At 46.9% G+C, this 121896-nt stretch overlaps 2 protein-coding genes across 3 annotated transcripts; both read left to right on the top strand.

The window, feature by feature from the left end:
• Positions 1-589: 589 nt before the first annotated feature.
• LOC137331616 (nuclear body protein SP140-like protein) lies at positions 590-75269 on the top strand. 2 transcript variants are annotated; one of them, XM_067995532.1, is made up of 16 exons: positions 590-742; positions 10015-10162; positions 17210-17384; positions 25693-26028; positions 27392-27565; positions 40572-40711; positions 42737-42799; positions 43664-43733; positions 52382-52486; positions 61110-61267; positions 63354-63425; positions 65680-65795; positions 68859-68979; positions 69689-69763; positions 71408-71551; positions 75012-75269. In XM_067995532.1, exons 2-16 carry the CDS (start codon positions 10016-10018, stop codon positions 75123-75125), a joined length of 2010 nt encoding a protein of 669 aa, XP_067851633.1. In that variant the 5' UTR covers positions 590-742; position 10015; the 3' UTR covers positions 75126-75269. The 2 variants fall into 2 exon arrangements, with proteins under 2 accessions (XP_067851633.1, XP_067851634.1); XM_067995533.1 differs by lacking the exons at positions 590-742; positions 17210-17384 and having other exon boundaries at positions 10084-10162.
• An 11951-nt stretch (positions 75270-87220) lies between these two features.
• aire (autoimmune regulator) lies at positions 87221-117713 on the top strand. The gene is made up of 10 exons (XM_067994752.1): positions 87221-87367; positions 89635-89809; positions 101408-101556; positions 104956-105071; positions 105558-105666; positions 106620-106814; positions 108925-109067; positions 109907-110003; positions 114948-115034; positions 117607-117713. The coding sequence occupies exons 1-10, from the start codon at positions 87221-87223 to the stop codon at positions 117685-117687; spliced, it is 1299 nt and encodes a 432-aa protein (XP_067850853.1). The 3' UTR covers positions 117688-117713.
• Positions 117714-121896: the final 4183 nt, after the last annotated feature.

Below are 121896 nucleotides of genomic sequence, written 5' to 3'. Positions count from 1 at the left end.
AATCGTCACGTGGTTTTTAAATGGTCGTCTATCCCAGAGGGCTGCCCAGTGTACAGTCTGGCAATAATTTAAAATAGTTCCCTGTAAAAGGTGGGGGGGGGTGTAAATTGCCCTTTCGTGATGAGACGTTAAACTGAGCCCCTGACTGCCCTCTCAGGTGGACGTAACGGATCCCATGGCACTATTCGAAGAAGAGCAGGGGAGCTGGACAAACAGATTATCTGGTCATTGTCACATTATTGTTTGTGGGATCTTGCTGTGTGCAATTTGGCTGCCAGTTTCCTACATTACAACAGTGACTACACTTCAAAAGTACTTCATTGGTTGTAAAGCGCTTTGGGACATCCTGAGGTCGTGAAAGGGCAGGAAAGTGGAGTTGTGTTAAAAATCAGATCACCCATGATCTCATTAAATGGCGGAGCAGGCTCGAGGGGCCGAATGGCCTATTCCTGCTCCTATCTCTAATGATCTTAAATAAATGTAAGTCTTTCTTTTTTCAAGAAAAGTAAAAAGGAAGCGTGTCTTTCAAATTTTGTGCCTTTGGAATTATGGGCGTGCTTTGGAGATGGTCCCTAAGGCAACAAAATAACTTCCTGCTAAAAAGTAGTTACCACACCCGAAACTAAGAGTTTGACTATCTGAGTAGTTTGAATTCTTGGAGCAAAGCTCAAAAGGGGCTTGTGCCTTCAAACACTCAGTCCAGCTGCCATTCATCGAGACCATCCGTGCTGTTTGACTCGAGGTAGGTGCCAATTTTCTTGAGTCAGGTCATAGTTTGAAGAGTGAAGGAGAATCCATTTCGACAGCTTTATTCACAATGCAGTTTGATGCCAGTTATTGTTGTGTTTTATAAACAGTGACATTTTTTTATTTCAAAATATATTTTATTTCGTGAAATGTTACGGATAAACACAGTTCAATGTAAATATACAATTTCAATTCAAAACAATACAATACCGATCGTACAGACGCCGATCCCGTGGTCACAATTCAAAACACAGTACATATCTTCGAATACATTCTGTACAATACAAAGGTGGGATGGTCTTACACAGTGCCCAATCCTCATAGACCCTCGCTTCAGTGCCTCCTGCAGCACGTACTCCTGGTCCTTGGAGTGTGCCAGTTGGCAACACTCGGTCGTGGACGGCTCCTTCAGCTGGAAGACCAGCAGGTTTCGGACGGACCTTCTTCACCGATTTGATGGTCTTCCAGCAGCAGGTAATATCTGTCTCGGTGTACGTCCCGGGGAACAACCCGTAGAGCAGAGCGTCCTGTGTTACTGAACTGCTTGGGGTGAACCAGGACGGATATCAACGCATCTCTCTCCACACCCTCTGCGTGAAGGGGCAGTCCATCAGGAGGTGGACGATGATCTCCTCCCCGCCACAGCCTCGAGGGCAGCTCGCGGTGGCGCTGAGATTCCGTGCGTGTTGGAAGGACCGCACTGGGAGGGCCTTTCTCAGCACCATCCAGGCTACATCCTGGTGCCTGTTGGTCAGTTCCGGCAATGAGACGTACTACCAAATGGCATCGACCGTTGAGTCCTTCGAGAAGAGTAGAACTACCGGAAGCAACGGCTTACCGGTCGAGTTGTAATCAGCTCTGTAGGACTGGATAGGCCCAGACCTACTAGAAGTGTAGGGGGGTATGCTTCTGGCAGGCAGCATGTCAGAGTCCATGAGGAAAGGCATCATCACCCTCATCTACAAGCGGAAGCTGAGCGTGAGACTGATGACACCGGAGAACATCGAGAAACTAAAGAGGGCTTACACCGGTTGGAGAACCATAAAACCCCTCTTCGCATCCACAGTGCACTGGTGGGAAGCGATCATCTACAAGCGGATGGGGGAGATGGAAGAAATCAGAAATTGGTGACCCATTTCCTTGCGAAATGTCGACTAAAAGATTCTGTCTAAGGCCATCGCCAACAGGCTCAAGTCTGTTCTGGAGCAGGCGATCCACCCGGATCAGACCTGTACTGTACCTGGCTGGAAGATCTCTGATAGCCTTGCGCTGCTCAGGGATACGATCGCCTACATGCAGGACAGGGGGGTGAACACCTGCCTCATCAGCCTGGACCAGGAGAAGGCCGTCGACAGAATATCCCACACGTACATGATGGACGTGCTCTCCAAAATGGGTTTTGGGGAGGGAATCCACGATTGGATCCGACTGCTCTACGCGGACATCCGTAGCCCAGTCCCAATCAACGAGTAGTTGTCGAAGAGCTTTCTGATCAGACCTGGAGTCAGGCAGGGCTGACCTCTCTCCGCGATCTTATTCGTATGTTGTATCAGGAAGGATACAGGTATCAGAGGGGTGACAATCCCAGGCAGCGGAGGCTCTCAGGTTAAGGCTTCCCTGTACATGGACGACGTCACTGTCTTCTGCTCCAACCAGCAGTCGGTCCACAAACTGATGGGCATCTGCGACCGTTTCGAGCTGGCCTCGGGGGCCAGAGTGAACCGAAGCAAAAGCGAGGCCATGTTCTTTGGCAGGTGGGAGGCCCGGTCTCTTGTTCCCTTCACCGTCAGGTCCAACTACCTGAAGGTGCTGGAGATCTGGTTCTGGGGAGGGCCTGGCCTGCACAAAGAACTGGGAGGAGCAGATCGCCAAAGCCAAACAGAAGCTTGGTATGTGGGTGGGGCGATCCCTCTCCATAACCGGCAAGAACCTGGTGATAAGGTATGAGGTACTCGCAATGTTGCTCTACGTGGCCAAGGTCTGGCCCATTCCCCACAACTCCGTCGTCACAGCCACCCGAGCTATCTTCCACTTTGTCTGGAGGTCCAGGTTAGAACGTATCCGCAGGACCACCATGTACAAGACCCCAGACAAAGTGGGGAAGAGTGTCCCCCAATGCCGCCCTGATCCTGATGGCCTCCTTTGTGTGTGGCTGCCTCAGGATGTGTGTGGAGCCCCAGTACGCAAACACCAAGAATCACCACGTGCTGGGTTTCTATCTGTCCAACACACTGAGAAAGCTGGGTCTGGCCAAGCAGACGCAGGACGTCCCGTCCAGTTGGACCGTCCCCCACCCCCACCTGTCCGAGGTGGACAAGTTCCTGAGGAGGGACCCCTTTGACCACAAGACCATCAGCCAGTGGTCGATACAAAATGTTCTGCAAGGAACGGAGAGGGTGGACTCGATCAGTTTTTTCCCCAGCCAGGTACAGTACAGGTCTGATCCGGGTGGATCGCCTGCTCCAGAGCAGACTTGAGCCTGTTGGCGATGGCCTTAGACAGAATCTTGTAGTCGACATTTCGCAAGGAAGTGGGTCGCCAACTTTTGATTTCTTCCCTCTCCCCCTTCCGCTTGTAGATGATCGCTTCCCACCAGTGCACCGTGGAGTTGAAGAGGGGTTTCACGGTTCTCCAACCTGTGTAATCCCTCTTTAGTTCCTCGATGTTCTCCGGGGTCAACAATCTCATGTTCAGCTTCCATATCCCCCTGCCCACCCTCTGATCCTCCTGCGATTGACAGTCGGCCAGTAGGAGGTAGTGGTCAGAGAAGAAATCTCTTAACAGTGACACAGAGTACAAGAGTACTGAAGCAAAGATACAATGGTTCTGTCACACTTAAGAGTACTGTGTTACCTTATAGAAAGCACATTAAAGCCACAGCGAGTACACAATGTTGATTTACCAGGGATGAGGGACTATGGTTAGGACACTAGTCTGGGGAAATTGGTTAAGAAATAAAGAAAGAGAGGGGGAAAAAAACAGAACATCCGGGGGAAGAAATTCGAGTTGCGCCCAAAACACAGTTGAAGGGAGGGACTGCTCTATGCACCGGCCCGAGGCGCAAGTCAATCCGGCTTCAGGCCTCAGTTAAATGCCGCCAGTGAGCTGTGAGTAGCAAATGGACGCCCGGCTGCAGCTTGCTGGCCGGGAGGGCAGGAAATGGTCCAGCTCTTATCCTGAGCTGGCTGGCAGTTCGGAAAGCTCAGAAAGTTTTCTGTCAATACAGACCCGGCTGCTTGTGTGGGTATAAAGCTCTCTGATTAATATCATTTTGGGAGGGATTCCTAGAGATTGTAACAGGAGCCATAAGCACTCGCTATTCAGTGAGTTTTCAAATCAGTGTAGGCAACATATCGTGGCTCAATGCACTCGCATTGTTTGGCTGCCACTTGCTATAGTGTAAATATCTGTTCGATGGATCTATTCTCTACGAAGCCAGCCTGTTATCTGCAGCATTTGTCTCACGGAGGGCGCTTGATGCGAGCAAATATCACCCAAGCCAATACTTTAGCTTCTGTTGACTGTAGGGTAATACTCGTATAGTTGCTGCAGTCTGTTTTGGATCCATAGCCTTGCACAAGTGCACATGGATGTCTTGGTGCCACTGCTGGGGAATAGTTTCACCAGTCCATTCTTGTGTACACATACTAAACAGCAGAAGCAACATGCTATAGACAGAGCTAAGCGATTCCACAACCAACGGATCAGATCAAAGCTCTGCAGTCCTGCCACATCCAGTCGTGAATGGTGGTGGACAATTAAACAACTAACAGGAGGAGGAGGCTCTGTAAACATCCCCATCCTCAATGATGGCGGAGTCCAGCACGTGAATGCAAAAGACAAGGCTGAAGCGTTTGCAACCATCTTCAGCCAGAAGTACCGAGTGGATGATCCATCTCGGCCTCCTCCCGATATCCCCACCATCACAGAAGCCAGTCTTCAGCCAATTCGATTCACTCCATGTGATATCAAGAAACAGCTGAGTGCACTGGAGACATCAAAGGCTATGGGCCCCGACAACATCCCGGTTGTCGTGCTGGAGACTTGTGCTCCAGAACTAGCCGCGCCTCTGGCCAAACTGTTCCAGTACAACTACAACACTGGCATCTACCCAAAGTGGAAAATTGCCCAGGCATGTCCTGTCCACAAAAAGCAGGACAAATCCAATCTGGCCAATTACTGCCCCATCAGTCCACTCTCAATCATCAGCAAAGTGATGGAAGGTGTCGTCGACAGTGCTATCAAGCGGCACTTACTTACCAATAACCTGCTCACCAATGCTCAGTTTGGGTTCCACCAGGACCACTCGGCTCCAGACCTCATTACAGCCTTGGTCCAAACATGGACAAAAGAGCTGAATTCCAGAGGTGAGGTGAGAGTGACTGCCCTTGACATCAAGGCAGCATTTGACCAAGTGTGGCACCAAGGACCTCCAGTAAAATTGAAGTCAATGGGAATCAGGGGGAAAACTCTCCAGTGGCTGGAGTCATACCTAGCACAAAGGAAGATGGTAGTGGTTGTTGGAGACCAATCATCTCAACCCCAGGACATTGCTGCAGGAGTTCCTCAGGGCAGTATCCTAGGCCCAACCATCTTCAGCTGCTTCATCAATGACAGAAATGGGGATGTTCGCTGATGACTGCACAGTGTCCAGTTCCATTCGCAACCCCTCAGATAATGAAGCAGTCCGTGCCCGCATGCAGCAAGACCTGGACAACATCTAGGCTTGAGCTGATAAGTGGCAAGTAACATTCGCGCCAGACAAGTGCCAGGCAATGACCATCTCCAATAAGAGAGAGTCTAACCACCTCCCCTTGACATTCAACAGCATTACCATCACCGAATTCCCAACCATCAACATCCTGGGGGTCACCATTGACCAGAAACTTAACTGGACCAGCCACATAAATACTGTAGCTACAAGAGCAGGTCAGAGGCTGGGTATTCTGCGACAAATGACTCACCTCCTGACTCCCCAGAGCCTTTCCACCATCTACAAGGCACAGGTCAGGAGTGTGACGGAATACTCTCCACTTGCCTGGATGAGTGCAGCTCCAACAACACTCAAGAAGCTCGACACCATCCAGGACAAAGCAGCAAGCTTGATTGGCCCCCCATCCACCACCCTAAACATTCACTCCCTTCACCACCGGCGCACTGTGGCTGCAGTGTGTACCATCCACAGGATGCACTGCAGCAACTCGGCAAGGCTTCTTTGACAGCACCTCCCAAACCCGCGACCTCTACCACCTAGAAGGGCAAGGGCAGCAGGCACATGGGAACAACACCACCTGCACGTTCCCCTCCAAGTCACACACCATCCCGACTTGGAAATATATCGCCGTTCCTTCATCGTCGCTGGGTCAAAATCCTGGAACTCCCTTCCTAACAGCACTGTGGGAGAACCTTCACCACATGGACTGCAGCGGTTCAAGAAGGAGGCTCATCACCACCTTCTCGAGCAATTAGGGATGGGCAATAAATGCCGGCCTCGTCGGCGATGCCCACATCCCATAAATGAATAAAAAAAGATATCAACGTGTCAATTCCTGCATTGTTGGTTCTATCGATGAGCTCCTGAGATGGAACTCCGGGTGTAGATAAAAGCAACTCATATTGCTCTAGTTGATCATTACAATTGGTCAACAGGTCTACACTGGCAGCTGCTATGAGGCCACTTGAGGACTGGACGTCTTTTTTTCCGCAATCTCTTCACTATTGCATGCAGTTTTTGGATGTTGCTGTGCTGCTGGATCTATCTCTTCTGTTGTCTAGAAAATGTTGCATTTTTTAATGGAAATGTGTTTAAACTTTTGAAGCAGAGGAAGATACAGGACTATGGGAAGAGAGCAGGGCATTGATATTCATTTTTGGATTGCTCCAGCAAAGAGTCTGTAGAGGTACAATGGACTCAATGGCTTCCATCTATGCTATAAACTTCTAGGCCCCAAAATTCCATGTGCTCTGGGCTCGCCTGTTACATGGGCGGGTAGCTGACCAAGCTCTTGTGGGTGCTGCTCCTGTGGGCTCTGCCCGTGTGGACACTGTCCTTTGGCAGCAAATCCTTTGTTTGGTTGCAGATTCAGTCCCTGGAACTGCTGCCGGTCCTTTCCGTTTCTTTCCCTTATCAAAACAGATGATCCCATTAAATCTGATCAGGAGCAGCCATTGACTTAACAGCGATTTTTAAAAAAAATCCAGGTATGTAATGTGCAAATCATGCTGAGGGAACAGAGATTTCTTCCGATCTTGTATTTTTCTATCAGGCAACTCCCAAAAAAACTTAAACAATGAAACGCCTCAGGGTATGGAATGGTTCACTTTCATTTCTTCAACAGCTACACTGTAATCTTGACTAGTTAGGTGGAACTTTGCTGAACGTTCCCTTTCTATTTGGTTGTTTACTTTACCTCCTGGATGCTGGAATCTGCCCTTTTACTGGCTCTTCCACCATTGTGCTTGCTTTGTGCTTCTGTGCTCCTGCCATGAGTGTGAAGGAGACTTTCCATCAGTACTTGACCAACCCACGTTTCAAACCAGCTTATCCCCCAGGACGCCCACGGGCAATGCTGTGAGAAACCCACGGCATGGTATTGTATATAACCTGCCAACCTCTGCGTATCTATCAGTAATATACTCAAAGTCTTGTGGACAGTACACGTTTCCTGTACATTTTATTTTCTTATTCCTCTGTCACGCTTTTGAGTTACAACCATTTCTGTCACAAGTAGCATGTGAACGGTAGGTATCACGCTTGGATATAACCCTCCACCTATAAAATAAGACAACTATACACCTACCTTGCAACCTCACACTACATGGAGGCATCGCTGCTACGACAAACTCCAGTTTGCTGACGACACAAAACTAGGTGGGATCGTGAGTTGTGAGGAGAATGCAAAGAGGCTTCAAGGCGATTTAGACAAGTTGAGTGAGTGGGCAAATACATGGCAGATGCAGTATAATGTGGATAAATGTGAAGTTATCCACTTCGGAAGGAAAAACAGAAAGGCAGAGTATTATTTAAATGGTGATAGATTGGGAAATGTTGATGTACAAAGGGACCTGGGTGTCCTTGTACACCAGTCACTGAAAGCAAATATGCAGGTGCAGAAAGCAGTTAGGAAGGCAAATGGTATGTTGGCCTTCATTACAAGAGGATTTGAGTACAGGAGCAAGGATGTCTTACTGCACTTATACAGGGCCTTGGTGAGACCACACCTGGAGTATTGTGTGCAGTTTTGGTCTCCTTACCTAAGAAAGGATGTACTTGCCATAGAGGGAGTGCAGCGAAGGTTCACCAGACTGATTCCTGGGATGGCAGGACTGTCATATGAGGAGAGATTGGGTCGACTCGGCCTGTATTCACTCGAGTTTAGAAGAATGAGAGGGGATCTCATTGAAACATATAAAATTCTGACAGGGCTAGACAGATTGGATGCAGGGAGTATGTTTCCCCTGGCTGGGGGGTCCAGAACTAGGGGTCACAGTCTCAGGATACGGGGTAGGACATTTAGGACTGAGATGAGGAGAAATTTCTTCACTCAGAGGGTGGTGAACCTGTGGAATTCTCTCCCGCAGAAGACTGTGGAGGCCAAGTCACTGAATATATTTAAGGAGCTAGATAGATTTCTAGACACAAAAGGCATCAAGGGGTATGGGGAGAGTGGGAATATGGTATTGAGATAGAGGATCAGCCATGATCATACTGAATGGCGGAGCAGGCTCGAAGGGCCGAATGGCCTACTTCTGCTCCTATTTTCTATTTTTCTATGTTTCTATCCGTTCCTCTAGGTACGGCTACGGGATGGTTTCACTCATTTTATATTTAGCCAAGTTTAATATATTTATTTATGACCTCCACGCCTGCTGCTTGCCTCAGGCCTCTCCTCTTCCTTCCACCTCCACTGGGCGTCCCACCCAGTGCTGCGGGGCTCCACTGATCCACAGGCCTTCCCACCCATCTTTGCTGCTTCCCCTCTCCCAGTCCCGAGGTCCAGTCACCATCTACCTGCAGATTCCCATTTCTTCGGCTGCATTTCAATTTTTCCGCACCACAGGTTTGGTCACTGGTTAAAATACTGTGTGCAGAGTCGTATCATAGCACCACCGAGCATCTGGAGCCTGCAATGACATAGTGACAGTCAGGTGTTTACATATGAAATTATTGTTCTAAAATGTTTAGATGTGTTTCAGGAGAGAGAAGGGATTGACAGAAATGTTGAGACGGTTGATAGGCAGGTTGAGGGAGATTACTGTTATATGTTGACACGAAAAGCATTTAAGGAAGTAACCTGTGGGCAGGAAGTGTGCACCATGCTCAAGATTTTTAATAATAAAAATAAATGAATATTCACTTAAAGACCCAGCTGCTCTCTCAGTTCCTTCTTAAAGTCTCCTGGAGTAAAAGACACGAAACTCGCCAGTTCCCACAATGCTGAGAATATGACATGGGGATTTTTTATGACTAGGAAACGGCCATTAGATCCAACGGGGGTGATTTTCAATTGCCAGCTGCCCGTTTCTCACCTCAAAAATGGGCAGTCAGCAGTTGAAAACCACAGGGACACCTCGCCCAAAGCCTGCCTGATGCAATAAAATTGAAAAGAGCACAGGCACAATTCTGCTTTTATTGTGATGATCTTCAGTACATTTCACATTAGTCAGTAGTTTGTTTATGTTGCAGGATCTTTACAACTTCCTGCCTATTTCCGGCAGGAGGCAGTTTAAATATGCAAATCAGGGTTGTAGGACCCCGTTGGCACTTTTCAGGTACAAATGCGAGTGCTCAGCGTACATTCTGCCCACTTGTACCAGGGGTGCAGCGGCCCAACCAATGGTCCTTAAAAAAAAAGGTGACCTCTGAAGAAAAGGCCCAAAACTTTTTTTGGAAGAACTGTGGGGTCAGGTCCCCGCCCCCCCCTCCTCCCATTTGGTGCCCACGGCTTGTCAGCAGAATCCAAATGAGGGCCGAAGCCGAAAATGGTTCAGGTGTCCCAACACCGGCTTCGGGCAGGTAGCACGGCCGTTTCATCAACCTCACGCCCATTTTGGGAAGAGGTCAAAAATCACCCGACAAGTCCTTCCTTATTTTCCTGAGATCAAACCCACCTACCCAACATTTCCCTCAATCCCTTCTCTCCTTAGAAACGCATCTGAATGACTTTTGACACCAATTATACTGCCCACTTCAATGTCCTTCCAAGGTAAGTTATATAATGTAATGTAGAGTTCATGGATGAACATTTTTCTTATCTTTTCCCTTAGTATGTCTTTCCTTGGTTACTTTACTGATGAAGAACTTGTGCAAAAGCTTAGCACCAACAAAGTGGAGATTTCCATGGCGATCAATAGACTCTTCCCCTTCCTCCACGGCCTTAGGGACAAGGCGTTGATCACCAATGAAAAATTCAACGTGAGTAGCATCTCGGTGGGACAACCTCAGGGAAGGTTTTGTCACGGTTAAAATGCTGAGTGCAGTTTTGAGCACCCCATTATAAGAACGGGCATTAATCCACAAAGAGTGTACAGTGTGGATTCACCAGGATGATGCCAGGGATGGGGAGATACTGAGGAGTTGTGACGAGATACTGAGACTATTTCCACTGGAGTAGAGGAGAACGAAAGATTCAAGAGAGGTTTTTAAAATATAAAATGGCTTTAACAAGGAAAAGACTATTTACTCTGGATGGGGAGTCAGTGACAAAAGGTCGTCAATTTAAAGTTGCCACTATGAGCAGTTGAGGAGGGGCAGCGTGTGGGGGAGGGGCAGTGTGTGAGGGAGCAATGTGTTGAGGAGGGGCAGCGTGTGGGGGAGCAATGTGTTGAGGAGGGGCAGCGTGTGGGGGAGCAATGTGTTGAGGAGGGGCAGCGTGTGGGGGAGCAATGTTTTGAGGAGGGGCAGCGTGTGGGGGAGCAATGTGTTGAGGAGGGGCAGCGTGTGGGGGAGCAATGTGTTGAGGGGCAGTGTGTGGGGGAGCAATGTGTTGAGGAGGGGCAGCGTGTGGGGGAGCAATGTGTTGAGGGACAGTGTGTGGGGGAGCAATGTGTTGAGGAGGGGCAGCGTGTGGGGGAGCAATGTGTTGAGGGACAGTGTGTGGGGGAGGGGCAGTGTGTGGGGGAGGGGGCAATGTTGCTCCTTAAGAGGATGTGTGGTTCTTAACATTTTTGAACCAAGTTTTTGAATCTGTGCTTTGCAAACTTTCTTGGACTGAGCCCACCAGACTATTCCCACAGCCTCACACACCATTATGGACAGTTTTCCCTTTCTCCTCTTTGAGCTTCTCTCTTCTTCCCCTCTAGAGGGGCTGGAGATTCATGCTGGTGTCGAGCACTTCACAGCATGAGACGTTAGACACGAGGACTGAGCAGTGAAACGGTTAGTAGCAGCATTGGACGTGCCCTTTGGTTGCAGCGCTGTCATTTCTCCCCCCCCCAATCCCCCCTTTACTCAAACCTCAAAGACCATAACCCCCTGGTGCACTTACATGATCTGCAAGATCTACAAAAGGGACATTCCTTACACACCTGAACTGTTATTGGCTACATCACAGCTACTGCTGGGGGACACAGTTAAGTCTGAGGGACAGGAAAAGTGGGCCAGATGATTCTGCAGTTTAATGAGCTCCAGCTAGCTGAGCATTGCAGTTAGAACATCTGTATCCATTGCAACAGAGAGCAGGTCAATGAATGGTGATGTGTGGTTGACCGGAAGACGTGGGCTCTGGATGCCTCTTCACTGATGGTACGATTGTGGATTAGCAAAGGAATTCAAGTCACCGGCAGCAGCATCGGGTGTCATTCTGTGACCAAGTGCTGCATTTGATTTCACTGATAAAATCAGAAGACAGGAAGATGGATAAGGATACTGTTGCTTGACCCACCATAAAGGGCATTGTACAGAATCCGATAAGACCATTCCCACCTCTGTCCTGTTGCGGTGCCAAGCTCGTATCCCTCTATTCACTGTTAAATCAGGAATCTGACTATTTCTTGGTAGCACGTTGCAGTCTGCATTGACTCTCGTGCTGCATCAACTGAAAATAGCCCTGCGAGTCCTCGGCCCATGTGACAATTAGGATCACCATGAGAATTTGATTTTTAAATTCAAGGGCCACACGCAGCTGGTTAGAGGACAAAAATGGCCACACGCAGCTGGTTAGAGGACAAAAAGGGCCACACGCCGCTGGTTAGGGGACAAAAAGGGCCACACGCAGCTGGTTAGGGGACAAAAAGGGCCATACGCAGCTGGTTAGGGGACAAAAAGGGCCACACGCAGCTGGTTAGGGGACAAAAAGGGCCACACGCAGCTGGTTAGAGGACAAAAATGGCCACACGCAGCTGGTTAGAGGACAAAAATGGCCACACGCCGCTGGTTAGAGGACAAAAATGGCCACACGCAGCTGGTTAGAGGACAAAAATGGCCACACGCAGCTGGTTAGAGGACAAAAAGGGCCACACGCAGCTGGTTAGGGGACAAAAATGGCCACACGCAGCTGGTTAGAGGACAAAAATGGCCACACGCAGCTGGTTAGAGGACAAAAATGGCCACACGCAGCTGGTTAGAGGACAAAAAGGGCCACACGCAGCTGGTTAGAGGACAAAAAGGGCCACACGCAGCTGGTTAGAGGACAAAAAGGGCCACACGCAGCTGGTTAGAGGACAAAAATGGCCACACGCCGCTGGTTAGAGGACAAAAATGGCCACACGCCGCTGGTTAGGGGACAAAAAGGGTCACACGCAGCTGGTTAGGGGACAAAAAGGGCCACACGCAGCTGGTTAGGGGACAAAAAGGGCCACACGCCGCTGGTTAGGGGACAAAAAGGGCCACACGCAGCTGGTTAGAGGACAAAAATGGCCACACGCAGCTGGTTAGAGGACAAAAAGGGCCACACGCCGCTGGTTAGAGGACAAAAAGGGCCACACGCAGCTGGTTAGAGGACAAAAAGGGCCACACGCAGCTGGTTAGAGGACAAAAAGGGCCACACGCCGCTGGTTAGAGCATTAGGGTACGGTAGCATAGTGGTTCTGTTACTGGACTAGTAATCCAGAGACCTGGACTAATAGTCCAAATAGTTCAAATCTTGCCACGGGGAATTTAAATTCAATTAATTAAATAAAATCTGGAATTAAAATACTACCATCAGTAATGGTGGCCATGAAACTACCGGATTGTCGTAAAAACCCATCTGGTTCACTGATGTCCTTGAGGGGAGGAAACCTGCCGTCCTTACCCGGTCTGGCCTATATGTGACTCCAGACCCACAGCAATGTGGTTGATTCTTAATTGCCCTCTGAAATGGCCTAGCAAGCCACTCAGTTCTAACATCTCGCTACAAAAAGTCATAATAAGAATAAAACCGGACAGACCATCGGACCACTAGGCACCGGACACGACAACGGCAAACCAAGCCCAGTCGACCCTGCAAAGTCCTCCTCACTAACAGCTGGGGACTTGTGCCAAAATTGGGAGAGCTGTCCCACAGACTAGTCAAGCAACAGCCTGACATAGCCATACTCACAGAATCATACCTTTCAGCCAACGTCCCAGACTCTTCCATCACCATCCCTGGGTATGTCCTGTCCCACCGGCAGGACAGACCCACCAGAGGTGGCGGTAAAGTGATATACAGTCAGGAGGGAGTGGCCCTGGGAGTCCTCAACATTGACTCTGGACCCCATGAAATCTCATGGCATCAGGTCAAACATGGGCAAGGAAACCTCCTGCTGATTACCACCTACCATCCTCCCTCAGCTGATGAATCAGTCCTCCTCCATATTGAGCACCACTTGGAGGTAGCAAGGGCACAAAATGTACTCTGGGTGGGGGACTTCAATGTCCATCACCAAGAGTGGCTCGGTAGCACCGCTACTGACCGAGCTGGCCGAGTCCTGAAGGACATAGCTGCTAGACTGGGCCTGCGGCAGGTGGTGAGCGAACCAACACGAGGGAAAAACTTACTTGACCTCGTCCTCACCAATCTACCTGTCGCAAAAGCATCTGTCCATGACAGTATTGGTAGGAGTGACCACCGCACAGTCCTCGTGGAGACGAAGTCCCGTCTTCGCACTGAGGACACCATCCAATGTGTTGTGTGGCACTACCACCGTGCTAAATGGGATAGATTCAGAACAGATCTAGCAGCTCAAAACTGGGCATCCATGAGGCGCTGTGGGCCATCAGCAGCAGAATTGTATTCCAGCACAATCTGTAACCTCACGGCCCGGCATATTCCTCACTCTACCATTACCAACAAGCCAGGGGATCAACCCTGGTTCAATGAGGAGTGTAGAAGAGCATGCCAGGAGCAGCACCAGCCGTGCCTAAAAATGAGGTGCCAACCTGGTGAAGCTACAACTCAGGACTACATGCATGCTAACCAGCGGAAGCAACATGCTATAGCCAGAGCTAAGCGATTCCACAACCAACGGATCAGATCAAAGCTCTGCAGTCCTGCCACATCCAGTCGTGAATGGTGGTGGACAATTAAACAACTAACAGGAGGAGGGGGGTCTGCAAACATCCCCATCCTCAATGATGGTGGAGTCCAGCACGTGAGTGCAAAAGACAAGGCTGAAGCGTTTGCAACCATCTTCAGCCAGAAGTGCCGAGTGGATGATCCATCTCAGCCTCCTCCCGATATCCCCACCATCACAGAAGCCAGTCTTCAGCCAATTCGATTCACTCCACGTGATATCAAGAAACGGCTGAGTGCACTGGATACAGCAAAGGCTATGGGCCCCGACAACATCTCAGGTGTAGTGCTGAAGTCTTGTGCTCCAGCATTAGCTGCGCCTCTCGCCAAGCTGTTCCAGTGCAGCTACAACACTGGCATCTATCCGACAATGTGGAAAATTGCCCAGGTGTGTCCTGTCCATAAAAAGTAGGACAAATCCAATCTGGCCAATTATCACCCCATTAGCCTACTCTCAATCATCAGCAAAGTGATGGAAGGTGTTGTCGACAGTGCTATCAAGCGGCACTTACTCACTAATAACCTGCTCACCGATGCTCAGTTTGGGTTCCGCCAGGACCACTCGGCTCCAGACCACATTACAGCCTTGGTCCAAACATGGACAAAAGAGCTGAATTCCAGAGTTGAGGTGAGAGTGAATGCCCTTGACATCAAGGCAGCATTTGACCGAGTGTGGCAATAAGGAGCCCTAGTAAAATTGAAGTCAATGGGAATCAAGGGAAAAACTCTCCAGTGGTTGGAGTCGTACCTAGCACAAAGGAAGATAGTAGTGGTTGTTGGAGGCCAATCATCTCAGCCCCAGGACATTGCTGCAGGAGTTGCTCAAGGCAGTGTTCTAGGCCCAACCATCTTCAGCTGCTTCATCAATGACCTTCCCTCCATCATAAGGTCAGAAATGGGGATGTTTGCTGATGATTGCACAGTGTTCAGTTCCATTCGCAACCCCTCAGATAATGAAGCAGTCCGAGCCCGCATGCAGCAAGACCTGGACAACATCCAGGCTTGGGCTCATAAGTGGCAAGTTATATTCGCGCCAGACAAGTGCCAGGCAATGGCCATCTCCAACAAGAGAGAGTCTAACCACCTCCCCTTGACATTCAACGGCATTACCATCGCCGAATCCCTCACCATCAACATCCTGGGGATCATCATTGACCAGAAACTTAACTGGACCAGCCACATAAATACTGTGGCTACAAGAGCAGGTCAGAGGCTGGGTATTCTGCGGCGAGTGACTCACCTCCTGACTCCCCAAAGCCTTTCCACCATCTACAAGGCACAAGTCAGGAGTGTGATGGAATACTCTCCACTTGCCTGGATGAGTGCAGCTCCAAAAACACTCAAGAAGCTCGACACCATCCAGGATAAAGCAGCAAGCTTGATTGGCACCCCATCCACCACCCTAAACATTCACTCCCTTCACCACCGGCACACAGTGGCTGCAGTGTGTACCATCTACAGGATGCACTGCAGCAACTCGCCAAGGCTTCTTCGACAGCACCTCCCAAACCCACGACCTCTACCACCTAGAAGGACAAGAGCAGCAGGTACATGGGAACACCACCACCTGCACGTTCCCCTCCAAGTCACACACCATCTTGACTTGGAAATATATCGCCATTCCTTCATCGTCGCTGGGTCAAAATCCTGGAACTCCCTTCCTAATAGCACTTTGGGAGAACCTTCACCACACGGACTGCAGCGGTTCAAAAGGCGGCTCACCATCACCTTCTCAAGGGCAATTAGGGATGGGCAATTAGGATTACCATGAGAATTTGATTTTTAAATTCAAGGGCCACACGCAGCTGGTTCGAGGACAAAAAGGAGGAAAGTGAAAAGATAAAAAAAAACTAGTGGTAAGCTGAACAGTAACAGTTAAAAGAAGCGCTGCTAAAACAGAAGCAGATATCATTTGTTGCAAAATAGGAAAACCATTCACCTTTGTACCTTCAATTTATAAATGGTTTAAAGTTTAAGGTGGCCAGCTGTATCAGTCAGCTTCCAATGACTGGAAAGAGTTGAGAATCCCATCAGCTTCCAATGACTGGGGAGAGCTGAAGATCCCATCAGTGTCCAATGTGTTGACCGGAGATCACCGGTTACAGTTACCGGCTTAGTACAAAGAGGAGAACAGTCAATTCTCTCTTAACTCTCAATTCACTTTATTCACGCCGTTAGATCATATACATATAGCTTATACGTCTGGTTAGATATAGACATGCAGTTTGCACCAGGTTATACAGTTTTATACCCAAACTAGGAACTAAAGGCACACCCACTAGGTTTCTCTGACACTCCCTGAGTGGTCACAGAATATAAAGGATAATACCCGAAAAGGAGAGCTGACGCTGGCCAGGCGTTCCGTTCTCTCTCTCTCTCTCGACGTAGGTTCTTCCACTTCCGCAATGGTTGGTCTCCGGAGTCTTCGCTCTGGCTCCACGCCCCAGATCCTTCATTCTTATTCCGAATCTTATCTCTTCAAGCTGTGCTGTCTCTCTCCCTTTGGTTTAGGCCTGCTCTCTTTTGCCTGTGTCTTCTTCTCATTGGCTCTGTCCCAAGGACTTAGGTAGCATTACCTCATTACTCCTTTTCTAAATAAGGACTTGTGTCTTATCACATCTCCTTTGTCTTTCACAAAACTTAGCTAATTCAAACCGGTTCCAGCCAGCTCAGGCCAGCGACTGAACTCAGGTTACTTCAGTTCAAAAGTTGTTCTTGCCTGTGTATCAGCAGCTGGGGAATCTCAGGTTACTTTCTGCAGCCCCTGGCCAACAAATGACTGGAAAGAGTTAAGGATGCCACCAGCTCTAATAGTTGCAAGTCTCTCAGGCAAACAGAGGCCAGTAATCAGTGCTCCATGCATGTGTCTGAATAGTGATGTTACTCATAAGACTAATTGAACTGGGGTTGCTGCTATCCAGTCATTACAATCAGTGGTCTGCTCCAAGGTATCACGCACAGAGCTAAAGTATAAATCTCTCTTGTAGGAAATCAAACAAGTACGAAAGCAGATAGACACCAGTGAGGCCGTGTACTTGTTGCTGAAATGGCTGGAAAAGAGCGATCCTTCAACCATTCGCAAGTTTTGGAGCAACTTGTTTCAGGACTATAACTTGCAGGAGTATCCCAAGCTGCTGCCCTTAAAGACCAGCTTTATTGAAGGTATGTTAGTGAAGGTACCTGGGCAGAAGTGACACACAGCACGTACTGATGGTACTTACAAACTGATCCTTTCTCTGAGTTTCCCTCCATCCCCATGGGAAGTAATGGCTAATATTAGTGCCTCACTCCCTGTCAACCTCGGCTCAATGGCAGCACTTCAAAAGTGGCTGTAAAGTGCTTAGGGACGTCCTCAGGTCGTGAAGGGGGTTATATCAATACAAATCTTTTCTCTTTTTCCACCACATGGAGGCATTGGGTATTCAGACTGTTGGAATCGTGACTACAATCGCAGCTCTTGACATGCTGCCCAAGAATTGACTGCTCTATGTCAACAGCAATGTCCAGCTCAATAAACAAACTTCTTGCAGACAAAATATCTGCATAGTGAAGAAAGGAACTTAAATTAACTTTGAAAGTAGTTAGTGGCAGAGCTTTACTGTTAGTGGCTGGGAGATTCCTCGGAGCTGCTCCCACTTCACTGGCGTGACTTCACCGGCACTGGGAGCAGCTCTGAAGAATTCCCCGGTCTTTGTTCTGTCCAATTTCGATAAGTGTAAGGTATTTACATTTTGGTAGGAAGAATAAGGGGGCCACATACTGCTTGGATAGTAAGAGTCTAAATGGGGTAGAGGAGCAGAGGGATCTGGGGGTACAGACACACAAATCACTAAAAGTAGTGATGCAGGTTAATAAGGCCATAAAAAAGGCAAACCAAGCACTTCAGAGGGATAGAATTGAAAAGCAGGGAAGTTATGTTAAACTTGTATAGAACCTTGGTTAGACCACAATTGGAGTACTGTGAACAGTCCTGGTCTCCATATTATAAAAAGGATACAGAGGCACTGGAGAAGATGCAAAAAAGATTTACTAGGATTTTTTTTTTTATTCGTTCATGGGATATTGGCGTCGCTGGCGAGACCGGCATTTATTGCCCATCCCTAATTGCCCTTGAGAAGGTGGTGATGAGCCGCCTTCTTGAACCGCTGCAGTCCGTGTGGTGAAGGTTCTCCCACTGTGCTGTTAGGAAGGGAGTTCCAGGATTTTGACCCAGCGACGACGAAGGAACGGCGATATATTTCCAAGTCGGGATGGTGTGTGACTTGGAGGGGAACGTGCAGGTGGTGTTGTTCCCATGTGCCTGCTGCTCTTGTCCTTCTAGGTGGTAGAGGTCGTGGGTTTGGGAGGTGCTGTCGAAGAAGCCTTGGCGAGTTGCTGCAGTGCATCCTGTAGATGGTACACACTGCAGCCACAGTGCGCCGGTGGTGAAGGGAGTGAATGTTTAGGGTGGTGGATGGGGTGCAATCAAGCGGGCTGCTTTGTCCTGGATGGTGTCGAGCTTGTTGAGTGTTTTTGGAGCTGCACTCATCCAAGCAAGTGGAGAGTATTCCAACACACTCCTGACTTGTGCCTTGTAGATGGTGGAAAGGCTTTGGTGAGTCAGGAGGTGAGTCACTTGCCGCAGAATACCCAGCCTCTGACCTGCTCTTATAGCCACAGTATTTATATGGCTGGTCCAGTTAAGTTTCTGGTCAGTGGTGACCCCCAGGATGTTGATGGTGGGGGATTCGGCGATGGTAATGCCGTTGAATGTCATGGGGAGGTGGTTAGACTCTCTCTTGTTGGAGATGGTCATTGCCTGGCACTTGTCTGGCGCGAATGTTACTTGCCACTTATGAGCCCAAGCCTGGATGTTGTCCAGGTCTTGCTGCATGCGGGCTAGGACTACTTCATTATTTGAGGGGTTGCGAATGGAACTGAACACTGTGCAATCATCAGCGAACATCCCCATTTCTGACCTAATGATGGAGGGAAGGTCATTGATGAAGCAGCAGAAGATGGTTGGGCCTAGGACACTGCCCTGGGGCTGAGATGATTGGCCTCCAACAACCACTACCATCTTCCTTTGTGCTAGGTATGACTCCAGCCACTGGAGAGTTTTCCTCCTGATTCCCATTGACTTCAATTTTACTAGGGCTCCTTGGTGCCACACTCGGTCAAATGCTGCCTTGATATCAAGGGCATTCACTCTCACCTCACCTCTGGAATTCAGCTCTTTTGTCCAAGTTTGGACCAAGGCTGTAATGAGGTCTGGAGCCGAGTGGTCCTGGCTGAACCCAAACTGAGCATCGGTGAGCAGGTTATTGGTGAGTAAGTGCCGCTTGATAGCACTGTCGACGACACCTTCCATCACTTTGCTGGTGATTGAGAGTAGACTGATGGGGCGGCAATTGGCCGGATTGGATTTGTCCTGCTTTTTATGGGCAGGACATACCTGGACAATTTTCCAGTGTTGTAGCTATACTGGAACAGCTTGGCTAGAGGCGCAGCTAGTTCTGGAGCACAAGTCTTCAGCACTACAGCTGGGATGTTGTCGGGGCCCATAGCCTTTTCTGTATCCAGTGCACTCAGCCGTTTCTTGATATCACGTGAAGTGAATCGAATTGGCTGAAGACTGGCTTCTGTGATGGTGGGGTTGTCGGGAGGAGGCCGAGATGGATCATCCACTCGACACTTCTGGCTGAAGATGGTTGCAAATGCTTCAGCCTTGTCTTTTGCACTCACGTGCTGGACTCTACCATCATTGAGGATGGGGATGTTTGCAGACCCTCCTCCTCCTGTTAGTTGTTTAATTGTCCACCACCATTCACGAATGGATGTGGCAGGACTGCAGAGCTTTGATCTGATCCGTTGGTTGTGGAATCGCTTAGCTCTGGCTATAGCATGTTGCTTCCGCTGTTTAGCATGCATGTAGTCCTGAGTTGTAGCTTCACCAGGTTGGTACGTCATTTTTAGGTGTCCCTGGTGCTGCTCCTGGCATGCTCTTCTACACTCCTCATTGAACCAGGTTTGATCCCCTGGCTTGTTGGTAATGGTAGAGTGAGGAATATGCCAGGCCATGTGGTTACAGATTGTGCTGGAATACAATTCTGCTGCTGATGGCCCACAGCGCCTCATGGATGCCCAGTTTTGAGCTGCTAGATCTGTTCTGAATCTATCCCATTTAGCATGGTGGTAGTGCCACACAACACATTGGATGGTGTCCTCAGTGCGAAGACGGGACTTCGTCTCCACAAGGACTGTGCGGTGGTCACTCCTACCAATACTGTCATGGACAGATGCATCTGCAACAGGTAGATTGATGAGGATGAGGTCAAGTAAGTTTTACCCTCGTGTTGGTTCGCTCACCACCTGCCGCAGGCCCAGTCTAGCAGCTATGTCCTTCAGGACTCAGCCAGTAGTGGTGCTACCGAGCCACTCTTGGTGATGGACATTGAAGTCCCCCCACCCAGAGTACATTTTGTGCCCTTGCTACCTCCAAGTGGTGCTCAACATGGAGGAGGACTGATTCATCAGCTGAGGGAGGATGGTCGGTGGTAATCAGCAGGAGGTTTCCTTGCCCATGTTTGACCTGATGCCATGAGATTTCATGGGGTCCAGAGTCAATGTTGATGTCTCCCAGGGCCACTCCCTCCTGACTGTATATCACTGTACCGCTACCTCTGGTGGGTCTGTCCTGCCGATGGTGATGGAAGAGTCTGGAACGTTGGCTGAAAGGTATGATTCTGTGAGTATGGCTATGTCAGGCTGTTGCTTGACTAATCTGTGGGACAGCTCTCCCAATTTTGGCACAAGTCCCCAGCTGTTAGTGAGGAGGACTTTGCAGGGTCGACTGGGCTTGGTTTGCCTTTGTCGTGTCCGGTGCCTAGTGGTCTGGCCAGTTTTATTCTTATTATGACTTTTTTTTAGCGTGATTTTACAACTGAGTGGCTTGCTGGGCCATTTCAGAGGGCAATTAAGAATCAACCACATTGCTGTGGGTCTGGAGTCACATGTAGGCCAGACCGGGTAAGGACGGCAGGTTTCCTCCCCTAAAGGACATTAGTGAACCAGATGGGTTTTTACGACAATCCGGTAGTTTCATGGCCATCATTACTGATACTAGTATTTTAATTCCAGATTTTTATTTGATTAATTGAATTTAAATTCCCCAGCTGCCGTGGCAGGATTTGAACTCATGACTCCAGATTATTCGTCCAGTAACATAACCACTATGCTACCGGAACTGAGAGGTTAGATATATTCGGAAAGATTAAGCAGGCTGGGGCTCCTTTCTCTGGAAAAGAGAAGACTGAGGAGTGACCTGATGGAGGTCTTTATTATGAAAGGGTTTGATTGGGTAGACGTGGAGATGATATTTCCACTTGCGAGGGAGACCAGAACCAGGGGCAGTAAATATAAGACAGTCACTAATAAATCCAATAGGGAATTCAAGAGAAACTTCTTTACCCAGAAAGTGGTTAGAATGTGGAACTCGCTGCCACAAGGAGTAGTTGAGGTGACTGGCATAGATGCATTTAAGGGGAAGCTAGATAAACACACGAGGGAGAAAGGAATGAAAGGATATGCTGATAGGGTTAGATGAATCAGGGAGGGAGGAGGCTCGTGCGGAGCATAAACACCAGCATGGACCAGTTGGGCCGAATGGCCTCTTTCTGTGCTGTACATTCTATGTAATTCTATATTCTGTGAACCAATCCCAGGAGCAACAATCACAGTGTTGCACTCTTAACTCTCAGCCTGAGTTCCACATCTAGCCAGCACTGTGATTTTCACTTATCTTACCTGAGGTGGGATGTTTGATTATTGCTGCTGGAGTGTTTGACCTGGGCTGCCTGTGATCTCTCAGTGCCAGCAATAGCATGCTCCATCTGCCAGCGCACAGAGTGTACCTTGTGGTTTAAATGGGAAGCAGCACTGACACAGCCAAGGAAATCCCCTGAGTTATTCTTACAGGCTGGGAGTTGTTCAAGGCAATTCAGTTCAACCATTTCTTAAAGCTATACTGCCTTTTATATAATTTCTTAAAGTAGTATCCCTATCTCAGATACAGAGCTCTCAACATCCTATGGCTTACATATCGTCCCTCTCTCACTCTGTTAAAGCGCCTTGGGATGTTTTACTATGTTAAAGGTGCTATATAAATGCAATTTATTGTTGTTGTTTAGAATCCTAATGGTCCAAATCTCATTGTATAGAATCTGAGGTCAGCTCAGTTGGTAGCACTCTCACCTCTGTCAACAGGTTGTGAGTTCAGCCCCATTCCAGGATATGGTCACACAATCTAGGCTGACACTTCAATGCATGACTAAGAATGCACGCCTTCCAATGAAACATTAAACTGAGGTCCAGTCTGCCTGTTCAGGTAGGATGTGAAAGATCCCATAGCACTATTCTTGGAAAAATAAGGACTTCTCTTGATGTCCTGACCAACATTCCCCTCTCAATGAACGCCAACAAAACAGATTAAATGGCCATTCATGTTATTGCTGTTCGTGGAAACTTTTTTGTGCATCGGCTCATGTAACGGTCCTGAATTTCCATGGGTTTCTCTCAATTTCTTGTCTTAACTCCAGTGGACAATTGTTGGAACCCCTAGAGAAACCGTGTCAATGGCGTTTTTAGCCATTTATCTCCCTCCGGGGCGCTGCTGCAGAAATTGCAGTTACATAATGTAATTCATTCCATGTTGGATGTTTCTGAAATAAGACAGCATATAAATGTGAGTTCTTTCTTAATGGATCAAGCCTCATCCTATTCATTCTTATTGACCAAAATTCCAATGAAGGAAATCCCTTCCTATCAAATCCTGTTGTACCCAACTGTTTAACACTCTCACAGCATCTATCATCCACCTGTTACCTCTCAACCACCCTTTTCAGCCTTGCAGTTCTGTTGTTTTCTTTTGTTGCTGTCACCCTGTTCACTGTCTGTACTGTACTTTCCCTCCTTTCTGGCTGTATTTGCTAAAATCCCATTATTCACAGCTATATTCCTTTCCTCAACACATGTTCCAACTTTCGCTGCAATTCTCTGGGTTGAACATTGACTTTAACAGCTTCAGACCGTAGCAACTTCCCATTTTCCTGCCAGTTCTTCCCACTCACATTCCATCACATTTCCTTCCATCTTACAGCTTGGTTATTCACCTCTCAGACTTTTACAGTCTGAGATAATCTTTGTCTATTGTGCAACACTTTTCACCTCTTTGCAAAATCAATTGTTTGCAGCTATTAAACTCTCTCTTTATAACAATGGTCTGTGTATCTGTACCAGAGACCACCCCCTCCCTTGTCCCCTCTTTATAACAGTGGTCTGTATATCTGTACTGGTGAAAGTCCCCTATTGTGCTCCCCTACCCTCACTGTAATGTGCCTCTAAATTCATCTCTTAGTTCCACCTGTAGTAACCTGTATTTTCTCCTTTTGGATGATGACTGACTTGCTGAGTATTTCCAGAATTTTCTATTTTTATATCATAAATGAAGTGTTAACGGGAAGGTAGGAAGTAATGTTTTCACACACAGGGTTATCAGACTGTGGAACACTTTACCGCAAGGGCTACTGAGGCCTGTCAACCGTGTATTTAAAAGGGAATTAGATAAAGACTTGTGCTCATCAATATTTTGATTCTTTGAGGAAAGAACAGGCAAATGGGATCAGAATACATTGTTCCAATGTGAAGCTATCATTGGCACAGCTGTGCTGGGTATGAATGACCATTCTGTGCTGAAATTTTTACGAGTCTATGATTTTATATCCTCACTCCATTGTCAAATTTCACACAAAGATGATGCCATCTGTTTGTCCTTTATTACGTGTTTTGTGATGTCTCTATTTATATTTAACTGGTGAATGAATGATTAAATAGTCAGGATATTTTTCCCCAGTGACACTATCATGTCCTGCTAGTCCGATTATATATCTGAGGATTCGACAGTGTGCACTTCAGATTCTCGGAACACAGGGTCTACGCTCTGTGGGAATGTGGGGTGGTGGTGGGGGGAATATATCAGTGATCATTTCTGGCCCACTGTAGGAGGTGGAGCTTGGCCTCTAGCACTTGTTGGGATAGTGTAGAGGGAGCTTTACTCTGTATCTAACCCATGCTGTACCTGATCTGGGAGTGTTTGATGGGATAGTGTAGAAGGAGCTTTACTCAGTATCTAACCCATGCGTACCTGATCTGGGAGTGTTTGATGGGATAGTGTAGAAGGAGCATTACTCAGTATCTAACCCATGCTGTACCTGATCTGGGAGTGTTTGATGGAACAGTGTAGAGGGAGCTCTACTCTGTATCTAACCCATGCTGTACCTGCCCTGGGAGTGTTTGATGGAATAGTGTAGAGGGAGCTTTACTTTGTATCTAACCCATGCTGTACCTGATCTGGGAGTGTTTGATGGGACAGTGTAGAGGGAGCATTACTCTGTATCTAACCCATGCTGTACCTGCCCTGGGAGTGTTTGATGGAATAGTGTAGAGGGAGCTTTACTTTGTATCTAACCCATGCTGTACCTGACCTGGGACTGTTTGATGGGACAGTGTAGAGGGAGCATTACTCTGTATCTAACCCATGCTGTACCTGACCTGAGAGTGTTTGATGGGACAGTGTAGAAGGAGCTTTACTCTGTATCTAATCTGAGCTGGACCTGAAGTGGGTATCCGTGATGGGAGAAGAATTGTATCTGAGTGGATTGACAGATAATTAATGATTGATGGACTAAACTGAGTGTAGAGGTGTTGCTGTAAATTGTTTGAGTGTGCTGGCCTTGTGTGTTAGCAGTAATGACTATGTTGATGTGTTTGTCTGAGATTTTTCTCCACCGTTTAGCAAAGACAATAAGCTCATTTATTTTAACTGGATTAAACAACCATGAGCAGCATTTCATACAAACCCCTTCATCCTTCTGTTGCTAACATAGCACAGCATGATTTTAGCCCCTGAACTCCTTACAGCTTGTATACTGAGAGGCTACAGAACTGAGTGTTGTTCACATTAGAGAAGAGAAGACTGAGAGGGGATCTTATTGAGCTAGCCAAATCCTTAAGAGTACCAACAGGTTAGCCCCTGAGTAACTATTTACCATTGCCCTGAGAATGACAATGAGGAGCATGGGACATTCAGAAAAAGGAGAGTGAATGGACAGATAAAATATAACTTATTCACAGATGTTTGGAATGGACTGCCCAGGGAAGTTGTTGTTTTTGTACCTTCACACTCTTCCCTTGGATTCGCAGTGGTAGGATCCGCAGATTGATTAACAGTCTGGCAGGAGGTATTCAAGACTCTTGGCTTCAGAAACTTTAAGGAGCTGGACAAAGAGTTGGTGAGAAAGTCAACTGAGGGATATTGGTGGTGAATAATGTATTTTGTTTTTCAACTCAGGGTCTGACCAGGCGGAGAGAGTGGTCTTCCCTCCTCCTGTATGCTCCTATGTACTTACTGGATCTTTCTCTGGTCCATCATCAGATCTTGGTGAAGACAGGGGAAAATGTGAACCTGCAGATAGTCCTGTCATGAAGAGTAAGACCCTGAAGAGAAAGCATCCTGATGAAGAATGTGCACATCACTCAGCCAGTGAAAGAACCCCAAAACGCAGCAAAGATCGAAAGCCGGAACGCAGCAAAGATCGAAAGCCGGAACGCAGCAAAGATCGAAAGCCGGAACGCAGCAAAGATCGAAAGCCGGAACGCAGCAAAGATCGAAAGCCGGAACGCAGCAAAGATCGAAAGCCGGAACGCAGCAAAGATCGAAAGCCGGAACGCAGCAAAGATCGAAAGCCAGAACATGGCAAAGATCCAAACCGTGAGCTGCAAGCCTTCTCTCCTTATGCCCTTTCTGGGCCCTCGCCCCTCGCGCCCGCTCTGGGCCCTCGCCCGCTCTGGGCCCTCGCCCCACGTGCCCGCTCTGGGCCCTCGCCCCACGCGCCCACTCACTTTCTCTCTGTCTCTGAATCTCCAGCTCTCTTTGTCCCACTCTCTGTATCTCTTACTGTCTTTCTCTCACTTTCTATATCTCGCCATCTCCCTGCTCCCCTCTCTCTCTCTCTCTCTCTCTCTCTCTCACTCTGCCTGTCTATCTTTGTTTCTATCATTATTTGTATCTCTGGGGATAATTTTCAGCTTAACGCCGGAGGGTAGATTTGTGTGGTTTCTATAACGAGCACCCAACACGCAATGCCAGTTTTACATCCAATGGTAATTCGAAAATTACCACTCCGTTTCTGTTTCTCTAACTCTCTCTTTCCTTGTTTCTCTCTCTGCGTCTCTTTCTCTGTCTTTCTCTGTCTCTTGCTATCTCATTTTCTCTCTGTCTCTCTTGCCTTTCTCTATCACCATCGCTTCCGATCTTTGTATCTCCCTTCACGTAGTGCTTGGATACGCGGGTCATTAAAGGCGGCAGTGCAAGCAGATAAAGGCCATAAAAAAGGCAAACAGAATCCTTGATTTTTTTTATCTGGAAGCATAGATTGGAAAAGCAAGAAGCTGGTGCTGAACTTGTACAAGATCATCGGCTGTAGTTGGAGTACTGTGTGCGGTTTTGGGTACTCCATTATAGGAAAGGTGTAAAAGCAGTGTAGAATTACTGGGATGTTATCAGAGGTTACAGTTATGAAGAGCGACTCGAGAAGTTGCAGCTTTCTTCACTGTATCTGAGAAGGTGAAGAAATGACCCGGTAGAAGTCTTCAGGGCTATGAAGGGTTATCCTCACGTAAATCGTGATAGATCATTCCCAAAAGGGCATGAATTTAAGAGAATCACAAAAAGAATTAAAGGGGAGGTTTGAAAAAGTTTCTGTATGGAGGGTCATTAGAATGTGAAATTCTCTGCCGCAAACTGTTGTTGAAGCAGAGCCCATACATTCTTTTAAAAGGGCATTAGCTAGGTGCTTGGAAAAGAGGGATATTAAAGGGAATGGGGAGTGAGCAGGAGAGTGGGATTAGACCAGGTAAAATATTAAAGGTCATAGGAAGTTGTACAAGAGAGTGGGATTAGATTAGTGGAATTTTAATGGAGTTGTGTGAGAGAATGAGATTAGACTAATTGATTTTAGGTAGAGAAGAAACTCTGGCACAGATTTGATGGGCTGAATGGGCTGGTACTTTCTGTGATTCTGAGTTTTGATGTGGCTGATTAAAATTTCTCATTTCTTATTCTTTTTATTCAGGAAGAAATGGTGTAAAACAGCCTCAGATGACAAAAGGGGAAGATGACAAACCAAAGGTTGGAAAAACCAGAAACGTTTGTTCTCTGCTAGACCAAGTGGACTTTGCGTCCAGTGAACTACCAGTCTCTTGTGGCAACATCACTGGAACTTTGGATAAGAAGCGATTAGCACTTGGTAATTGTTTGATCTTTGGGTGTTTTCTAACCACTTTATCCTAGGTTATTTCAGCTCTTGTATCTTAGATCACTCTTATGGATGAGTCCCAACTCCGAAATCCTTCGAAAATGTCTATCTTGCCTTGAGATCTAGATGAGCTTTCAGTATTCTGACCAAGAAATGACCAGCACACCATATTTGGCAATTGTTTTTACATCTCCATATGATTTCACTTTGGTCTTATAGAACGGTGCAGCATCACATCAAGAATGAAAGAACTTGTATTTATATAGCACCTTTCACATCCCCTGGACATCCCAAAATGCCTTACAGCCAACGAATTGCTTTTGAAGTGTGGTCACTGTTTTGTAGGCAAAACACAGCACCCGATTTGTGCACAGCAAGGTCCCATAAATAGCAATGAGAAAAATTGCCAGTTAGTCTCCTCTTTTTGGATGGTGTTGATTGAGGGATAAATGTTGGCCAGGAGACCGGGTGAACTTCTTTTATTAGTGCCACAGGATCTTTCACGTCCACCTGAGCAGACAGATGGGGTCCAGATTTAATGTCTCATCCAAAAAAATGACACCTCCATCAATACAGCACTCCCTCAGTACTGCACTGAAGCATCAGCCCAGATTATGTGCTCAAATCCTGAAGTGGGCTTGAGCGTACGAACGTCTGACACATGGCGAGATTACTACCACTGAGCCAAGGCTGACACATGCTTTAAGTTTAAAATATCAAGCAAATTTATTGTATAAAAGACAAACAAGCAGATAATAACGGTCAGAATTTAAAAAGAGCTGTCAGCCAGACTGAACCAATTACATGGCATTGTTTTAGTTTAAATGATTCCCCTCACCAATCTGTAACTAATGCAACTTCCAACATTGTATTGGGATAGGCTTGGTACAGTGACCTGAACTTCAGTCGCTTTTTAAAACTGCTCATGCACTATCACTGGATTTAAAGAATAGCCACTGTAGGATTTTTATTATTATTTTCGTTTGTCCCTATTTTTAGGGAAATAACCCCATTACGAGTTCTAACTTTGAGCGGAGCGCGGTGCAACCTTCCTGCACTGGTAACGTTCCTCTGCTCGTAACGTTCCTGTGCTCGTAACGTTCCTGCGCTGGTAACGTTCCTGTGCTCGTAACATTCCTGCGCTGGTATCATTCCTGCGCTGCACAACATTCCTGCGCTGGTAACATTCCTGCGCTGGTATCATTCCTGCGCTGCATAACATTCCTGCGCTGGTAACGTTCCTGCGCTGCACAACGTTCCTGCGCTGCACAACGTTCCTGCGCTGCACAACGTTCCTGCGCTGCACAACGTTCCTGCGCTGGTATCATTCCTGCGCTGGTATCATTCCTGCGATGCATAACATTCCTGCGCTGCATAACATTCCTGCGCTGGTAACATTCCTGCGCTGGTATCATTCCTGCGCTGTACAACGTTCCTGCGCTGGTAACGTTCCTGCGCTGCACAACGTTCCTGCGCTGGTATCATTCCTGCGCTGCACAACATTCCTGCGCTGGTAACGTTCCTGCGCTGGTAACATTCCTGTGCTGCACAACGTTCCTGCGCTGGTAACGTTCCTGCGCTGGTAACATTCCTGTGCTGCACAACGTTCCTGCGCTGGTAACGTTCCTGCGCTGGTATCATTCCTGCGCTGCACAACATTCCTGCGCTGGTAACGTTCCTGCGCTGGTAACGTTCCTGCGCTGCACAACATTCCTGCGCTGGTAACATTCCTGCGCTGGTAACATTCCTGCGCTGGTAACGTTCCTGCGCTGGTAACGTTCCTGCGCTGGTAACATTCCTGCGCTGGTAACGTTCCTGCGCTGCATAACGTTCCTGCGCTGGTAACATTCCTGCGCTGCACAACGTTCCTGCGCTGCACAACGTTCCTGCGCTGGTATCATTCCTGCGCTGCACAACATTCCTGCGCTGGTAACGTTCCTGCGCTGCATAACGTTCCTGCGCTGGTAACATTCCTGCGCTGGTAACGTTCCTGCGCTGCATAACGTTCCTGCGCTGGTAACATTCCTGCGCTGGTAACGTTCCTGCGCTGCATAACGTTCCTGCGCTGGTAACATTCCTGCGCTGGTATCATTCCTGCGCTGCACAACGTTCCTGCGCTGGTATCATTCCTGCGCTGCACAACATTCCTGCGCTGGTAACGTTCCTGCGCTGGTAACATTCCTGCGCTGGTAACATTCCTGTGCTGCACAACGTTCCTGCGCTGGTAACGTTCCTGCGCTGCACAACGTTCCTGCGCTGGTATCATTCCTGCGCTGCACAACATTCCTGCGCTGGTATCATTCCTGCGCTGCACAACGTTCCTGCGCTGCACAACGTTCCTGCGCTGGTAACATTCCTGCGCTGCACAACATTCCTGCGCTGGTAACATTCCTGCGCTGGTAACATTCCTGCGCTGGTAACGTTCCTGCGCTGCACAACATTCCTGCGCTGGTATCATTCCTGCGCTGCATAACGTTCCTGCGCTGGTAACGTTCCTGCGCTGGTAACGTTCCTGCGCTGCATAACATTCCTGCGCTGGTAACGTTCCTGCGCTGGTAACGCTCCTGCGCTGGTAACGTTCCTGCGCGGTTCAACCTTCCTGCGCTGGTAACGTTCCTGCGCTGGACACCATTCCGGCGCTGCACAACATTCCTGCGCTGGTATCATTCCTGCGCTGCACAACGTTCCTGCGCTGCACAACGTTCCTGCGCTGGTAACGTTCCTGCGCTGCACAACGTTCCTGCGCTGCACAACATTCCTGCGCTGGTAACGTTCCTGCGCTGGTAACGTTCCTGCGCTGCACAACGTTCCTGCGCTGCACAACGTTCCTGCGCTGGTAACGTTCCTGCGCTGGTAACGTTCCTGTGCTGGTAACGTTCCTGCGCTGCACAACATTCCTGCGCTGGTAACGTTCCTGCGCTGCACAACATTCCTGCGCTGGTAACGTTCCTGCGCTGCACAACATTCCTGCGCTGGTAACGTTCCTGCGCTGGTAACGTTCCTGCGCTGCACAACATTCCTGCGCTGGTATCATTCCGGCGCTGCACAACATTCCTGCGCTGGTAACGTTCCTGCGCGGTGCAACCTTCCTGCGCTGGTAACGTTCCTGCGCTGGACACCATTCCGGCGCTGCACAACATTCCTGCGCTGGTATCATTCCTGCGCTGCACAACGTTCCTGCGCTGCACAACGTTCCTGCGCTGGTAACGTTCCTGCGCTGGTAACATTCCTGTGCTGCACAACGTTCCTGCGCTGGTAACGTTCCTGCGCTGGTAACGTTCCTGCGCTGGACACCATTCCGGCGCTGCACAACATTCCTGCGCTGCACAACGTTCCTGCGCTGCACAACGTTCCTGCGCTGCACAACGTTCCTGCGCTGGTAACGTTCCTGCGCTGGTAACATTCCTGTGCTGCACAACGTTCCTGCGCTGGTAACGTTCCTGCGCTGGTAACGTTCCTGCGCTGGTAACATTCCTGCGCTGGTAACGTTCCTGCGCTGGTATCATTCCTGCGCTCCACAACATTCCTGCGCTGGTAACATTCCTGTGCTGCACAACGTTCCTGCGCTGGTAACGTTCCTGCGCTGGTATCATTCCTGCGCTGGTATCATTCCTGTGCTGCACAACGTTCCTGCGCTGGTAACGTTCCTGCGCTGGTATCATTCCTGCGATGCATAACATTCCTGCGCTGCACAACATTCCTGCGCTGGTAACGTTCCTGCGCTGGTAACGTTCCTGCGCTGGTAACATTCCTGCGCTGCACAACGTTCCTGCGCTGCACAACGTTCCTGCGCTGCACAACGTTCCTGCGCTGGTAACGTTCCTGCGCTGGTAACGTTCCTGCGCTGGTAACATTCCTGTGCTGGTAACGTTCCTGCGCTGCACAACATTCCTGCGCTGGTAACATTCCTGCGCTGGTAACGTTCCTGCGCTGGTAACGTTCCTGCGCTGCACAACATTCCTGCGCTGGTAACGTTCCTGCGCTGCACAACATTCCTGCGCTGGTATCATTCCGGCGCTGCACAACATTCCTGCGCTGGTAACGTTCCTGCGCTGCACAACATTCCTGCGCTGGTATCATTCCTGTGCTGCATAACATTCCTGCGCTGGTAACGTTCCTGCGCTGGTAACGTTCCTGCGCGGTGCAACCTTCCTGCGCTGGTAACGTTCCTGCGCTGGACACCATTCCGGCGCTGCACAACATTCCTGCGCTGGTATCATTCCTGCGCTGCACAACGTTCCTGCGCTGCACAACGTTCCTGCGCTGGTAACATTCCTGCGCTGCACAACGTTCCTGCGCTGGTATCATTCCTGCGCTGCACAACATTCCTGCGCTGGTAACGTTCCTGCGCTGGTAACATTCCTGTGCTGCACAACGTTCCTGCGCTGGTAACGTTCCTGCGCTGGTAACATTCCTGCGCTGGTAACGTTCCTGCGCTGGTATCATTCCTGCGCTCCACAACATTCCTGCGCTGGTAACGTTCCTGTGCTGCACAACGTTCCTGCGCTGGTAACGTTCCTGCGCTGGTAACGTTCCTGCGCTGGTATCATTCCTGCGCTGGTAACGTTCCTGCGCTGGTGTCATTCCTGCGCTGCATAACATTCCTGCGCTGGTATCATTCCTGCGCTGCACAACGTTCCTGCGCTGGTAACATTCCTGCGCTGCATAACATTCCTGCGCTGCACAACGTTCCTGCGCTGCACAACGTTCCTGCGCTGGTATCATTCCTGCGCTGGTATCATTCCTGCGCTGCATAACATTCCTGCGCTGGTAACATTCCTGCGCTGCACAACATTCCTGCGCTGGTATCATTCCTGCGCTGGTAACATTCCTGCGCTGCATAACATTCCTGCGCTGCACAACGTTCCTGCGCTGGTAACATTCCTGCGCTGGTAACATTCCTGCGCTGCACAACATTCCTGCGCTGGTATCATTCCTGCGCTGCACAACATTCCTGCGCTGGTATCATTCCTGCGCTGCACAACGTTCCTGCGCTGGTATCATTCCTGCGCTGCACAACGTTCCTGCGCTGGTAACGTTCCTGCGCTGCACAACGTTCCTGCGCTGGTAACGTTCCTGCGCTGCACAACATTCCTGCGCTGGTAACGTTCCTGCGCTGGTAACATTCCTGCGCTGGTAACATTCCTGCGCTGGTAACGTTCCTGCGCTGGTAACATTCCTGCGCTGCACAACATTCCTGCGCTGGTAACATTCCTGCGCTGCACAACATTCCTGCGCTGGTATCATTCCTGCGCTGCACAACATTCCTGCGCTGGTATCATTCCTGCGCTGCATAACATTCCTGCGCTGGTAACGTTCCTGCGCTGCACAACATTCCTGCGCTGGTAACGTTCCTGCGCTGCACAACGTTCCTGCGCTGGTAACATTCCTGCGCTGGTAACGTTCCTGCGCTGGACACCATTCCGGCGCTGCACAACATTCCTGCGCTGGTATCATTCCTGCGCTGCACAACGTTCCTGCGCTGCACAACGTTCCTGCGCTGGTAACGTTCCTGCGCTGGTAACATTCCTGTGCTGCACAACGTTCCTGCGCTGGTAACGTTCCTGCGCTGGTAACGTTCCTGCGCTGGTAACATTCCTGCGCTGGTAACGTTCCTGCGCTGGTATCATTCCTGCGCTCCACAACATTCCTGCGCTGGTAACATTCCTGTGCTGCACAACGTTCCTGCGCTGGTAACGTTCCTGCGCTGGTATCATTCCTGCGCTGGTATCATTCCTGTGCTGCACAACGTTCCTGCGCTGGTAACGTTCCTGCGCTGGTATCATTCCTGCGATGCATAACATTCCTGCGCTGCACAACATTCCTGCGCTGGTAACGTTCCTGCGCTGGTAACGTTCCTGCGCTGGTAACATTCCTGCGCTGCACAACGTTCCTGCGCTGCACAACGTTCCTGCGCTGCACAACGTTCCTGCGCTGGTAACGTTCCTGCGCTGGTAACGTTCCTGCGCTGGTAACATTCCTGTGCTGGTAACGTTCCTGCGCTGCACAACATTCCTGCGCTGGTAACATTCCTGCGCTGGTAACGTTCCTGCGCTGGTAACGTTCCTGCGCTGCACAACATTCCTGCGCTGGTAACGTTCCTGCGCTGCACAACATTCCTGCGCTGGTATCATTCCGGCGCTGCACAACATTCCTGCGCTGGTAACGTTCCTGCGCTGCACAACATTCCTGCGCTGGTATCATTCCTGTGCTGCATAACATTCCTGCGCTGGTAACGTTCCTGCGCTGGTAACGTTCCTGCGCGGTGCAACCTTCCTGCGCTGGTAACGTTCCTGCGCTGGACACCATTCCGGCGCTGCACAACATTCCTGCGCTGGTATCATTCCTGCGCTGCACAACGTTCCTGCGCTGCACAACGTTCCTGCGCTGGTAACATTCCTGCGCTGCACAACGTTCCTGCGCTGGTATCATTCCTGCGCTGCACAACATTCCTGCGCTGGTAACGTTCCTGCGCTGGTAACATTCCTGTGCTGCACAACGTTCCTGCGCTGGTAACGTTCCTGCGCTGGTAACATTCCTGCGCTGGTAACGTTCCTGCGCTGGTATCATTCCTGCGCTCCACAACATTCCTGCGCTGGTAACGTTCCTGTGCTGCACAACGTTCCTGCGCTGGTAACGTTCCTGCGCTGGTAACGTTCCTGCGCTGGTATCATTCCTGCGCTGGTAACGTTCCTGCGCTGGTGTCATTCCTGCGCTGCATAACATTCCTGCGCTGGTATCATTCCTGCGCTGCACAACGTTCCTGCGCTGGTAACATTCCTGCGCTGCATAACATTCCTGCGCTGCACAACGTTCCTGCGCTGCACAACGTTCCTGCGCTGGTATCATTCCTGCGCTGGTATCATTCCTGCGCTGCATAACATTCCTGCGCTGGTAACATTCCTGCGCTGCACAACATTCCTGCGCTGGTATCATTCCTGCGCTGGTAACATTCCTGCGCTGCATAACATTCCTGCGCTGCACAACGTTCCTGCGCTGGTAACATTCCTGCGCTGGTAACATTCCTGCGCTGCACAACATTCCTGCGCTGGTATCATTCCTGCGCTGCACAACATTCCTGCGCTGGTATCATTCCTGCGCTGCACAACGTTCCTGCGCTGGTATCATTCCTGCGCTGCACAACGTTCCTGCGCTGGTAACGTTCCTGCGCTGCACAACGTTCCTGCGCTGGTAACGTTCCTGCGCTGCACAACATTCCTGCGCTGGTAACGTTCCTGCGCTGGTAACATTCCTGCGCTGGTAACATTCCTGCGCTGGTAACGTTCCTGCGCTGGTAACGTTCCTGCGCTGGTAACATTCCTGCGCTGCACAACATTCCTGCGCTGGTAACGTTCCTGCGCTGGTAACATTCCTGCGCTGCACAACATTCCTGCGCTGGTATCATTCCTGCGCTGCACAACATTCCTGCGCTGGTATCATTCCTGCGCTGCATAACATTCCTGCGCTGGTAACGTTCCTGCGCTGCACAACATTCCTGCGCTGGTAACGTTCCTGCGCTGCACAACGTTCCTGCGCTGGTAACATTCCTGCGCTGGTAACGTTCCTGCGCTGGACACCATTCCGGCGCTGCACAACATTCCTGCGCTGGTATCATTCCTGCGCTGCACAACGTTCCTGCGCTGCACAACGTTCCTGCGCTGGTAACGTTCCTGCGCTGGTAACATTCCTGTGCTGCACAACGTTCCTGCGCTGGTAACGTTCCTGCGCTGGTAACGTTCCTGCGCTGGTAACATTCCTGCGCTGGTAACGTTCCTGCGCTGGTATCATTCCTGCGCTCCACAACATTCCTGCGCTGGTAACATTCCTGTGCTGCACAACGTTCCTGCGCTGGTAACGTTCCTGCGCTGGTATCATTCCTGCGCTGGTATCATTCCTGTGCTGCACAACGTTCCTGCGCTGGTAACGTTCCTGCGCTGGTATCATTCCTGCGATGCATAACATTCCTGCGCTGCACAACATTCCTGCGCTGGTAACGTTCCTGCGCTGGTAACGTTCCTGCGCTGGTAACATTCCTGCGCTGCACAACGTTCCTGCGCTGCACAACGTTCCTGCGCTGCACAACGTTCCTGCGCTGGTAACGTTCCTGCGCTGGTAACGTTCCTGCGCTGGTAACATTCCTGTGCTGGTAACGTTCCTGCGCTGCACAACATTCCTGCGCTGGTAACATTCCTGCGCTGGTAACGTTCCTGCGCTGGTAACGTTCCTGCGCTGCACAACATTCCTGCGCTGGTAACGTTCCTGCGCTGCACAACATTCCTGCGCTGGTATCATTCCGGCGCTGCACAACATTCCTGCGCTGGTAACGTTCCTGCGCTGCACAACATTCCTGCGCTGGTATCATTCCTGTGCTGCATAACATTCCTGCGCTGGTAACGTTCCTGCGCTGGTAACGTTCCTGCGCGGTGCAACCTTCCTGCGCTGGTAACGTTCCTGCGCTGGACACCATTCCGGCGCTGCACAACATTCCTGCGCTGGTATCATTCCTGCGCTGCACAACGTTCCTGCGCTGCACAACGTTCCTGCGCTGGTAACATTCCTGCGCTGCACAACGTTCCTGCGCTGGTATCATTCCTGCGCTGCACAACATTCCTGCGCTGGTAACGTTCCTGCGCTGGTAACATTCCTGTGCTGCACAACGTTCCTGCGCTGGTAACGTTCCTGCGCTGGTAACGTTCCTGCGCTGGTATCATTCCTGCGCTCCACAACATTCCTGCGCTGGTAACGTTCCTGTGCTGCACAACGTTCCTGCGCTGGTAACGTTCCTGCGCTGGTAACGTTCCTGCGCTGGTATCATTCCTGCGCTGGTAACGTTCCTGCGCTGGTGTCATTCCTGCGCTGCATAACATTCCTGCGCTGGTATCATTCCTGCGCTGCACAACGTTCCTGCGCTGGTAACATTCCTGCGCTGCATAACATTCCTGCGCTGCACAACGTTCCTGCGCTGCACAACGTTCCTGCGCTGGTATCATTCCTGCGCTGGTATCATTCCTGCGCTGCATAACATTCCTGCGCTGGTAACATTCCTGCGCTGCACAACATTCCTGCGCTGGTATCATTCCTGCGCTGGTAACATTCCTGCGCTGCATAACATTCCTGCGCTGCACAACGTTCCTGCGCTGGTAACATTCCTGCGCTGGTAACATTCCTGCGCTGCACAACATTCCTGCGCTGGTATCATTCCTGCGCTGCACAACATTCCTGCGCTGGTATCATTCCTGCGCTGCACAACGTTCCTGCGCTGGTATCATTCCTGCGCTGCACAACGTTCCTGCGCTGGTAACGTTCCTGCGCTGCACAACGTTCCTGCGCTGGTAACGTTCCTGCGCTGCACAACATTCCTGCGCTGGTAACGTTCCTGCGCTGGTAACATTCCTGCGCTGGTAACATTCCTGCGCTGGTAACGTTCCTGCGCTGGTAACGTTCCTGCGCTGGTAACATTCCTGCGCTGCACAACATTCCTGCGCTGGTAACGTTCCTGCGCTGGTAACATTCCTGCGCTGCACAACATTCCTGCGCTGGTATCATTCCTGCGCTGCACAACATTCCTGCGCTGGTATCATTCCTGCGCTGCATAACATTCCTGCGCTGGTAACGTTCCTGCGCTGCACAACATTCCTGCGCTGGTAACGTTCCTGCGCTGCACAACGTTCCTGCGCTGGTAACATTCCTGCGCTGGTAACGTTCCTGCGCTGGACACCATTCCGGCGCTGCACAACATTCCTGCGCTGGTATCATTCCTGCGCTGCACAACGTTCCTGCGCTGCACAACGTTCCTGCGCTGGTAACGTTCCTGCGCTGGTAACATTCCTGTGCTGCACAACGTTCCTGCGCTGGTAACGTTCCTGCGCTGGTAACGTTCCTGCGCTGGTAACATTCCTGCGCTGGTAACGTTCCTGCGCTGGTATCATTCCTGCGCTCCACAACATTCCTGCGCTGGTAACATTCCTGTGCTGCACAACGTTCCTGCGCTGGTAACGTTCCTGCGCTGGTATCATTCCTGCGCTGGTATCATTCCTGTGCTGCACAACGTTCCTGCGCTGGTAACGTTCCTGCGCTGGTATCATTCCTGCGATGCATAACATTCCTGCGCTGCACAACATTCCTGCGCTGGTAACGTTCCTGCGCTGGTAACGTTCCTGCGCTGGTAACGTTCCTGCGCTGGTAACATTCCTGCGCTGCACAACGTTCCTGCGCTGCACAACGTTCCTGCGCTGCACAACGTTCCTGCGCTGGTAACGTTCCTGCGCTGGTAACGTTCCTGCGCTGGTAACATTCCTGTGCTGGTAACGTTCCTGCGCTGCACAACATTCCTGCGCTGGTAACATTCCTGCGCTGGTAACGTTCCTGCGCTGGTAACGTTCCTGCGCTGCACAACATTCCTGCGCTGGTAACGTTCCTGCGCTGCACAACATTCCTGCGCTGGTATCATTCCGGCGCTGCACAACATTCCTGCGCTGGTAACGTTCCTGCGCTGCACAACATTCCTGCGCTGGTATCATTCCTGTGCTGCATAACATTCCTGCGCTGGTAACGTTCCTGCGCTGGTAACGTTCCTGCGCGGTGCAACCTTCCTGCGCTGGTAACGTTCCTGCGCTGGACACCATTCCGGCGCTGCACAACATTCCTGCGCTGGTATCATTCCTGCGCTGCACAACGTTCCTGCGCTGCACAACGTTCCTGCGCTGGTAACATTCCTGCGCTGCACAACGTTCCTGCGCTGGTATCATTCCTGCGCTGCACAACATTCCTGCGCTGGTAACGTTCCTGCGCTGGTAACATTCCTGTGCTGCACAACGTTCCTGCGCTGGTAACGTTCCTGCGCTGGTAACATTCCTGCGCTGGTAACGTTCCTGCGCTGGTATCATTCCTGCGCTCCACAACATTCCTGCGCTGGTAACGTTCCTGTGCTGCACAACGTTCCTGCGCTGGTAACGTTCCTGCGCTGGTAACGTTCCTGCGCTGGTATCATTCCTGCGCTGGTAACGTTCCTGCGCTGGTGTCATTCCTGCGCTGCATAACATTCCTGCGCTGGTATCATTCCTGCGCTGCACAACGTTCCTGCGCTGGTAACATTCCTGCGCTGCATAACATTCCTGCGCTGCACAACGTTCCTGCGCTGCACAACGTTCCTGCGCTGGTATCATTCCTGCGCTGGTATCATTCCTGCGCTGCATAACATTCCTGCGCTGGTAACATTCCTGCGCTGCACAACATTCCTGCGCTGGTATCATTCCTGCGCTGGTAACATTCCTGCGCTGCATAACATTCCTGCGCTGCACAACGTTCCTGCGCTGGTAACATTCCTGCGCTGGTAACATTCCTGCGCTGCACAACATTCCTGCGCTGGTATCATTCCTGCGCTGCACAACATTCCTGCGCTGGTATCATTCCTGCGCTGCACAACGTTCCTGCGCTGGTATCATTCCTGCGCTGCACAACGTTCCTGCGCTGGTAACGTTCCTGCGCTGCACAACGTTCCTGCGCTGGTAACGTTCCTGCGCTGCACAACATTCCTGCGCTGGTAACGTTCCTGCGCTGGTAACATTCCTGCGCTGGTAACATTCCTGCGCTGGTAACGTTCCTGCGCTGGTAACGTTCCTGCGCTGGTAACATTCCTGCGCTGCACAACATTCCTGCGCTGGTAACGTTCCTGCGCTGGTAACATTCCTGCGCTGCACAACATTCCTGCGCTGGTATCATTCCTGCGCTGCACAACATTCCTGCGCTGGTATCATTCCTGCGCTGCATAACATTCCTGCGCTGGTAACGTTCCTGCGCTGCACAACATTCCTGCGCTGGTAACGTTCCTGCGCTGCACAACGTTCCTGCGCTGGTAACATTCCTGCGATGCATAACATTCCTGCGCTGCATAACATTCCTGCGCTGGTAACATTCCTGCGCTGCACAACATTCCTGCGCTGGTATCATTCCTGCGCTGCACAACGTTCCTGCGCTGGTAACATTCCTGCGCTGCATAACATTCCTGCGCTGCACAACGTTCCTGCGCTGCACAACGTTCCTGCGCTGGTAACGTTCCTGCGCTGGTATCATTCCTGCGCTGCATAACATTCCTGCGCTGGTAACATTCCTGCGCTGCACAACATTCCTGCGCTGGTATCATTCCTGCGCTGGTATCATTCCTGCGCTGGTATCATTCCTGCGCTGGTAACGTTCCTGCGCTGGTAACATTCCTGCGCTGGTAACATTCCTGCGCTGGTAACATTCCTGCGCTGCACAACGTTCCTGCGCTGGTAACGTTCCTGCGCTGGTAACATTCCTGCGCTGCACAACATTCCTGCGCTGGTAACGTTCCTGCGCTGGTAACATTCCTGCGCTGCACAACATTCCTGCGCTGGTATCATTCCTGCGCTGCACAACATTCCTGCGCTGGTATCATTCCTGCGCTGCATAACATTCCTGCGCTGGTAACGTTCCTGCGCTGCACAACATTCCTGCGCTGGTAACGTTCCTGCGCTGCACAACATTCCTGCGCTGGTATCATTCCTGCGATGCATAACATTCCTGCGCTGGTAACGTTCCTGCGCTGGTAACATTCCTGCGCTGCACAACATTCCTGCGCTGGTAACGTTCCTGCGCTGGTAACATTCCTGCGCTGCACAACATTCCTGCGCTGGTAACATTCCTGCGCTGGTAACATTCCTGCGCTGCACAACATTCCTGCGCTGGTAACATTCCTGCGCTGGTAACGTTCCTGCGCTGGTAACATTCCTGCGCTGGTAACGTTCCTGCGCTGGTAACATTCCTGCGCTGCATAACGTTCCTGCGCTGGTAACATTCCTGTGCTGCACAACATTCCTGTGCTGCACAATGTTCCTGCGCTGGTAACGTTCCTGCGCGCGTAACGTTCCTGCGCTGGTAACGTTCCTGCGCTGGTAATGTTCCTGTGCTGAGTAATGTTCCTGCTCTGCATAACGTTCCTGTGCTCACAAGTTCCTCCTGATCTCTGTTTATTTAGGAAGCCGGATGAAATGTATAATGTCCAAGAATGTCTGGTATACCCCACGTGAATTTGAAGTGTTGGGAGGCCGCGCCAACAGCAAGAATTGGAAGCTCAGTGTTCGCTGCAAAGGCCATCAGCTGTCAAAGTTGATCCAGGTACACTCAGTGCTGCATTTTCCAACACGGCAATGCTGGCTGTCTGTGTTTAATCTCATTCATTGCAACCTAATCAAGGCACTGACTAAAACGAACCTCCTAATGCTACTGAAATTAGGAGGACAGAAATTGAGGGATGGTGTGGATTTCTTTATTCTCTATCTAATCCCTGGGAGTGTTAACGGTATAAGGAAAGATCTTGCATTTGTGTAGCAAGGGTAGATAAGTGGATGTAGCATATTTGGATTTTCAAAAGGCATTCGATAAGGTGCCACACAAGAGGTTGTTACACAAGATTAGGGCTCATGGGGTTGGGGATAATATATTAGCATGGATAAAGGATTGGTTAACGGACAGAAAACAGAGAGTAGGAATAAACAGGTCATTTTTGGGTTGGCAGGTTGTAACTAGTGAGGTGCCGCAAGGATCAGTGCTTGGGCCTTGCTGTTTACATTATATATCAAAGACTTAGATGAGGGGACCAAGTGTAATGTATCCAAGTTTGCTGATGATACAAAGCTAGGTGGGAAAGTAAGCTGTGAGGAGGACGCAAAGAGGCTGCAAAAGGTTAAGTGAGTGGGCGAGAAGGTGACAGATGGAGTATAATGTGGAGAAATGTGAAATTAACCACTTTGGTAGGAAGAATAGAAAAGCAGAATTTTTTTTAGAAGGTGAGAGACTAAGAAATGTTCATTTTCAGAGGGATTCGGGTGTACGTGTAAACAAATCACAGAAAATTAACATGCAGGTACAACAAGCAATTAGGAAGGAAAATGGTACATTAGCCTTTATTGCAAGAGGGTTGGAGTATAAGAGTAAGGAGGACTTGCTGCAATTATATAGGACTCTGGTGAGACCACACCTGGAGTACTGTGTACAGTTTTGCTCTCCTTACCTAAGGAAGGATATACTTGCCTTAGCAGGGGTGCAACGAAGGTTCACTAGATTGATTCCTGGGATGAGAGGGTTGTCCTATGAGGAGAGATTGAGCAGTATGGGCCTATATTCTCCGGAGTTTAGAAAAATGAGAGGTGATCTCATTGAAACCTACAAAATTCTTAGAGGGCTTGACATGGTACATGCTGAGAGGCTGTTTCCCCTGGCTGGAGAGTCTAGAACTAGGGGTCATAGTCTCGAGATAAGAGGTCGGCCTTTTAGGACCGAGATAAGGAAAAATGTCTTCACTCAGAGGGTTGTGACTCTTTGAAATTCCCTACCCCAGAAGGCTGTAGATGCTCAGTCATTGGGTATGTTCAAGATTGAGATCGATAGATTTTTGGACACCAAGGGAATCAAGGGATATGGGGATAGGGCAGGAAAGTGCAATTGAGGTAGAAGATCAGCCATGATCTGATTGAATGGCGGAGCAGGCCCGAGGGGCTGTATGGCCTACTCCTGTTCCTACTTCTAATGTTCTTATAGCAATTTTCGCAACCTATGGAGGTCCGAAAGTGCCTTAAAGGCAATGAAGTACTTTTGAAGTGCACTCACAGTTGTAATGGAGGGAAACATGACAGCCAATTTTCACAGTTAAACACAAATAGCAATGAGATAATCTTTTTCAGTGATGCTCTGGCCAACATTTGCCCTTCAACCAACAACAGGAGAATTCCCCTGTACTTCAAATAGTGCCATGGGATCTTTTACATCCAACTGAGAGGGCAGATGGGGCCTCGGTTTAATGTCTCATCCAAAGACAGCACCTCCCTCAGTATTGCACTGAAGTGTCAGCCAAGATTATGTGCTCAAGTCTCTTGGGCTTGAACTCTCAACCTCTGACCCAGAGTTGAGACTGCTACCACTGAGCCAAGACTGACACTTCAAGGGAGAGCTTTATTCTTTATCTAACCTATGCTGTACCTGATCCAGGAGTTCCAGATGCTGGAGATGTGTGCAGCATAGCCTTTCAGTCCCATTTGATTGTTACTCCTTTTCATGAATGTGAATAGAGAGATGGAAATGTGTTTAAATTACTGGTAAAATTGGAATGCCTCATTTCTATTAATCGGTTTCTTTCACTTACAGTTGGAATATTTGGTTTGTGACACACGGGGTACCAGGCAGAGACTTAACGCAGCAAAAGCTGAGGTAAGGAATAGGCCCTGAATTCAGTAATTACTTACAGGAGCAAGCCAAACAAACTTATTGTCTGCTCCAGGGCTGTAGTCTGGATTTCAAGGGGTCCCTCAGCTCAACCTCACAGCATCACTTGAACAAACAGCTTCCAAACTTATCTGGTGCACAGATACAAATAAGTATGCATAACGATCCCTGCAATTGCTGTAGTTGTAAACTATGCTGTAAACCTCAAATTCCAATCTTCAAAGGGTTCTATGGGGAAATAAATTATCAACAAGCGTGAGTGAATAATTACATCACTTTTTAACAAGGGACAGCTACTTTTGTTTGTTGTGTGGACCAGCTGAACAAAACCGATTTCAGGTTGTATTCAAATTGGTTTCATGTAGAGAACTGAATCAGTTTGCTCGAAAAGACTAGAGAAACTGGGATTGTTCTCCTTAGAGCAGAGAAGGTTAAGAGGAGATTTAATAAAGGTGTTCACAATTATGAGGGATTTTCAAACAATAAATAGGGAGAAACTGTTTCCACTGGCAGGAGAATCGATAACCAGAGGACACAGATTTAAGATAATTGGCAAAAGAACCAGAGGGGAAATAGGGAGAATTTTTTTTATGCGGTGAGTTGTTATGATCTGCAATGCACTGCCTGAAAGGGTGGTGGAAGCAGATTCAATTCAAAAGGGAATTTGAATAAATACTCAAAAAGGAAAAATTTGCAGGGCAGTGGGGAAAGAGCAGGGGAGTGGGACTAATTGGATAACTCTTTCAAAGAGATCATTTTGGGCCTGGATGTGGGTGAGGCTTAATCCCTGCCATGAACGTGCTGTTTAAGAAGGCATGCGATGTAAAATGGAATGCTTTACTGTTCCAGGAGCATTTTGGTTTGATGAAGGAATCTACAATCAAGTGTGAAAGTGGGCCTTCAGGGGAGCACAGAAAAGGTTTGAAATGTTTATTAAAAAAGGTGGTGTAAGAATTAAGGGGGTGATTTTCAGGGCCTTCACCCAGCAGAAACGGGGTGATAGTGGGCAGAAAATGGCAGTGCATTGCTTACCGCTCTGATCCCGCCAATGCCCGGTCCACCTCGGTAGCCTATTTAAATTTGCAAATCTGAGCCCTACATCATTTGTAGGACCTCGATGGAATATTCAGGAACCAATAGAAGCATCAATCGGTGGAGCGGGCACCTTGCATGCTCCACCCATTGTTGCTTTCATTGAGCAGCTAACCAGCGGTCCTTAAAGGGACACCTACAGGCCGCTCAAAAACAGGTAAGTTTAAGGTTTGCGAATGATTTTGTGGGGCCAGGAGGAGCATTCCCGGATCTCACAAAAATTGACCCCCACAATGCTCTCCCCCGGGACCCTTCAGCTACCACCGGATTTTTGCCCCTCGCCAACAGTATGGAGACGAGGCCCAACCAGGAAAATCGGTCGGGCCTCATACCGATTCCATTGGGCTGGCGGCAGGCTCACACCGCCCTCCAACGGCCCGATGGAATCGGTCGCCTGAAAGTCGACCCCTAGATCTCTTTTAAGGGTATGGTAGCATAGTGGTTATGTTACTGGACTAGTAATCCAGAGGCCTGGACTAAAATCCAGAGTCATGAGTTCAAATCCCGCCACGGCAGCTGGCGAATTTAAATTCAATTAATTAAATAAAAATCTGGAATTAAAATACTAGTATCAGTAATAATGGCCATGAAACGACCGGATTGTCGTAAAAACCCATCTGGTTCACTAATGTCCTTTAGGGGAGGAAACCTGCCGTCCTTACCCGGTCTGGCCGAAATGTGACTCCAGACCCACAGCAATGTGGTTGATTCTTAAATGGCCCAGCAAGCCACTCAGTTGTAAAATCTCGCGACGAAAAGTCATAATAAGAATAAAACTGGACGGACCACCCGGCATCGGACCACTAGGCACCGGACACGACAACGGCAAACCAAGCCCAGTCGACCCTGCAAGGTCCTCCTCACTAACATCTGGGGACTTGTGCCAAAATTGGGAGAGCTGTCCCACAGACTAGTCAAGCAACAGCCTGACATAGCCATACTCACAGAATCATACCTTTCAGCCAACGTCCCAGACTCTTCCATCACCATCCCTGGGTATGTCCTGTCCCACCGGCAGGACAGACCCACCAGAGGTGGCGGTACAGTGATATACAGTCAGGAGGGAGTGGCCCTGGGAGTCCTCAATATTGATTCTGGACCCCATGAAATCTCATGGGCAAGGAAACCTCCTGCTGATTACCACCTACCATCCTCCCTCAGCTGATGAATCAGTCCTCCTCCATGTTGAGCACCACTTGGAGGTAGCAAGGGCACAAAATGTACTCTGGGTGGGGGACTTCAATGTCCATCATCAAGAGTGGCTCGGTAGCACCGCTACTGGCCGAGTCCTGAAGGACATAGCTGCTAGACTGGGCCTGCGGCAGGTGGTGAGCGAACCAACACGAGGGAAAAACTTACTTGACCTCGTCCTCACCAATTTACCTGTCGCAAATGCATCTGTCCATGGCAGGAGTGACCACCGCACAGTCCTCGTGGAGATGAAGTCCCGTCTTTGCACTGAGGACACCATCCAACGTGTTGTGTGGCACTACCACCGTGCTAAATGGGATAGATTCAGAACAGATCTAGCAGCTCAAAACTGGGCATCCATGAGGCGCTGTGGGCCATCAGCAGCAGCAGAATTGTATTCCAGCACGGTGGTAGTGCCACACAACACCTAAAAATGAGGTGCCAACCTGGTGAAGCTACAACTCAGGACTACATGCATGCTAAACAGCGGAAGCAACATGCTATAGACAGAGCGAAGCGATTCCACAACCAACCAATCAGATCAAAGCTCTGCAGTCCTGCCACATCCAGTCGTGAATGGTGGTGGACAATTAAACAACTAACAGGAGGAGGAGGGTCTGCAAACATCCCCATCCTCAATGATGGTGGAGTCCAGCACGTGAGTGCAAAAGACAAGGCTGAAGTGTTTGCAACCATCTTCAGCCAGAAGTGCCGAGTGAATGGTCCATCTCGGCCTCCTCCCGATATCCCCACCATCACAGAAGCCAGTCTTCGGCCAATTCGATTCACTCCACGTGATATCAAGAAACGGCTGAGTGCACTGGATACAGCAAAGGCTATGGGCCCCGACAACATCCCAGCTGTCGTGCTGAAGACTTGTGCTCCAGAACTAGCTGCGCCTCTAGCCAAGCTGTTCCAGTACAGCTACAACACTGGCATCTACCCGACAATGTGGAAAATTGCCCAGGCATGTCCTGTCCACAAAAAGCTGGACAAATCCAATCCGGCCAATTACCGCCCCATCAGTCTACTCTCAATCATCAGCAAAGTGATGGAAGGTGTCATCGACAGTGCTATCAAGCGGCACTTACTCACCAATAACCTGCACACCGATGCTCAGTTTGGGTTCCGCCAGGACCACTCGGCTCCAGACCTCATAACAGCGTTGGTCCAAACATGGACAAAAGAGCTGAATTCCAGAGGTGAGGTGAGAGTGACTGCCCTTGACATCAAGGCAGCATTTGACCGAGTGTGGCACCAAGGAGCCCTAGTAAAATTGAAGTCAATGGGAATCAGGGGGAAAACTCTCCAGTGGCTGGAGTCATACCTTGCACAAAGGAAGATGGTAGTGGTTGTTGGAGGCTAATCATCTCAGCCCCAGGACATTGCTGCAGGAGTTCCTCAGGGCAGTGTCCTAGGCCCAACCATCTTCAGCTGCTTCATCAATGACCTTCCCTCCATCATAAGGTCAGAAATGGGGATGTTCGCTGATGACTGCACAGTGTTCAGTTCCATTCGCAACCCCTCAAATAATGAAGCAGTCCGAGCCCGCATGCAGCAAGACCTGGACAACATCCAGGCTTAGGCTCATAAGTGGCAAGTAACATTCGCGCCAGATAAGTGCCAGGCAATGACCATCTCCAACAAGAGAGAGTCTAACCACCTCCCCCTGACATTCAACGGCATTACCATCACCGAATCCCCCACCATCAACATCCTGGGGGTCACCATTGACCAGAAACTTAACTGGACCAGCCATATAAATACTGTGGCTACGAGAGCAGGTCAGAGGATGGGTATTCTGCGGTGAGTGACTCACCGCCTGACTCCCCAAATCCTTTCCACCATCTACAAGTCACAAGTCAGGAGTGTGATGGAATACTCTCCACTTGCCTGGATGAGTGCAGCTCCAACAACACTCAAGAAGCTCGACACCATCCAAGATAAAGCAGCCCGCTTGATTGGCACCCCATCCACCCCCCTAAACATTCACTCCCTTCACCACCGGCGCACTGTGGCTGCAGTGTGTACCATCCACAGGATGCACTGCAGCAACTCGCCAAGGCTTCTTCGACAGCACCTCCCAAACCCGCGACCTCTACCACCTAGAAGGACAAGAGCAGCAGGCACACGGGAACAACACCACCTGCACGTTCCCCTCCAAGTCACACACCATCCCAACTTGGAAATATATCGCCGTTCCTTCATTGTCGCTGGGTCAAAATCCTGGAACTCCCTTCCTAACAGCACTGTGGGAGAACCGTCACCACACGGACTGCAGCGGTTCAAGAAGGCGGCTCACCACCACCTTCTCGAGGGCAATTAGGGATGGGCAATAAATGCTGGCCTCGCCAGCGACGCCCACATCCCGTGAACGAATATATTTTAAAAAATGCCCTTAAAGGGCAAGCGTTTTCACTTTTCCAAACACAACTTTTGAAAATAACTGTATTTTAATGAACTATTATATAATCTGTGAGTGAGGAGATCGCCATGAGGTGACTGATCACGAGGAACAAACCTCTCCACCAGCAAAACGTTAATAAAGCCATTTTTCTACATTACGATCGAGGTTAATGCCCTTTTTCATTTTGTTTCTGCTTTTGTTTTCCAAAATTTTCTTTTAAACCCCAGGGAATCTTCACCATAATCTCATGCCACCTTGACCCTGCTGTCTGGTAATTCCTACATTGCTTTTAAACATTGATTTTAAACGTTCTCTAATCCACCAGTGTCCATCCCGTATGTTACAGCCATTTCCATCCCCACATGTGTTCATTTTTCAAATGATACAAAGCTCCTGTGCTTTATCACTCTACGTGATAGTATCTCTCAATGGGCAACTGACACCTCAAGGGACAAGTGCTCTTTCATGGAGGCAGATCAGGTGGTCAGGGCATTAGAACATCAGAACACAAGAGCAGTCGAGCTGATGCTGTTCTAAAACAAGATGTAAAAGCAACAGATACAAAATGTTGTTTAAAAAAGTCTACAAGAGTTTACAATGTACAAGAATTCAGCAGAATAATGGTGAAAAATATCACTCGCACGGACTCAACACACACTCCACACTCCACAGAGTGCACACACTCAGTGCCCCACATTCACACCTCACACACTCCACACACTCCCATAATCTGCACACATTCACACACTCACTCTGCACACAATCTCACACACTGCCCTACTCACACTGCACAAACTGCCCCAGACATACACTGTCCTACTCACTGCACAAACTGCCCCACACATACACTGTCCTACTCACTGCACAAACTGCCCCACACATACACTGTCCTACTCACACTGCTCAAACTGCCCCACACATACACTGTCCTACTCACACTGCTCAAACTGCCCCACACATACACTGCCCTACTCACACTGCACAAACTGCCCCACACATACACTGTCCTATTCACACGACACAAACTGCCCCACACATACACTGTCCTACTCACTGCACAAACTGCCCCACACATACACTGTCCTACTCACTGCACAAACTGCCCCACACATACACTGTCCTACTCACACTGCTCAAACTGCCCCACACATACACTGTCCTACTCACTGCACAAACTGCCCCACACATACACTGTCCTACTCACACTACACAAACTGCCCCACACATACACTGTCCTACTCACTGCACAAACTGCCCCACACATACACTGTCCGACTCACACTGCACAAACTGCCCCACACATACACTGTCCGACTCACACTGCACAAACTGCCCCACACATACACTGTCCTACTCACTACACAAACTGCCTCACACATACACTGTCCTACTCTCACTACACAAACTGCCCCACACATACACTGTCCGACTCACACTGCACAAACTGCCCCACACATACACTGTCCTACTCACTACACAAACTGCCCCACACATACACTGTCCGACTCACACTGCACAAACTGCCCCACACATACACTGTCCTACTCACACTGCACAAACTGCCCCACACATACACTGCCCTACTCACACTGCACAAACTGCCCCACACATACACTGCCCTACTCACACTGCACAAACTGCCCCACACATACACTGTCCTACTCACACTACACAAACTGCCCCACATACACTGTCCTACTCTCACTGCACAAACTGCCCCACACATACACTGCCCTACTCACACTGCACAAACTGCCCCACACATACACTGTCCTACTCACACTGCACACACTGCCCCACACATACACTGTCCTACTCTCACTGCACAAACTGCCCCACACATACACTGCCCTACTCACACTGCACAAACTGCCCCACACATACACTGTCCTACTCACACTGCACACACTGCCCCACACATACACTGTCCTACTCACACTGCACAAACTGCCCCACACATACACTGCCCCACACATACACTGTCCTACTCACTGCACAAACTGCCCCACACATACACTGCCCCACACATACACTGCCCCACACATACACTGCCCCACACATACACTGTCCTACTCACTGCACAAACTGCCTCACACATACACTGCCCCACACATACACTGCCCCACACATACACTGTCCTACTCACTGCACAAACTGCCCCACACATACACTGCCCCACACATACACTGCCCCACACATACACTGCCCCACACATACACTGTCCTACTCACTGCACAAACTGCCCCACACATACACTGCCCCACACATACACTGCCCCACACATACACTGCCCCACACATACACTGCCCCACACATACACTGCCCCACACATACACTGTCCTACTCACTGCTCAAACTGCCCCACACATACACTGTCCTACTCACTGCACAAACTGCCCCACACATACACTGTCCTACTCACACTACACAAACTGCCCCACACATACACTGTCCTACTCACTGCACAAACTGCCCCACACATACACTGTCCGACTCACACTGCACAAACTGCCCCACACATACACTGTCCGACTCACACTGCACAAACTGCCCCACACATACACTGTCCTACTCACTACACAAACTGCCCCACACATACACTGTCCTACTCTCACTACACAAACTGCCCCACACATACACTGTCCGACTCACACTGCACAAACTGCCCCACACATACACTGTCCTACTCACTACACAAACTGCCCCACACATACACTGTCCGACTCACACTGCACAAACTGCCCCACACATACACTGTCCTACTCACTGCACAAAATGCCCCACACATCCACTGTCCTACTCACACTGCACAAACTGCCCCATGCATACACTGTCCTACTCTCACTGCACAAACTGCCCCACACATACACTGTCCTACTCACTACACAAACTGCCACACACATACACTGTCCTACTCTCACTGCACAAACTGCCCCACACATACACTGCCCTACTCACACTGCACAAACTGCCCCACACATACACTGCCCTACTCACACTGCACAAACTGCCCCACACATACACTGTCCTACTCACACTACACAAACTGCCCCACACATACACTGTCCTACTCTCACTGCACAAACTGCCCCACACATACACTGCCCTACTCACACTGCACAAACTGCCCCACACATACACTGTCCTACTCACACTGCACACACTGCCCCACACATACACTGTCCTACTCTCACTGCACAAACTGCCCCACACATACACTGTCCTACTCACACTGCACAAACTGCCCCACACATACACTGTCCTACTCACACTGCACAAACTGCCCCACACATACACTGCCCCACACATACACTGTCCTACTCACTGCACAAACTGCCCCACACATACACTGCCCCACACATACACTGTCCTACTCACTGCACAAACTGCCCCACACATACACTGCCCCACACATACACTGCCCCACACATACACTGTCCTACTCACTGCACAAACTGCCCCACACATACACTGTCCTACTCTCACTACACAAACTGCCCCACACATACACTGTCCGACTCACACTGCACAAACTGCCCCACACATACACTGTCCTACTCACTACACAAACTGCCCCACACATACACTGTCCGACTCACACTGCACAAACTGCCCCACACATACACTGTCCTACTCACTGCACAAAATGCCCCACACATCCACTGTCCTACTCACACTGCACAAACTGCCCCATGCATACACTGTCCTACTCTCACTGCACAAACTGCCCCACACATACACTGTCCTACTCACTACACAAACTGCCCCACACATACACTGTCCTACTCTCACTGCACAAACTGCCCCACACATACACTGCCCTACTCACACTGCACAAACTGCCCCACACATACACTGCCCTACTCACACTGCACAAACTGCCCCACACATACACTGTCCTACTCACACTACACAAACTGCCCCACACATACACTGTCCTACTCTCACTGCACAAACTGCCCCACACATACACTGCCCTACTCACACTGCACAAACTGCCCCACACATACACTGTCCTACTCACACTGCACACACTGCCCCACACATACACTGTCCTACTCTCACTGCACAAACTGCCCCACACATACACTGTCCTACTCACACTGCACAAACTGCCCCACACATACACTGTCCTACTCACACTGCACAAACTGCCCCACACATACACTGCCCCACACATACACTGTCCTACTCACTGCACAAACTGCCCCACACATACACTGCCCCACACATACACTGTCCTACTCACTGCACAAACTGCCCCACACATACACTGCCCCACACATACACTGCCCCACACATACACTGTCCTACTCACTGCACAAACTGCCCCACACATACACTGTCCTACTCACACTGCACAAACTGTCCTACTCACTGCACAAACTGCCCCACACATACACTGTTCTACTCACACTACACAAACTGCCCCATGCATACACTGCCCTACTCACACTGCATAAACTGTCCTACTCACTGCACAAACTGCCCCACACATACACTGTTCTACTCACACTACACAAACTGCCCCACACATACACTGCCCTACTCACACTGCACAAACTGTCCTACTCACTGCACAAACTGCCCCACACATACACTGTTCTACTCACACTGCATAAACTGCCCCATGCATACACTGCCCTACTCACACTGCACAAACTGCCCCACACATACACTGCCCTACTCACACTACACAAACTGCCCCATGCATACACTGCCCTACTCACACTGCACAAACTGCCCCACACATGCACTGCCCTACTCACACTGCACAAACTGCCCCATACATACACTGTCCTACTCACACTGCACACACTCACACCCTTCGCAATCTGAGCTGCGGTTATTAATTTCTGAAATACTTTTGTTGGAAGGTGTGAAGCCTCGGGATACTGATATGGATGAGTTCTCTTCAAACAAACTTCCAGTTACATGTGGTTCTATGTATGGGATCCTGTACAAGTACAGGTTTACAACAGGTATGGATTCATGTGTGCATGTACATTTGTGTGCAGGTATGATTGCTTATGTGCACGTATCTATATGTATGTGTATATGAGTGTGTGTGTGTGTAAGTGCATGTATACACACTTGTGTGTATGTATGCATGAGTATGTGTGTACATATGACTGTGAAAGTGTCTGTATATTCACGTGCATTTGTGGGCAAGTGTGTGTAATTGTGCAAGTGTGTGTGTTTGTGAGTGTGTGACTGTGTGTGCATTGCACCTGTGCAGTGGAATCTGATTTCCATTTTGTTATGCAGCAGCCCTGAATACCCTCCGTCAATGCACTGGAAAAACTAATCTGGGTTGGGTGGGTGTCAAAAATTCCACTTGGATCTTGGCATATGATGATGCCATGCAAATGAGCAAAATACATTATATGATCTGTTTCCATCATTTGTGTCGTAGCAACGCTTTTGATTCTTAGGCTTCAATACATATAGAATTGCATAGAATGTATAGCACAGAGAAAGGCCATTCAGCCCAACAGGTCCATGCCAGTGTTTAAACTCCACATAAGCCTCCTCCCTCCCTACTTCATCTAACCCTATCAGCATATCCTTCTATTCCTCGTATGTTTGTCTAGCTTCCCCTTAAATACACCAATGCTAGTTACCTCAACTACTCCTTTTGGTAGTGAGTTCCACATTCTTACCACTCTTTGGGTAAAGAAGTTTCTCCTGAATTCCCTACTGGATTTATTAGTGACTATCTTATATTTATGGCCCCTATTTCTGGTCTCCCCCGTAAATGGAAACATCTTCTCTGCATCTACCCTATCAAACCCTTTCACAATCTTAAAGACCTCTATCAGGTCACCCCTCACTCTTCTCTTTTCCAGAGAAAAGAGCCCCAGCCTGTTCAATCTTTCCTGATAGGTATAACCGCTCAGTTCTGGTATCATCCTTGTAAATCTTTTTTGCACCTTCTCCAGTGCCTCTATATACTTTTTATAATATGGAGACCAGGACTGTTCACAGTACTCCAAATGTGATCTAATCAAGGTTCTATACAAGTTTAACATAACTTCTCTGCTTTTCAATTCTATTCCTCTAGAAATGAACCCTTAGTGCTTGGTTTGCTTTTTTTATGGCCTTATTAATCTGCATCGCTACTTTTAGTGATTTGTGTATCTGTACCCCCAGATCCCTCTGCTCCTCTACCCCATTTAAACACTTATTATCCAAGCAGTATGTGGCCTCCTTATTCTTCCTACCAAAATGTAATACCTCACACTTATCTATATTGAAATTCATTTGCCAATTACATGCCCATTCAGTGTTTATTAATGTCTTTCTGTATTTTGTCGCAGTCCTCCTCAGTATTAACTATACCCCCCAATTTGGTGTTATCCACAAATTTTGAAATTGTACTTCCAATTCCCGAGTCCAAATCATTTATGTAAATTGTGAACAACAGTGGTCCCAGCACCGATCCCTGTGGAACACCACTTCCCACCTTTTGCCAGTCTGAGTAACTACCTTTAACCCCTACTCTCTGTTTTCTGTTTTGTAGCCAGCCTGCTATTCATTCTGCTACTTGTCCCCTGACTCCACATGCTCTGACCTTAGTCATGAGTCCACTGTGTGGTACCTTTATTAAAGGCCTTTTGAAAATCCAAATATATTACATCTACTACATTACTCTTGTCTACTCTTTCTGTTACTTCTTCAAAGAATTCAATAAGGTTGGTCAAGCATGACCTTCCCTTTTGAAATCCATGCTGACTACTCTTTATTATATTTTTGGTTTCTAGATGCTTTTCTTTAATCTTTGAGTAAGGATTCCATTATCTTTCCTACCACTGACGTTAAGCTAACTGGTCTATAGTTCCCTGGATTTGTTCTATTTCCCTTTTTAAATATAGAAATAACATTAGCTATCCGCCAATCCTCTGGCGCTATTCCCTTTTCTAATGAATTTTTATATATATGTAATAGTGCCTCTGCTATCTCTTCCCTAACTTCTTTTAATATGCGCGGATGCAATCCATCTGGACCAGGGGCTTTATCCTCTCTAAATTTGATTAGTTTATCAATTATCTCCCACTTTCTATCTTAAATGTCTTTATATCTTTTTTGATCTCTTCTTCTAATGTCTTGTCCACCATGTTAGTCTCCCTGGTAAATACTGAGGTAAAGTAATTATTTAATATTTCTGCCATTTCGCTGTCATTACCTGTGAGTTTATCATGTGTGGCCCTATCCCTATCCTGATTTTTCTTTTGTTATTTATGTGTCTGTAGAATATACTATTTCTTTTTATATCCCTTGATAATTTAATTTTGTAGTTTCTCTTTGCCTTCCTAATTTTTTTGACTTTTGTCATCCCGTTTGTTATCCTCTCCTTTGTTCTCTATGTACTTCGTGTATGCCTTTTTCTTTAGTTCCAGTTTTGACCTTATTTCTTTATTCATCCATGGTGTATCATTACTGGCTAGTTTGTTCTTGCTTTTTTGTGGGATATATTTCTCCTGGACTCTGTTGATCACTGTTTTAAATGTTTCCCACTGCTGTTCTATTTCTTTGCTAGTCAGTATATTTTTCCAGTTTATTTTCCCCAGTTCCATTCTCATCCCCCTAAAATCAATTTTTTTTCAATTTATTACTTTGGTCTTTGTCTTACTTATGTCCTTCTCAATCTTTACCTTCAACCTTATTATGTTGTGATCGCTATTGCCTAGATGTTCCCCTACGCTTACTTCTCTTATCTGTTCTGGTTCATTTCCCATTACTAGATCCATCAGTGTTTCCTCTCTTGTTGGGCTTTTTACACATTGGGTAAGAGAGGAGTCCTGTACACATTGGGCCAGAAATCGCTCCCGAAATAAAGGAGGAGCTCAACAGTGCTCTCTGTTTTTAGTGGCAAATTGAAGGAGCAAGATCCCGCATTTGCACATGCACAGTGAAACATGGAAATCTAGAACTTGCTCCTAGTGGTTTGCCGGCAATATGACAGCTTCAAATTAAAGGGACATCGCACACTGCAATCAGAGAAATCATTGAAAAAGTGCCAACTTCCTTATCTGCCCAGCTGGAAAGTAACTAATTACGCCACGAAACAGGTACACTTAAAAATAGCAGGTCTAAGCTAAGTTTTAACAGTGCAGTAAGTGTTAATGACTGCCAAACAACTAAAAATTAACTTTTAAAAATGTGGAGTCTCATATTACTCCTCATTTTAATAGTTTTTGGTCATTAAAATTTTTTTTTACTTTTCCCTTCTGTCTCTTTAATTTAATTCAATTATTTCTTTGGCTTTTTATTTAAAAATTTTTTTAAATTTTAAATTTTTATTTATAGTGGACACACAGAATACTAACTTTAAATGAATGAAGTCTGCTTGCCTGCTTGAGCAATGCAGCCTGAATCTGTGGGCGTGACTTCTCTTCCTGACAGATTTTATGGGCGTGTCTTCTCCTCACAGACTGTTCCAGCCGCGCGGCAACTCACGCTGCTCAGAGGCTGGGTTGAAAGCGCACATTTTTTTAAAAGTTCAAATTCAAGCAATTCGACACCACAGAGCCGGCAGCAAGTAAATTCATTCATTTAATTCACAGGGGCATAGGTGAGTTTTGCCTTGCCACTCTGCACGATTTCTGGCCCACTGTAAAAACTCCGTTCCCTGTACCCCTTTACCTACCTCTTGCCGGTTTATTTGGGGGTAGTTAAAATCTCCCATGGTTATTATTTTATGTCCTTTGCTCATTTCACATATTTTCTTACATATTTCTTCCTCCACCCCCTTTCCACTATTAGGTGGTCTGCAGTATACCCCTATTAGCGTGATCGATCCCTTCTTATCTTTTATTCCAATCCATATGGATTCAGTTTCTATCCTTCTGTTAGTATGTTCCTTTTGTCTACTGCCAATGTGTTATCTCTAATTAGTACAACTACTCCACCCCCCCTTCCTTCCCTTTCCTTTCTGATTATCTTATAGCCTACAATATTTAGTTGCCAATCCTGCTCTTTATGTAGCCATGTTTCAGTTATTCCTACTATATCTGGTTCTTTGCACTGGATTATAGAAGGCCCTTCTGCTATACAGAGGCTAAGGGATCATCTTGAGAGCCCCTCAGTGGAAAGCTTCACTCTCTTTAGTGCTGGCCAGGTGTATGTGCCCACATAGATCACTGGCCATCCTTAAGGGGCAGCCATCAACTGGAGTATAGCAAGTAGAGAAACGAGCGAGGATTCACCTCTCAGGGTAAGGACCACCCCTGCGAGCCATTCCCTCAGGTAACTGCAGGTAAGGGGACTGCAGCAGCTAATCAGCGCAGATGCCAAGGTGCTGGCAGAATTGGCAGTGCCACCTCATGAAGCAGCCAAAACAAGGCATTCCCCACAGGCCAGTTATAGGGTCCATGGTGAGAAACAACAGTATGAGACCACAAGCTCCTGACACTGTAGTGGTACTTAGAAGGAGTCGGAGATTTAAGAAGTAGACAACATATCACCAAGGGCAAATGCCGAGCAAGAAAATATTGATGCAGGGACGTACATGGAGATAAATAAACTGATTGGGGGTTGTCTTGACTCTGCACGATAGTGTAAAATAGGTGATTGTGAATCGGCAGCTTGTTTGACATCTCTTCCGGTTTTGATTTCCATTCACTTCAAGTTGTTCCCTCCTTTCCATTGCCCGCCACTGCGGTGACCTGTTTAGTTGTATTAGTGCTTTGACAACTGATTAACATGGCAAATGTTGCCAGTAATTGCTTGAAATGAACCAATCAAACAAAAGGGTTGTCCCTGCGCTGGGTGTGGTCTGCAGGTCGGGTTCCAGCAGAGGGCACAGCTCGGCGAGCGCCTCGCTGCTGAAATGTAGACGGGTGAAGCTGGGCCTGTTCTGGCATGTCCAAGTGGTTATGTCTGTGTTGTATGATGTAATTCCTAAGACTGAGACGGGACTACCGTTCTGACCCCTCCTGCGTCCTTTTGCGCCATAAGCACCAGTTATATGGCGAGTTAAATTAATGCCCATTGTAACTGGGTGTTCAGTGTTGCTGGGCGCTGAGCAGCACAGACAAGTCAATTTAAGGATTAAAAAGGAACCAGTTTTAGAAGTTTTGAGCCCCATTTCTGGCCTATTTTTTGTAATTCTCCCCCCTCCCACCACTCTCTTGGTTCCCAGTGATTTGTCTCTCTTAAGTTTGAGTGACTTCTTCAGTTTCATTTCCCTTTGAACAATAACCTCCATCAAATGTTCTACACCCACCGCTGTTTATGTAAGTCCAAACCCCACCTCCTCTATGAAAACTGAGACAAAGAGATTGGTTTGTATTTCTGCCATTCCCCAATCTCCATGCATCCTTCATTTCTGAGTTGTTCTACCCCTCCATTGACTATCCTCTTACTAATAAGGTGCCTATGGAAAGCCTTTTTATTGGCCTTCATGTTTTTTGCTGATTGTTTCTCAAGCCCCTTAAATCTTTCTAATCTTCCTTTCTGTAGCTTTTCTATATTCTCTAGATTTGTCCTGGCTTTCATTTTATTATCTGCCCTGTAATCATTAAATGCTTCTCTTTTTTTTAGTTTAAAATTTGATCTAATCTCACTATTCATCCCTCGAACCCCAGCCTTTGACAGACTCCCTTTTTTCCTTTCTGGACTGTATTGGGTTTGTAACCTCTCCATCTCTTTAAATGTTTTCCATTACTACGGCACAGTTCTAATTGTCAACTTTTCCTCCCATGTAATCTGGGCAAGCTCCCTTTTTATCTTGCTGTAATTAGATTCTTTTCCCCCAATCAATTATCCTTGTCCTTCAGTCTTCTCTTTCCTTTACAATTCTTAAACCAAATCTAATTATATTATGGCCACTGTTTCTCAACTGTCCCCCTATTTTTAGGTTGCCACCTTACTCTGCTGTATTACCAGTGCAAGTCGTGCTTCCTTCCTTGTTGGAGTAGCAACATATTGGTTGACAAAACTGTCTTGAGCACACTGCAGGGAAAACTCTCCTCTTTTTCACCACAAATATTTCCCTCACCCAGACTATTTTAGAACTAAAATCTCTTACAATTATAACTATTGTTAACGTGCAGCTCTCTAATTTGTCTGTGAATTTCATCCTTCACTTCCACTATTTTGTGATCCAGAATCTGACCAATCCTTTTATATTCCTCAATTCAATCCAAAGACCATAAGACCATAAGAGATAGGAGCAGGAGTAGGCCATTTGGCCCTTCGAGCCTGCTCCACCATTTAATGAGATCATGGCTGATCTGATTTTTACCTCAACTCCACTTTCCTGCCTTTTCCCCATATCCTATGATATGGAGATTCTAGGGTTAATCTTCCAGTTGCCTCTTGCCTTGGAGCTAGACAGAGGCATCAAATCAGAAGTGTGCTGCTCCGGTGCAGCCCTGAGATCAATGAGATTTCCTTTTCCGGAATGATCCATGGACACCCCTTCCCCCCCACCACCCCAGTGCACACCTGCCTCTGACAGGGTTAGTACGAGGGGTAAGGCTAGCGAAGCAAAAGGCAGCTGAAGGCCTCAGACATGGGTGATCGGGACCTTCTAGCTACCAATGGAGATTGGGTCTTCCTCCATCCTGATGTCTTTTTTACTACCTTGTTCTGCTTAACCCCTTTCAATCCTTCTACCTCCTCATTCCCCACACATTCGCTGACTTTCCCTTGCGACCTCCCTACTGTACTCTGGTTTTTTCTACATCTACCAGTCAAGACTTGCAAATGTGCCCTCCTCCTTGATACGAGATGAGTGCCCTCTGCCTCAGTTGGTGGAGATTTCTCTACAGTTTCAATGACGGTATGGATCCCATTGAGTCTACAGCACAGAAACAGACCATTTGGCCCAATTGGTCCAAGCCAGCGTTTATGCTCCACATGAGCCTCCTCCCTCCCTACTTCATCTAACCCTATCAGCATATCCTATTCCTTTCTCCTTCATGTGCTTATCTAGCATCCTCTTAAATGCATCTATGCTAGCCGCCTCAATTACTCCTTGTGGTATTGCGTTCTTACCACTCTTTAGGTAAAGAAGTTTCTCCTGAATTGCCTATTGGATTTATTAGTGACTATTTTACATTGATGACCTCTAGTTTTGGACTCCCCCACAAGTGGAAACATTTACTCTACGTCTACCCTATCAAATCCTTTCATTATCCTAAAGACCTCTTTCAGGTTACCCCTCAGTCTATTTTCTAGAGAAAAGAGCCTGTTTAGTCTTTCCTGATAAGTATATCCTCTCGGTTCTGGTATCATCCTTGTGAATCTTTTTTGCATCTTCTCCAATGCCTCACTATCCTTTTAATAAAATGGAGACCAGAACTGTGCACAGTACTCCAAGTGTGCTCTAACCAAGGTTCTATACAAGTTCAACATAATTTTTCTGCTTTTCAGTTCTATCCCTCTCGAATTGAACCCCAGTGCTTGGTTTGCCTTTCTTTGTGGTCTTATTAACCTGCGTCACTACTTTTAATGATTTGTGTATTTGTACCCTGAGATCCCTTTGCTCCTCTACCCCATTTAGATTCTTATTATCCAAGCATTATGTGGCCTCCTTATTCTTCCTACCAAAATGCATCACCTCACACTTATCTATATTGAAATTCATTTGCCAATTACATGCCCATTCTGCAAGTTTATTAATGTCTTCTTGCATTTTAACACATACTTCCTTTGTATTAACTACACCCCCAATTTCGTGTCGTCTGCAAATTTTGAAATTGTACTTCCGATTCCCGAGTCCAAATTGTTGATGTAAATTGTGAACAACAGTGGAACATCACTTCCCACCTTTTGCCAGTCTGAGTAGCTGCCCTTAACCCCTACACTCTGTTTTGTAGCCAGCTTGCTATCCATTCTGCTACCTTTCACCTGACTCCACATGCTCTGACCTTAGTCATGAGTCTACAATGCGGTACCTTATGGAAGGCCTTTTGAAAATCCACATATATTACATCTACTACGTTACCCTTGTATACTCATTCTGTTACTTCAAAGAATTCAATAAGGTTGGTCAAGCATGACTTACCCTTCTGAAATCTGTGCTGACTATTCTTTATTATATTTTTGTTTTCTAGATGTTTTTCTATTACATCTTTAAGGAAAGATTCTATGATCTTTTGTACCACTGACGTTAAGCTAACTGGTCTATAGTTCCCTGGACTTGTTCTATCTCCTTTTTTAAATATAGGAATAACATTAGCTGTTCACCAGTTCTCTGGCACTATTCCCTTTTCTAATGAATTTTTATATAAATTTAATACTGCTATCTCTTCCCTAACTTATTTTAATATGCACGGGGGTTTTATCCTCTCTCTTTGTTTGATTAGTTTATCAATTATTATCCCCCTTCCTATCTTAAATGTCTTTATATCTTTTTTAATCTCTTCTTCTAATGTCATACCCACCTTGTGAGTTTCCCTGATAAATACTGAGGCAAAGTAACTATTCAATATTCCTGCCATTTCACTGTCATTACCTGTGACATCTACTTGTGCATCCTTTAATGGCCCTATCCCTATCCTGATTTTTCTTTTGTTATTTATGTGTCTGTAGAATACTTTACTGTTTCTTTCTATATTCCTTGATAATTTAATTTCATAGTTCCTTGTCTTTAAGGACTTCACGGAAAATGCATTCGAACAAAGACTAAATGGCTGACTCCATCAGAGTTTGAAGAGATGAGTGGTATCAAAAAAGATATTCAATACTGGAAGAGAAATATCTACTGTAAATCAGAGATCCTGGGCAAACTGACCCTGGGCAAACTGATCCAGGTATGTGCCACCAAATCCAATGTCGTGGGCAGGTGATGCACGGTTAATGGGGAGCTTTAAAGCAACAGCTTTAGCATCAGGCACATTTCTGTCGCTCACATTTGAACGGATATTAAAATATCAGGTTACCAGCAATAGTGAAATCCACTCAGAGGGCTCTGGGAGTTGTTACCAGGGAGCAGTCTCTGACAGTGCTCGGTGAGGTAGAAATTGATCCACATTGTGCCCATTTTTCGGCCGTAAAACGGCGCAACGCTTCGGGCCACCGCCAAATTTGTGCGGCTCATTTTTCATGTGTTGCAGGTGGCCACCTGAAACAGGCCTGGGGCCCCTTGCATGTGTTTATTAGGGGCCTTCCACCTGTTTAAGGACCCCCCTGGAAAATTTGTTTCCGATGAGCAGCACGGGTGAAGGGCCTGACCTGCTCAGGATTCTTAAGTGGCGGCTGCAGCTGTCGACGAGCCAAGAGGAGCAGGAGTGCTCCCCCGACTCCACAGTCATTGCGATTGCTACCAACCTCTCCACCCACTTGTTGCCCACTCCAAACCACCCACCCCCATCCCAGGATCTACCTTTGGGCTTCTACCTTTAAGCCGTAAGCTGCCACACATAAAATGTTAATGAGGCCTGAGGCCCGATTTCAGGCCGGGCCATGGGCCGCGTGCTGCCTGTGCAGCGCTGAATCTGGGCCCAAGATCGGACCCAGATGAATTCCCACCCCAGTGTCCTGTACATAAATGGAGGTAGTTGTTAAAAACAGCCAGAATTTAACTTAAAAACATTAAATGTATTAGAGTCAGGAAAGTTTCTGAGACAGCAGCAGAGGGCATGTAAATAAACATCTAGTTGAAATCGCAAGTTAATCTAACTTTCTCGCTCAGTAACCCTTCCCCCAGCCAGCACCCTGTGTTACTGAATGTGATCTCCGCCCGCTGCCTCCCCTCCCATTTTCCACCTGCCCCGCCCTGTTACCGCCCCATACATCATCAACATACATCAACTTCCTGTCACGCTCACTTTGTCCCGCCGTCGCACACATTCGGTCCCACCGTCACACTCGCCTCGTCCCATCTCACTGTCACATTGGGCTTGACATTAATCCTCCCACAGTGGGGGGGGGGGGGGTTAAAAATTTTAAACAGAGAATGCATCCCCAACCCGCCACGTACGCGCCCATTGTTTACGGAGGCAGGTTTCGAGGCGTCCGAGCGTCCCGCTGTTGAGCGATGGGACATTTTATTAACATATTTAAATCAGGCTCCCACAATGTAATTGGGAGCCTGATTTAAATGTAACAGTTGTTGTGCGGGTTTCCCAGGGCTCGAGAAACTCGGCAGTGAAAGGGAGGCGGGAGCTGCCGGCTCAAGAAGGTAAGTGCCTTTAACAGCACTCCTTGTGGACCGGGAGCAGCAGTAGTGCTCTCCCCGGCCTCTCAAGGAAGCCTTCGACCTCCCCCTGTCGCGATCACAGACCTCCGCTCCCCCCTCCAGCTCCAATCTCCAGCCTTCCACCCTTCTGCGATGGCCTCTCTTTTTCCCCCCGACCCCCCAACCCCGGCAGATCTCTCGCTCCCACCCTCCACCAATTGCCGGGCACCGTCCCCCAGGGTTCCCAGCTCCAGCCTCCTGTCACTGGTTTTCCTGCCTGTCGATCTGTCTGGCTGCCGGGCGGGAAACTGAAGAAAAAATTGTAATGAGGTCCTGCCGTTAAGTTTGCCAACCCCGGCCTTGCTCCGTTTTCCACGCGCTGCCCCCGCACCCTCCCTGCCTCCCCGTAAGTATCGGGGCCATGCTGTCCAACCGTCGCGCCCGCTCCGCCCCGCCGTCGCGCCCGCTCCGCCCCGCCGTCGCGCCCGCTCCGCCCCGCCGTCGCACCCGCTCCGCCCCGCTGTCACGCGAGCCCCATCCCACCGGCAAATGCGCCCGGCCCCAATGGCACAGGCACCCGGTCTCACTGTCTCAGCATTCTGTCCAACACAGACTGGAATATGTTCACTGGTTTCATGGTGTATATAAGTTTATATGATTTCATTTCTTTTCCCCACGTTCCTTTCCATTGATTTTTTTTTAACATTTTATTTTTGCAGAAAGGCTACTTGAAACTTCACAAGTGTGATTGTTTGTGTAAAAGGTGCATGTCTACAGATATTGATACTGAGGTAAGTAGACCTTAAAAAAAAGTCGCTAGTTATGGAACAGACTGACCCCGGTATTGTTATGGAACAGACTGACTCCGATACTATAATGAAACAAACTGACCCCAGTACAGTTACTGAGCAGACTAACCATGGTAGTGTTACGGAGCAGACTGATCCCCGTGCAGTTATGAAGCAGACTCATCCAGGTACAGTTATGGAACAGACTGATCCCAGTACAGTTATGAAGCAAATTGATCCAGGTACGGTTATGGAGCAGACTGATCCCAGTACAGTTATGGAATAGACTGATCCTGGTACAGTTATGAAGCAAATTGATCCAGGTACAGTTATGGAGCAGACTGATCCCAGTACAGTTATGGAAAAGACTGATCCCGGTACAGTTATGGAGCAGACTGATCCCAGCACAGTTATGGAATAGACTGATCCTGGTACAGTTATGAAGCAAATTGATCCAGGTACAGTTATGGAGCAGACTGATCCCGGTACAGTTATGGAGCAGACTGATCCCGGTACAGTTATGGAGCAAACTGATCCCGGTACAGTTATGGAACAGACTGATCCCAGTACAGTTACGGAATAGACTGATACCAGTACAGTTATGGAGCAGTCTCATCCAGGTACAGTTATGGAGCAGACTGATCCCGGTACAGTTATGGAGCAGACTGATCCCGGTACAGTTATGGAGCAGACTGATCCCGGTACAGTTATGGAGCAGACTGATCCCGGTACAGTTATGGAGCAGACTGATCCCGGTACAATTATGGAGCAGACTGATCCCGGTACAGTTATGGAGCAGACTGATCCCGGTACAGTTATGGAGCAGACTGATCCCAGTACAGTTATGGAATAGACTCATCCCGGTACAGTTATGGAGCAAATTGATCCCGGTACAGTTATGGAGCAGACTGATCCCGGTACAGTTATGGAGGAAACTGATACCGGTACAGTTATGGAATAGACTGTTGCCAGTACAGTTATGGAATAGACTGTTACCAGTACAGTTATGGAATAGACTGTTGCCAGTACAGTTATGGAATAGACTGTTGCCAGTACAGTTACGGAGCAGTCTCATCCAGGTATATTTATGGAGTAGACTCATCCTGGTACAGTTATGGAATAGACTGATACCAGTACAGTTATGGAACAGACTGATCCCCGTGCAATTAGGGAACAGACTGATCCCGGTACATTTATGGAGCAAACTGATCCCGGTACAGTTGTGGAGCAGACTCATCCAGGTACAGTTATGGAGCAGACTGATCCCAGTACAGTTATGGAGCAGACTCATCCAGGTACAGTTATGGAGCCGACTGATCCCAGTACAGTTATGGAGCAAATTGATCCAGGTGCAGTTATGGAGAGGACTGATCCCAGTACAGTTATCTCGCAGACTGATCCAGGTGCGGTTATGGAGCAGACTGATCCCGGTAGGGTCATGGAGCAGATTGATACTGGTACAGTTATGGAGCCGACTGAACCCGGTACAGTTATGAAGCAGGCTGATCCTGGTACACTTATGGAGCATAAGGATACCAGAACACTTATGGAGCAGACTGGTCCTAGTGCAGTTATGAAGCAGACTGAACCCGGTACAGTTATGAAGCAGCCTGATCCCTGTACGGTTATGGAGCAGACTGATCTTGGTATATTTATGGAGCAAATTGATCCAGGTGCAGTTATGGAGAGGATTGATCCTGGTACAGTTATCGAGCAGACTGATCTAGGTGCGGTTGTGGAGCAGACTGATCCCGGTACGGTTGTGGAGCAGACTGATCCCAGTACAGTTGTGGAGCAGACTGATCCCGGTACGGTTATGGAGCAGACTGATCCCAGTACAGTTATGGAAAAGACTGATCTAGGTGCAGTCATGGAGCAGACTGATCCTGGTACAGTTATGGAGCAGACTGATTCCAGTACAGTTATGGATTGAACAGACTGGGCGAGACAGATAATGATAGACAGACAGAGATAGAAATAGACTGATCAAAAGATTCATAAAGGAAAACAGACAGGAACACAGAGTAAGTGAAAGAGAGAAAGATAAAGACAGAAAAACTGGCAGGCAGCTGGAGAGACAGGAAGAGATAATGAGAGAAAAAGAGATAGAGGGAGACATGGAGCAGAAACGCACGTTTGCCTGTCTGCTGTCTCCTGGTTTCAGTGTGTTACCCAGTTGCCTGTGTTGTGTGTGTATGGGACATTTCAGTGTGTCACTCAGTTCTTGGTGCTCTGTGTATAACCTGCTGTTTTACAGGAAAATGATGATGAGTGTACAGTGTGTGAGGATGGAGGGCAACTGATCTGCTGCGAAGAATGTCCCAAAGCTTTTCATTGCTTGTGCCATGTTCCTTCACTCGACCCCGCCATCAGGTTTGTATTTAGTCTTAAATTTATCATTGTGCCATGATAGGAGAGGTAGTGTACTAGAATGCTGGAAACATGCCATTCATAGAATCATGGAATATTACAACATAGAACAAAAGGGATACAGGAACAGAGAGATCTGGGGGTATAAATGCACAAATCGCTGAAGGTGGCAGGGCAGGTTGAGAAAGCGGTTAAGAAAGTATATGGGATCCTGGGCTTTATAAATAAAGGCATAGAGTACAAAAGTAAGGAAGTTATGATGAACCTTTATAAAACACTGGTTCGGCCACAACTGGAATATTGTGTCCAGTTTTGGGCACTGCACTTTAGGAAAGATGTGAGGGCCTTAGAGAGGGTGCAGAAAAGAATTACTAGAATGGTTCCAGGGATGAAGGGACTTCAGTTACTTGGATAGACTGGAGAAGCTGGGGTTGTTCTCCTTAGAGCAGGGAAGGTTGAGAGGCGATTTGATAGAGGTGTTCAAGATCATGAGGGGTCTGGACAGAGTAATAAAGAGAAACTGTTCCCAGTGACAGGAGGATCAAGAACCAGAGGTCACAGATTTAAGATAATTGGCAAAAGAACCAAAGGCAACATGAGGAAAAACTTTTTTACGCAGCGAGTCGTTATGATCTGAAATGCAGTGCCAGGGTGGGTGGTGGAGGCAGATTCAATCGTGGCTTTCAAATGGGAATTGGATAAGTACTTGAAGGAAAAAAAATTGCAGGGCAATGGGGAAAGGCGGAGGGGTGGGACTAGCAGGATTGCTCTTGCAGAGAGACGGGCTCGACGGGCCGAATGGCCTCCTTCTGTGCTATAACCATTCTATAATTCTAAAAATCAGGCCATTCATAGAATCATGGAATATTACAAAACAGAATCAAGCCATTCATCGAATCAGGGACTAATACAACATAGAATCAGGCCACTCGTAGAATCAGGGACTATTAGAACATAGAATCATGGAATATTACAACATAGAATCAGACCATTCATAGAACCATGGAATATTACAACATAGAATCAGACCATTCATAGAACCATGGAATATTGCAACATAGAATCAGGCCATTCATAGAACCATGGACTATTACAACATAGAATCAGGCCATTCATAGAACCATGGAATATTACAACATAGAATCAGACCATTCATAGAACCATGGAATATTGCAACATAGAATCAAGCCATTCATTGAACCATGGAATATTGCAACATAGAATCAGGCCATTCATAGAATCATGGACTATTACAACATAGAATCAGACCATAGAATCAGGGACTATTACAACATAGAATCAGACCATAGAATCAGGGACTATTACAACATAGAATCAGGCCATTCGTAGAATCATGGGGAAGAAATTAGTCTGGGCCCGTTTTTAGGCCCAGACTCAGCGCTGTGCGAGCAGTGCATGCCCGAACAGAGAGGCCCGAGGCCAGCCCAACCGGGCAGGTGGGCAGTTATAATTCCCTGGGTTACTTACTTGCTGGAAAGCTGCTTGGATCCCACAGTGTCCTCAATTTTAACCTACTTTTCTGAGCAGATGGCAAAGGCACCCACCTGAAGCTGGCAGGGTCCTATTTGGCATGTGTAGCATTTTAACTCCAGCCTGAGCAGGGAAGCCACCTCCCTGCTCAGAGAATGAAAAATCTTTGGGATAATCTGGCAAGCAAGTTATAGAAGCTAAAACACTGGAGGTATCTGAAATACATCTAGATTTGGAGGGTTAGGGAACTGGAGGATTTCAAGATTTGTACATATTTTGCTTGAAAGGGAATATGGGGTTGATTTATATTATGATGTTGCTATGAAGTTAAATTAGGTTCACAAGGAGCTAGCTCCTAGGAACATACAACTTATTCAGGATATTAATCAACAACAACAACTTGCATTTATATAGCGCCTTTAACGAAGGCCCTTCACAGAAGCATTATCGAATAAAATTTGACACCAAGCCACATAAGGAGATATTAGGACAGGTGACTGATCACAGAGGTAGGTTTTAAGGTGTGTCTTAAAGGCTGAGAAAGAGGCGGAGAGGTTTGAGGAGGGTTATCCAAATCTTAGGGTCTAGACAGCTGATGGCACGGCCGCCAATGGTGAACCTTTGGATCTTTAGCTGGGGTATCAGATGAAGTATATGTTTATGTTCATAATACCCTATCAATCTGAGACAATGGGGGAGGGGGCTCATTTGTATATTAAAGAGAGGTTCAGATCTGTGATATTGGAGTAGTTCTGATTTGGAGATGCCAACAGGGGCCTTGGCTAAACCGGCAGTGCTCTTGCCATGGCTTCCATACCAAACGAGGAAGGAAATTTCTGATTCAAGGTGTTAGCATGATTGACAGCTTGGCAAACCAATTCTTGCTGCAGATATGAGGGAGGGTCAGAGATCAAGCTTTTGGCTTCCTCTTTCATTGGAAGAAGACAATCTGGTTTAAATCTGGGACAGTCAGATAAAGCAAGAGGGGTGGTCTCACTTTTTAAGTTAGTTCCAGGCCGTTCTGTAATGCTGACTTGCAAAGTGAGATAGCAAATGGCAAATTTTGCATAATTTATTGTTTTTGATGTTCTGAGGAGCAATAGGAAATCGGTAGGTCTCATTGTGAAAACAGTACTCTGTTCATTCATGTAAAATAAACCAGTTTGTTGGTTTACAATTGGCCTTGTCTCAGTAGAGTGTTTACATTCTGCCAAAGATTAGAGAGATGCACCTAGTAAGATCACTATATTCATCACACGACAAGTCTCAGTGTGACCCATTTAACTAAATATTGGGCAGTAAAGATATTCTGCAGATCATAGGAGGCACAAGATATCCTGAGAATTTCTACTGAAGACCAGAAATTTTTAACAACTTCAATGGGACAGTTAGGGTACTTGCGTGATAGGTGAGTTGGACTTTGGGTGAATTGGCATATGGGAAGGTTAATTGGTGTAATGGAGGAATGGGCTTTGAAGGAATGGATGACCTCTTCTTGCCCTTGACATTTCCTACTGACCTGTATCTAACTGAAAGATATCAGTTTAAAATTTCCATTTTGTTAATTCATTCCAGTGAGAAGTGGACCTGCACCTTCTGCAAAATGGACAAACTATCAAACAATAAAACAAGAGCAGGTGTCTCCAACAGTGAATTCGATGTCTATCAAGCAGCCATGACTCCAGAGCACATTCTGGTAAGTCTGCGCGATAAGAACATCTAATCCCGTTTGTACAGTTTACACTCAGTAAGCTGTGAACTGCATGAAGAAATGGTATGTAGATTCATTCTTCACTCTGAGCTGTGTACCCACAGGGGAACAGTATGAAGGTCCATTCTTCACTTAACATGCATAAGGGACTTGTTAGAACACTGTTAGTTTCCCTTGATTATTCATGTTGTGTTTTGATCTACTCTTCCCCTAGTTCTGCTATCCAATTGGTTGGAAGGTGCAATGTGCCCACTTATACAACATGTGCACTAAACCATTAGTTTTCACTGTTGGGTATATGTATAAAAACCACCTTTAGAATTTTCTTTTTAAAACTTTGGTAACAGGAAGCATTTAATCTATGACTTGGCAAACACCCCAGCTGCTTTACTGAACCACACAGAGGCCACGTTTGGTTGAGCTAGCTAACCTCAGCCTAATGTACTCGTGGGAGTGCTACAGTTGGCCTCAGTGCCCCGATGTTAGGGAGGGGAAAAATCAGCTGGGGTTCCACTTCCTGATCACCCAAGGACAGGATTGAGTTCGGCTGTGATGCTTTCAATGAACAAATAGCCGCTGATAGTCACAGTCCAGGGTTGTGTTTAGGTCTTCTGAATTAAGTATTAAAGAGAAATATGCAAACACAAAAGTGAGTTCTGATTTATTATTTGTGTCTAACTATTTTTAATTACAGAAATGTGAATATATTTTACTCCGAATGTACTGTAAGACAGAGGGTGTGGTGTTTGAAAAAAACCCCTGTGACACTGTAAGTATCTGACCTGAGTCACCACTCCATCATTTGCAGCCGGCTTGTGTTTAGTTAAATAAAGTTGCAGTGAGGGTGGAAATGTCGTGTTCTAGCCAACAGAAGTGCTCAATATGTGATAGAGCCAGCACATGTGCTAAGTCTTGTTAGAGCAAAGGTTCGCTAGATGAGTGTTAGAAATTGCACGGGCACTAAGTGTGTATTAGAACTAGCGTTTGCACTAAGTGTGCGTTAGAAGTTCTAAGTGTGCATTAGAACTGGCATGTGGACTAAGTGTGTTAGAGTTCATATGTGTGCAACGTGCGCATTAGATTTCGCACATGTTTGCTAAATGTGTATTAAAACTTTAATGTGTACCAAGTTTGTATTTGAGCTAGCAGATGCACTAAGTGTGCATTAAAGTAAGTGTGTGTGCCTGCCCTGGACAACTCCGTCCCACAGCCCATCCATCTTGTCTCCACCCTCCCCGTACTTTCACCTCCCTGCTGATCTCTCTCTCACTTCTCTCCTATCCAGAATCCACTCACTATCCACTGCCCTGTAAAGCTCTGAAGAGTTTCTCTGTAGTCAGTGCTTAGAAATGGAACTTCTTGTTGTTATAAATTAATAAGAACCTAGTTGCAAAATCGTTCATCACTAGCGGCAGTTTGCATGGATCAGTGTAATCAGTTTCCTTCATAATCCTGAAAACCTCAATTAAATCAACTTGGAGTCTCATTTCCAACAAAACAAACCCACCTTCCCTAATCTTTCCTCAGAGCTTAAATTTTTCCTCACCAGAATCACCTTGACTTCTGGCTACCATTCCTGGTCTGCACTTTTACAACCACACATACAGTCTTGTTCATTCCCAGTCTATGGTCGTACTCTTCCATATAGAGTTTCGGTCATTCCCAATCAGCACTCATATAGTTCCGTATAGAGTCCTTTTCATTCCCGGTCAGTGTTCTTACAATACTATATGCAGTCCTGTTCATTCCCAATATATGATCTTAATGTTCCAGATACAGTCCTATTCATTCTCGGCCTTTGCTCTTAAAGGTTTCATATACAGTCCTTTTCATTGTCTGCACTCTTCATTTCCATATACAGTCCTGTTCATTTCTGGTCTGCACTCTTGCATTTTACATACACAGTCCTCTTCATTCCCTGCACTCTTACGGTTTCCAAATATAGTCCTATTTATTCACGAGGATTTTAGCTCCCCTCCCCCCACCCAGTGGAAACTGGACGGGGGTAGTTAAAATGGAATGGGTGAAATACTCGCTCTGTTCTGATTTTAAAATGCCTGATTTTTTTCAGGTGCTTGAGGTGCCTGTATCTTTGCTCTTAGAGGTTCCATATACAATCCTGCTTCTTCTCTCCACTCTTACAGGTTCCATGTACAGTTCCATTCCTTCTTGATTTGCACTCTTGCAACTCCTTATACAATACTAATCATTGACAGCCTGAGCTCTTTTAGATCTGTGCTCTTAGAAGTACCATATACGGTCTTGTTCATTATCAGTCTGTGTTTTTACAAGTTCTATATACGGTCTCGTTCATTCTCGGTCGGCACTTTTACAAGTTCCATATACAGTCTTGTTCATTCTCGGTCGGCACTTTTACAAGTTCCATATACATTCTCGGTCTGCCCTCTTACAGATTCCAGAATACAGTCATATAATTGAAAACCCCATGTGGCTCTGCAGAGTGAAGGAGAAGCTGGTCACAGAGGAGTACCAGACCGTGGGCGGGTTTATTGATGACGTGAGGCTAATCTTCCATAACTGTGCCAGGTTCAACCAGGTAATATAGGAAGCAGCATCACTCTGGCAGCAGGGACCCCCATGGTCGCAATAATGATGGTCCCTAAAGATGGTTGCATATTAACTGTGGATCCAGGCCTGTGTTATAAAAATCCCCTGTGGAAATTTTGGGACAGCAATCCACTTCACTGCCTTCTTTCCCACTTCCTCTCATTTTTCAGAAATAACTATTTGCAGTTCCTATCTTGTTACTGCTACTTTACCACACACTGCGCAGCCACTTCTGGAACATAGAGCTGTCATCGGCAGGACTTGGTGGTCTTTGCTGATAATTAATTGAATGGTCGTCACCGAGTAGCTTGGCAGTCAGTCTGTGCAATGCAGGTCAATGGAAGTGGGGGTGAGGGTGGGGATGGGAATGAGGTGAGGGCGTGGTGGAATTGGGTATGGATGATGATGATGATCGGAATAGGGAGGGGGCAGCCCTGTTTCTGAGGTTCCGCTGTCACTAACGCAGGCTGAGAAACCGGACAGTGAAAAGATTCTAGGTCCTGGCTAATGCTCCTGCCTGGGATTGGGAGAGTGTGAGAGAGTCGAGGGACAGGAAGTGTAAAAGAAGCAGGGGGGAATACGAGAGGGGCCTGGAGAGAGTGTGAGAGGGGCTGAGGGAAGGAGAGTGTGAGAGGGGCTGAGGGAAGGAGAGTGTGAGAGGGGCTGAGGGAAGGAGAGTGTGAGAGGGGCTGGGGGAAGGAGAGTGAGAGAGGGGCTGAGGGAGGTTTGTGAGAGGGGCTGGGTGAGGAGTGTGAGAGGGACTGATGGAAGGAGAGTGTGAGAAGGGCTGGGTGAGGAGTGTGAGAGAGGCTGGGGAAGGAGAGTGTGAGAGGGGCTGAGGGAGGAGTGTGAGAGGGGCTGGGGAAGGAGATTGTGAGAGGGGCTGGGGAAGGAGAGTGTGAGAGGGGCTGAGGGAGGAGTGTGAGAGGAGCTGGGGAAGGAGATTGTGAGAGGGGCTGGGGAAGGAGAGTGTGAGAGGGGCTGGGGAAGGAGAGTGTGAGAGGGGCTGGGGAAGGAGAGTGTGAGAGGGGCTGGGGAAGGAGAGTGTGAGAGGGGCTGGGGAAGGAGAGTGTGAGAGGGGCTGGGGAAGGAGAGTGTGAGAGGGGCTGAGGGAGGAGTGTGAGAGGGGCTGGGGAAGGAGAGTGTGAGAGGGGCTGGGGAAGGAGAGTGTGAGAGGGGCTGGGGAAGGAGAGTGTGAGAGGGGCTGGGGAAGGAGAGTGTGAGAGGGGCTGGGGAAGGAGAGTGTGAGAGGGGCTGGGGAAGGAAAGTGTGAGAGGGGCTGAGGGAGGAGTGTGAGAGGAGCTGGGAAAGGAGATTGTGAGAGGGGCTGAGGGAGGAGTGTGAGAGGGGCTGAGGGAAGGAGATTGTGAGAGGGGCCTGGGGGCGGAGTGTGTGAGAGGGGCTGAGGGAAGGAGATTGTGAGAGGGGCCTGGGGGCGGAGTGTGTGAGAGGGGCTGAGGGAAGGAGATTGTGAGAGGGGCCTGGGGGCGGAGTGTGTGAGAGGGGCCTGGGGGCGGAGTGTGTGAGAGGGGCCTGGGGGCGGAGTGTGTGAGAGGGGCCTGGGGGCGGAGTGTGTGAGAGGGGCCTGGGGGCGGAGTGTGTGAGAGGGGCCTGGGGGCGGAGTGTGTGAGAGGGGCCTGGGGGCGGAGTGTGTGAGAGGGGCCTGGGGGCGGAGTGTGTGAGAGGGGCCTGGGGGCGGAGTGTGTGAGAGGGGCCTGGGGGCGGAGTGTGTGAGAGGGGCCTGGGGGCGGAGTGTGTGAGAGGGGCCTGGGGGCGGAGTGTGTGAGAGGGGCCTGGGGGCGGAGTGTGTGAGAGGGGCCTGGGGGCGGAGTGTGCTGGGGTTGGGCGAGGAGTGTGTGAGAGGTGCTGGGGGCGGAGTGTGAGGGGGCTGGGGGAGGAGTGTGTGAGAGGGGCCTGGGGGCGGAGTGTGAGGGGGCTGGGGGAGGAGTGTGAGAGGGTCTGGGGGCGGAGCGCTCTCTCCCCATCCCCCTAGATGGTGCTCCTCCCCCCCGCCCCCCCACACCCTGAAATGGGGCTCTCTTTCCCCCTCCCACACCTTTATGCTGAGATGGAACAATCCCCTCCCCTGCTGCAGTGATGGTTGTTCGTTGCTGGGATGCTAGCAGCTGGAATCCCACCTCTCAACCAGCCAATGGTTCACATATGCTCTTATCAATATAATAGTTTAATAGACAACATTGTTCCTGTGATGGATTAATATTGGGCTCTGTCACTCTGATGGGTTAATATGGGACCTTCTCATTCTAATGGGTTAATATGGGCCCTTCTCACTCTAATATTTAATATGGGGCCTTCTTATTCTAATGTTTAATATGGGGCCTTCTCAGTCCAATGTTTAATATTGTTCCTTCTCATTCTAATATTTAATATGGGATCTTCTCATTCTAATGATTAATATGGGACCTTCTCATAACTAAATATTTTTTAAATGGTGAGAAACTAATAAATGTTGGTGTTCAGAGAGACTTGGGTGTCCTCGTACAAGAAACACAAAAAGTTAGCATGCAAGTACAGCAGGCAATTAGGAAGGCAAATGTCATGATGGCCTTCATTGCAAGGGGGTTGGAGTACAAGAGTAAGGGAGTCTTACTCCAGTTGTACAGGGCTTTAGTGAGACCTCACCTGGATTACTGCGTACAGTTTTGATCTCCTAATCTAAGGAAGGATATACTTGCCTTAGAGGGTGGTGCAACGAAGGTTCACTAGATTAATTCCTGGGATGAGAGGGTTGTCCTATGAGGAGAGATTGAGTAGAATGGGTCTATACTCTCTGGAGTTTAGAAGAATGAGAGGTGATCTCATTGAAACATATAAGATTATGTGGGGGCTTGACAGGGTAGATGCTGAGAGATTGTTTCCCCTGGCTAGAGAGTCTAGAACTAGGGCCATAATCGCAGGATATGGGGTCGGCCATTCAAGACTGAGATGAGGAGGAATTTCTTCACGCAGAGAGTTGTGAATCTTTGGAATTCTCTACCCCAGAGGGCTGTGGATGCTGAGTCATTGAGTATATTCAAGGCTGAGATGGATAGATTTTTGGACTCTTGGGAAATCAAGGGATATGGGGATCGGGCGGGAAAGTGGAGTTGAGGTCAAAGATCAACCATGATCTGATTGAATGGCAGAACAGGCTTGAGGGGCCGTATGGCCTATTCCTGCTCCTATTTCTTATGTTCTCGTTAATGGGTTAATATGGGGCCTCCTCATTCTAATGGGTTAATATGGGACATGATTCTAATGTTTAATATGGGACCTTCTCATTCTAATGTTTAATATGGGACCTTCTCATTCTAATGGGTTAATGTTGGATTTTCTCGCTGCAATGGGTTAATATGGGGCTTTCTCTGGTACATATACTACTGTTTCTATAATTGAAGTAGATTTTTTATCCTGGACAACTCACCAATGGTTTCTATTCGTCCTACTAGGAAACTGATTTTGAAAGCATTGGAAGAAAACTTAGCGATGAATTTGAAGAGGTTATGAAGCAGGTGTTTGATATTAGTAACAACAACTTTTATACCCCTCCCATGGACGAATGAGCACAGGATTGTTAACCCCACAACTGCAATGGATTAATGTACCAGACAGTCTTAATTGCACTTTTAAAAAAATATACATGTACATATACATATATTTTTCTGTACATTTTAGTAATAAAATAGCAAGCTGTTGATTAAACACAATATTGCCACTTACTTAGTTTATTTATATATATATGTGTGTGTGTGTGCATATGTGCAGGGGGTGTGTGTTTGTGCAAATGTGTGTATACGTGCATGTAGTCAAATGTTACCGTGTCCTCGTCCAACATCCACACACAATTTTTCTCCACCCAAACATGGGGTGCTGAGGCTTAATTAGCACCTGAACTCTCTGGTTCCACTACACTAGGCAGTGCACTTATCCATTAGGCCACTGGGGAATCTTGCTTGTAAATATTGAATGTAGACAGAGATGAGTTGTATAATATACACTGGTTAGGCCTCAGCTAGAGTATTGTGTTCATTTCTGGACACCACACTTTAGGAAGGATGTCAAGGCCTTAGAGAGGGTGCAGAAGAGATTTACTAGAATGGTGCCAGGGATGAGGGACTTCAATTATGTGGAGAGACTGGAGAAGCTTGGATTGTTTTCCTTAGAACAGGGAAGATTAAGGGAAGATGTTCAAAATCATGACCGGTTTTGACAGAGCAAATAAGGAGAAATTGTTTCCAGTGGCAGAAGGGCTGATAACCAAAGGATACAGATTTAAGGTGATCAGCAAAAGAGCCAGAGGTGACATGAGGAAACCTTTTCTTATGCAGTGAGCTTTAATGAAGCAAATTCAATAGTAACTTTCCAAAGGGAATTGGATAAATACTTGAAGGGAAAAAATTTACAGGGCTATGGGTAAAGAGCAGGGGAATGGGACTAATTGGATAGCTCTTTCAAAGAGCCGGCACAGGCACGATGGGCTGAATGGCCTCCTCCTCTGCTTTACCTACTATGATACTATGTGCACGCACATTTCTGTGTATACATATGCATGCATATTTGTGTGAGACTGCATGTGCATGTAAGTGTGTGTATGCATAAGTATGTATATTCAGATGTGTTTGTCTATATTTGTATGCATGTATATATGTGCAAATGCATGTAAGCATGTATATGTGAATGTATATGGATGTGTATATATGCGCGTGCCTGTGTGTGTCTGTCTATGCTGGCTTCCATAGGCATCAGTCGCTCTTTGTTATCTCACCCAGGTAACCGTTCTTTGTATGTAAGCCTAGCCAGTGAGTGTTGGTGTGCTATTTGGAAACTGTTAGTCAAATATTACCCTATCCTCACCCAACATCCACACACACACACACTTTTTCTCCATCCAAACTTGCGGTGCTGAGACACCTGAACTCTCCAATTCTACTACATTAGGCAGTGCATCTAGACACTGGGGAATCTCGCTTGTAAATATTGAAGGTGGACAGAGATGAGTTGTATAATTGAGTCCCTAGCCCTCAACCAAATGGACACAGTGAGCTGCTAGCTCTTGGGCCTGTGTCAGCCCAGGACATCGCTGCTCCATGTCAGCATTCTGAACATTGGTAGGTCTCAGTCCATTCATTAACAGTCCCATCAAACTCGAATGTACAAAATGTCATCACAAAAATGGAAAATGACTGCTCAGTAATGCTCAACTGTAATATAGTCCATCAAAGAAGAGGGTTACTCACTGTGTAACTAGAGAGTCTTTGTTTATTCAATTGGGTATAGGTTACTGTGTAACTATAGAGAATTCCTGTTTATTCAGCAGGGTAAGGATTGCTCACTGTGTAACTGTACAGGGTCACTGAGGTAGATTTTCAACTTGCCATCTAGGCTGATGGAAATGGAAGCCCAGGTGGCAAATGAGGGTGTTTTCTACAATGGGTGGAATCCACGATGCCAGTTTTATGCTGGGGCAGCAAGTTGAAAATCTACTTCCCCACCCCCCACCCCCATCCCTGTTTCTTCAGGGAGGGTGGGGATTACTCAGTGTGTAACGGCAGAGTTGAAATTTGTCCAGAAGGGTAAGAGTTCGTGTGATATTTCACTTAAGATAAAACTGACAATTAGTTCAGGAAATTTTCCAAAACTCTGTGCATTCCCAGCCACGTGCTGAGTCCCAGAGGGTGTTTGTCATCATTCATTTGATCTTTGAAGATTTTGGGCTGTTATTATTTTGCACAGTCTAACCGTTTAAGTGGGGAACTTCCAGCTCTCCACTGCACTCTCTGAGCCTATTGTTCCAATTTGATGCCTCGTGTTTGACAGGGAGAGACTTTCTTGCTCAACACAGAAACCAAAGTCTCATTGTGCTTTTTACATGACCAACGTCAGCAGACAAGGCAGTTTGGACAAAATGGGGATACATGGGCTGAGTTTTCTGCAGTAACGTTCTGCCTTTGTGTTTCTTTATAAAAATCTATTTAAAAATACTCCATGATTTTGGATCAGTGAGGACCTATCCCAGATCACCTTAATCTACCTACAGACTGATACTAAAGTAACTTTCTACAAGAGTTGGTGCGGCATTGTGGCACCTCACATAGTGCTCGCTGCTCTGAAGGCCTGTCCGTACTAACTCCCCAACAGGAGGTAACTCATTCCTTACTCTCCATAGTAACTCCCCAACCAATAAAATCTCAGGGAAATCTGCAGAAGTTTTAAAGTGTTTTACATTGGACATTTAACTTTTATGGAACCTCTACTGATTGCATCTATGTATTCCCACTGACTGGCAGGATGCTTCTTCAGCGTGTTCAAAACCTGTCCATCCTTGTTCCTATGCAAACATTTGGGGGTTATAAATTGGTCTTTGGCAGTAGCACAAATGGACAATAGTGAATCGGCTGCCCATTTTACACTCTGTCCGATTTTCTTTTCCATTGAAGTCGATGGGCGGAGTGCAAAAACAGGCTGCCGATTCGCTGTTGCCCGTTTTGCACTACTGCCCAAGACGAATGTATGCCCCTTAGAGTACATACCCGCCTCTATACCAATCTTGTGTGGCTTGTCATTTGAAAAGGACCCAATCAATTGCAAGACTATGACTATTTTTGGGAGACCATGGGTTTGGGCTCATGGCCCAGTCACCAGGACCCCCAAAACCCAATGGGATATAAATACTGTCAGGCACATACATTCCATGGATTGAGCTGTAGGAGCAGTGATGTAGGATCTTTAATCACTCTGTTACTGCCTTGCAACCGGAGCCTGTCAAAGTGAGCTAAATAACCTGGATATTCAGAGGGATGTGCAACTGGAGCTCAGCGTGGAACTGATCAGTGGCGTGACTGTGATCAGGTGAAACTCCAGCAACGGACCCTACACATTGGTCGGAGAGAGTCATACCAACCTGAGAAAATGCTACTTCCTCTCAGAACCTTTGATGCCACCAGCCTCAGTTCACCATATTTTATCGTCAATTCTACTTTCACAATCTCGCATTGGACAGTCCAAGTTCCAGTATAAAATCTGTGAATCTGATGAACAGCGCATTATAATCACATCATAGTGAGTGAACAGTAGAATGACCCAGAATGAATGGGACAAACATATAATCTCTCTTTTCATTCCTTGAAACTGCACAACAATCAGCACTTTACAGTTATTGAAACACATACAGAAAATCATGACATAAATACACAAAGTCGTGAGATAGCTGGTATACAAAAATTATGACGATTTCTGTCCCATTGCGCACATCTTGAAGAATAACCCATGAAACGCTGATGTTTCTCACTGAATGCCTGCTCATTCTGAATGAGTCCCTATAGTGGTTGAACCAGCAAAGGAGGGGGTCACAGCAAATATAGATGGGTAGTTTTTGGCATTGGGATCATGGAGTGGCTTGAACTATTGCCGTGGAGGATTTAGTGCCATTTCCAGGAGTGGCTTGAACCAACACCACGAGTGGCCTGAATTATCTTCAGGTGTAACTTGAGCTATCTCCAGGAGTGGCCTGAACTGACACCAGGAGTAACCTGAATTAACACCAAGTGTGACCTGAACTGACACCAGGAGTGACCTGAACCATCTCCTGGAGTGACCTGAACTACCTTCAGGAATAACTTGAACTGTCTCCAGCAGTGGTGTGAACTATCTTCAGGTACTTCCAAGGATGCATTGCTCAAGCTAACAACCTTGGCCCTATTGGCCTGTCCATGTTTTCCACAGTAGTGTTTTGCAGCTGCTCATAGTGGGCATCCAGACTGAATGACATTGCTAACCGCTGCAATCCCTCTCCAATGTCTGCGAGCCATGCCCTCAGAGCTCCTTGGAGAGTTGACCAATGTCAGATAAACCCTATGTCAGAGCCATTTACAATACTGCTGAATTCACATGTCTCTGGAAGTTGAATTCCAAACATTATGGGCGAGGGTTCCCTCTCTGCTTGGGGTGTACTGAAATCATAAACAGGCTCTTTCTAACAAAAAATGGATCTCACCAATTTGCCTTCCTCCTCTGGTATTGCTCCGTTCTCTGTACCTGGTCAGTTATTGTGGGGGGCGTATTTGTCTTTAATCTTTAATTTGCACTTGCAGTACTGCTACTTGTGGTCACTGGTGTGCTGTATGTGAGTTCAAACAGGACCCCAGTGTACCTGTCTGAAGAAGAAAAGGATTCATCATCCCACTTTCATTACCACGCCAGCGGTAAAAAATGATTCTTGACAGCAGATTCAACAGATTGAGCAGTGACATTGTGAAGGAGCCAGGACTGTCCTGTTTCAAATCATAAAATATTGATAGTAAATGTTGCTTCTGGAAAGGTAAATGAAAGCTGTCTTTCCTCTTGAGATCACCACCTGAGAAGGCCTGATTGTTTGATCTGGTAATCAGTTGGATAAGGTAGATATGTTTGTACGAAGGGCTTGGTAAACATTGTGTCTGTTTTTTATTATTCATTCTCGGGATTTGGTCGTCACTGGCAAGGCCAGCATTTATTAAAATCCCTAGTTACCCTGAGGGCAGCAGTTTGATACAATTGAGTGGCTTGCTACGCCACTTCAGAGGGTAGTTAAGAGTCAACCACATTAGCCTGGGACTGGAGTTACATATAAGCTAGACCAAGTAAGGATGGCAGATTTCCTTCCCTAAAGGACATTAGTGAACCAATTGGGTTTTTATGACAATCCGACAGCTTCAGGGTCACTTTAACAGATACCAGCTTTTTATTTCCACATTTTATAAACTGAATTCAAATTCTCAAAACTGCCACTTCTGGTGGGATTTGAACTCATGTTCCCTGGATTATTAGTCCAGTAACATAACCGCTACACTACCTTAGCATTTTCTGGGTATTGCTGACACTGCTTATTAACATGGAATGTGACAATTCTGCAGCGAGAGCTGCCTGGTGGCTATATCTAAGCAGTAAGCCTAGTTTTCAAAGTTCAGTTAACTCATTTTAACTGTGTAAATGTCACTAAAAGAAGTCTGTGAGTGGGAGGGTGTGTGCTAAGATACAAGCTCATCAAAAGACTTTTGTTACTTTGATCTCAGAAAACAGTTTGAAAGTAGGTGAGAATTAAGAACTGTATTATTTTATCTGATGATTTAGTTTGCATCAGTGTATATTGCTCAGTGGTATAAACATGATTAAGTGGTTTTAGCCTGAGATACCCAGTGTGTCAGCATAGTGTTTTAATTCTATTGTCGATATCAGGAGGGTAGTTGGGCAGTCAGTACGAATTCCGCTATGTAATCCAATGGTCTGAGGGTTCATTGTTCACCCTACGGCGAGCTGTTACATTCACTTCACACTTACATAGAATTTACATAGAATGTACAGCAGAGAAATAGGCTATTCGGCCCAACAGTTCCATGCCGGCATTTATGCTCCACACAAACCTCTTCCCTCCCTACTTCATCTAACGCATATCCTTCTATTCCTTTCTCCCTCGTGTTTATCTCGCTTCCGCTTAAATGCATCTATGCATCTATGCTATTCGCCTCAACTACTCCTTGTGGTAGCAAGTTCCACATTCTAACCACTCCCTGGGTAAAGAAGTTTCTCCTGAATTCCCTATTGGATTTATTAGTGACTATTTTAGATACACTCATGGAACATCATTCCATTAAATGAGTATCTTCTTCGAGTCTTTTACGTGGCTCGTCCACGTTGCAACGTCCAGCTTCACACACAGGCCAAAGATGGACCAATGGTGGACAGCGGATACTTGGGGGAGGGAGGATGAGTTGATCTGTGATTTGGAAAATAGACGTTACCACCGGGTTTCATCTGGCATGGAATCCACTATAACAGAGAGACGCAACTGGGCTAGTGTCGTTAGGATAGCGGTCTTGCCTGCCGTATACCCATGATCATCATCTGATCCTTGCACTTTATTACTAAAAGACATACATCAGATAACATAACATAACAACAGGTTTAACATGTAACATATTTACAAAGTGTTCGTACAAGTGGCTTTTGTTTCGTTGACCCTCTGCAGGGTCGCTTCCATTTTGGCTTCCATACCCACTGAAACTGGGGCTCGATTGGGGTCACGGATGGAGTCTGGACAGCTTCTCCTCTTGGAACGCCTTCCTGAGGTGCTTTTCACGGTGTTCTCTTTGACATCACCGGCTGAGAACTACTCTCGCGGTCCCCTGGTCTTCAGAATTGATTAGCAATCCCTTCCTGTCCAGTATTCCACGGTTTGGTAAACAGCTGGGCAGTTGTAGATCTTGACTTGGTGCCACCCTCCTAGATCTACTTGGTGGAGGCTTGTGATGCTAGTACTGCAGGAGTCAGCCTAGTGGTGCAGCTACTATACTTTATGCCTGGGTTTGCTGCAACCCTCAGATGGGGAGGTTTTTTGCCCGGGACCACACCCATCCGGAAGCAAGTGGACTCACACTTTTTATTTTAGAGGGTTCCCCTCCTGTGGGGATTTGATCTCCCTCTGACCACCATTTGTGAGTTCTTTGAGCAGTCGTATCAGTCACAGATGCAATGTGACTAGAGGGATCACGACTCGCTGAGACCGAGAGCATACAAGACAATCACAGCTACAGTAATGGGATGACTGTTACCTGATAAGTACTAGTTGGGTAGTGATTTAACAGCAGAGCTGCACGACTACAACCATAACCTACCATATCCGGACTTACTTATGGCCTTTAGTTCTGGTCTCCCCCGCAAGTGGAAACATCTTCTCCATGTCTTACTCTATCAAACCCTTTCATAATCTTAAAGACCTCTATCAGGTCACCCCTCAGTCTTCTCTTTCCAGAGAAAAAAAACCCCAGCCCGCTCAATGTTTCCTGATAGGTATAACCTCTCAGTTCTGGTACCATCCTTGTGAATCTTTTTTGCACCTTCTCCAGTGCCTCCACATCCTTTTTATAATATGGAGACCAGAACTGTTCACAGTACTCCGAGTGTGGTCTAACCAAGGTTCTATACAAGTTTAACATAACATTTCTGCTTTTCAATTCTATCCCTGTTGAAATGAACCCCTGTGCTTGGTTTGCTTTTTTTATGGCCTTATTAACCTGTTTTGCTACTTTTAGTGATTTGTGTATCTGTACCCCCAGATCCCTCTGCTCCTCTACCCCATTTAGACTCTTATTATTCAAGCAGTATGTGGCCCCCTTATTCTTCCTACCAAAATGTAATACCTCACACTTATCTATATTGAAATTCATTTGCCAATTACACGCCCAATCTGCAAGTTTATTAATGTCTTCCTGTATTTTGGTCACCTTAATTTAAGTGGAGCATGTTGAGGCAACACCCTGAATTATGACAGTCCCATCCATGCTGACACAATTTACTCTGTTAACAGCTCACCAGAGTCACATTTTGGTGTATCACAAATATGCCAATTTCTTCTGTAAAAATATTTACCACATCCTGTTGTGCACACTCCCACCGCAGACTCTTCAACCCACTCTGCATTAATGTCTCTTCAACCTAGACTCCCTCAGTAGCCAGAGCCCCTTTCTTCACCTGAGCTGCCTCAGTTGTCGAGGCCCCTCATCTTGGCCCGAGCTCTGCCAGATATTGGGATCTCCTTCCAGTTCCTTTCTTTGTTGTGTCAGTTGAAGGCAACCTTTTCGTTGGTGTTTTTTAACTAATCTTTTCACAGATTCGGTGCCACCTCCTTTTACTCCTAGAGATTGGGTTCCACCACCGGGCAGTTTCCTCCCAGGCCTCCCTCTTCATGTGAGAATTTTGGTGGATTTATTTCAGTTCCCGAACTGGAGGTTTACCTTCTATCGTCTCCTCTGTAGGGTCCTCCTAATGCACATCAATATTCCTCAATTGCTTTCTCTTGCTCACCAGTCACTATTTCCCAATCAGCTCTGAGGTGCTATTACCACCTTATTAATTATAGGGGTCGGAGGCCTCATTTGCAGTTTGTTCAGGTACTTTTTTGCCACTGCTACTGGTGTCCAGTAATCAGAAGAAGGAATTGACCATGGTTAAAACCAAGTTACTGCACCAAAGTGCCATAACACCACAAGTGGATCCTTGTGCTACAGATCCTGAGGCTGTGGATCATTGCCTTATTGACCCATGCCCCGTTGGCCCCTACGCTATTGAACACTGCATTTCTCCCTTCTTGAATGCTGGTGCAGCTTCCTTAATAAGAACTGGGACTGGGTTCACTCACCATATGCCAAAGCACAGAAATCCTAGTTTCCCTCCAATGCTGCACAATCAGTGTGTGACTGAATTTCCCATCTCAGCAGACACTATGCAGTCTTGGTGCCTTGTGGGGTTACCAATAATTCCAGCATTCATCTGTCACATTCCAGACGCCACATTTGTATTTTTGAGATTGTTTTGCAGCTATAACAATAGAGAGAAAGAAAACCAGGCACTTCCTTATGGTCTTGATGGAGCAGCCATCAATCTACATGGAAACCTATTTACAGCAATTAGACCTTGTGGTTCTAAAAGGGCGCAACTCCACCTTAGTAGCAGGATAATGCATTGTGTGTTACAGCAGGTAACACTCCACCCTTATAAAGTAGGAAATAATCCAAAACACAGGACCAACACCATGGGACTTCCACGGTAGTTGAAGCAGATCGGTGGGAAAACTGAGGTACCTGGAGCAGCAGATTGGGAGATCCAGGTAAAAAAGGTGGCACATGGGAGATCTGAGGTAACAGGAGAACCATGTGAGAAAACTGAGGTCAGAGCAGCTCCATGAGATGTCCACTGGGATTTCTTATTTCTTCTTCCAAAACAGTCGGGTTTTTATCATTCTCTCCTCAAACGAAAGCTGCCTAAAGACAAAAAAAGAGTATGGGAATGGAAGGCCACTCTAAGCAGTGAGACAGGCCAAGGTTTGGTTTTCACAGAAAGACGGATGGAATTGGGAATGTGATTCCCAGAACATTGGTAAAAATATCGGCATCCCATGTAATAAGAACAGAAGTTGATTAATTTGGTCACCGTAAAGACGTTGCCCTGACGATCATCTATCCATTGAACCAGTGATGCTCAGGATCTGGTGTTGAGACCACCTCTGGACTACTTCCCCCTTACCTGTGGCCCTGGCCATGATCAAATCAGATTAAACTCTATGTATTAAACATGGCTTAATGGTCAGTGAGGGTGCATTTAGGCGGAAGCCAAATTAATTTGTGTATGGGGTAATTGTGTTCACATCTCAATAGACACACTGCCAGCCCAGCCCAGCACTGGAGTAATACCTGATTTCTGTCATGAAAGGCTCTTGTCAAGCCAGCAGAATGCGAGCTCGGATTGGTCTGTTCCACACCTGTCATTGTTGATAGGCTACATTAGATTTTTATAAAACTCCAGCTGCACTCACTTGTAGATGCATTTATAAAAAGATTTACGATCCTCCTGCATTCATTCCAGAAGTTTCAGGGGATTTCTCCATTGTGATAAAGGTACGTTAATTTAATTCTGATAAAGATAGATTCATTTAATTTTCTGTTACTTCATTGTAATAAAATACGGTAGTTTATTGCACGATTTATCCATTCGAATAAAGGCATGTCTGGTTAATATACTAACAACTTCATTGTGATAACGGTAAGTTAGTCTAATGTATATTGATCCACTGTGATAAAGGTCTGTTCGTTTAATACACTATTATGAGCAGTGGAATTGAGCAACTCATCTTTTTACTCAGGGGCTTTCTCTGCTGCTGTAGAATGGGCCCTGCCATCCTTGTGCAGAGATTTTTCTGCGGGGCCCAGTGACCAGCGTAGTTGGGCCACAATCGTTGCACAGAATCAGTCTGCCTAGCAGGTTCCACATCAGCATTCTAAGGTTCCCTTCTTATCTGAAGGAGCCGCACTAACCTCTTACTGATGGGCAGGTAAATAGAATTGCACTCGCAAATACTTTCTGAATTACCTCCTCAGTGCTTGCTAATTAAAGAAGGAAGTTCAAAAATGACCAACGTAAGAGTGTGTATCATAAATGTACCGGATTCAAAATAGTACAAAGGGTGAGGGGCCCCAACAGGTGAAATTCCCTCCATAAGGGCATTCAATGGGTAAGATTCATCTATAGGGGGCTCTAATGGGGGATACTTTCTCTCTATAAAGGATCCCAATGCATCAGACTGCCTCTACAAGGGGTCTCAATGGGTAAGGCTCTCTCTTGGGGGATTTCAAATGGATGGGACTCCTTCCATAAGGAATCCTGGTGCGAAAGAGTCTCAATGGGTGAGACTCCCTCTTTAAGAGTCCTTCAATGGCTCAGTGGCTCAGTGAGTTTCCCCAGCTAGTAGCTGAGCCACACAGGTCAGGAAAGTTCCAGGTTTGAAACTTGCGTCATAGCAACACTGAGCTCTTGGAAAACCATATGCCTGGCATCCAATGTCATTGTGGTGTGCAGAGGCAGGGAAACTGAATTGATCACAGGGTGAATAACTCCCCCCGCCTTCTCAGCCCAATAGAACAACCCACTTATTCGATATTTGTAAGTAAGGCCAGTTAGATCGATTCTCACTGAAGGTTGTATTAATTTGGTTCGTTGTATTTTGTTTCTTTATGCATCCTGGAAGCATGGAAGGAATTGTAAGGCAGATTGTTTTCTGACATTTGGTTTGCTGGAAAAAATGCCTATTTTCTGCTAGTCTGCTTATTTGCTAATTGTACTGTGGCCAATTCAATGTAATTACTTTGGCAGTGAATAAAAGTAGTTCTTAGTCACACTCGGCTGACTCCTATGCGTAACTGTGATAGAGAGACCGTAAAAAAAACCAATACAGAGTATCCTTTAGAGCCAGCCAGATTTATAGTGGAAAGTGAAACTGCCCACTTCTTCCACAGTCCATGCATAACTCTTTCAACCATGGACTCCTGCTCCTCTCGATCTCTACATTCTCTTCCTAACTCCATGGGAAGCAAACTTCTTGAAGGTGGTAATTGACCCCAATGAACTCCCCTTTTCGCAGGTACTGGTACTGCTTCTGGTCCCAATTCAGATACTGGTCCCAGTTTGGGTAAAGTTCCTGCTCCCAGCTTGCGAACAACCTCTGGTTCTGGTTCAAATGCTTGTCCTGTTTTAATTACAGTTTCTGGTCTTTGTTCAGGTTCAAGTCCAGGTTTCAGTACAGTTCCTGGATCTGGTTCAGGTGCTCCTCCCAGTTTGGGTACAGCATTTGGTTCCATTTTGGTTACTGTTCCTGGTTTGGGTACAGTTTATGGTTCTAGTTCAGCTGCTGTTCCTTGTTTGGTACACTTCTGGTTCCTGGTTAGGTTCCGTTCCTGGTTTGGGTACAGTTTTTGGTTCTGATTGAGGTTCTGATCCTGGTTGAGGTGGTCATCCTGGTTTGCGTTCAGTTTCTGGTTCTGATTCAGATTCTGTTCCTGGTTTAGTACAGTTTATGTTCCCGGTTCAGCAGGTCGCCTTGGTTTGGGTACAGTTTCTGGTTCTGGTTCAGGTGGTCATCCTGGTTTAGATACAGATACTGGTTCTGGTTCAGGTTAACTCCTGATTTGGGCTTAGTTTCTGGTTCTGGTTCTGGTTCTGGTTCAGGTGCTACTCCTGATTTGGGTATAGTTTCTGGTTCTGGTTCTGGTGCTGTCTTCTTTCATTACTTCTTCTGATTAGTGCAATACACATACCTTCCCAGACTGTTTATCTTCTTCCCTTTCATCACAGAATGTCAGGCTCAGATAAAGCTCCTGAGTTGGATCTCAGACAGATACTGAAGGTGAACAGGACAGAGATTTCAATGGCCATCGACGATCTCTTCCCATTTCTGCATGGACTGGTAGATCATGACGTCATCACAGAGCAAATATTTAAGGTATCAAAATGGGTCACATGCTCAGCCGAGCGATGATACTTCACGACAATGGACACAGTCAACACAAACTGCAGTATTAGGAAGTGAGACAGTAACAGAACAGATTTATTCCATTCAAACCCTTGTTTCATGTCATAGGAACAGAGGAAAGCAGAGAACTAGAAAAGCCTATGAAGCAATGTCCTACATTTAGCTGGCTGGTTAATCATTAACAGTGCCTGGCTCAGGTAGCAGATTACTGCATCTGTCACAGAGGGTTGACTCTATCTCCAGGAATTGTCTATCTCCAGGAATATCATCTTGGAGCCATTTCGACCCCAAAGAGACCCTCCATAACCTTCCCCTCCCTACCCCATAGAAGGGGTGTTAGGTAATTGATAAATGTGGGTTTGAGCCCTCACTAGGACAGCAGATATTAGGAACTCCTCATGAGCAGCATGGTGAAAAGCCCAACTCACCATAACATGTGCGAGTGCAGTCCATCCTCCTGACCACAACATGGGCACACACCATTTCCCACCCACTGCTGCAGACCTGGTTTATTTATCACCAACTGCTTAATCCAGTTTGTCATTTCAGGCTCTTTGAGAAAGAAGCATGCCTCTGTGACCTTCATGGTACTCAGTGACAGGTCCCTGCAATCGTTTCCCCTGTTTACCGTAAATTCGCTTCACAGCTTCGTTCTGGAGAGAGAATGCGATAGAGAATGAATGTGAGAGAGAGCAAATGTGAGAGAGAGAGAGAATTTGAATCTGAGCGAATGGCAACATGAGAGAAAGAAAATGGGGCCATGGTAGAGCAATCAGGGGCATAATTTTAGCCCGGAGCCAGGAAGGGGGCCGGGGTCGAATAGCGGACGGGAAACTCAAAAGAACAGGTTTCGCAGACATCCTTATGATTTTGACATAAGGACATCTTTTTTTTTGACCAGACAGGCCAGCCTGATTGACAGGCTGGTCTCAGTCAGACAGCAGAAGAGCAAGGAAGAGGTAAGTGTTCAGGTAAGTCTTAGATTGGATGGATCGGGGTGGGGGCGTGGGGGGGCATCGGGGGCGCATGGGAGCATCAGGGGCATTGGGGTCACCGGGGGAGGGGTGCTTAGTCATGGGGGGGGAATCGGGGGGTCAGTCACTGGGGGGGGGGTCGTGATCAGGGGTCATCGAGGGGGGATCAGGAGGTCAGTCACTGGGGAGTGGGTCAGTCACCATGGAGGGGGGGTGTTGGGATCGAGGATCATCACGGGGGTTATGATCGTTGGGGGGGGGGTCATGAGCATTGGGGGGGTGCAGCGATCGTTGGGGGGGGGGTCGCTGTAGATAAGCTTATTGGGCCTGGGGGAAACAGTCCTGCTCCTCTGGGCCCATAAGCTGTGCTATAAAGGCACTTACCTGTAGTTTCGGGCCTTCTCAACTCCTCTCATGCAGCGTGAAGGAGAAGGCCCAGGAATCCTGGCCCACAGAGGCTCAAATCACAAAACCTGAATAAATAGAGGCCCGCAGCATCCTTGGAAGGTTTCAGTGACCAACCCGCCTCCTGAGAGTGGGTAGGTTGTCCGCCCCTCGTCCCACCCCCGAGCAAACCGGAAATGGACGGGTTGGAGGCGGGTTAGGGGCAGGTTTGAAATTGTTGCAACTTTTAATGCCCCCAACCCACCTGTTTGTCAGGGTTAAAATCATGCCCCACGTGAGAGAGAATGTGATAGACAGAATGCGAAAATGTGTGAGGGAAAGAAAACCTAAGAGAGCAAGAGAATGTGAATGAGAAATTGATTAACAAGAGAACGTGGGAGAAAATGTGACAGACAGAAAAAGAATTGAGCAAAAGAGGATGTAAGAGGGAACCTGAGAAAAATAGAACTTGTGAGAGAAAGAACATTACAGAGAGAATGTGAGAGTCAGAATATGAGGATAAAAGGGAACATGAGAGAAAGAATGAGAATGTGAAAGCAAGAACAAGAAAAAATGAGAGACCAAAAGAACGTGAGAGAAAATGAGAGAATGTGAGCGAGAGAGATGTGAAAGAAAGTCCGAGAGAGAAAGACAGAGTGCAAGATAGAAACAAATAGAGAAAGAGAGAACAGACAGAGAAAAAGAGAAACAAGAAAACAGCATAAAATAGGCCACAAATGAAAGAGGATTTGACTTTAAACATGATTGACATTTGAAAGAACAGTTTCTATTCCTCTGCCACCCAGTCTCAAACTCTTATTTCTGGAATCCCCTGAACGGTTTCAGATTAATGACAAATTAATCATTGTTCTTCCACAGGAAACGTTACAATTGAAGGAACAGAAGGGCAGTAACAAGGCCGTGTATGCTGTTCTCACATGGCTCCTGGAGAAGAGCAATGTCTCCATCAGTGAGTTCTGGAAGAATCTGTTCAAAGATTACAATCTGGAGCGGTATCCCAAACTTCAGCCAGTTTACCACAGCTTTCCGAAAGGTAGGTGGTGAGACTGTCTCTGATTCATATCTGCCATATAGCACACAGGAAACAAATGAATGCATAACAAATTTCGTACAACTGCGATAATGTTACAACCACAAGAACAGAGCATCAGTATATTACACAGAGGGCTGACAGGAGGAGTATTACAGGGACTGAAGGCGAGAGTGTTCAAAAATAATTCTCTTGTTGCTCTCTGTTTTTTTGATTTGTTGATGTCTCTTTCTCCATTTGTTTGAGTCTGTATCTGTGTTTGTCTGCCTCTCTCTTTGTGTGTGTGTGAGGAGGGAGGATGGGGGCTGTCTGGGTGAGTGCCTCCTTGTCTGTAAATGTTGATCTTTTTCTGTGTTTATCTCTCTCTGTATTTGTGTCCGTTTTTCTCTCTCTCTCTGTTTTTTTCTCTTTCTGCCTACTTTTTTCTCTATTCCGTGTTTTTGTCTCTCTCTCTCTCGTCCCTGTTTCTGTCAGTGTGAGTGTGTCTCTGTGTCTCAGTCCCTCTCTATGTGGTAGATTTTGACTCTGTGCAATAGTGTAAAACAGGAGATTGTGAACCAATGGCTTGTTTTACATCTCTACTGATTTCAAAATCGGGGGAGATGTAAAACGGGCTGCCGATTCGCTATCACTCGCTTTACATTATCGCACAAAGTCAAAATCTGTCCCCTATGTCTCTGTTCGATTATCTGTGTGTGTCTCTCTCTTTCTCTTTCTATCTGAGGGAAGTGTGACACATGGGGCTGAGGGGGAAATTGTTCAAATTTTGTTGCTCTCCGTCTCTGTCTCTCTCAATGTGTGCCTCTTTCACTATCTGTCTGTTTGGATGTGTCTCTGTGTGTCAGTCTCTCTCTCTGTCTGTAGCTGTCTGTGTACATATGCGCGTGTACGCACCGCTGTCTCTCCCCGTGTTTTTTTCTTTCTTCTGTCTCTCTCTTTTCTCTGTCTGGCTACGTTTCTTTATTTCTCTGTTTCTGTCTGTCACTGTCTTTCTCTCTGTCTCTGTGTCTTTGTGTGTCATTCCCCCATCTGTCTCTCTTCTGCACGGGTCTCTCTCTGTCTCTGTCCTTGTTTTTGTCGGTGAGTGAGTATCTGTGTCCCTCTATGTCTCTGTCTATTTGTTTATGTATGTCTCGCTCTCTCAATCTCTCGCTCTCTATCTATGTCTCTGTCTGAATCTGTCTTTCTTTGTCTGTCTCTCTGTCTGTCTGTGCCTCTGTCAATATCACTGTGTGGATCTGTCTCTCTGGGTCTGTCTGTCACTGTCTGGGTCTCTCTGTCTGTGCCACATCTGGGTCTTTCTAGACCCATCTCAGTCTATGTCACTGTGTGGGATAGTCTCTCTGTCTGTCTCTCTGTTTGTGTCTGTTTTCTGTCTGTCTTTCCTACTAAGAACACACAGCAGTTTATTTACACCTCCAACCAGATGAGCATGCTGGGCAATAAATGGCTGCTCTTGTGTTTGCTGCTGTCTATTGACTGACTTGCTGCTGGTAACTCTGACTCTCAGGATCCGCTCTAGTAGATAGAGATTCCGATAGAACAATTCAAAATGAAACAAGGAGAAACACAGCAGGAAGAAAATAAAAAGAATCTCTGTGTTGATTGGAATTTACAGACTTAGATCTCAACAAACTGAGACGAGGAAGGAAGGCCCCCAAAGTGTCTGCCGAGCAGATAACAGCAAGGCCTCCGCTAAAAAGAAAACCTCCCGAGGAGCTGCCAGCCAATGTACCCGTCGCCAACACAAAGTGTACCAGCAACAAGGTGCCGCCGGGTAAGAGAACGTACTATAGGGAGTAAATAATGACCCTGGGTCACAGAAATAAACAGACCGTACAGGATAAACCACGAGCTCTGGGTCACAGAAATAAACAGACCGTACAGGATAAACCACGAGCTCTGGGTCACAGTAATAAACAGACCGTACAGGATAAACCACGAGCTCTGGGTCACAACAGGTACTGACACACACACACACACACACACACACACAAGATACTCACACACACACACAAGATACTCACACACACACATACGCACCAGGTACTGACCCACACACACACACACACACACACACACACACACTCAGAATCACCGAAGGTGCATTTATACATCACCTTATTACATCCTCTGGATGTCCCAAAGCTCTTCACAGCCAATGAACGACTTTTGAAGTCCAGTCACGGTTGTTATGTGGGTAAACACAACGGCAAATGTACTCACAGCAAGGTCCCACAAACAGAAAATGTATGCATGATCTGATAATCTGTTTTGCTAGTGTTGGTTGAGGGAATAAAGTTGATCAGGACATTGGACAACTCCCCGCTGATCTTTGAAAGGTGCAATGAATCTTTTTGATCCACTTGAGTAGCCAGATGGTTTGTTTAACGTCTCATCTGAAAGACGATGCCTCCAACAATGCAGCAATCCCTCAGTATCGCACTGAAGCGTCAGCCTAGATAATGGGTCCTACAGTGGAGCTTGAATGCACAACCTTCTGAGTCAGAGACTAGGGTGCTATCAATTGTGCTATCAATGTCTAGGAGACAACAGATAGCAGGACAGCATCAGAGAGTAGTTTGGATGCTTGGTTTAGCCCCTTTCAGCAAAGCAGCATTAACCTTGTCACTTTTCAGGGGTGATATCAAGTGGAAGAATACCGAGAAAAACAGAGAACACAAATATTCTCAGACTGCCTCAAGGAGATGGTAAGTGACCTAGAATTCCAGCATGGCCAGTTAGAGCGACACAGTGAAGGAATCTTTGGGAAATGGGACCGTTGCAATTTGGCTAGCCCCCGAACACTTTGTACTCATGCCCACCTCAAAAGGTAACCTTACGTGTGCCTGCAATTGGGTGCCGTGTGCCTCAGGGTTAACAAGCTACCCATTTGCTGCTGGGTTAAGGTCGATTTGAAGCAAATTCCCTGTCCTATGCCCCTGAGCCGAGGTTTTCCACTTTTGCAGAACTGAAGCACCATGGCAGGATTTCCACCCATCACAGAGATGTACCCTTCACCCCGACTGACCTTCTAACCTCGGGGTATATTTGGTGGGCTCCTGGGTCTTTGCCGAGAGTCCACCAGGCGTGGGGTTGAAGATCGGCAGGAGCAGACCACAGGGCTGCCAATAAAGCTTATAAAAGAATTTCAAAAGGGGGGAAGGGGAGAAGCAGGGGGAGGAAGGGGGAGAGGCGGGGGGAAAGGAGGGAACAGGAGAAGCAGGGGGGGAAGCAGAAGCAATGCGGGGAGCTGAAGCTAAGCCAACATGTTAGTTATGTGGAGAGACTGGAGAATCTGGGGTTGTTCTCCTTAGAGCAGAGAAGGTTAAGGGAACATTTAATAGAGGTGTTCAAAATCATGAAGGGTTTTGATAGAGTAAATAAAGAGAAACTATTTCTACTGGCGGGGGTGGGGGCTGGGGGTCGGTAACTAGAGGACACAGATTTAAGGTAATTGGCAAAAGAACCAGAGGGGAGATGAGAATTTTTTTAATGCAGGGTAAAGGGCAATAAGGGTGTATGATGTGCTTAATGTCCAAGTAAGTTAAAGCTGGTGCATTAATAACAAGCTGGCTACAAAACAGAAAACAGAGAGTAGGGGTTAAGGGTAGCTACTCAGACTGGCAAAAGGTGGGAAGTGATGTTCCACAGGGATCAGTGCTGGGACCACTGTTGTTCACAATTTACATTGACGATTTGGATTCGGGAATCGGAAATACAATTTCACAATTGGCGGACGACACCAAATTGGGGGATATAGTTAATACAAAGGAAGAATGCGTCAAAATGCAAGAAGACATTAATAAATTTGCAGAAAGGGTGTGTAGTCTGGAATGCACAGCCCGAAAGGGTGGTGGAAGCAGATTCAATAGTAACTTTCAAAAGGGAATTGGATAAATAGTTGAAAAGGAAAAATTTATAGGGCTATGGGGAAAGAGCAGGGAAGTGGGACTAATTGGATAGCTCTTTCAAAGAGCCAGCACAGGCACGATGGGCCGAATGCCCTCCTTCTGTGCTGTACGATTCTATGATTCTAAAAATATTACTCCGTCTCAGTGAGATGTTACTCTGTGTATCAGTGAGATGTCACTCTATCTCAGTGAGATATTACTCCGTGTCAGTGAGATGTTACTCTTTGTGTCAGTGAGATGTTATTCTGTGTATCAGTGAGCTGTTACTCCGTGTGTCAGTGAGATGTTACCCTGTGTGTCAGTGAGATGTTTACTCTGAGTCAGTGAGATGTTACTCTTTGTGTCAGTGAGATGTTACTCTGTGAGTCAGTGAGCTGTTGCACTGTGTGTCAGTGAAATGTTACTCTGTGTGCCAATGAGGTGTTACCCTGTGTGTCAGTGAGATGTTACCCCAGGAAGTGAACCAATGACATGTTTGGGGGTATGATATAAAAACATTAACATAAACATGACTTGGGCTGAGGCAGGACTGGGAGCTAACCATCCCTGATTATAACGTATTCATTAGGAATAGAATAGGAAAATAGTGAAGAGGAGTGGCAGTGTTAATCAAAGACTTCATTACAGAACTAAAACATAGAGATTATACTAGGGATGGTACAAAAGCTGAGTCTATTTGGTTTGAGTTGAGCAATAGGAAGGTAACTGTTGCAGTGGAAAGGAGATCCAGGAAGAGATATGTTGATATATGAGGAACAACGGGGCCATAATAATGATTGAGGAAGTGGAGTTAATACAATGTGTTCAGCACAGCTGTCTAGAAAAGTGTAATTTAAGTCTAACAAGAAAATAGCCAATGCTATTCTAGGAAATTATATAGCGTAAGTAAATACTGTAAGTTATGGGGAGCTTCTAGGAAATAGCGGTCAAATCATAATTATAAAAATTGAAAATTGGAGGGAACAATTAAAGATAAAACTATTTGCCTGTGAAAAAAGCAAATTTGAATGAGATAAAAAAAGAAAGGGAATAAGCCCAAATAAATTGGAAAGGAAAATTGGCAAATAAGACTTATAACAAATCTAGGGTTAATAATACAAAAGAAAATAGAGAGGGGAGCAAGAAAGATGAGAAACATTAAGAGGAAGTAGGAAGAAAGACTGGTAAGAAATATAAATGGAAACAGTAAAGGATTTTATAAACACAAAGGATTTTATAAACACAAAGGATTTTATAAACACAAAGGATTTTATAAACATAAAGCGGGCTGCTTTGCCCTGGATGGTGTTGAGCTTCTTGAGTGTTGTTGGAGCTGCACTCATCCAGACAAGTGGAGAGTATTCCATCACACTCCTGACTTGTGCCTTGTAGATGGTGGAAAGGCTTTGGGGAGTCAGGAGGTGAGTCATTCGCCGCAGAATACCCAGCCTCTGAGCTGCTCTTGTAGCCACAGTATTTATATGGCTGGTCCAGTTAAGTTTCTGATCAATGGTGACCCCCAGGATGTTGATGGTGGGGGATTCGGTGATGGAAATGCCATTGAATGTTCTAATGGAGGATGAAGGAATGACAGAGATACTAAATGAGTACTCTGCAGCGGTTTTCATAGAAGAGTCTGGTATTGGGAATGAAAGAGTGCAAGAGGAGGAGGTGAAGCTATAGATAAGGAAGTAATACTGAAACTGTAAATGGTTTTCTCGGGCATACTGAAAACACACCTCTTACTATAAGTTCTGGAATGATAGGGATTATAAGGACAGATCAGACTTGGACACATGTTTTCAGGCTCAACCGTATTGTGTTTAATAAGATTAACAATGAAACTAGTAAACAGTACAAACTCTGGCTTGTCCAATAAGCCCTACCATGCTAAATTACCACGGCCTAATAAGAGAAACCCCCCCCCCCACCCCGTGAAATAAACTAACACAGGACCCCCCCCAGAACTAAAACCCTCTAAGGTTTGGTTGGGACTTACAATCACCCCTTCACATGGCTAAGTTATTGCTTGCAGTTTCTTCCTGCACGTCCCGCTCCTGGTTCTGTACCGCCGACGCAGTATCCAAGTTCCAGTTTGAGTCGAGGTCCGTTGATGAGGGAAGAAGAGCAGCGCTCAGCTTCTGGCGGTGTTCCGTTGAATCGACCCGAGCCCAACTCGGGAGACTCTCTGTAGATTGATGCCGAGGAGCAGAGAGAAGAGCAGAGAGCAGAGCCCAACAGATCCTATACTGATCGATGTATTGATTCAGGTGATCTGTCTGGACCCCCCTCCCCCTCCCGTGGCCTTTGAAATCTTTGTGATAAATGATATTTCATTTTCCCGCTCCCAGGCTTTGCACCTGGAGAGACAATGGGTGCTGATTACTGGGTGTCTGTCATTTCCTGAGTTGATGGCCCCCATTAGCAGGTAATGGGTTTCGATCTCAAACCGATCTTGCTTAACTGGCTTCTCTCCTGCCTTCCACCAGTTTCGGTTGGGACTGAGTGTCTCTGAGTTACCTCTCGGGGTATTGTTCCCAGTAATCATGTTAAATGGTGATGACGTCAATCGGTCTGGGTTCCCATCCACCCAGCCTGTCAGTGTGAAATGTCTGTTTGAGTATGAATGCATTTTAGTCAGGTTAGCCTGGCTCGAAACTCCTGACAGTCAATCCTATTCTCTAAGCCACTCCCACAAGCTTGCCAAACAGTACAGTTCTTTTTTGGGGGTATTGGATTTAAAATATGATTCATAAAAATGGCCAGAACGCTGGTGCTACAAAACAATTGGGAGAATCCAAAGTGGAAAAGGCACCAGGCCCTGATGGCATGCATCATAGAATGCTGAGGGAAGTCAGAGAAGAAATAACAGAAGCACTGACCACAATCTTTCAAATGTGCTTGGATATCGAAATTGTGCCAGAGAACTGGAGGACTGGCAATGTAACAGCTCTGTTCAAAAAGGGTTAAACCAAGTAAGTATGGACTAGACAGCCTAATATCGGTAAAGGTAAGCTACTAGAGGCCATAATACGGGATAAAATTAACATATACCTGGAAAGACATAGGTTAATTCAGGACAACCAGCACTGATTTGTAAAAGACAAGTCATGTCCAATAATACAATAGAATTATTTGAGGTCATAACAGAGTGTATTGATCAAGGCAATGCAGTGGATATTGCAAATATAAATTTTCAAAGGCACCCCATAGGAGGCTTGTTGATGAAATGAAAGTGGACAGTATTAAAGGGACTGTGGTAGCATTGATGGGAAGTTGCTTGATGTACAGAAAACAGAGAATAGTGGTTAATACATCTTTTCCAAAGTGGATTGCGACTACTTTTGGAAACCCTACTTTAAGAAGGATGTCAAGGCCATGGAGAGGGTGTAGAAGAGGTTCACTGAGATGATATCAGGAAAGACAAGTGTTAGGAGGGGAAACTACAGAAACAGGGGCTCTTTTCACTAGAACAAAGAAGGTTAAGAGGAGATCTGATAGAGGCATTCAAAGTTATGAGGGTTTTGAGAAAGAAAATCACCAAAAGCTATTTCCACTGTTCAGTGCATTGGTAACTGGATGGATGGAATAAGATGGGCCAAAGAGCTTCCTCATCCATAATTATCTTGTGACCATATGAATCACACGGCTGTGTATATTATGCAGAATCGTAGCCCCGTGTACAGTTTAGGGAATAGCAGTCCTCTGTATATATTAAAGGGAATACCAGCTCTCCGTATAAATTATACAGCACAACAGTCCCTGTGTATATTATAGAGATTAGCATCCCCTGTGTATGTTATACATAATAGTATCACCTGTATATATTATGGAGCAATGCAGCCCTTGTGTATATTAGAGAGTGACAGCATCCTTGTGTATATTATAGAAAAAAGCAGCCCCTGTGTTTAATAGAATGAGGGCTTCTTTGTACAATAGAGGATAGTAGCCCCTGTGTATATTATAAAATATTGGCGCCCCCTGCATAAATTACAGAGTAACTTCTTCAGTGTATGGAGAGTAACAGCACCCCTGTGTATATTATGGAGAGTAACAGTGCTCCTGTGTATATTATAAAGTGTAATGGCACCCTGTGTATATTGCAGAGAGTAATAAACCCACTATGCATACCATAGAGAGTAATGGTGTCCACTATGCATATTATGGCGAGCAACAGCTCCTGTGTATAATATAGATAGCAGCCTCTGTGTATATTATAGAATGTAACACTAAGAGTACTGGTGGCCCCTGTGTATAGCAGAGAATAATGGCCCTCTGCCTGTGTATGTGGCTAAGTAAAGAAATTAAGGATAGTATCCGACTAAAAACAAGGACATATAAGGTAGCCAAACTTAGTGGGAGGATAGAAGATTGGGAAGTCTTCAAAAGACAGCAAAAAGTAACTAAAGGATTGATTAAGAAAGGGAAGATAAATTATGAAAAGAAATTAGCAAAAAATATAAAAACAGATAGCAAGAGTTTCTATAGTTATATAAAAAGAAAAAGGGTGGCTAAGGCAAGCGTAGGTCCCTTGGAGGATGAGACCGGGAAATTAATGGTGGGAAACATGGAGATGGCAAAAATGCTGAACAAATATTTTGTTTCAGTCTTTACGGTAGAGGACACTAAGAATATCCCAACACTGGACAAACAGGGGGCTCTAAGGGGAGGAGCTAAATACGATTAAAATCACTAAGGAATTGGTACTCAGTAAATTAATGGGACTCAAAGCGGATAAATCCCCTGGACCTGATGGCTTACATCCTAGGGTCTTGAGGGAAGTGGCAGTAGGGATTGTGGATGCTTTGGTAATAATTTTCCAAAATTTTCTGGACTCGGCAAAGGTCCCGGCAAATTGGAAAACTGCTAATGTAACACCCTTATTTAAAAAGGGTAGTAGACAGAAAGCTGGAAATTATAGACCAGTTAGCCTAACATCTGTGGTGGGTAAAATTTTGGAGTCTATTATTAAGGAGACAGTAGCGGAACATTTGGATAAACATAAATTAATAGGACAAAGTCAGCATGGCTTTATGAAAGGGAAGTCATGTCTGACAAATTTGCTTGAGTTCTTTGAGGACATAACGTAGAGGGTGGATAAAGGGGAACCAGTGGACGTAGTGTATTTAGACTTCCAGAAGGCATTCGACAAGTTGCCAGATAAAAGATTATTGCTCAAGATAAAGAATCACTGGATTGGGGGTAATATTCTGGCATGGGTGGAGGATTGGTTATCTAACAGGAAGCAGAGAGTTGGGATAAATGGTTCATTCTCGGACTGGCAACCAGTAACCAGTGGTGTTCCGCAGGGGTCGGACCTGGGTCCCCAACTCTTTACAATCTATATTAACGATTTGGAGGAGGGGACCGAGTGTAACATATCGAAGTTTGCAGATGATACAAAGATGGGAGGGAAAGTAGAGAGTGAGGAGGACATAAAAAAACCTACAAGGGGATATCGACAGGCTGGGTGAGTGGGCGGAGATTTGGCGGATGCAATGCAATATTGGAAAATGTGAGGTTATGCACTTTGGCAGGAAAAATCAGAGAGCAAGTTATTATTTTAATGGCAAGAAACTGGAAAGTACTGCAGTACAAAGGTATCTGGGGGTCCTAGTGCAAGAAAATCAAAAAGTTAGTTTGCAGGTGCAGCAGGTGATCAAGAAGGCCAACGGAATGTTGGCTTTTATTGCTAGGGGGATAGAATATAAAAACAGGGAGGTATTGCTGCAGTTATATAAGGTATTGGTGAGACCGCACCTGGAATACTGCATACAGTTTTGGTCTCCATACTTAAGAAAAGACATACTTGCTCTCAAGGCAGTACAAAGAAGGTTCACTCGGTTAATCCCGGGGATGAGGGGGTGGACATATGAGGAGAGGTTGAGTGGATTGGGACTCTACTCATTGGAGTTCAGAAGAATGAGAGGCGATCTTATTGAAACATATAAGATTGTGAAGGGGCTTGATCGGGTGGATGCGGTAAGGATGTTCCCAAGCATGGGTGAAACTAGGACTAGGGGGCATAATCTTAGAATAAGGGGCTGCTCTTTCAAAACTGAGATGAGGAGAAACTTCTTCACTCAGAGGGTAGTAGGTCTGTGGAATTTGCTGCCCCAGGAAGCTGTGGAAGCTACATCATTAAATAAATTTAAAACAGAAATAGACAGTTTCCTAGAAGTAAAGGGAATTAGGGGTTACGGGGAGCAGGCAGGAAATTGGACATGAATTTAAATTTGAGGTTAGGATCAGATCAGCCATGATCTTATTGAATGGCGGAGCAGGCTCGAGAGGCCGATTGGCCTACTCCTGCTCCTATTTCTTATGTTCTTATAAAGAGTAAAGCTTCTTATGTTAATTATATAGAGAGCATTGGTGCCTCCTGTGTATATTGAAGAGTAATGGTATATGAGAAAGTAATGGCACCCGCTGTCTGTATTATTGAGAGTAATGACTGGCGGATGTACACACTGGCAGATTTTTCCATGTCATCCTGCAGCATCACCCCCTTGACTCCCAAAGGAAGGCTCACTACAGGGCAGTATTTGTTTCCCATGCCCCCTCCCTCGGACCCCAGAGATATCTGTTCCCAGACTGGGAATGGTTTATTACACAGGGAGACCATGAGTTTTCATTGCAATTTGTGATAGCTAAAAAACCCAACAGTGCCATTCAAGATGCTGGGACGATCATAGTATTGGTACCAGTAATCTGCAATTGTTCTCCTTAGAGCCAAAAAGGTTAAGGGGAGATTTAATAGAAGTGTTCAAAATTATGAAGGGTTTTGATAGGGTAGAGAGGGTGAAACTCTTTCCACTGGCAGGAAGGTCAATAACCAATGGACGCAGATTTAAGATAATTGGCAAAAGAACCAGAGGGGAGATAAGGAGAATTTTTTTTACGCAGTGAGTTGTAATGATCTGGAATGCACTGCCTGAAAGGGTGGTGGAAGCAGATTCAATAGTAACTTTCAAAAAAGAACTGGATATGTATTTGAAAAGAAAAAACCTGCACAACTGTGGGGAAAGAGCAGGGGAATGGAACTAATTGGATAGTTCTTTCAAAGAGCCGGCACAGAAACGATGGGCTGAATGGCCTCTTTCTGTGCTGTATAATTCTATGATTCTATAATCTGACCCAGGATAATGTGAATACAGGAGAGTAGGATCCAGGGTGGGCAAAAGGGAGGGACACAATTTCAGTGATAAACAACTCCATCTATTCTCAGCACACCCTGCTCTAATCTTCTTGCCAGTGATATAAACCTTTTTTAGGAGAGATATTAGAGCCATAGAAAGAATACAGCTACACCAGGAATCAGAGTTATGCAGAAAAGATCGAAAAACTGGGGCTTTTCTCACCAGATGGATTAAGGAGGTTTGAAAGTTATCAACAATTTTGAGAGGGTAAATAGTGAAAGATTGTTTCCACTGGTTGGAGAAACAATATCAAGGGGGTGAGAATTATCACAAGCAGAACTAAGGGGGAAACTAGTTGTAATGTTTTCACACTGAGTGTTATTAAAACATGGAATACTTCACCACAAGTGACTGTTGAAAGAGAGATTAGAGCATCATTTAAAAGGGAATTGGATAAGTATTTGAAAAGGAAAAATGGAAAAGGGAGAAAGACAGGGAATTGCGATGAATGGTCTCCTTCGATGCTGTAAATTCTATGAAAATACTGACGCCTGATACATTCACTTCAGGGATTTCAAAAAAGGGAATTAAGGTTGGCGGAGATTCGCACGCGCTCAGTAAGCCTGAAGATCTTGGAGGGAAAAGTAGGAGCAAAATATGGAAGATGGGTGCTCGCTACAAAGGATTACCGCTGGCACAGTTCATCGGGATGAGTCAGGTAATGCACCACAATCACCACTATCACCACTATCACCACCACAACAACAACTCGCATTTATATAAAGCCTTTAACATCGGAAAGCATCACAAGGCACTTGACAAAAATGGACGCTGAGCCAAAGAGGGAGTTATTAGGAGTGATCAAAAGCTTGGTCAAAGAAGTAGGTTTTAAAGAGGGTCTTAAAGGAGGAGAGGGAGGTGGAAAGACAGACGGGGTAAAAAGGGAATGCCGGATTTTGGGATCCAGCTGGCTAAAGGCACGGCCGCCAATTGTGGGGCGAAGGGAGGGAGGGATGCACGAGAGGCCAGAGTTGGAGGAACGGAGAGTTCTGGGAGGATTGTAGGGCTGAAGGAGGTTACAGTGATAGTGAGGTGCAAGGCCATGAAGGAATTTTACACACAAGGATGAGAATTTTAAATTGGAGGCTTGAAGGACCAGGAGTCAGTGTAGGTGAGCATGGACATGAGTGATGGGTGAGTGGGATTTGGTGCGTGATAGGATATGGGCAGGAGGATTTTGGATGAGCTGAAGTTTACAGAGCATGAAGGATGGGAGGCCGACTAGAAGAGCACTGGAATAGTCAAGTCTGGAGGTGACAAAGGCATGGATGATTGTTTCATCAGTAGATGGGCTGAGGCAGGGGCAGAGACGAGCGATGTTATGGATGTGGAAGTAGGCGGTCTTTGTCATGGAGAGGATATGTGGTTGGAAGCTCAGCTCGGGATCAAATAGGACGCCAAGGTTGTGAACACTCTGGTTCAACCTGAGGCTGGGGAGTGGGGTGGAATAAGTGGCAAGGGTACGGAATTTGTGGCAGGGGATGAAGGCAATGGCTTTGGTCTTCCCAATGTTTAACTAATGAAATTACAGCTCATCCACGACTGGATGTTAGCCAAACAGTCTGACAACACTGAGGCAGCAGAGGAAGTGAGAGAAGTGGTGGCGAGTTAGAGCTGGGCGTCATCAGCGTACATGTGGAAGCTGACCCCATGTCTTCAGATGAGGTCGCCAAGAGGCCACATGCAGATGAAGAAGAAGAAGAGGAGGAAGTGTAAGGATAGTTCTTGGGGGACTTCAAAGGTAACAGTACAGGGGTGGGAAGAGAAGCCATTGCTGGAGATGCTCTGGCTATGATTGGATAGGTAAGAGTGGAATCGGGCAAGCTCAGTCCCACTGAGTTGGACATGGAGGAGGATGGTATGGGGCGGTCGACAGTGTCAAAGACTGCGGAGAGGATGATGAAGGAAAACACACCACGGCCACTCTCATAGAGGATGTCATTTGTGACTTTGATAAAGCTGGCAAAATTCTGGCACCCACTGAGGGTGCTATGGATTGTTGGGGGGGGGGGGCTTGATGGCACTGTGGGTTGGGGATCTCTATGAGTTAGTGTCACAGTGGGTGGTGAATTGGGTCTTCATGGCACAATAGCATGAGGGCGCCATGATACAGTGGGCTTGTTGGCACAATTGGACGCTGTCCTTTCACCTCCAGGACCTGAGCTTGATTCATAAGCCAATCATATGCAGCATTGCATGGTGCAGTCTAGCTTTAAATGTATAAACATTAAAACACATTAGCTACCCAGACAGGCTTAAAAAGTTGGGCGTATATACTTCAAAGAAATGCAGACCCATGGGCAATTTGATCGATAAAATAATGAAGGGACTAAAACGTGTCCATGCTGATAAATTAGATAGTTTGGGAAGGACCAGAAGTTATGCTTATAAGTTACACAAGGGTAGAACTAGGTTGGATGTTAGATGGTTTTTCTTTTCCCAGAGAATAGTAGATCTATGGAACAAGTTGCCTGTTCGTGCATTGAGGGCTCATTTGCTGTATACCTTCAAAAGAAAGCTGAACCAGTTCCTGGCTAGGACGGAGACCACATCATACAAGGGGCAGGTACTGAGGAATGTAAGGCATGACTGATGTGACCTCCAACACCAGTTTCAATCAACTTGGGGATCGGAGATGTGACCTCCAACACCAGTTTCAATCAATTTGGATTTTTTTCTGGTTTTTAACCTCTCCTAGGAGATTATATGGACCTGGGTGGGTAGGGAATATCTTAATTGTGAAGCATAAGGCATCACAACTGTATGAGACAGGCTAGATGGACTAGCTGGTCTTTTCCCGGCCAGCATTTTTCGTATTTTCATAATGTAACAGGCTGGAGTAGATTATGGACAGGATGATTTTTTTCTGTTTTCGGTGAAATTCCAGCCCATTTATTTTAATGACTGAACACAGCTCCAACTCCACAGGAGGCGGGTATGAATGGGGCTCTCGAGTACCTTGCGTCTGGTGCTTCCCCTCTGTAAGGGGTTTTATTACTGTTTCTCGGGCTTATTATAGGTCAGCCAGTTTTGTTTTCCTGAGCTGCCCTGCCCGCAGTGCGGTTGCGAATCGCTTACCCCTTCCTGATTCTGAGCTGAGGACTTATCGGGTGGTAACAAAGACAGACGAACAGACCAGTGGATTGGTACAAGGAAAACCAATGTTTATTAATAAGAAAACTAAAAACTACAAGGTAAACAGTATAATACAGAAGATAAAAAGAAAGAAATCGCTATGGGGTGGAAGAAACGGACACATCGAGGGAAAATTCTAAAATCACAATTTTAGCAATATCCCTTTAACCCCCACCCTTATACCTAGCTAGATTTTCTTGTGGCGGCCAGAAAATTAATGCTCACCGGTGAAACAGATGAAAAGGCCTGGCCTCCGTGCCCTGCTGCTGCCGTCGACATGTGGTTGCGAGGTTTACTGGATGGCCTTCCTTCTTGGTTGCTAGCAAGCAGCAGGACCCCGGCCACCAGGCGAAGAGAGAAGAGAGAGAGAGATACTGGGAGGCTCCCAGTTATACCCTCCTGGTAACAGGTTTTTTTTCGTACCTCATCAGCTTGCTTCATTGTTTGATTTAAGCACGAAAACGTAAGACAAAGGACCCCATCTCTGGCCCATTTACATTAATGGCCAGTTCCTGTATTGATCTGTTCCATAAATGCTTTACCATTGTTCCGAATGTACCTTGATGGTTCACCTTTTGTCCTGCGATCACTTCCTGCTCGAATTTTGATGTGTAGGCCGGCCATGTTGATGGCTTGCCTCAGGGCTTGAATGCAACTGCATTGTGCAAGGAAACCTGTCTGAGACACGAAGCCTGCCGAGTTGTTAGAGAATGCTGCAGGCTTTTTTTAGGCCATGAGTCTGACCGCAGCCATTTTGAAAGATCCTGGATTTTTAAAACAGTCACACCAGGGTTTCTTTAATAACTCCAATAAATCTCCGGGGTGGGGGGAACATGTGAAATTTTGCAGATCCCTTCCCCTCCAGGCCTCGGTTTGTCCCTGCGTGTTTCTCACATCCTTCCCTTGTTTCCTACCCAAACAGAAGAACGATGACGAGTGCGCAGTGTGCAGAGATGGAGGCGAGCTGATCTGCTGCGATGGTTGTCCGCGAGCCTTTCACTTAGGCTGCCTTGTACCTCCCCTCACAGAAATACCCATGTAAGTACCAGAGCTGTGGCAAAATAGGTCAACTTTTACATCACCCACTGATTTGAGGGCCCTGTGTCATACAGAACAGGAAAGACCCAGGTCCAATCAGTTATCAGTGTCAGCCGTAGCTCAGTGGTAACACTCTTATTATAAAGCGCTCAGTTATAACACTCCGTGTTACACACCACACCTTCATTATAAAGCTCTCAGTTATTACACTCTGTGTCATACACCACACCCTCATTATAAAGATCAGTTATAATAATCTGTTGCACACCCCACCCTCATTATAAAGCTCTCAGTTATAACACTCTCTGTTACACATCCCACCCTCATTATATGGCTCTTATATTTACATCTTGAAACTTCAAAAATAGGTTTAAAACAATCTATTTTTAATAGACTTGAACTCCTCTTCTTGCTCCCAAAGCTCCTCCACCTGTTTGTCTGCGCTGATATGTCACTCATTTTTGTTTTGTTTCCGTATCTGCTCAGTGGCACCTGGAAGTGTTTGTCCTGCACTCACAAAAATGGTGACACTCGAGCTACATTAACCGCTGTGTCCGAGAAGAGTCAGCAATCGCAGAGTGCAGCAGGAGTCCAGGTAAGTCATGACCCAGTGAGGCCATCATCAGCCCACCCTGCTTCAAAGTAAAATCTGTGGCCTGTGAGCCAAGCAAAACTATGTTTAATATCATTATATGGCATTAATATAGAAAACCAAAGACAACAAAAAAAATACAGCTTAGACCAGTTCAAAAACGTGCCTCCCCAGTGAGCCATGCGCTTTGCTGTCAGATAGAGATGGAGCAAAGACCTTCTCTTTAAGGCAAATCAAACATCACCAACTCATGTTCAGACTCATCTCCATTGCAGTGATTTCTTGTGGTTCCATTCATACCAGCCCCAAACATTAACAACGTCTCCTCTAATCCTTTTTCCTCCCATGACTGCCCAATAATGCCCTCATTTCCATCTCCAGAACACTGCCCAATAATGTCCTTACTTCGATCTACAGAACCTTAGATATCAGTATACCCATACGTGACTTTATCACCCCAGAATCCATATCTCTAAGACTCATTCACTGACCTTTCCGGCTCCACCCTTCAACAGTTAATCAAGAACTTTGCTGATATCTTTCATTTTTTTTGCCCCTCCATTCTGTCTGAACTCCCCTCGCTCCCTGCAAGCTGCTCTTGTTCTCCATCCACGCTCCCCTCATCCCCCGGCTCAACTCCCCTCATCCCCCCCCCCCCATCACACTCCCCTCGTTCCCCTGCCACATTTCCCTCGACCTCCTGTTGCACTTCGCTCATCCCTGTGCCACACACCCTCATCCCACCATCAGGTTGTCGCATGCCAATCCCTCATAGATAATTGAGGAAACCTTGTCTCACCTTTCCCACTGCTTTCCTCCCTCAGCTTCCTTCCCATCCATTTTGCTGGTATTGGGAACTGTGCCTAATCAAGGATTGCCGGCAGCAGCTTGTGTTGTCCACACCAGGCCCCTGGTTCGCCCATTTTCCCGTGTAGTGACTGTTTCTTCTGCACTAGGTGGTCTTGTACCAGCAGAGGCTGGTGGGAGAGTTGGAGCAGTTGCTGAAGTCGACACCATTCACCAGCAGAGAGCAACCTCCCATCACTGCACTTCCATCCACAGCAATAACCACACCACCATCTTCAACAGCCTCTTCATCTTCATCGGCATCTTCCTCTTCAGCCTCTTTTACTGGCAATGAGAAACAGCAGGTAACACAATGGGGTAAATTTTAACCCCATGAACAGGTGGGTTGGGGGCGGGTGGGAAGGTAAAATTGTGAAAAAAGTAAATCCCGACCCCAACCTACCTCCAACCCTCCCACATCCGGTTTTAACGGAGTCGGATTGAAGGGCGGGCGACCAACAAGCTCTCAGGAGGCGGGTCGGTCAGTGAATTCTTTTAAGGAGGCTGCGGGCCTCCATTTTAACAGCATTTTTATTTTTAACTCCTGGGGGCCGGGATTCCTGGGCCTTCTGCTTCACGCCATGTAAGAGGAGGCGAGAAGGCCCGGATCAACAGGTAAGTGCCTTTATTGTACTGCTTGCGGGCCAGGAAGAGCAGGAGTGTTTCCTCCAGGCCCAACAAGCTTACCTGCTGCAATCCGATATAGGCGATCGGCTGACAGCCCCGCCCATCCCCCCAGCCATGTCTGACCCCCCCCACCCCACCCCAGCCGTGTCTGACAACCCTCTCCAGCCGTGTCCAACCCTCCCCAGCCATGACCGACCCACCCCCACCCAACCGTGTCCGACCCCCCCCAGCTGTGTCTGACAACTCCCCAGCCGTGTCCGACTCCCCCAGCCCTGTCCGACCACCCCCCCAACCCAAGACTTACCTGGGGGCTCCCGCTCCCTGGCTGCTCTACTGTTCGACTGATGGCCAGCCTGTCAAATTGAAAGATGTCTTTTTATGTCAAAATCACAAGGGTGTCTGGGAAACCCTTACCTCTGGGTTTCCCATCCGGAAATTCCCCCCCTCCACACTCTTCCGGGCTCTACGTTAAAATTTATCCCAATGTTAATGTTACATACTATGGGGAAAGAATAGGGGAATGGGACTAATTGGATAGCTCTTTCAAAAAAACTGCACAGGCATGATGGGCCGAATGGCCTCCTCCTGTGCTGTACATACTATGATACATCATCTAGAGTCTGCATTCATCCCTCCACCAACCATCATAGTCGAGGGTCTCCATTCACCCTCCCCACACCATTGCAGTCTGATGTCTGAGGTTCCGCCTCGCCTCACCCCATCCCACCATCTCAGTCAGGGGCCTCCAGTCCCCTCTCTCTCCCCCCCATCACACTCGAAGGTCTCCATTCTCCCCTCTCTCCCCCACCATCACAGTCGAGGGTCTCCATTCTCCCCTCTCTCCCCCACCATCACAGTTGAGGGTCTCCATTCTCCCCTCTCTCCCGCACCATCACAGTCGAGGGTCTCTATTCCCCCCTCTCTCCCCCACCATCACAGTCGAGGGTCTCTATTCCCCCCTCTCTCCCCCACCATCACAGTCGATGCCCCCATTTCCCACCTTTCTCCCCCACCATCACAGTCAAGGGTCTCCATTCCCCCCTCTCTCCCCCACCACCACAGTCGAGGGTCTCCATTTCCCCCGTCTCTCCCACAACCTGATCACTGAGGGTCCTCCTCCACTCAATCCACCCCACAATCACAGACTGGAGTCTCCATTTCCCTCCCCTCCCCCCACCATCACAGTCTTGAATCTGGATCCTCCTTTCCAACCTCTCCATTACGGTGCAGGATCATGGTTGCCCTCTCCCCCTCCCTACTCCCACAATCTGGGACCACTACGTCTCCCTCCCCCAATCCACCATCATAGCCTGGGATTTCTGGGCACCACCTCCTCCCACTCCACCATCACTGTTATTTCTGGCATTCCTTCTCCACTCTCCATTAACACTGGCATTCTCCTTCCTCCCCCATCCCAAAGTCATGCTCTCATCTTCTTCTCTCTTCCCCCTCAAAACACCACTCCAGCTGCTTCCTTTCCTCTCTACTTCATTTCTACCCTTCCTTCATTTCCCCTTTACCTCTCCCTTTCATTTTCCCTCCCTTCTCCCCATCTCTTCTCCCCTCTCCCCATCACTACTATACTTGCCTCCTTCCCTTTCCCCTTCATTGCAGCCCTACCCCTTCTCACTCCCCTTCTTTGCCATTCATACTGCTATCTCTTTCCCCTCAGCATCTTTCCTACCCAAGTCTAGCTGCTCCAGGCTGTAGTCAGGAATTTCCATTCCAGCTAACAACCTTGCCTGTAAGGGAGTAATGCGGGTCCTAATGCCCTGTTTATATTTTCAGGTGTTGCTGCAAACTCATGAAAATCAGACACTCAACCCCAGTTGTGGGGCTTGCAAAGCTAGTGGAGATCTGAAACGCTGCACCCAATGCCAAGCAGCTTTCCACTCCCACTGCCACTTCCCTCCTACTCCAGAGAATATGAGGTAAGTGAATGGAGCAACCGGGATAGCAGCCATTAATGTTAAAGTAACTACACTACAGGATCCCACTCTGGTGTTGGGTGCATGTTAAAGTAACTACACTTCAGGATCCCACTCTGGTGTTGGGTACATGTTAAAGTAACTACACTACAGGATCCCACTCTGGTGTTGGGTACATGTTAAAGTAACTACACTACAGGATCCCACTCCGGTGTTGGGTGCATGTTAAAGTAACTACACTTCAGGATCCCACTCTGGTGTTGGGTACATGTTAAAGTAACTACACTACAGGATCCCACTCTGGTGTTGGGTACATGTTAAAGTAACTACACTACAGGATCCCACTCTGGTGTTGGGTACATGTTAAAGTAACTACACTGCAGGATCCCACTCTGGTGTTGGGTACATGTTAAAGTAACTACACTGCAGGATCCCACTCTGGTGTTGGGTGCATGTTAAAGTAACTACACTGCAGGATCCCACTCTGGTGTTGGGTGCATGTTAAAGTAACTACACTACAGGATCCCACTCTGGTGTTGGGTACATGTTAAAGTAACTACACTGCAGGATCCCACTCTGGTGTTGGGTACATGTTAAAGTAACTACACTGCAGGATCCCACTCTGGTGTTGGGTACATGTTAAAGTAACTACACTACAGGATCCCACTCTGGTGTTGGGTACATGTTAAAGTAACTACACTGCAGGATCCCACTCTGGTGTTGGGTGCATGTTAAAGTAACTACACTGCAGGATCCCACTCTGTCTGACACTCACTAAGAAATTAAAACCATAATTTTGTGTTGTGACCTTTACTGAATCCATGACCTCATCTGTGTTACAGGACAGGGAGATGTACCTCTTGTACAAATACATCAGTGCTGAGTACACCTGCTGAGCCTGAGGTGCGACAGAAACCCCCGACTACACAAACAGCTCCGGTAAGTCAGTGATACTCTGTGAACCAGTATTACAGATAACTGCAGTTGCAATTCTTAGTAAGTTCATCCAGCTAGTAGCTAAGTCATATGTGCTACATACTGTTGCATTCCTATACAGTTAGTATATATTATTTTAACTTACAAAGGTATACGGTGTCAGCCTTGGCCCAGTGGCAGCAGTCTGCATCAGAAGGTTGTGGGTTCAAGCCCTGTTCCAGAGACTTGAGCACATAATCTAGGCCGACACTTCAGTGCAGTACTGAGGGAGTGCATGATTGTTGGAGGTGCTGTCTTTCAGATGAGATGGTAAACTGATGCCCCCTATCTACCCCCTCAGATGGATGTCTGTAAGACATCCCACAGCATTATCTGAAGAAGAGCATGGGAGCTCTCCCGATGTCCTGGCCAACATTTATCCCTCAACCAACGTCACCAAAAAAAAAGGTTATCTGGTCATTTATCTCATTGCTGTTTGTGGGACCTTGCTGTGAGAACATTGGCTGCCACATTTCCCTACATTATAACAGTGACCACTCTTTCAAATGACTTCATTGGATGTGAAGTGCTTTGGAACATCCTGAGGTTGTGAAAGCTGCTATACAAATGCAAGTGCTTTTGTTCATTCACTGTGCCCCATACACACACACTCCCACACCAGGTACAGAGTGTCACACAAACACACGCCCAAACACACACACCAGGTGCGGAGTGTCACACATATACATGCACAAACACACACACCAGGTGCGGAGTGTCACACATATACATGCACAAACACACACACCAGGTGCGGAGTGTCACACATACACGCACAAACACACACACCAGGTGCGGAGTGTCACACATATACATGCACAAACACACACACCAGGTGCGGAGTGTCACACATATACATGCACAAACACACACACAAGGGGTTAATTGTCACACATATACATGCACAAACACACACACCAGGTGCTGAGTGTCACACATATACACACACAAACACACACATCACGTGCTGAGTGTAACACATATACACACACAAACACACACATCACTTGCTGAGCCACACATACCAGGACAGTCCTTGTTTGATCACTGGCTTGTGCAGAGTTTGCTAATCTCAGCTTGGGGAATGGTAGGATGCTACAATCAGCGCAGCATCCCTGCGTTAGGGAGGGAGGAAATGAGCCAGGGTTCCCATTCCTGATCGCTATTCAGTGAAGCCTGCTGGAAAGTGTGTGCGCATTGGGTGCTGGGTGACAACAGGATCGAGCTCAGCTGTGATGCCCTCGCTGTTCAATATTCTGCTGGCACTCACTGTCTAGGCTCAAACCTGAAGAATGGCCAGTTGCGTGAGGAAGCAGAGGGCAGGCAGCACCCATGGAACTGTCCCAGCAAGAGTCAGCACCTTTAGCAGAGATGGAGAGAAAACTGGGGGGAAGTGTTGAAGGAAAGGGAGGGACAGAGAGTTCAACAGTAATACTGCATCAGTGAACAAGGTCAAATCAGAGAAAAATAGTAAAAAGTTAAAATTAAAATCGCTTTATCTGAATGCATGAAGCATTCGTAACAAGATAGATGAATTAAAGGCACAAATAGAGATAAATGGGTTTGTTCTAGTAACCATTACTGAGACGTGGTTGCAAGGTGACCAAGTTGGGAACGCAATAATCTAAGGTACTTGACTTTTCGAAAAGACAGACAAAATGGGAAAGGAGGGGTGGGGAGAAGGTTGGGGTGGGGAGGGGGGCTAGCCCTGATAACAAAGGATGGCATAAAGACAGTAGTGAGAAATGATCTTGGCTCGGAATATCAGGAAGTAGGATCAGTATGGGTAGAGATAAGAAATAACAAGGAGCAGAAATCACTGGTGGGAGTAGTTTATAGGTCCCCTAACAATAGTTATACTGTTGGACAGAGTATTAATCAAGAAATAAGAGCAGCTTGAAACAAAGGTAATGCAATAATCTTCATAGACTGGGCAAATCAAATTGGCAAAAGCAGTTTGGAGGACGAGTTCATGGAATGCATTCGAGACCATTTGCTCGAACAATACGTCATGGAACCAATCAGGGAACAGGCTATTTTAGATCTTGTGTAATGAGACGGGGTTAATTAGTAATTTCATAGTAAGGGATCCTCTGGGGAAGAGTGATCATAATATGATAGAATTTCACATTGAGTTTGAGAGTGACATACTTAAGTCCAAAACTAGAGTCTTAAATTTAAACAAAGTCAATTACATAGGTATAGGACGTGAGTTGTCTAAGGTTGATTGGGAAATTAGATTAAAAGATATGATGGTAGATAAGCAATGGTGAACATTTAAAGAAATATTTCATAATTCTCAATGAATATACATTCCACTGAGGAATAAAAACTCCACAGGAAAAGTGATCCTTCCATGGCTAACTAAAGAAGTTAAGGATAGTATTAGATTGAAAGAAGATGATTATAATGTTGCCAAGAAGAGTAGTAAGCCTGAGGATTGGGAGAGTTTTAGAAACCAGCAAAGGATGACCAAAAAATTGAGAGGGAGAAAACAGAATGAGAGTAAACTAGCAAGAAATATAAAAACAGATTGTAAGAGCTTCTAAAAGTATGTAAAAAGGAAGAGAGTAGCAAAAGTAAATGTGGGTCCCTTCGAGGCTGAGACAGGAGAAATTATAATGAGGAAAAAGGAACTAGCAGAGATGTCAAACAAATTATGTATCTGTCTTCACAGTAGAGAACACCAGAAATAGTGGGGAACCAAGGATCTAACAAGAGTGAAGAACTTAAAGTAATTAATATTAGTTAAGAAAAAGTACTGGAGAAAATAATGGGACTAATAGCCGATAAATCCCCTGGACCTGATGGCCTACCACCTATGGTTTTAAAAGAGGTGGCTGCAGAAATAATGGATGCATTGGTTGTGATCTTCGAAAATTCCATAGATTCTAGAACAGTCCCAGTGGATTGGAAGTTAGCAAATGTAACCCCGCTATTCAAGAAAGGAGGGAGAGACAAAACAGGAAACTACAAGTCAGTTAGCCTGACATTAGTAGTTGGGAAAATGCTGGAATCCATTATTAAGGACGTAGTAACGGGGCACTTAGAAAATCATAATATGATTAGGCAGAGTCAACATGGATTTATGAAAGGGAAATTGTGTTTGACAAATCTATTAGAGTTTTTTGAGGGTGCAACTAGCAGGGTAGATAAAGAGGAACCAGTGGATATCGTATATTTGGATTTTCAAAAGGCATTCGATAAGGTGCCACACAAAAGGTTGTTACACAAGATAAGGGCTTATGGGGTTGGGGGTAATATATTAGCATGGATAGAGGATTGGTTAACGGACAGAAAACAGAGAGTAGGGATAAATGGGTCATTCTCAGGTTGGCAGGCTGTAACTAGTGGGGTGCCGCAAGGATCAGTGCTTGGGCCTCAGCTATTTACAATCTATATTAATAACTTAGATGAAGGGACCGAGTGTAATGTACCCAAATTTGCTGATGATACAAAGCTAGATGGGAAAGTAAGCTGTGAGGACACAGCCTGCAAAGAGATATAGTCAGGTTAAGTGAGTGGGCAAAAAGGTGGCAGATGGAGTGAAGTGTGAGGTTATTCACTTTAGAAGGAAGAATAGAAAAACAGAATATTTTTTAAATGGTGAGAAACTAATGAATGTTGGTGTTCAGAGGGATTTGGGTGTCCTTATACAAGAAACACAAAAAGTTAACATGCAGGTACAGCAAGAAATTAGAAAGGCAAATGGTATGTTGGCCTTTATTCCAAGGGGGTTGGAGCACAAGAGTTAGGAAGTCTTGCTGCAATTGTACAGGGCTTTGCTGAGACCACACCTGGAGTACTGTATACAGTTTTGATATAATTACCTAAGGAAGGATATACTTGCCTTAGAAGCGGTGCAACAAAGGTTCACTAGATTGATTCCTGGGATGAGAGGGTTGTCCTATGAAGTAAGATTGAGTAGAATGGGCCTATACTCTCTGGAGTTTAGAAGAATGAGCAGTAATCTCATTGAAACATATAAGATTCTGAGAGGGCTTAACAGGGTAGATGCTGAGAGGCTGTTCCCCCTGGCTGGATAGTCTAGAACTAGGGGGCATAGTCTCAGGATAAGGGGTCGGCCATTTAGGACTGTGATGAGGAGGAATTTCTTCACTCAGAGGGTTGTGAATCTTTGGAATTCTCTACCGTAGAGGGCTGTGGATGCTCAGTTGTTAATTATATTCAAGGCTGAGATCGACAGATTTTTGGACTCTAAGGGAATCAAGGGATGCAGGGATCGGGAGGGAAAGTGGAGTTGAGGTCGAAGATCAGCCATGATCTTGTTGAATGGTGGAGCAGACTCGAGGGGCCGTATGGCCTACTCCTGCCTGTTTCTTATGTTCTTATGAAAGAATGAGCAGCAAATCATGGGCTACGGCTGATTAGCCACTCACAGACCCTGAATTATATCACCAGCAACTCCAGGACTGATCCACCAGCCCCAGAAACTGATTTATATCACCAGCAACCCCAGGACTGATCAGTACTCACTTCAAAGCTCTTCCTGTGATATTGTAATGAAGATTACAGGACCTGACCTAAAATGCACACTTGGTGTAACATGCAAAGTGCCGGTGTCCCAGGAACACATGGGAGAAAGAAAATTGTTATTCCTGGTCAGTCGCTTGTCTGGGTGGAATACCCATCTCCCAGCAGTACAGTGAACGGGGTGAATCTATCTTTCCTGCTAGCGCAGTGGGGGATGCACCCAGGATCATTGTCAGTCGTAGAATTTCAACCTTGGATCTGAAAGTAAGTGTTTGTGGAACGGCCATCTATCTCACGAGGAGTAGGAACCAAGACAGCAACGAGGAGGCAAGTTGTTAAAAGCAGAGCCCCACACTAACTGTGAATCCAATGAGTTAATATTTAGTTGCTTGATATTTCTTCCTTTCCCTTTAGACTGCCATTGAACATGAAGCAGAAGTGGATTCCTTCGTTAATGAGCAGATCTTCAACAAGGAGGAGTTTGACTCGATTCTCAGAGAGGTGAGCTTATAAAATACTCAGGGAGAAAGGAACAAATAAACAAACATGGGGGGACTTATAGGGCGCTAAATTGGGCCGTGTAGCGTCCGTTGTTTCGGCGCTACACGGCCTCTCCAACATCCAAGATGGCACCTTGGCTGCGCACGCACATTTCCAGCGTGACGTGCGCCAGACGCATCTTGGCATAGAAGTTAGCGCATGCACAAATACCGAACGCCAGAAGCAAGTAAAGTAAGGAGAAAATGCATACAATCAATGTGCAACACTGATTTAGACACCATTTTGGAACTTAACGCTCAACTCCATGCACAGTCTTAACCCCGACCATCTGATCATGTCTTAGAGTGCCTGGAGGACCTGCACCAGCGCTATTTAAAGGGACCATGCAGGATTTATAGGTTGGTGGCTGGATTATTGTTTCTGGCTGCCAAGACATTTGTATCTGTTTTTGGAGGTCTCCTATACTTGAATACAAGGACGTGGGACATAGCCTAACATTTAGAGCCAGGACATGCAGGATGAAGTTAGGAAATGCTTCTACACGCAAAGGGTGGGAGAAGTTTGGAACGCTCTTCTACAGACGGCAGTTGATGCTAGCTCAATTGTGAATTCTAAATCTGAGATTGACAGATTTCTGTGAACCAAGGGTATTAAGGGATATGGGACTAAGGTGGGTATATGGAGTTAGGTCATAGATCAATCATGATCTCACTGAATGGCAGAACAGGCTTGAGGGGCTAAATGCCACTGCCACTTGCTACCTCCTGATATGCGCCACCTTCTCTTGCAAGAAAGCGGGACGTGTGTCTGGGTGATGTGCCTGTCATGGTTGAATAGCTGCCAGTGTGCGTGGCCTTTGAGTTGTAGGTGGGCGGCTTGCAACAGTGATAATGTGTAAGGGTGAGAGGAAGCATCTGATTGGAAGAGTTGAGTACTGATGGAAAGAGTTTGTTGGTATGTGGATGATGGGGGGTGTAATACGTGGAGCAGTTGGTTGGAGACGCCACTTGACAGTTGACCTCACTCACCTTGACCGCTCATGTCAAAGCATTGAACTTCTTCCTGCACTGCATCCATGTTCATGATGCTGTGCACCTGGCATTGACTTTGTTCCCCGCTGCCTCCCCCCTGCCTTTTGGGTATACGTCTGGAGGGCCTCTTGCCCCCCCACCCCCCGCGGATATAAGATGTCCCTCCTTCTGTCCACCTTTTGCACCAAGGCCTCTAGTGCATCAGCAGAGAACCCTGGTGCACGCACTCTCACAGGTCTGGTACAAACTCAGATCATATTTTTAAGAGACAACCTGCCTTTAAGAGATTAGAGCTCCCTCTACTGGTGGAAAGTGCAAATTGCATGTAATCCTCGTGTCAATGGTGATTCGGAAAGCTGCTTGAAGATAAGTCCTCAAGCCTCACAAAAGTCTTGTCCTGCCTGCGCAGGGGCCATTGAGCGCAGGGTAATAGCAGATCACGCTACCCCCACCCAATAATAGGCCCTATCCAATTTTTTTTCCCCCATATAGTCCACCCATATTCACCCTATCAAAACCCTTTATAATCTTAAAAACCTACATTAAATCTCCTCTTAGCCATCTCTGCACCAGTGAAATTAGTCCCAGTACCTCAAGTCTCTCCTCATAATTACAATTTCCCATCCCTAATATCATCCAGGTGAATCTACCCTCTAAGTTCTCTATGTCTTTAATGTCCTTTCTCTAAAGGGGTGCCCAAAACTGCATTCAGCACTCAAACTGTTGCCGATATAATGTTTTGCACAAGTTTATGATTAATTCTTTACTCTGGTATGCCACGCTCCTATTTATAAAAGTTATTGCCATATTCATGGTTTTATCCACCTGCACTCACACTTACAGGGAATTATGCATTTGAATCCCCAGATCTCTCTGTTCATCCACATCCTTAAGCATCTTTCCATTGAGTGTATGATCCCATTCCTTGTTTTCCATCAAAATGCATCTCCTCACATTTTTGCATGTTAAGTTACACCTACCACCTATCTGCCCATTCTTCTAATCTCTCTGTCTCCTCCCGAAGTTTTACATTCCTCCCTGCTGTTTGCCAATTCACTCCCCCGCCACCACATCAGCAAATTTTGAACGTCATGCTCCCTGTGCTCGAGTCCAAATCATCTACAGACACTGAGAAGAAAAGGGGACTCGTACTGACCCTTGGAGTATGCCACTTCGAACCGTTTTCCAATCTGAACAGCACCCAATAATCTTAATCATGTTATCCCTGCTAATCAACCAATTCCCATTCCCACTGTGCTTATTCGGATATTTGTTCCCCATTCCCAAACCGCAGTGTGTTTATTTTGTGCTAACAATCTAAGTCAGACAGCTGCTTCCTTCTGCATCGCCTGTGCCTATTAACATTTTAAAGACCAGGATTGTACCCTCCTTCCACCCTCTTTCCCAGGCCCTGACCTTTTCCTTTCCCAAACCCTGGTCTGCCCTTTGCCCTGATGCTGACCTGGGAATGATCACATGGTCAGGTGTGGCAAAAAGTGCAAACTGATACTTGTAACTTTGTTCTTTGTTTTTTGTTGCAGGGCTCGCTCGATGGCATCTTGCAGTGGGCTCTGCAAAACATGCCCCGGCCCTTGTCTGAGACCCCTGGCCTTATTCATTGACATCTTCTGTGGAGAAGCTGACCTAACCTGAGCAGAAAGGTGTGGTGTGTAAAATCTTGCCGGTTTAGGAATGACAGTTGGTGAAAGGGCAGCTGGTGGCTGATCTGATGTGATGTGTCATGGACTGGTCGATATGGGTCCCTGCCAGCCGATGTATCGCCCTCCCAAACCCAAGGGCACTGAAGACAATTGGGGACGTCATTGTTGAAGGAACTGAAGATGGTTGGGCCAAGATGCAAGGAAATCAGCCATTTTCCCTGGCTTCCCCCTCCCCCCGCCCCCTGCAACCTGCCCTTATTTAAAGGGGTGGGCAGTCAAACGGCAGAGTTCCTTGGTTGGAGGTGGGGTGGGGAGGGGGATGAACATTTCTGGCAGTGCTCAAAAATACAAGAATCTGGTAGTAGGCCTCCCAGCTCCATTTTCCTCCTTCTTCCACCACTCTACTACTCAATTTTGGGCGGTATAGTGGAGGAAAATCCAGGTCAAACGCTCAGCCTATACTGTGGCACCGGATCACTGCCATAACGGGGTTAGTGCTGCTCCTTCTAACTGCTGAGACTCACGGGTTGATTCTGTACTGTGACGTTGGGTCTCAATGACTCTGCTGATTGTGATTGGTAACGCTTTACTTTATCCAACGTTTGATGGAGCAGAGAGGCTGAAAGCTGGTATCAAATTAGGGGTGAATGGCAAACAGTGAGTAAGGATGCAGGAGGTTGCTGGAGGACATTGACAAGTTAGCAGAGTGGGCAAATGGGCAGCAAATGCAATTCAGTGCAGAAAAATGCAAAGTAGCACATTTTGGGAAAATGAATTGTGGAAGGAAATAGGATGAAAAGCTCAGAAATTTTGGATTTTTTCACTAGGACAAAGTAAGTTAAGAGGGAATTGTATAGAGATTTTCAAAATTTTGAGAGGATAAATCGTGAAAGGTTGTTTGTACTGGTTGGCGAATCAGTAAATGTGGGGAGCAGACTGTGGATTATCAATAGATGAAGGAAAGAAGTTAGAAAAATTTACTTCACACAGAGGGTTATTAGAACATGGAATGCTTCATCAAAAGTGACTATTGTAGCAGAGACTGTATCATAATTTAAAAGGGAATTGAATAAGCATTGGAACAGGAAAAATATTAAAGGATACAGGGAAAGGGCAAGAAAATGAGTGGGCAAAAACAGAATGACAACAATATTGATTTCTATGATATTCAATTAAAAATATTGACCATGAATTCCCAGCAACCTTCCCAGATACAAACACTTTTCCATTTCAGGTAACCTGTGTCAACAACAAGAAGCAGGTCAGGTACAGCACAGGTCAGAGGCAGAGTAAAGCTCCCTCTACACTGTCCCATCAAACATTCCCGGGGCATGTACAGTACGGTTTAGCTACAGAGTGAAGCTCCCTCTACACTGTCCCATCAAACATTCCCGGAGCATGTACAGTACGGGTTAGCTACAGAGTGAAGCTCCCTCTACACTGTCCCATCAAACATTCCCGGAGCATGTACAGTACGGTTTAGCTACAGAGTGAAGCTCCCTCTACACTGTCCCATCAAACATTCCCGGGGCACGTACAGCACGGGTTAGCTACAGAGTAAAGCTCCCTCTACACTGTCTCACCAAACACTCCCATGGCACGTACAGCACGGGTTAGATATGGAGTAAAGTTTCCTCTACACTGTCTCACCGAACACTCCCAGGTCAGATAGAGCGTGGATTAGATATAGTTGAGCCCTCTCTACACTATCCCATCAAACACTCCTAGGTGAGGTAGAGCATGGATTAGATATTGTGTAACGTTCCCTCTGCACTTTCCCTGCAATATGCCCCAACAGGACTGTGCTAGATTTTTACGTAACCCATAATGAGGTTGCCAATTTAAGGCTGACATTAGTGTTAGAGACATTTGCAGAATGACCTGTAACGCATCTGTGTGTACACTACTTTGATGGCCTATGAGGAACTGAATTGAGACTGGCCAAACTCATTACACATAGAACCCATACCACCAGTGACAGATAATTTCATCCAATGAGTGTGGGCTAGAGGTAAAAGGACAGTGTCTGACCCACTGTACCACCCAGTCCCAGAGTGTGAAAGGACAGTGTCTGAACCACTGTACCACCCAGTCCCAGAGTGTGAGAGGACAGTGTCTGACCCACTGTACCACCCAGTCCCAGAGTGTGAAAGGACAGTGTCTGATCCACTGTACCACCCAGTCCCAGAGTGTGAAAGGACAGTGTCTGACCCACTGTACCACCCAGTCCCAGAGTGTGAAAGGACAGTGTCTGACCCACTGTATAACCCAGTCCCAGAGTGTGAAAGGACAGTGTCTGACCCACTGTATCCCCCAAGTCCCAGAGTGTGAAAGGCCAGTATCTAATTCACTAATAGACTCACTAATACCCTTCGATCAGTCCAAACTGTTGTTATGATTGTAAGTTAAGAATGTCATATCTTAATTTCTATCATTTTTTTCTGATGTAGGTGCACCTGTACTGAAGAGGAACAAAGCAAACATAATTCAGCCAGTGGGAGAAATGCCTGAAGCTCTTAATCAAATACAAACCCAATGATTGCACATATTCTGAATTATTACCCGTCCTGCACACAGCCATTCAAAAGGAAGCAGCGTTGGACTGAATTTGCATAGCATCAAACAGCCGATACTGGGTCTGACATTCACTGTGGCCGCTCAGCTTTAAACCACTTGGTCAGGGCCACCCTGGGAACAGATAGACACTGCTTCGAGTAACATAAATGTTTGCTCCAGTCACATGGTTATCTGCTCTCCCTTGTTCATCGTCTTATTGTGTTAGTACAGAAAAGGTTCTGCACAAAATGGCTACTCTCACCTTATTGGTACGATTGATTTTAGCATAGAAAAACTTCCCAAGGGGCTTCACAGAGAAAGCAAGGAACAGACAATGAGGGCTGGATTTTCTTGATTCCGTCCCTATAAACTCAGGGTGGGATTTCCACCCACCGCACTGGCACTGCCATTACCCTGGCCTAGTTTCCTGGTCCAGGTGTTATTTGGTACTAGTGGCAGGCTCCCGGCTGGATCCCTACCAGCAAGCAGGAGCCCACCAGCGGCCGCAGGGACATCAAGATGGTGTTGGACCGGGTAGCCGTTGCAGCATCCGAAGAGGCAGGAGGCATCAGTAAAGGGCCCAAAGACAGGCCAAGTTCATTGATTAAAGGCCTAGGCCGGAACTGCGGCCTTCAGCAGGTAAGCAAGCGGATAGAGAGTAGGCCTCGACTAGGCCCTCCAACTCCAGCATCTGGGTCTATTCCTGCCGCTACCCAGGGCCTAATCTTATGGTTTACCTGGCAGTCCAAGGGAGCGGTGGGAACAGGTATGGATGGGAGGAAAATGGGCCGGGAACCTGTGTCTCACCCTGACAACATTTGCACAGAGAGAAGCAGCAGCCAGCAGCAGACCTGGCGTGAGTGGGGGGATGGAAATTACGGTCAGCACGGTGAGACTACATTAGGCCTCATCACCCAATTTTGCACCCTATTCAGCAGCTATTCCCCTTGATTTTGGGCAGAATAGAGGAGGAAGATCCACTCCTGAGTCTCTGTGGGCAGATGGGAGAGGCCATTAAAAGCTTGGTGGAAGAGAGATGGGTTTCAAGGAAGTTTTTAAATCAGGAGTGATAAGAGAAGAGGCAGCTCCAGAGAGTAGGGCCGAGGTGGCTGAGAGCACTGCCGCCTATGATGGATAAAGGGAAGGTGGATGCTCAGGAGTCCAAAATGGAGGGCATGGGAGGAGGCCTAAGGCTAAGGAAGGTTGCAGAGGTGTGGTGATATCATAGGCTGTGGAGATACTCGTAGATTTCAAATTTGATTTGTTGTGGACATTAACCAGTGTAAGTCAGTTTTGAGGTCTCGGGGTTGGGGGTGGGATTGGGCAAGTGGGACTTGGTGCAGGTTAGGAGCTGAGCAGCAGTGTTTTGAACAAGTTGGAGCTCATGGAGGTGGAGGTGGTGAAAACATAGATAAGGGTCATCGTGGCTTTGGAGGTGAGGTAGGGGCCGAGGTGGGTGATGTTGCAAGGGAGGAAGAAAGTGGTGATGGAAAGAATATGGGGTTGGAAGTTCACTGAGGTTGTGCATTGTCCAGTTCAACCTGAACAAACAACTAGGAAGAGGATTGGAGGCGATGGCAAGGGAGCGGAGTTCATGGCAGAGGCTGAGAAGAA

The sequence above is a fragment of the Heptranchias perlo genome, chromosome 13, assembly GCF_035084215.1.
Source record: "Heptranchias perlo isolate sHepPer1 chromosome 13, sHepPer1.hap1, whole genome shotgun sequence".
Taxonomy (NCBI): domain Eukaryota; kingdom Metazoa; phylum Chordata; class Chondrichthyes; order Hexanchiformes; family Hexanchidae; genus Heptranchias; species Heptranchias perlo.
The sequence above is the reverse complement of the archived record's forward strand: the minus strand, read 5'-3'. Positions and strand labels throughout refer to the sequence as shown.

Coding starts and splice junctions, on each gene's coding strand:
- aire (XM_067994752.1), top strand. CDS start 87,221: ATGTCAGGCTCAGATAAAGCTCCTGAGTTGGATCTCAGACAGATACTG. Junction 89,810..101,407: donor TTACCACAGCTTTCCGAAAG/GTAGGTGGTGAG, acceptor CATTCACTTCAG/GGATTTCAAAAAAGGGAATT. Junction 101,557..104,955: donor AGTTCATCGGGATGAGTCAG/GTAATGCACCAC, acceptor CTACCCAAACAG/AAGAACGATGACGAGTGCGC.
- LOC137331616 (XM_067995532.1), top strand. CDS start 10,016: ATGTCTTTCCTTGGTTACTTTACTGATGAAGAACTTGTGCAAAAGCTT. Junction 26,029..27,391: donor ACATGGCAAAGATCCAAACC/GTGAGCTGCAAG, acceptor CTTTTTATTCAG/GAAGAAATGGTGTAAAACAG. Junction 52,487..61,109: donor CAAGTACAGGTTTACAACAG/GTATGGATTCAT, acceptor CTTGTCTTTAAG/GACTTCACGGAAAATGCATT.